Source organism: Osmerus eperlanus, chromosome 7, assembly GCF_963692335.1.
Source record: "Osmerus eperlanus chromosome 7, fOsmEpe2.1, whole genome shotgun sequence".
Classification (NCBI taxonomy): domain Eukaryota; kingdom Metazoa; phylum Chordata; class Actinopteri; order Osmeriformes; family Osmeridae; genus Osmerus; species Osmerus eperlanus.
The window spans coordinates 14,637,729-14,781,907 of record NC_085024.1 but is presented as its reverse complement, the minus strand read 5'-3'; the positions used below and the strand labels follow the sequence as shown (position 1 = coordinate 14,781,907).

The 144,179-nt window shown below is 46.1% G+C and overlaps 4 protein-coding genes across 24 annotated transcripts in view; 1 reads left to right on the top strand and 3 right to left on the bottom strand.

The window, feature by feature from the left end:
• zfpm2a (zinc finger protein, FOG family member 2a) overlaps window positions 1-27,867 on the bottom strand; it is an 89,811-nt gene extending 61,944 nt beyond the window's left edge. The window contains exon 1 of the mRNA XM_062465139.1: window positions 27,528-27,867. Coding sequence (XP_062321123.1) covers window positions 27,528-27,567 — 40 coding nt within the window. The 5' untranslated portion in view covers window positions 27,568-27,867. The remainder of the gene's footprint in view (window positions 1-27,527) is intronic.
• A 41,212-nt stretch (window positions 27,868-69,079) lies between these two features.
• On the top strand, window positions 69,080-81,844 carry dpys (dihydropyrimidinase). The gene is made up of 9 exons (XM_062465138.1): window positions 69,080-69,741; window positions 73,275-73,433; window positions 73,648-73,827; window positions 75,124-75,313; window positions 75,616-75,772; window positions 76,012-76,153; window positions 76,634-76,776; window positions 80,476-80,683; window positions 81,468-81,844. The coding sequence occupies exons 1-9, from the start codon at window positions 69,490-69,492 to the stop codon at window positions 81,525-81,527; spliced, it is 1,491 nt and encodes a 496-aa protein (XP_062321122.1). The 5' UTR covers window positions 69,080-69,489; the 3' UTR covers window positions 81,528-81,844.
• Window positions 81,845-81,996: 152 nt separating this feature from the next.
• On the bottom strand, window positions 81,997-85,004 carry LOC134023946 (dendritic cell-specific transmembrane protein). Its single transcript, XM_062466298.1, has 3 exons — window positions 83,937-85,004; window positions 83,459-83,794; window positions 81,997-83,286 (listed from the first exon to the last, which is right to left on the bottom strand). Exons 1-3 carry the CDS (start codon window positions 84,990-84,992, stop codon window positions 83,206-83,208), a joined length of 1,473 nt encoding a protein of 490 aa, XP_062322282.1. The 5' UTR covers window positions 84,993-85,004; the 3' UTR covers window positions 81,997-83,205.
• A 984-nt stretch (window positions 85,005-85,988) lies between these two features.
• On the bottom strand, window positions 85,989-143,704 carry LOC134023204 (regulating synaptic membrane exocytosis protein 2-like). 21 transcript variants are annotated; one of them, XM_062465109.1, is made up of 26 exons: window positions 143,525-143,655; window positions 140,521-140,640; window positions 137,692-137,791; window positions 137,388-137,511; window positions 137,156-137,202; window positions 136,683-136,795; window positions 135,372-135,419; window positions 132,910-133,040; window positions 132,344-132,536; window positions 131,811-131,964; window positions 131,513-131,539; window positions 129,666-129,734; window positions 129,118-129,256; window positions 126,389-126,517; window positions 123,542-123,724; window positions 122,409-122,518; window positions 121,852-121,884; window positions 115,110-115,142; window positions 113,165-113,271; window positions 112,039-112,208; window positions 103,891-104,132; window positions 89,576-89,717; window positions 89,326-89,438; window positions 89,053-89,154; window positions 88,785-88,924; window positions 85,989-88,648 (listed from the first exon to the last, which is right to left on the bottom strand). In XM_062465109.1, the coding sequence occupies exons 1-26, from the start codon at window positions 143,531-143,533 to the stop codon at window positions 88,445-88,447; spliced, it is 2,982 nt and encodes a 993-aa protein (XP_062321093.1). In that variant the 5' UTR covers window positions 143,534-143,655; the 3' UTR covers window positions 85,989-88,444. The 21 variants fall into 21 exon arrangements, with proteins under 21 accessions (XP_062321093.1, XP_062321095.1, XP_062321094.1 ...); XM_062465111.1 differs by having other exon boundaries at window positions 103,891-104,105; XM_062465110.1 differs by having other exon boundaries at window positions 132,344-132,515.
• Between the last annotated feature and the right edge of the window lie 475 nt (window positions 143,705-144,179).

The window sequence follows — 144,179 nt, the reverse complement described above, 5'->3', positions numbered from 1 at the left end:
TTGAGATAAACCTGGTGGCCCGTAAGAAGAGAGATCAGAGAGATTAGACAAGACAGAGTTAATGGACTCTAAGTAAGGCCATCTCACACTATCTCCTCTCGGAAGATTTGATCGGTTAGTGAACTGGACAATTTCAATGGATGCATCCCAAAACACACAGTCTTTTGGGTAAAAAGTAAGTCATTTAGTACCAAAAAAATATCACTACAGGTACTGTCAGACACATTGAAGAAGTTTTGATTGTTACTTCTTGAGGACAGCGTAGATTACCAAAGTTCGGAACGCTTTCTCACGTTTGGTTTACTATACAGTATTCATTGCATGGAGAGACCTGAAATTATTTCAGAGACAGCAATGATAAGAATAATGACTTTCTAAACGACTAGCACCACACTCCTAACTCATTTTCTGATAGTGGCGGCCCTGCTATATTTAGTTGTGTACTGTTTAAAATCCTGTCACATTCACTGTGACCCTGCGGTTGTTGGTGTGTTTCCTGTGGAGGTGTTGGTGCTGGATGGACCTGAGGAGTCCAGGCTCCTCCGCCCTCACCTTCCTCTGGGGTTCAGCCGGCCACGCCACCACTACGTTGTCTTCCCGATCTGAAAGCTATCGTAACTGAACATAGAGGGGCTGCATTGGGGAACACTCCACACGGCTTGAAATTCAAAATGATGAGAAATTAAATTGGACAAAACAATGGCATAGAAAACCAGCCATTCTCATTCTTTCCTTCAAATAAAACATAGTTTCCCCCTAAAGGTAGTTTAGATACTAAACACTAGCTTTGCTTTTCCATGATGGCTTTAACACACTAACAACCCAACCTCATGAAGAAGTATGTCCTGGGTTTAGTTTTGCAACAGGGCTGTACAGCCACCCACATGACACAGACCCTTCCCAACCTGCTCTGGCAGTGTACAGACACTCCTGTGTCCACTACCAGCCTGCCATCAACTGCATTGTCCCTGTCCATCTGGATATGAATTCCCCATCTCATCCGGAAACATCCGCCTCGGCCAAACAGCCCTGGAGGATGGGTTCCATGTTAATGAAGAGACACTGGTAGCTGAACAGTGAGGCGGGATCACAGAGGGTCTTTTGTTCAAGGCATGGCCTCTGTCTGATAAGGATCAGGGCTGTTGACTGGAGCCCGGCCCAGATATGGTAATGCTCCACGGAGTCTATACGGCAGGGTGATATAGCCCGGGACCACATGATGGACAGTGGATTAATGATTTCGACGCTGGGGGACGGCTTGTGGACCAGGAGGTGGAGGAATGATCAACCACCCCTTCAGCAGGAATGCATTTTAACCAATCAATTTCCACCAGACAGGATTCGGTTGACTAAAATGGCTGACAGGAAGCACATCATTTCAACTCCAGCTCCCCCCCCCCCTTAAAAAAACTAGGCTCTAAACAAACATGTTTTCCTGTGTGAGGGACTGGTAATTTCATGGCTTGACGTCTGCAATGTGGGGGAGCTTGTGTTGTGTGGGTGATAGCGATGCTACACACTATCAGCAGGCTCCACAGTGTGAAGTCAGGATCACAAACCCGGCCTCCTCTATGGCTCCTAATTAGAGGTGAGGTAATTGAATATGACAGAACAAAGCAGCAGATCTCTATAAGCATGGAAATCATTTTTGCTCCCACCTATACCGCTTTTCCCTCCAAAGGTCCATTGAAAATGCGTCCAAGCTGGCCTGGGGATAAAACGAAGCACCTGAGACCAAAACACGAATGCATAATGCAGCCTGAAAAAAACCCCCAATAGGGCCACTCTCCGCTCAACCCCTGCCAACTTGGGGCCGTGACTGGCTCTTTGTGCCAGCGCTGATACTGGGCCGCCAGACTTCCAGGTTAACACACAGGAGCTCCGCAGGCTCCTCCGACTTACCGCGGGAGAGGAAATACAGACCGGGTCTCGAGTTACAAAGGCGTCGCTGCCCCGCTACACTCAAGAGCCCCTGCGCGCCTCTACGAAACGGACACACGCAGATCCACATTGGCGTGTTTGCCCTCGCAGCGGGAGAAGAGAAACACGGCCGGCCGTATCTGACGGGGCTGTGTGGGAGTGAGAAAAACCCCTTCTGTCTGGTCCCGAGCAGAGTGAGAGAAAATTTGCTAAGAGTGGAGCAGGAAGCAGGGGGGAGAGAGGAGAGGAGAGGAGAGAGAGATGACTGGAGGCAATACTCTCTGCTGCTCTCTCTCCATTCTTAATGACCTTTGGGAAGCCCAGAGCCCCAGCAGCCTTGGAGAAGGACCAGTGTATACGTTACAGGGATGAACTCTCTAATTTAATCCTTGATCACTGTATTAAAATAGATACAGTTTATGCAATCCTTAATGGCTTAATATGCCACAGGAACCCTCAAAGGGATCATTCATTTCAGATACTTCATACTGGGATAGTATTAAAACAGCACATACACACGCCTGTTCCCAAGCTACACACTCGGTGATCAAACTAAATGTGGTGCTAATGTTGCAATACAAGTCAAAAGTAATTTAACATTTGTATTTTTACGTCTTTGAATTCATTTTTGTTTGTGTATGTTAGGAGGGTGGAACCGAGTCGCTAGAGAATGATGTGTTCTCAGAGCCGCTGTCTGTGACAGAGAATAAGCAATGGTATTGTTTAACTTGATTTTCCGGTTGCTAAGCAATGTAATTCTGGTGATTAGAAATGGCTGCGTTCCTAAATTTGGGCACTTACAATCAACAGTCAACAAACTGTTTCAAAACTCAGCACCAATGCTTGTCTATTAAATTGCTGAGAAAAAATAAGGAGGAGTGGGTTAATCTGAGACTGACTGAGCATGAAAACACACACACACACACACACACGCTGATGAACACAGTGATGAAATGGCAACCAGTCTTGTCAAGCATCCCATGTCATCATCAGCTGAGATAATCAAAGTTTACCATAAATTCAGTGACGAATACCATGACACACCCAAATAACATCAGCCTGGCAAGACAATGGTCTTTTATGAGTTGATTAATCCTAGTTATTCCTTATGCTTTCCAACGTTGTTTTGGAGACTACAATATATTAATTGATAACAAGAGCATTTTAATGAGTCCAAAAACAAAAACAAATGTATTGCATCGTGTTTACCAACTGGCCTGCTGTTCAAAGCGGCGTCTCCCTCATAACGTTAAAGGGAAATAGCACGTTCTTACTTCTTAATCCAATGAATTGGAATTGGAATGGCATGAAAACACGCTGGCATTTGCCTATCCCATTAAAATGCTGGAGGCACCTCTGAGGTTGCCCGGGGGCCTCTGCAGATGCCAGCTCCACGGCAGAGTTGGGCTAGGGGTTCGCTTCACTTTACTGTGTGTCTCTGTCTCTGCACACACACAACCAACTGGCCACGACTCAGACCCGTAAAAGTCACAGGGTTGTCCTCCAAATGATCTGAACTAATAAAAGGAAATATAGAAGCATCCAAAGAAGGCAAGGGGGTTAAATAGCTACTGGGAGGATACTGTAGGTTGTTTGGTTCCATGCACGGGCAGGCCTTGTTTTACTGTGGTCATGAATTGAGGACAGTGTAAATCACACACAAAAATCAACCTCCTTTTTATTTTGAACAGTAATAATTTCCGGTTTGACAATAATAATATAATATTGGCTCCTCGTCTACTTCTCGTTTACAGGTGATTTATGGATGTCACTTTGGGCCTTCAAAAAGAACGAATTTGCAGTGTATGGTAACACTGAGTGTGACAAGTAAAACAATGCAGGTAAAATATGTAGGCTCTTAATTACTGGTTTAGAGGTAGGATTTTCACTTTAACATTCCCTTTTAATCAAGCCATTGAGTGAGCCTTCTCTGGGGAGCTATCATGGCTAAGTAGGGGCATCCATCTTCAGCCACTAGCTCATCTGTTGAGAGGTAGTGCTAGCTAGCTAAAACACTGGGGAGCAATGCTAGATAACTAAAGGAAGGCTAGCAATTGTAGTTTGAGTACTGAGAGTTAGGACTGGCTAGCTACAGCTAAGAACAGTCAAAATAAGTAATACTGTTACTCAACTGCCAAGCACGGTCAATATAAGTAACACAGTTAACTGACAAGTGTTTACATTATATGAATAAGTGGAGTCAGCAATACAACTAAAACATCTTAATGTAAATACAGAGAGAACTTCTGTACTGTAAAAAACCCTCACATGGGAAATCTTACATCTGTCTCCCTGGGAAGGAGATATACCCATGGAGAGCTTAACTGCTTTTGCAACAATCAGCTTTTAGTCAAGCAGAATCATTTTAGAAGAAATTAATGGGGAGCCTTCAGAAACGAAAATGATTAGTGTATCAAATAGTGTAGATAAAACAATATTTTCCCATCAAGGAATTTCTATGAAATGGATATATCTAAGATGTCAATTTCATTTCTTTGCTAAAGGATGGGGTGCAGGGGAGTGAGGGGGGGTTCGTTTGCAAAAAAATCTTCATTAATTCAATTCTAATTTGCCTCTGGTTCCTTTTTCTACTATTGATAGTTCCACTTCTTAATACCCGGATAAGAAAAAAAATCATTGCTATAACTCATTGGAGACGGAGTTGACGATATGATCTAAATATTACCAATGCCAAAAGAAGTGTGAAGTCTGATGAACATTTCAAAAGAACAATTCTTTATGGATCAGCCAAATCTGTTCCACTTTTTAATTAAAAGTAAAGAAAATAGAAGTTAATTATCCTGTAAAGATTAGCTGGTGGGCATCTTTCTGTAAATTACTTCTAATTAAAAGGAAATTGTCAAATGACATTCAAAGCACTGTCCTTTAAAACAGAGACGGGGTTTTTCCCCTCCTAATTCTTGATCTGGCCATGTGAAGCTTACAGTTGGATGATTAGGGTTGTGCCAGAGTCTGAGACGGAGAACAGGGTCTCTGCTCCCTGGATCCATGCTGCCTCACACACAGGGCCTGCTCTGCAGAGCTGGGTGGCAGGCTGACTGCTGCTCGTGGATGCGCCACGCTTGATGGATCTGAGAGCCTGCTTGATTTACATTGTTCAGTGGGTTAGCATGACAGCATGCCATCGCCGCTAACCACCCACACCACCAAGCCCTACCACCCACACAACCGCCAACCGTCTTCCTCCATCCGTCCCCCCGTCACACTCTTGTGTCTGGCGCTGTGCTGTACAGGTGCTCCACTTCCATGAGCTTTTTCATGAAGGACGGGGGTGGCAATTTCACTCCGATTTCATCATCTGTTGCTCCTAGATCTGTCTAATGCACACGGCTCGAACGCAATGTGTTGATGAATGGATCAGAGCAGAAGAGAGAACAGAACAGAGCAGGGACCCCCTGAGCTGCAGCTAACGATGTTACGCACCAGGCCCTGAGGGGAACCGAGAGGGGGGATTTACACCAATAACACCCTGGAGGACTCGGAAAACCAGGAGCCCCTCCCAACACTATAACTCTGTCACTTCCTGCGAGCTAGCTGGCGTTGCAGGTAACAATGTTCTTGCAGCAATCCCTCTTTATACTGATAAGTGGGATGTTTGGTCGACATGGCCCACAGTGCTGTCTGGGGGGTTGGGGGGGGGCTCAAAAACGAAACACAAAATTCAAGACAGTCGTCAAGACGCTAGAGGTACTATAATTAAACCCCACCATGTTATTTTTTGGGGGGGAATATCCCAACTGCCACTTTGACAAAAGACTACTTGAAATGTGAAGGAGCAGATAGGTAGGTAGAAAACACTACTCTGAGATAAACTAATTGACTGAGAGAAGGAGGGTAATACAGTGGACTGAGGTGAATTGAGCCGAGTTTCTCACTTAGTCTTTTGTAAATGAAGGTCTATAAGCTGTAATTACCCTTCAATTTGGGAGCTTCGAACCTACTATAAAGCACAATACAGCTCTGTGTGTGTCTGGGCAGGGCCTTTATCTCCCCTAGAACGAGATAGATGGGATGGAGATGAAGGAATGGAGGGAGGGATGGAGGAATGGAGAGAGGAAGGGAGGTATGGAGGGAGCAGAGGATGAGGCAGGCAGTGGGGCGCTTTCCTTGGGGATGGAGTGTTCACACAGCAAATGGAAGTGGCACAGCTTTGACCTTTGAGCTGAGTTGAGAGGAGTGAAGGCTGTGTCAAAATATTCCTTCAGAAATGACAAGCCGCCCCCCTGTCCCCCAGCCTTGACATGCAGGACGGCTGGGGAGCCACAACCTGCTGATCCCCACGCTACAAATGAAGGGATTATCTGGACAACAACCACTGCTCTGCAGTCGACACAGTCTGCTGCTATTCTGGTGCTGTCCTCATGACCAAGACTGCTTCAGATGTCAAGATTGTCTAATGACTAGATTTGTGGAGTACTCTTTTAAATTCATTTTATTAAAAATATTATAAATATTGTTGTTATTATTATCCTTAGTATTATTATATAATAAATATTGGAATAGAGTTATATAAATTAATAGGACAGTTATTTTATACTATTATAATTTTGACTAATGTTTTAGCTTGTTATTTTAAAATACGGTAGTACTGTACAGTGTTGCTCCTTGACTCATGGCCTACTGTGACACTCTCTCTCACTTCCTTTCAAAGCCCACAGAGAATAACTCAATTGTAAAAAATACCAAAATATCACAAGCAAATTACTACTACCAGGGATTACTACTGTGAGAGAAAGCTAGGCAGGAACAAAGACAGGCAGCCGTAATTATATCTTGGCGTGTGTAGCATGTCAATGTGCACCTCCGTTCTAGGGGGCATTCCCCCAGGGCCCCAGGCATCAAAATGATGTCCAAATTATTTTGTGCTCTCTTGCAACACGGCACGATTATCATATTTACTTCTGGTGCATTATGACAACAGTGATGTTTACACCTGTCTCTCTGAGAAAGGCTAGGTTTACACTCTCTAATTTAGCCAATGTACAGTATGCATATGAGCTTGTTGGCAGGGATTTAAATTAGGTCAGGAACGGAATACATCAATGGCAACCCATATGTGCATCTTCTTCCTTTTTCTTCTTCCCTCCCTCCCGCCCTCCCTCGCCCGCTTTGCTCTGAAGCTTGGCGATGTGGCAGGCTGACGACTGCAGAAGTGTGATATGTGCAAATCACATTTGCAGATGAGCTTGAAACTCCTTTTAATATTCAGATATCAGGCATCCCGCACTGCGAGCCTTGCTAAGACGCCGTTCGGGGGAGAAAAGCAAAGATCCACGTCATTAGTGGAATCGTTAGCTCGGTTTACATTTCCCATATTTCCCCAAAATGTACCACCAAGTTAAAAACATGGCCGCTTATCTGTGATAACAATGCAAATTTTGTTCAAAAGCGCATGAAGATTGTGTCAAAATCCAAAGTCGTCTTTCAGGTCTTTTTTTAATATATTTCTTTTAGCTTTACACGCTCAGATTATTGGCTCTTTCATTTCTCTGTTTTTCCCTTCTCTGAGGAGTCCCAAGCTGGTGGATTCTGACGCGGTGAAAAAGGTATGTTTGCCACGAGACGCGGAAACACGTGTCCCTAGGACCTGCCAATTTCTCATCAAACACACCACAGTGGATGGTGGCTTGGCTGGGCATGAGGACATCAAGACTGCAGCTCTCTCTGTGCCACGCAGCCCCGTCCAGGCTCCTGTTTACCTGGCTCCACACAGAGCACACACTACCGGTCAGCCATTTTCTCTCCACGCAAACGGCTCGTCGCAGTCCACGACGCCATCATAAGGGTCAAGGCTTGCTTTACAACCTCTCCTCACCAGGAACTGTCGCTGTCTGACACACTGTTTTGTTAAATGCTTGCAGCTTGAACTTTTTCATTGGATGACAGAACGTCACCCCTGCACCCCCTCATCTCACCCACCCCCAATTCCCTCCTCATTTCCCAGCGTCTTAGCCCCGCACCAAATTTGTCTCTGTGCCATTTTAATTACAGCCAAGGCAATCTTTATGGTGGTATTCTGCGAGAACACCAATCTGCAAAAAAGGTGATAAGTAAGACTGTCAACCAGCTTTGGTATCAGTAATAAACAGACACTTAATTGAATAATTTGACCTAAGAGGCTGATCCAGGGAAACAGCACGCAAGAAAATGTATTTGGAATACAGCAGACAGTTCAGTGTGTTTGCATGATGCCTGCAGTAGGAAAACACAGGGACTTTGGCTGGATGCCCGACACTCACCAACATGGGCTATGGTGAGTCTTTACCACCCTGATAAGTGAGCCTGTGGTATCCTGGAAGCAGTGAGATGTGTGTGTGTGTGTGTGTGTGTGTCGTGGGGGCCGGATGGGGGTGGTGCTATGTGAGAGTCTGAATGTGTGTGCGCATGTTGTATAACCTGTGTGTGTGTGTGTGTGTGTGTGTGTGTGTGTGTGTGTAAGAGAGGGTCTACTTAAGCAACGTGCCCACCGCTGTGAGTCCTGCTCCAGCCACATGGACCACCCCCCCCTCCTCCCCCCACCCCTCCTCCTCCCCCCCCCCCCCCGTCTTTCCGCAGCATCTTAAAGACAATGACTCCTTCCTGTTTAAGGATGGCTGTCATAGAACGATGGCTCTGATTCAACACTGCAGCAGGTTTTTGCACAGGCCCCTGATAAAGAGAGCAGGAGCAAGCCTCTCCACAGTTCAACCGCTCATTTGACTGTCTGCTGGCATCATGTTTTGAGCAGGAGAGAGACTATTTGCAGATGCAGCAGAGTTATCAATCCAAACAGACACACAGGCCGGGTCCAATGTCACTTCTCCTCATTATGTTAATGGTTAATGCATGCAAATGAAAACATTCCAGCAATTTGATTTCTTTGAAGATAGTTTGCATATTGTCTTAGCCATAATGATGCTACACTTTCTCCCCAGCTTCGATTTATGCAAGGCTAGTTGGTTCATTTTTATCAGCAGTGAGTTCATTTCGAGGGCTACTGGAATGTGTTTTTCCTTCCCCTCACTATTTAACTAATTAGGATTCAGGTACCATAAGCAGATTTTTCACGCTATTGGTGTTTTTCTTAATTAAGAAACAAATGAATTCTCCCCAGCAAAATAGATGGAACAACGGGATAGGGTGCCAGAGGCCAGATGCACCAGCTCTTAATTAGAAGTCACTCTATTGTCTGAGGTTTTTTAATGAAGCTCCAATCTAAATGGATATCAAATAAAAGAAGAAGAAGAAGGGGGGGGGGGAAGCCGGCCATTTATAATAATAAGGAAATAAAGATAATGAAAGACAAAATATATGCACTGGTGGCTTTGGCATACACCTACTGTTCAGTCAATGTGGTGCACTTGTAACCTTCCGGTGAGACCCATTTGAACAGTGTTGCCCCCCTACCTCCCCCCCCCCCCACCACCACCACCCCCAACCCACCCTGCCCACACTTCCATCCCCTGCTCCCTCTAGCAATGTTAAGCCAGGCTGGCCAAAACACAAACTCCCTTTTCAACTTCTCATCAAAGGTGCAGGTTTCATTACCCGCTGGGATGGCTATCAACAAACTCTTTCTGCAACTGTTGCAACTGTCAATTCTCCCTCTCAGATTAAGTCCCACTAAACTGGGAGACTGCTGGGTGCATAATTATCATCAAAATCATTTTTGATGCGCTGGACGTTCGGGAGTTTAAAAACGAATTCAACTTTCTTATTATCTTTTTCAAATTTACCCCCGGCAAAGAGTTGAGAACATTTAACAGTTGCAGCTGTTGGACATTTTAATGAGCATTTCAGGTAAAGCACATAAAAGAACAACAACGTAGACACACATGCTCTAAAGTCACACATACACACACACACCCCACACTCTATGGCCGGAACAAAAGAAAACTTCACTCCTGGTTTTTTAAGCGGATTTGAAAGAGGAATTTGTGTGAAGCACAATCATTTGGGTCAGCTTGCTGAAGCTGTGTTGGTGGCTCAAGGCGATAGCATCGGGGCTGTTTTGACTGAAATAAAAAACCGTAGCATGCCCACATGTGCTGCCAACCCCATCAGTTCTTCTTCAGACGGCATGGCTTAGGAGCTCCCCGAGGATGGACACGAGCCCAGTGATACCAGGCCCAGCCACCATCTTGTCCAGGCCAAGCTTCCCCCCCCGGTGCCCAAGGGCTGTGCCATCAATGCCATGACTTGTGCCAGACTGGATCCAACCCAGCAATCCATTTCAAAGGCTTTTTTCTTTATGGATCAGGTATGCTGTCTGATACTCATTTCCCTTTGTAATGTGCCGTGTCAAAGGCGAGCTCAGCCGGACTTTAAAGTCATATAGTCGTTTTTCCTCCTTTCATTTGGGTAGAACATATAATTGATTCCCGAGTTTCCAAATGTCAAGTTAGAAGAGATTAGTAATAAATAAAATAAAAAGACTTAAAATCGACTATGAGAACGGTATGTTAGATGATTTGGAAGGTATCTGTTATTTGAGCCTGTATTGAGAAGTCGGGCATTCATTTCCAAAAAAAAAGTGTTTTAAGTGATTCTGGGACCATAATAATCCCCCCGGGAATTTTCTGTGCACAGTAGTAGCACTCTCTTAATTACCCTCATGATCTGATCTCAAAGAGGAAACTCAACAACGTCAACGTTTAGTTCTAACCCTACAACATTGCTTACAGCGTGTAATGAATTTCAAAATATCTCCCCAGACCTTCATTAAATGCAGCATCTATTTGTGGAGAGGGTTCAGGAGAAATCCATTTGTTTGTGTGCTCGTTATTACCGCTTTTCCAGCACACAGTTCACAGAGTGCAAGATGATCTTTTCCAAGGAAGTAACTTCCTTATTAAAAAGTCACGTTTTAAACACCTCTTCTTATCCCCAAATTACCATAATCCCCTCTCTGTTGCTTTCTCTCATTTACGGCTCGACTTGTTTATTTATATCTGCGAATGAGATTAGAGATTAGAGATTACCTACTGCAGGCGCATGAATAGCGATCAAAGACAGCGAGGGATAATGTAAGTCTTTCAGTGATTTCTCAGCTCTTTTTCAGATGTGTCGGTGGAGCCCTAGAACAATGCAGGGAGGCTGCGCTCCACGTAGTGCGACAACGACGATCCGGAATCCACAGGGACCGAGTGCGTGTAAACACTCCGGCTGAACGCGGGGCGCACCGGCAACGAGTATCCTCCACAGCTCCAGAACACGATCAGCTTTGATCCTGACAGGGAGCTGCTAGGAGAGCAATCAGTTCAGCCCGATGACATCAGTCATCCAGTAATTACAATGGCGAAGGGGAAGTTTGAATGGGCCTTTTCTAAAGGGAAATGGCATGTTTAAAGTGTGTTTTTTTGTTTTTGTCTTTTTATTGTTCAATCTGTACACGTCAGCGAAGTGTTCAGACAGACAAGTGGAGGATCCCTCGTCAGAGCGTTGCTTATTATACAGAGACATGGAGGGGGAATGTGACAAAGTATCCTGCTACTGATTTATGAGCAACACTGCGACAACTGATTTGTCTCCTTCTGTCTGTCTGTCTAATAGTCGCTGGAGGAGAGCAGTCGTCTGTCCAATTATCAGCACCAAGGACGGCCAGAGCTGGTCTTCCTGACAAATGAAGAAAGCAAAATGTGCTAAAAGAGTTACAGAATAAGTGGACTTTCTGTCACACCAGAAAAATAAATAAACATCAAGTTAAAAACCAACCCAAGTGTAAAAAATTGCTACCAAAAATGAACGGGCATATCCCACAGTTTTGACAAACAGAAGAACAAAAAAAAAAAGAAAAAAAACTTTCGAAGGAGCAGATTTCGACTGATCTTGAGCCGGTTGCCTAATTATTTATCCTGCTAGCTTTATGGCTCTCATTAATTTCCCCTCTCTTTACCTTCCATTGAAAGTCTGTAGTCCCCCTGCATCTGGTGCTGATAACGTTGAGGTCTAGGCTGCCTGGCTGCCTCCCCCCTTCCCACCCACAGAAAAGGAGAGCTCTTACATAGAGACCCACAGGATAATGGTATTAGAAATAGCACTGTGCGCTTTAAACCCCAGGCAGACTAGCAGCTCAAATGGGAAGCCAGTGTTGTTGGGAATTTGTTGAGCTGCATCTCTTAATTCAGTGAAATCTTGAGCGAGCTTTCTTTATCTCTCTCTCTCTCTCTCTCTCTCTCTCTCTCTCTCTCTCTCTCTCTCTCTCTCTCTCTCTCTCTCTCTCTCTCTCTCTCTCTCTCTCTCTCTCTCTCTGTCTTTCTCTCAGCCTCTCACTCTGTGTGTGTCTCTCTCTCTCTGTAAAGCAGTGGGAAAAGATGCTGTACCAGGATGGAGAAGAAAGACAGAGATTGAGAGACAGAAAGAGAGAGAGATTCAGGCAACACATACAGTCACCATTTACAAACTCCTCTTCTTTACAAAATAAAGGCATCAGAGATTTGGAAAGCATGGGCCTGACTGGTGGTACAGTGAGATCACACCCCAACCGGGCCAGGCCAAGGGCATCTGCCACTCCTTCATGTCCCAATATGGAGCCTCACACCCTGGCCTCCTTAGCTCCACTGAACCCCCTCCCCTCTCCACTACCATCACCACCAACCCTCTTGTCTCAATCTGGAAGCTCACACCCCGGCTACCCTCCCCCAGCCCCTTACCCCCCTAACACCCTATACCCTCCTGCCCCCATACCTCCTGGCTTTCCTGCCATCCTTCCACTCTGGTCCTCTATGCCACTGTCGTGCATCTCTGCCCCCTGGTCTCCAGGCCCCTGCCGCAGGCAGAACACAGAGCAGCACCCTGACCCTGAGCCTGCACTCCAGGCACCCACCAACCACCGAACAAGTGAACCGGCCAATCAATTGGAGCCATTTCACAGAAGAAACCAAGCAGGGCTGAATTGATAAAGTTGGTGTAACTGTCACACTTTTAAACCCTGTAGGGGGAAGAGAACGTCTGCAAAGCAAATACAGTCCCTGTTTCAGTACTTCAAACAGCGTGATGGCGACAGCCTACATAGACAGTAAAAAGCGACATTATGCACAACGCCCGGGAAAGGTCTAAAGAGCTCGGGCTTTTCTGTCATATTTGCCTTTCCAAGACCCAAACCATTCTATCTTCTACAATTCAAAAGGACATAAACACAGCGCGCTTTGCAGGCTTGGGAATTTGAACAGTTTTGAGCGTATCAGGACGGCCATTTTCTTTTGGTATTTTTCTCTTGAATACGTTTGACCTGTGAAACACTGTCCACAGTCTCCTAAAACTCTGAAAGCATCATAAAAGTCAAAAAATAACTGATTTGCATTCCATTCAAGACACATTTGAAACTAAAACCTCTTTCAAAACGCATGGCATTTCAACAAACTCTTTGACAGTTTGGGTTTAAATGGACGTTGCTTTCCGATAGAGATAAACAACACCTTATAGACGCTCCTCAAACAACTGATTAGTAACACTTAGAGGACATGACCGCCCGTGTCCAAACTACTGACTGAAGAACCCCTAACTGACTTCCTCCTTTCCCCCATAATGCCCCTGTGTCTCTGGCCAGCCAGGCGAGCAGAACGCAGGGCGCTCCTGGGTAATGGGTCTGGCAAGTCAAGATAAAGAAGCCCCTGATGAGATGAACCATGCGAGGCCAGAGAGGGCTGCCTCTCCCTGACACCGGAGAGGAGGAGGCAGCGGAGAGGTGGAAGACGGGAAAAGGCTTTCTAGGTGACTCGGCCGGTTCCTTGACCTCTCTGCCTTAGAGATGGATGCTGGATACACTGACTCCCTGGTCTGTGTAATCACTCTCCTAAGCTCTTGGCTTCCCAGTCCTCCCGTGGTCGCCCAGTCGCTCAGTCATCCAGTCTGACACCCCGCTCGCCCTCTCACCCGTTCACTCATTCAAACACGCACCACGCTAAGAAACAGACCTGAGATTTAGTGAAGAGTACTCCCCACTTCCCCCACTCCCCCATCACCACCAATGTTCTCTCTCTTGTTATTTGACCCCCCCCCCCGATCTTCAGACATGTACTGTACCCTGCTGCTGTTGAGCTGGTCAATATACATCACCTCCCCAGCGGATTACACCTCTTATCTCAAATGATATTCAATAAAGTATGACCGCAGAAACAGCAAGTGGAGTGTCCCTGGATCGGGCTCTTGCTGTAGGAGGAGAAGAAGAGGAAGAAAAAAACACTTCATTGGAATTAAGATCCAAGTCAAGATAACACCTGAGGCAACAGCGCTATGATTCCTGTTACAGCCCCGTGTCTTGGACTTTACACTAACTCTTGGGGACTAAACAAGTGTGTGTGTGTGTGTGACTGTGTGTGTGTGTGTGTGACTTTGTGTCTGTGCTGTTTCACACAGACCCCATGGGTGTAATGGGATGCCTCTTTGAAAGATATCGAACAACCCCCAACAGAGTTCACACATGAATGGGTTAGGGTGTCTGAGGTCTGTGGGGGAGCACGATTGAATTTGTATATCTATAAACTCATTTATGTTGACTTAATGGTCATCCTAGACCAAAAACACACACACACACACACACACACACATGCTAGCGTGCATACATTAGACACACACACACACTTTGGAGAGACCAGGGGTTTGCTGGGGAGGTAAGGGAGGACGCATCCTGTCTCTATCTACAATGCTCAACTGCTTAACTAACAGGGCTTCTGAGTTGAACAGCCCTTCTCTCTACGTTTTCCCATCTAATCGCTGGAGGGTTTCTCTTGGGGAAGGCAAGGGTAAAGATTTGAGAGTGGGTGGGGAGAGGGGGAGGTACTTGGCCATGGGCTTGTGAGGAGTGTGGGGTCTGTGTAAGCTATCACACACACATTACAAACACACCCACCCACACTCACGCTCACACACACACACACAAACACACACACTGTATAAGTACATCCTCATTAGCCCGCCCGTGTTGGAGGGGTATCAAAAAGCAATCAACACTCCATCCCTGACGAGCTCAGCGACAGAGACACTCACTTTGTGGATGGAATGATGTGTAGCTGGACTCAGAAGCAGCTTTCCAAACACCCCCCCCCCCCCCACCCTCTCTTATAATACCACGCAATCACAAGCCATTATGCACAGATCGGAAACCCCAAAGCCACAGGACGGGGGCGAAAAAAATCCCGGCAGTTGATCGTTAGAAACCCAGGCTGTGATGGGGTCATGTCCCTCTTCCAGCCCTGACAGCAGGGTGGGATGAGAAGAGTTAGACTGGCACGCTGTTGCAGTGCTCGAGCCGAGGGAGGATGCAGGGGTTCTGAATCAGTGAAAAAGAGGAGATATGCCCCGTAGCATTGCTGAGTCTAAAATGCTCAGACAGCGAATTTTGGATAATCAGTCACCGTATGAGACGGACAACGAAACACACCGATTCCTCTGCCTGAATATAATTTGGGGGTGATTCCCAATGGTCTGTGTTCAATTGAGTACCTACAAATATTCCAAACGCGTGATCTGAGCTGGTATCCACCTCTCCTAACAAGGCGGAGCGCATATATGAAGCCCATGCAGGCCTAATGGCTGGCGATCACTCCCAGGTTCCAGAAGAAGACCGTGCCACACAAAGACGATCCGCTAGGAACGCAACAAAAGGGACTCTGTATCAACATCTTATCTTCAAAGGACTGGGCAGAGGCTCTGGGGAACCATGCCACCACACACACACACACACACACACACACAGTGAGAGAGAGAGAGAGAGAGAGAGAGAGAGAGAGAGAGAGAGAGAGAGAGACAGAGAGAGAGAGAGAGAGAGAGAGAGAGAGAGAGAGAGAGAGAGAGAGAGAGAGAGAGAGAGAGAGAGAGAGAGAGAGAGAGAGAGAGAGAGAGAGAGAGAGAGAGAGAGAGAGAGAGAGAGAGAGAGAGAGAGAGAGAGAGAGAGAGAGAGAGAGAGAGAGAGAGAGAGAGAGAGAGAGATTTGGTGGCCGGGATCTCTCGGCTCTCGCCCAGGCCTGGACCCTTCTCCAGCTCGCCCGCGGAGAACAGGCAGGGTTCCTGCACACGCGGCACGACATCAGTGAGCTGATCCCCTCCCTCCGCCGACTGCCTGCCTGCCCGCTCGCTTCCTGGCCCCGGCTACGCAGGGCTGGGGATCTGAACTCAACTTAGACACAGAGTTTCCACATTTCACAGATGGCCGGGAGAGGCTTTGCGTAAAGAGAGGCGGGGGGGGGGGGAGTGGCAGCGAGGAGAGGAGAAGAGAGGAGTGCAGAGGAGAGGAGCCTCGGTCGCAGGAGCGAGGCTGATTTCACACCGTGCTAGAGTGCGCTGAAGCAGGCGGCAGCTAATCCACTGACTGAGAGGAAGGCCCGGAGCCATTCCACCACCGGCCGCCATCTCCCCCCGCAAAGCCATAAATGGTGCATTATACAACTGGGCTGCAGAGACGGTAGAGACACTGCTGATATGCTGATAGGGCTGGACAAAGACCACGGCAGCCACAGGACTGTGGTTACAGAGCACACACACACATCACCCCCCATGCATGCACACCCCTCTACTGTGCTGCACAGTTACTGTACTAGTGTACCTGTTAAGGATGGGAATCCATTGTTGATCCCAAATATGAACCTAATGTCTATAACCTCTTAGTTCAGTGAACATTATGCCCAGCTGTATTATTACAAACAAAAAACCAGCATGGGTGAGGATTATTTTATTCCCGAAAATTCCTATCTGTAAAAGTTAGTAGTCAGGTCCTGAGGAGTTTTTGAACTTATGAAAGGCAATCATTTGAATGAAAGGAGACAGAAATACACAAACATGTGGGAATTTAAATAAATTACCACAAAGAAATCTGGGGGAGGCAGTGAATTATGCCATGATAAGGCCCAGGCAGACGAGGCCTCAGAATGAGATGTTTTACATGAAACGAACAGCATTTTAGATTACAAAGCGGTCCTGTTTAGACACAAAGCCAGCTGGGTTGATATCACATGGGGGGGGGGGGGGGGGGAGTAAGTCAAAGATAAGTTGGGAGTTGTTATAGTCGAACCACTGTGACTTTAACTGAGAATATTGGCTTTTCTGAATTAGGAACATTGTATGATGTAAGTCATTGATAAATATAGTCCATTACTCTGCTGAGCGTTCCATTAAATCCCTCTTGAGAAACATACTCTCCGATTCGAGCACTCCAGCATCTCTACAATAGTATGGACATCGCTAGGTCAAACCATGAGGGATAATTACACTAATTAGGCTTCTCCTTTATTCTCCTAAAGTCTTTGACGCGAAGGTTGTCATTTCAACCACTTCAGACAAACAAAGACTTGCTGTCTCCTGCTAAATGACGTCCCTACCAGATCAGAATGATCTCGGCCTAATCCCTTTATTGTCACGTTACATGCAGTGAACACCACTGTACTCCCCCCCCCCCCCCACTCCTCCCCCCAACCCCTCCTCAAATGAAACCTGATGAACCAAACCGATTGGCTGCAGTTGGGCTGAATGTGTATTTGCATAGCCACTTCATCATGAGTGTGACCTTGATCTTCAGTTCCTTAGACAAATCTTCTGGTCACGTCTATGGAGTCCACCAGAGAGGGGGGGGGGGGGGATTTGCTTAGTAAGAGCCTCTAGTATTTACTATGAAAGTGCAGCTTCCAAGTACATTCCAAGATAACTCGATGTCACGGTGGGTTGGCGTATCTAAGTGACACATTCTGGATCACAACATCCCAAAACACTGATGTCCTCATGGTGCCCCTCTCTCTCTCTGAGGTCGACAGGGAGAGGACTGGGGATGAGATAACACTTTGGGGGTTTGCATTTGTTTACAGTATGCACCCAATCACGTTTCGTCACAGCTCCACGTCTGATCCAAGCACAACCACAGACAGACAGTCTCCATTTCAAGCAAACGTCCACCGGTTCAGTGGTTCACACTGGGTTATCTCATCGACCTAACAATAACAGATTCACTCACAATTGATGGAGTTGTTTATGTGATTCAACCCAAAGGGGAATCTAACTGGCAGACAACAGGGCTGACACCTCTCAGTCCAGTCTGCCGGAGCAGTCTGCCAGCCTGCCTGTGTGGAAGGTCCTTCCTCCGTTTTCAATCATACGATGCAAGATTAGTGCAACAGGACATTAGAAACTGGGACTGTGTGTCTGTCTACAAAGCTTAGCCACATATTACAGTTTGTCAAAGCATGCTATCAAAAAATAGGGAGAGAGGGGGAGACGGTGAGAGAGAGATAGAGAGAGGGGGAGAGAAGCCATTGACCTTTGTGTCCTTCATATTTGCCTACCCCCCCCCCCCCCCCCCCCTTCGACCGAATCTAAAGACCGGAATCTTCTGATCCCAAACTAAACTGTCAGCCGTCTGTGATGGAGGCCAGGGCAGACATCTATCAATCAGATTTTTATTTTTTATTTTCTATCAGAGGGGCCCTATTTTTTCCTGTTTAGCTCCGGCTTATCATCTGACCCAGTTGTTATCGTGTTTCTGAAGCTTAAGAAACTTGATTATGGCCAAATGTGTGTCTCTGGGAATCCCAGCCTCTTGCTTCACACTACTTCCTGGCCAGGGTGTGTGAGAGTGAAGCATTATGCCTCGGATCACACTGCTCTAACAATACCAATCAGATGCATAGGTTTGACACTTTATATACTGCACTTACTACTTTCCAGAGACTATAATACATTGTCTGTGTGTCTAACTCCATAATCATGTCTTCCATAAGGAGGAAGCTGTGGTGTTAACTCAGATTTTAAAAGAAAAAGGGATCCCATGAGTATTTTATCTGGTCAAACCACTAGCTCAATGTCACAAGCGTTTGCAATTACTGGATAAGAATTCTCTAAAATGCAAGGGAAATGTGATGCTTGATGCTGATTCTTGAATAGTACTTTGACTCCATTATTCATTGTGCGTTTCTAGTAATTGGAGAGGATGATGCGTTTAGGGAGCTGTCAATCATCTCTGTCAGCCAATCAAACTCAAACCCCTATTTTGATTTGCGAAAAGTCACTAAAATGTAATCGATCAACACCAACGAGAGTCAATGGACACATTCTGGCTATTTGTGTTCATGGTACTCATCAGCCCTCTCTCATCCCTGGATGTAAGCTGGGCTGTCAACGCCATCACAGGCTTGGAAACGCCGCAAATCAAAACACAGCCTCTTTAAAGTATTTAAACATGTTTTGAAGTTTGTTTTATATTTTCGGCACATTTGACATAAATTGGTTATCTGTTAGCAAAGCTTAGTCATTAGTGATTTTCCAGTGAACCCTTGAGATGGAGTCTGTTTTTGCCCCGCGTCGTGCAGTTATGCTGATGTACAAATTGAAGTGAAAGGCCTGTTACTTAATCCCCTGTTTCCACCTATCCTTTAACTATGACGCCTGGCATGTTTTATCCTAATGCCCGACAAATGCAAAGTTGTGCCTCTCACTGCCCGCCACAAACACGCCGGCTGTAAGTCCTGCCAAGTGGCTGATTTAAACCTAGCATCTAATAAAGCTTCATTTTCTGCCGTGCCAGCTCGCATTTTGTTGGAACCCCCCCCCCCCCCCCTCCCCCCCCTCCCCCCCCAACGTTCGTTAAATCCCCCCTTTTCAGACGGCTATTGAAGATGAAAACAAAACAAGTGGTTCATTCCTGGGCAGAGGAGAATGGGAGTATAGGTGGCTGGTTCGTTACATCACGTTCACTGCAATCTGTAGCATCCAAAAGTGCTATAGCCCAGTCTCAATTATGCCTTTATGGTGAGAAAAATTGCTTCTAGAATAACTTACTCCTTGTCTATAAAAGTCGACTTGATCAAACCTAAACTGTAGAAAATAATAAATGGCAGAAATAGGCCTAGATTTTTTCCCCCCCAAGCATTGCAAGATTGGGAATTCCATTGTGGACATTAAAATTCTACAGTAGACTGGAACTAAGGAGCGTTTCATTTGTGGGGGGGCAGTGTTCTGTTCCCTCATACCTATGGATGAGCCATAGGAGCACGACACAGCACATGACAAGGCCCATCTCCCTATCCCAGATACCGTCAGGGCTTCACACGCCACCAACATAACTGCGGTATCTAGATCGGCCTCAGAAAATGTCCCTTAATTGAGCAATATCTCCATGTGAGATAACTGTGCACCAACCAGGTGAAAGGGACTGTGCAAGTCAAATGAAAGAATTCATGATGTGTCTGCCTGCCTGCCTGCCTCCCCCCACCCTCACCATTTCCCCTCCTGGCAGGGGCCAAATAGAGAATGTTAAATGTGGCAATTATGTCCTGAAGGCAAAGAGAGAGGGGGGGGGGGGCGGTTGTTGGAAGGGGGGTGGGCCGAGGACCATCCCACAGCTGATGAGCTTGGTTGTTAGAAGCCGTCAGCGGCAGAGCCCTGGTCTCCACATGCCACACCAGCCTCCCCTCAGCGCCTCACATCGCTGTCACACAATGGTTGCTAGGCTCCTTTTCAGGACAGCCTTGCTTTTCCGAACAAGAGGAACACAAAGACACATCCTGTCGATATACATAACCGGCAGCACCACAGCCTGATTAAACATAATTATGGGTAAAAAGTACATGACTGTAGTCATGGAGCCCTTCTCTATATATCTGCATGTATGGCAGACAGACAGTTGTAGACAGATAAATGTACATGCCAATGTGGTTCATTTAGGTCTGAAAAAATTGATTGATCTGTGGCGTGCATGAGCAGCATGGAAGGCCCCCAGCTTCACTGTGACCCAGCAGTAGAAGGGTCTGTGTCCCACCACCTCTTGGTCTCCGAGGTGTAGGAGTCACCATGCAGAGAGGAGCCAGGATGTGGAGAAGAATCTGTTAACATTCTGTGGCTTAGGCTACAGGAAACTGACCCCCCTCCCCTGCGTGCACACACACACACACACACACACACAAACAGTCTTCTATACAGACATACTCCATTGTGACACCTCTGATAATCAAAGCTTTGTCTGGGTCTTAAAAGGACGTACTTGAACAACAGCTGGACCAAAGGACCTCCTCAGTAATGGCCTCTGGACATCAATATTTAAATCTCACATCTCTCTCCTGATTACACGCCGCCTTTCTCTTTTTTCTCTCTCTCTGCCTGAACAACAAGGGTGGGGGGGAAGCCAAAATCAATGATCTCAGAGTGTAAACTAGATTCCTAAGCAGTTTGCCACTCTCTGCAGCAAGATAAGATAAACTCTCTCTGACCTGAGAGATGAAGTTGCCATGACGATCAGGGAGTCCACTTTCTCTATTGATATTTTGCTGATGTTACAACAAATGGAACCAGATCCGGACCCAGATAAGGGTGATTAATTAATACCAATATTGATCCCTACAAGCAGGAGACAAGGCTATTAACTCCAAGGCTGAAAGTCAATTGTTACCTGGGGCTAAATGAGCATCATTGATATCAAATCTAAATAAACAAAGGCAAACAACAGATTTAACAGAATACAAATAAGTAGTGATGTTGGGTGGGACATTATCAATCTGAAATTGAAATTCCTAGATATTGTATTGTGCAGTTGTACAACTCAAAATGATAATACTATCATAACTGTTGAGTTAATCAAGGAATCTGGTTTCTCTAACATATCCTCTGGCAACAAGCATGAAGGGCAAAGACAAAGATGTCTAACCGCAGTAACTGGAATAATAATGGTGGTGGAATTCAGGAAAGAGGAAGATAGAGAGGAAACGCAAGGAGGAAGTGACCTTTCACCTCTGCTGAAGCGCCGGACCTGCCCACAGTTTACACTGTCGCCCAGTCTTTAGAGAGAGCGCAGAGCCACACTACACCCCCCACCCCCACCCTGCCTCACCATGCCAACCCCAGCTCATCCTACCACACATCCATTGTACGCCGTGTTTTCAACAAAGGAAATCGTCGTGTCCTCACCCTTTAAAACCCTGGGGGGTCACGGTGCACACTTCACATCCACTCCGATGCGAGGGAACATTCCAGTACAGTGACACCGTTAAAACAAGCCACTTTAAAATAACTGTGTGTGTGGGGGGGGGGGGGCAAAGTGGCATGTAGACGTGGACACATTCCACGTCTCCATGCCACTCAGCATTGTACATGCTGAGTGGCATGGAAAGCTTCAGAAAGAGAGTTTAGGAGTGAAATACGAGGCCTTGAGCTAAGACGACGAGGCAGCAGCATAACACAAGCTGTTATTGGCTGGGAACAGATGTTGGGAGAAGCTGGCATCCACCAACTACTCGTCATGTGACAGGAATCGAAGAGGAGCTCCGGAGACGAATCCGCGTGATTGTCAGGCCCGGCACACGAAAGAGAGAGAGAGAGAGAGAGAGAAAAAAACCGACCACTCTTAAACACACCAGGGCTGGCTTCCAAACGGTTGCGATGTCCCTCGAGACATCTGACCGCCTGAGTTGGTTTACAAGTGGACTCTATGGGACTGGGTGAAATACAATTCCACACCACTGAGATAACATGTTGCAGACTGCATGGACAGGAACACTCCATGTTTCCTTTCAAGAGGGAGAACAAGCCTAGATGTTGAACCCAAAGGCAACAGTCCCACCCACTCTTAGGCAAGCATGGAGGCATGGCACAAACACACACACACACACACACAAGGCAGTCAATTCAATAAACACTCCCCTTATCCCATACCAATGTAAGTTGCTACTGATAATCGTTCCCTTCCGAGATATAAATGTCACCTGATATGACTATACTGTACTGAGTGCTGACGTTACACCACGTCTAATCATGCTACAGAGCTAGAAACACACATGCGGTACAGACTGGAGGCCCTGTGTTGATGACAGTACACAGTGCTGAGAGATCTAGCAAGAGGCCTTCTTCCAAGGCAAACACAACAAACAGAAGAGATGTTCTTTGTCTAGAACCTGGCCAGCTCCTTGTCTGTCGTGGACCCTGGTCAGGAGAATACTTTGAAAAGGGAGGGTAGAGAGTTTAGTTCACCATTCTGTACTGGCCCCAACACAACAGCTCCATTCAACCAGCATTGCAGATGGAAAGATTGTTATCTACGGCACAGGTTTGTTCTGGCCATTTGGCAGAACTCACGGTACTTTTGAAACTCTTATACTACTTCCGTACAACCTGTAGGTTTCATTAAAGTAAAGAGTTAGCATCTTGTCCTCTAATCGTGTTTCTATTGTACGAGAGCAACACACACGGCACACACTGTGGCTGCTGGAGTCAGTGAGTTATCCTGGAGAGAGGGGAGGCCTTTTAGGGACCAACACGCCACGCGACGAGATCCAGGGAGAAGTATGTGTTGTCCAACGGTGCGCCGAAGACAACCGTTAAGGGGCGAGCACTACGTCAGTTTAATAAGAACATCTCACACAGGTTGTGTGCACGTCACACTCCCTCAGGAGGCGCCTGCCAGCCGCCCATAAACAACACCAGGGAGGCCTCTCCTTCCATCATGCACCGTCTCCCCTCTGCGCCACCAAACTTTGGGGGCAATTTTACAGAAAAATTACTCGGGAGAGGCCCGGATTCAATTCAGCGGGTTCATATCTTTCCCTCCTATTAAGCTTCAAAATGTAGCACTCTCCGGTAGGAGCCGAGGTATGGATACAACCGGGAGCCCTGGAGAGGAGAGGAGGGGGGAGAGGGAGGAGAAGAGGAGAGGGGGATGGAGGACAGGACAGGACAGGAGAGGAGAGGGGGAGGGTGGAGGAAAGCAGCGGGAGGAAGGCGAAGGGGGAGAGAAGAAGGGTTGGGAGGCAGAGGAGAAGAGGTCGAGGCGAGGAGGAGGAGAGGACAGGAGGGGAGAGGGGGGACTGGGTAGGCAAAGGAGGAGAGGGGGAGGAAGGGGGAGCAGCAGAGATGGGAGGAAAGGAGGACCAGGAGCTCGGAGGAATTCACACATCATATTACGGCTAATCGCAATCCGCAGAGCATCAGCGATATTTTCATCATTTCTGTCAAATTCAGCTGACCTGTCTTGGTGTGGCGACTAACAATCTGGGCCATTTATTGGCATATTGGCACAGGGTGATAAGGCTAAAAACAACAGCAGCTAGCAGCTGGGCCAGGGAGATGGCCTGATAACATTGATATGTGCTCCCACACAAAACACCTTCAGCCATATCTGCTCTCTCTATCAAACTCTTATTACAATAAAAGCGTAGTGGGTTTTTCACTTTCTGGGGAGAGCAAAGGAGGAGGGGTGAGGACACATGGAAAGGAAGGAAATATAGAAGAAGAAAAAGAAGAAGAGAAAGAAGAAGAAGGAGGGAAAAAAATCAGATGTAACGTTTCTGAGAAAAAAAACAAGAGGGGAAAATACATAATTTATCACTGCATTATCTGGACATCCAGGCAGCCTAATCAAGAAGCTCTGAGTGACTATTTTTGCCTTATCATCCAAAGTGCTGGAAACGGAGAAGGAATTATCAGCCAGCTGCAGATTGCTGGGTTGGAATTTTAATGGTAATAATCTGGTTTCTGATGGTATATCTCCTCTCCTTATCTATCCCATTATCAGGTCTTATCTCACCAGTCATCGGAGCAAATTAATGGTGCTCTTTCAGCATCGCCTTTTTATCTGTGCTCAGAGAGCACCCAAGGGGAAAGAATAAGCAAAATATTAAAATACTGCATAAATCACAATTTTAGATAACAGTCCAATGTATGCAGTGGGGTGGGGAGGGGTGGGGGGAGGCGGGGGGACTGCGCCCAACAACCTTTTTGTCCTTTAGCATGACTGTCTGTGCTGACTTTCTGTGCCTGGCCTCCCTGGCCCTTCCAGTGCTATATAGGGCTAGGGGAGATCCAGGCTACCCATGACCTTTCTGATTTCTAACTGGGGCTTTATTTTACACACACGCTGAACACACACACTCCACATTAACATGATCTTACACATGACATACTAATTCCGATAAGCTCGGGTCACAGCAAGTGAATACTGGTATCAATGCCTCTCTCTCTCTCTCTCCCTCCAAGCTTTGCTTGACAACAAAATGTTGAGGCTACCTCTGGATTGGTCCATTTATAAGTGTGTCGTCATAGAGTGGGTGCTCACTTATTTTCTGCATGGGTTAATTACACTTGCATTGCTCTGAGATTCATCGACACATAGCTCCTTTAAATGTCTGATTGTGGCACTACAGCAAAATGATTAAACTTGCTCCTTAAAATCGTTCCGATCGTTCCAAGATAAATTTCATACACCCAACAGGGTCACAGAATAATTAAATTCTACAACCAAAAAAACAAATATGTTTAGGTGTTTGAAATCATTAAATTAAATGTACTTTAACTAAACTGGTTAATCCCCCAAAAAAGACACACAAAAAACTGTTGAAAATCAATATTAAATTTACACAATCAAACACAATTCAAATAATGATGATGATTTGCTCAGAGATAAACAACAGAAACAAATAATTTATCATTGACTCCATCTCTAAGGATTAAAGATCAATCCTAAACAGACACACAGACACACACATGCAAACACACTCACACACAGGTACAGGCATGCACACAGAGACACACACATGCATAGATACTTTCAAGCTTTAGTGCCCAGACAATATGTCACTATCAACAATTGCTGAAACAAACAACAAATAACAGCTCATGTTTTTATGTGTCTAGCAAAAATAACTTCAGCCACATAGTACTGAGAGAAGAGGACTATCAGCCTAACTACATCTACAAGCACCCACATGGTCTCATTCCAGCTCTTCAGATAAACCCGTCACTGACCAAGCACACAGGTTTCTGCTGCACTATAATGACAACATAGAGACCCTGTCCGCTTACTGTATGCTATGTGTGTGTGTCTGTGTGTGTGTGTGTGTGTCTTATTTTTCCTACAGGCCTTTACTATAACTATAACTATACTATACTATAACTGGGGCGGCTGTGGCTCAGGGGGTAGAGAGGGTTGTCTGTTAATCGCAAGGTTGGCCGAAGTATCCTTGAGCAAGACTCTGAACCCCAAGTTGCTCCCGATTGGCAGGCCGGCGCCTTGCATGGTAGCTCGCTGCCGTCGGTATGTGTGAGTGAGAGTATGAATGGGTGAATGAGAGGCAAACATTGTAAAGCGCTTTGAGTGCCGCTAAGTTAGAAAAGCGCTATATAAATGCAGTCCATTTATAACTACAGAAACATGAACAGGATTGGATTTTTCAACATGTGAGTACCACTGTGTATAAAAGAATGGTGTACTTACACAGAGCTATACATTACATTTACATTTAGTCATTTAGCAGACACTCTTATCCAGAGCGACTTACAGTAAGTACAGGGACATTCCCCTGAGGCAAGTAGGGTGAAGTGCCTTGCCCAAGGACACAACATCAGTTGGCATGACCGGGAATCGAACTGGCAACCTTCGGATTACTAGCCCGATTCCCTCACCGCTCAGCCACCTGACTCCTGACACCTGACACCTGACCTATAGTCAATTAAATTATGATTAAATCAATTGCATTTTAATTTAAGAACGCCTTACATATTGTGACTTAAATAACCATTGAAATAAGATATACAAAGTACAATTTTCTTGAATAAACACAGCAACAAATAAAGTTTTAGAGTACAAAGTACAATCAACAACATTCACTTGTTTTATATCCTGATAATACAAAGCAGAGTATTCAATACATTAATATTTAGCAACAAGCACAGTTTGCACAAATCACACAAATGTATAATTGCCATATTGCAACATTCTTAAAATGTAGCATGTGGAATTATTAACTCACTAATATTAAGTCACAAAAACTTTTACTATAATACTGTGTGCATGTTTCTGTGTGTATGGGAGAGAGAGGCAATGAATGTGTGTGTGTGTGTGTGTGTATGTGTCTGTGTGTGTGTGTGTGTGTGTGTGTGTGTGTGTGTGTGTGTGTGTGTGTGTGTGTGTGTGTGTGTGTGTGTGTGTGTGTGTGTGTGTGTGTGTGTGTGTGTGAAAGAGAGATGTGTATTTTACTTTGATTATGTTCAAGTGTGTTCAACAATTCTGAATGTCATAACACTGATATTATTATGTGTTAATTAATATGGTTTGCATCAACAATTACCCATAATTTCCCATCGTAGTCCACGATGTTTTGACACAATGTTTGAATAATTCTGTTAACGTGTTCTTTCAATTCCTCTAACTGATCTCATAAACATAAAACATGGTGGCTACATTTTTCAATTGTATGACAAAATGTTACAATATTTATTTATGTAACTAAACGTTTACCGTCTCCCACCTTGACAATATTATGACAACATCAAATCCGTTAATTAGCTTTGCTTCCTCTCTAGTAGCCACCTCCACCTTTACCAAGAGTAAAGCTTTTGTATCTTTCTCTTATAAAAGTTGACAACACCAGGACAACTTTTGACTAAACGTTATGTAATTCTCACAATGGATTACAAAACATTATTTCACTGCCAAAAGTCCAAACCAAGACAAAGATATGTAATTACAATAGCAAGAATACCGTTACCTATACGCACCAAGCGCTATCAATTTAGCGATTTGGCAATTGTCCTCTCCCAAGTAACCCAATAATAGCACAGTAACTTACCCAATTCCACGAACTGAAACTGGCTTTAAGCGACAATAATAAAAAAAACACAGCAAAACTGAAATAAAAACTTACGTTTAATTTGCCGTGGGTTGCTCTGCTTCCTTCGGGACATGCCTACTCTGCGCTGGTCAGACGATCCAGGTGTAGCACTGATAGATCGATAGGTTTTGGTTCATCCAAGCGCCGGTAGGGTTAGTGATGGAATTGAGAAAGAAAAGGTGACGAATTCTGGACACTCTTTTTCACACAGTCTGTCGCTCCGTCTCTTTCCTTTATCTTTCTCTGCTCTTGTTGGCTTTCTCTCTAACCGTCTCACTCTCTCTCTCTCACTCACTCTTTCTCAGTGGTGTAGTGCGAGATGAGGCTGCACTACGCTGCGATCCACACGGAACTGACTGAGTAGGTGAAAGCGTTTCGCGCTTTTGTTTGAAGATAAGGTTTGTGCCTCCCCGGGTACCGTAGAAACAGCGTCTGAACTTGACTTGGCAAGTGCTTCCAAAATATTTATCAATATTAATACTTACTTTTGGAATTATAAATTAATTATTAAAGAACGGTGTTGTTTACATGCAAACCAATATAGACCACAACCCACACCAGTGAACTTAGGCGCTTTTTATGCATCATGTTTCATCATCTTAAAAGGATAAGGTCATGATAGCAGTGTGCTATTGATCACTGAAGGCTATAGGCTATGGACCAAGGATACACAGCGAATCCATGGTCAGATTGTTTTCCTCTAACATGAGCAACATCGTTTTTCACAAAGTTGGCCTACAGTGTCAACAATGTACAATTTAGGTTTAATAACTATTTCTTCAATGACAGTGAGGCTAAGTTGACTTATTTGTTACAACAAACTGACAACTGTCTCAGCCTAGCTAGGCTACTCTAGTTTTCTTTTATTATATACTTGTATGCCTATACAAGTATACCATAGGCTGCACACACCGGTTATGCACAAACCAATCTACATAAATTGATCCTGTCAAATCAGAGAGTGACTTTTACCAATTAAAATATGCAGTGTTTGGTCGGCCATTTTGTTTCTGCTCCTGTTTTTATGATGGTTGTCATCATCTAATGATTCCTGTAATGCTTGGTCATGAAAATTACTTCTGTCATAGTAGCTGAGTTTTTGGGTATAAACAGGACAGGTGTTTTTTATTTTTCAATTTACCAGTTCAACTGCCAAGTAAGACAAGCAAGTCTATTAGGTTATTTTGTAACCTGATTCCAGAACACTGGGCTGGAATAGAACGATGGAACATGTAATAAAGTTACCAGTAACTGGCAAACGCTGAAGCTCACTCAAAAAGCAACTGCTTCACCTCGATTGCCCCTAGCTCTTTTTCACTTGTATCTGTTGCCAATGGGAATATTTCCTACACTATCTTGTTGACAGCTTTTGGAAATATTTCAACTACAGTAATGATCTGAAATACAAATGATGGACAACTTGTTAGAATCACATGATGTTTATTTAGCTCATGTATAAAAGTAAGTCACAAAGAGGTGAATGGGCAAGATAAACTGCTTTACCATAGGGATAAAACACACATGTTCTATACCATATCAGACTTATCATGCAATGTAATCATACTGCATTTCACAAAATAAACACCCCAAAAAGATTCTATAACATTTTGAGAAACAAGAAATACTTTTCTTTCACTGTCCACACGATGAACCCAACAACAAAATCAATATGTGTGGTAAGAGCAACACAAATGTGTATGGTGAGAGAGTCAAATGCCAACTGAAGATTCATTTAATGCCACTCCTAAATCCCTGTGGGCCGTCAATGTGGTCTCTGCTGTTTCTGAGCCTCCTTGGCTTGTTTGAAGCTGGCTTTGATTGACGGATACAAATCTGGGAGAGCAACACAGAGCTTCTTCAGTGCCTGGACCAGATGGCTGTGATAATTAACATGATACTGTTTCCTTCGCAGGGGGAATCATTGACCCAATGTTCATGATATTAATAGGTAAAGGTACATATATAGTGTGCATGGAGGATGCAGTGCTTCAGTAATCACATTAAGAACGAAAGGTTGATTCGATGTGACGCTAAATCATTTGATTACGGCTGCCAAGTCACATTAAGGTAGCGTGGATCTCTAACAGGTGACTGTTGGTGGGGGTTGGTAGGGATCTTGCTCGTTTTACATTTAGTCAGTTTTCATTCTTGAATAATTGTTTTTAACAATGCTGTGTTTCCGTCTCATTGGTATGCTTGCAAGGTGGCTTCTCTGAATGCATGGTTCAGTTACAATGCACCTTCTCAGCAGGATTTTCGATTCTCCATCTTAAGAAATGTTTTGTGTCACACATGGGTTTCATGTGTGACACCTTTGAGCACCATTTTAAACCATGTCTACAAGTGGCTACAAGATCCACTGGTCGTAGTGCCATGTACATTTATGGAATGAAACACACACCCACATATTTGTAAAACATGTTAAAACAGTAATGACCTGAACCTGTTGGTTTACTGAGAAATAGTGTGTTAAGGTATTAGGATCCCTCGATAGCAGTATCAGCATTTTTAAATCAGCTGGTCATGTGGGGGTGTGGCTGTAGTGATGTCACTCTCAGACTGACAGTGATTGGCTACTCCCCATCACGCATCAGAATTGACTAACGTATGATATCTAAATAGTTTTGTTTCAACCCCTGAAATCAGTCCACAAACAACTCTCAGCAAACCTTTGTCCTACCGAGTCCTATGATTAGAAATCCATCCCCCCAAAAAAATATCTTAAATGTATAGTAAATGTATAGCATAAATATAGAGTATTTTCCTTTTCCCCTTCCCTTGGACGAAGGTGGAGGTGTTGGATGCGACAGATCACCCCCCCCCCCCCCCCCCCCCGGGCAGAAGCTCCAGCAGCAGCAAACAGATGTCTGAGATAGTGCCCACTCCGCTCGCCCCCCTGCCAATATCATCCCAAGCCCCCCAGGACTCTCCGCCAGGCTGCTCGGTATGTCCAGGGACACACACACACACACAATACAAACACATGGAGTTGCATGTACACACATACACGCAATACAAACGCGTATACTTGCATTCACACATACATACACATACATACATACACAAATACACGCACCCAAATACACACATTCATATTTGTCCGCTTACAAGCACTTATGATTGCAGTTTAGCTTTGGAACAACACATAACGTTGCAAAAAAAATGACACCAGGAAAAAGAGAGAGAGAGCAAGTATCTAAATACCACCCAACCCCAGAGCATTTTAAGATTAGACCCACAGTTGTGTTTTGGGGAAGTGATGAAAGCACTAAGAGAGAAAGAGGGATGAACACATCATGCCCCTCCCTGTGGGAGTGTGTAAATCTGTAAATAAAGGAGTGGAGGAAGAGAGGGAGGAAGAGGAGGAGAGCAACACAGGCCAGCGGTGTCCCTTAGTATATTCTTACTGGTAATCTGGGGGTCTTTTCTTCCAGACAGACAGGGGGAGATTGGCTGCCTCGAGGGATTATGGGCCTCTCTTCAGACTAGGACCAGGACAGGGTCTCACAGATGTACTTTCAATACTGATACAGGGGGGCTGAAGGACAACAGTGTGTAAAATGAAATTGAGATAACATGGGATTACTAAAATGTAATCTAAAGTGTAACTCACCTCAGATTATCTCTGATCAATTTTAACTGTTATCAGAAGTTAATATTGTTCTTATATATACTGTATGATTTTACCCCCACAAATACATTATTTGCTTTCAAATTAAATGCAGTAGTATATACTGTTACTCTGGCCTGAAATTATTTGTTTATACAAATAATATATGCAATTAATTTGTAAATCTTTAAAGAAAATATTAATGTTGAGACCTTTGCATGAATATTGAAATTAACACTTTCTACACATATTTGACAAATATGAACAGAAACATGAAGATACACTTCGTATATGCTCATGCAGTATGTAGCTACAGAAGACAGTACTTCCTCAACCTCAGAACTGATTCAGAAAAAATGTACACTGTAATATTTGATTTATTGTGACATACTACTTGTGGAGGTGGACATTTGACAAAATATATACATAATTAAATAGATTATTACAAGATTTTCACACAATTAATAACAAATGTAGTCTATGTTGATTGTCTATTTTTTTTTATTTGCTTTTACACATTATTGAAATAACAAGTAACATTTTTCAAACTGATCTTGTATCATTTATGTCTTTGCCCATTTTATATGGAAAATGGTCCTTTGCGGTTATCACAACATCAGTGTTTTACTCGTTTTTAAAGATATTATTTGGCCAGACAGTTTATATTACAAAACTGTTTTAAATCTAGTATAAGAAATCTCTTGGACTCAATCATACAATCATAGTTACGACTTCATACTATTGGTAATTTTTTGTTTAATTGTTGACCATTGTAATTTCTGCATATGCATTGGCTACTATACAGTTTGTCTAGCTTTAACACTCGCTATATAATAACACACTCTAATGGTTTTATTTTGTGAGTGTGTCTGGTGGTTCATTACATATACAGAGGCACCAGTGCACAGCAAAAAAGGAAAAGGCATCAATATATTCACAGAGAGGCAGGTTGTAGACAGCTTAGAAAATAAATCTACATCTGCCAGGCACCATGCAAATAGCACAGCCCCATCCTTAATGGTGAAACCATCGATGAAAACAGATAAAAATATTAAATATTCAGTCATTCCTTTCACCCGGTATCAAAAGCGTCCAGATGTGGGGAGCTGAAGTTGTTATCAGAGAGCCCAACGACAGGCATTGAAAGAAATTCCTCTGAATTTCCAACCATATAAAAGTATTTTACGGGATGCAAATGAATGGTAATTTTGACTATGGGGGAAAAAACATGCCAATAAACCCTATCATTGGGTGAAAAAACTCCACAAACAGGAGGCACTTTCAATTTGATTTGCCTGTCTTTTTGTGTTAGATGCTTGCGATTGCCGCAAAATTAATCCATTTAACAATCTGTGGCTTAAATTTTGGGATTTCCAGTTTATTTTTTTTAGAATATCAATAAGTTCCAATTGAGGAGAGGATTCTTTTGCAATTCAGGCATGTGCAGGCGATAACGCCAGAGTTGGCATGAAGAGAGGCAAAGATGGATTAATTATGCAGAGAACATGGAAATTCTGCTTATCATCGCTTAGCAAAGGAGCCCAGCTCACATAATCAGAAAACGAGGATGAAAAAAATAACAATGCACTGGCACCTTCCAGCCCATCATCTTACAAGTTAGATTTTTCCTGTAATTAAAAAGTAACATACAATTATATTCATATCTCACATGCAGACCGTAAGTGGGTGTATATATTAAATAATTGCGTTGGGATATAAAGGTTGAGTAAGAGAGAATAAAAAAGTAAAAATCTGGTTTCACTGGGGGAAAGCTCCCCTGGGTTGGATTGAACTCCTTAGAAATCCAAAACTTAAATTATCTTTGAAAAGCCAACAGACAAAAGCTAAGGAGAGAGAGAGAGGGAGAGAGACAGAAGTATGTTTACTTGCAGTTCCAGCTGCTTCAGAAACACACCCTTGTGCATATTCATATTGCAAATTAGAATCACATTGTCCATAGGCAGCCTCAGCCTCACAAAATCCCCTCTGAGAGTGCATGATACTTTAAGATATACTGCATTTTATTTTTAATTGTAATTGAACCTATGATTTCACATACTCAATACATACTCGAAGTGTTTTTATTTCACCGTTCTGTTTACCCAGTTGGTCTTAACAACTGAACTGCAAGATTGGATATTGTTCTGCATTCCTCTCTCTCCAGGAATCTCACAGAGTGAGCATCCTTGTTCAGAAGACAGTTATGTGACAAAAGAAGGGCCCAAACACAGGTTTTTTGTATGGCATGTATTATCATCTGAGTTATATTGATCTTATCGACGGTAACCCAGAACGTCCTCAAAACACCACCGCTGCAATTCACAACCCTTTGACACCCCCAATAGTTGTCTGACTTTCATACCCGGGTTTCAATCACATGCAAATACCTTCTATTGAACCAGTAGGGCGAGTTTCAGGCAGAGCTATCTCTGCATTCTAGTGAAGATGGTTTGAAGCTCTCTTCAGAAGAGGTTGTCCTATGATCAACGTCTGACCCCCTGCTCTCATGGCAGACGCATGGGCTGGGAACCTGGGTTGGAGCCCTTCCTGCTGTACGCGTTATTTCCTTGCACATCTCTATTGTACCACTAACTCGGTGATTGGACCATACAGAAGCCCACGGAGACCAGAGTGCAGTATTGCATTTCAGTCTCTTTTCTGACCTTGATGCCTTCCTTCTGACCCAAGCAGCAAATCCTCCCACTTTCACCTCACATCTTTTCTTCCCCCTCTGTGACAGCGCCACAGTTCACTTGCAGATTCCAGCAGCTTTTCAGGAGGCCACACCTGTTGCCCGCGCCTTGATTTCTCTTTTTGATCATCCGGAGCCCATCGACACAAAGGAGCAAAAGAAGAGGCCAGAGAAAGAGAAGGAAAGGTAGAGGTAAAGAGAGAGAGAGAGAGAGCGCGAGAGAGAGAGAGAGAGAAAAGACAGATCCTTATCGTCACCCTTTCCCAACTGGACAATGAGGTTTCTCCAAACCATTCAAATGTATCTGCAGAATGCTTGAGTGATTCATTACAGGAGATTCCGAAGTGTGACAATGGGTCTGAGAAATGAGTGATGCTATCTGTTTCCTGATTTCATTTCCCTGATCCTCCTTATCCCCCTGGCCCTGTGTACCTCAATTAATTAGAAAGCAGGGATTTCTTCTCATCAGCTGATGGGTTTCATGCTCCGCTCTGTCACAAATCTCCCGCCTGTTCTATCTCCTCTCTCGGACGGTCTCACCCCTCCACCCCCACTTCCCCCCCCCTCCCACCCCCCCACCCCCCAACGCGCCCACTTCTGGTTCGGCTTCCATTTAAACCATGAGACAGAGGGGGGTGGCTTTGGCGACTCATAAATATTTATAAACCGATTAAGAAAGAATAATAAAGTTATAAGACAGTGGTTGGTTACCCTTGAACCTCGTGATGGATGGGCGGCCAAGGAGGGGAAATGTGATCCGGCACTTCTGCATCGTCTTCTGCTCTTCATTATAGGGACTTATACAATGTTATAGGGACTGCCCTCCTTATTTCAGGGAAGAAAAAGTGATATCGTGAGATTACTTATATTTAACTGTAAGGATTTTCAGATGAAGGGGGACCTACTTACTGACTTTCTCTCTGAATCAGTTGTCGTTAATTCTACATGAGAATACTGTTTCATTTAACGTCTGATATTCAGAACTACAGGTCAACATTTGGTCCTTTACAGGAGCAGGGAGGTGAGCAAGCAATCTTACAGACAGTATAGTTTCCTGACCATTGTGATGCAACCACAGTTGAAAAAAAGAGAAAACATCTTACAAGCAGAAAGTATTTTGGGTGACTCTATAAACTCGAAGATTTTAAAAGTGCAATCAATTATATATCACAACCGGCTCAGTTAAAACCTCCAATTTTCCTTGTTGTCTTTATGACCGGAGGGGTGCTTGAGGGTGAAGGGCCTCCATTAGCTTGTGTACGTGGGTGGTGCTTCTACACCCTCCAACACTGCAAGGAGCCTGATTGGAGAGAGAGGACAGGCAGAACTGCAAGCCTCTTGTACACAGCCCCACTATTCTGAATATATACACCGAAGTTGATTCCTCTTGATTCTAAATCTGTTTTGCTTTTTGATGATCATTTTGAAAATACTTTGAAAAAATGTACTCTTTTTACCGTATCTAAAGCCACTGATTTCATTACCTGTTCGTTTACAAAATGTGTCAAAGTTGGAGAAAAAAAATCACTTTTACAGTATGTGAAAGGCATTAAATAAGGAGGCATATAACAAACAACAATCACTTTACTCCACAGTGTGTCTGCATGGGAAATAGCTTGGATACCACAAATGCTTGAGGCGAAGAGACAGTGTAACGTTACTGAAAACCTATACCCAACGTGGTGGAGAACAGTGGAGCACCTGTGAGCATGTCCTTGTATGCCATCCATACAGAAAGGAGCCCGCAGAAGCCACTTAACCTCAGATGGTGTCTGCTCTGGTAACAACCTCATCTGATATCCCAGGCATGGCTCTGTACAACCGCACACTGGGACATGACTGGGCAGAAAGAGGAGCCTCTCCGTCTGTAAAGATTAGGTTTGGCAACTTTCCTCCCTCTCCTCTGGCTGTCAGAACGGCAGGGCGAATAACACTGAGATGCTCTCGGAGATGACAGATGAGATCTGCCTCTGTGGGCTTGACGTGGAGCTGCAGGTGATAGGCGATAAGAAGGGCGGGGGCCCCCGTCGAGCCCTCGGGCCTGGCCTCCGCCTCGGTGATGTCACGCCCACAGGTGGCGACCGCCCCCCCCCCCCCCCGCCCTGACACCCCTCCCCCGTGTCCCTTCAACCCAGACAGGAAATAGCGGGCGCTGTGAGGGCCTCACGCAGAACTTCTATCTCCCTCCATCTGCGCGGTCTCAGGCGTGATGATCTTGGGCCGCAGCCATCGCAACCGTCATGCCATTTAAGAAGAATGGAGGGGAGACTAGGGGAAAAAAGATGAGAGAGAGAGGAAAAGCTTTACAGAAGCTGTAAAGCGTTCTGTTTCTCATGGTTTAGCAAATCTTACATATCGCTTCTTTTTTAAGTAAACACTTTGAGAACTATTGATCTAAGGTGAGATTAAGTTCAAATCGCGTCGCGATTTTCAGCATAAAAAACACAGAATGGTTAACCATAAAAAGGTTTCATTTACTTTCGTTTATCTTGCAGTCAAGTCCAGACGTTTGGTGGTCCCTGATGCAGGTGGTCTCGTTCTAACCATCTTATCTGAAATATGCACCTGTACAGGTCACTCTCCACCACAGAAACAAAGAGAGAAGCGCTGTAGTCCTCCAACAGCCTCCCATCCGTTACCAAGTAAAGAGTTAAAAGAGAAGAAAACGTCCAGTGACCTTCGTAGCACACTTGCCAGCATCTTCTCTGTGCTCCCAATTCCCTCCACCTCCCTGTCAAAGACCGCTCTTCTCCGATAGGCCCTCACGTTTCACACTTTCACAATCCAACCCTGGGAGTGAGGCCCTTGAGTGACGTATCGCTCCGAGACGAGGGAAAGTAAATATAATGTTGGTTGTCAATAATTAGGGATGTTCGGTGCTATTGTTTTCCATGCGTGTTGTCAAGGTGCCATTTTAGACTGTGCTGTGCGTCAGAGATAGCGACTGTCTGCACGGTGTGAGGACTTTGCAGCTCGTCCGTGCTTTCATGTCATGAACAGACGCATACTGCACATTCAGTCTCAGGTGCTGGATGAGCGTTTTATCGAATTACTTCCTTTAATATACAACCGTTTGTGTCAGTAATGAGGTTCGTCCATAATGTTCAAATTCAATTACTGTAATTATATGGATTGGTCTACAAACAAAGAGCAAAAGGTGGAACCCTACAGGGCCACGTTTAAACATTTTATCCACACATTTAGTCATTTAGCAGACGCTCTTATCCAGAGCGACTTACAGTAAGTACAGGGACATTCCCCCGAGGCTAGTAGGGTGAAGTGCCTTGCCCAAGGACACAACGTCAGTTGGCATGACCAGTAATCGAACTGGCAACCTTCGGATTACTAGCCCGATTCCCTCACCGCTCAGCCACCTGACTCCCCACACATACGCTTTAGTAAATAATTGACTGTAGATCATAAAATATACATTCTTCATACAAAATTCAAACAAAGTGAAATCAGTGTGTGTGTGTGAATGTACATGTGTGGTCAGAAAAGAAAACTAGAGCTTTTATGTGTTTGCAACATGTCTAGTCTTACTGGTGTAAGGGGGTGCTCGCTAATTAACCCCAGTCTTGATAATGTGCTTAATTACTTCATACACTGATTTAGCTTCTTTCTGGAGGTTAGCCCTGCTCAGATTGAAGAAATAATCTCACATGCCTCAAAGGTGTTTGAGCCGAGAGGGCAATGCAGCAGTGAAACAACCCAGACGACTGTGGATTGACTTTATGATTACTACATCGTTGACATCAGCAAAGAACGTTTGACTCCCCGCCCAGAGAAGAAGGCACTAGGCCGGAGAAACGTTGATTAAATGAAAAAAGGAGGGGGGAGGGGGTCGGAGAGAGGGAAAAATAACTTGGTGTAATTTTGCTCAATCGCAAGATTGGCCAAGTGTCTTATCAGACGACAGACCTCTCGTCACCTTTACATTTCTCCTGGCTCATGAAGAGACGATGGCGTTTGATAAAATAAAATAAAGAAGAAGAAGAAGAAGAAACTGTTGCAACAAATGTGGTGGAATGAGACTCTGATCTCCTGGTTGTGATACCTTGAGATGCTGCGCAAAAACGTTTCTCATATTTTCATGTTCTTTGAATTAGTTTTGAAAGATACAGGGATATGTAAAATACCAATTCAGATCTGGGGGGTTTTAACTCACATCGAATGAAGAATTATAAGTTTAGCTTTAAACCCAAACACAACAAAGACTGGAACAAATTCTTTCCAATCGTACATGTACAATTTTGTTTGTACACATACATTTTTATAAATTGTATTGTAAGCATATCTAATTAATCAACGCGTGTAAAGAATTATATTTTTCTCATCAACTCATAAAAACTCTCAAATAAAGAACCTTATTGTATAACTACATAATGACTTTGGATGGTAAAATGATACATACACACACATTTTCCCATCTATTTGTTTTGTTTTGGTCAGTGAAGGTGGCACCTGCTACTTCCCAGTTAATAACCTTTTTAATTTGTGACTCAAACCTATTTAAGGATGAACCCTTTCACAATTTCTTTAATTTGTGATGTAATTTCCACCCCATAATTACAGTTCCTCTCCTCACATTTATCAGTCATTGTACCTGCAGTGAAAATATTAGACCTTGACTCCACTTTTGCGGAATCAAAACAGTATTTAATTTGATGTCTTTGGCTGTCCAACAACATTGTTCGAGGGATGTAATTAGGACATATTTATCATTTTTTATTTGGGGGATATTGCTAGGACATGTGGGACCTTTATGATAAGGCAGGGGGAGAGAAGGGGAGGAAGCGTTTGAACACCGTTGCCCAGTATCTCATGGTTATGTGAATGGCTTTCAATAAAATTAATGGTGTTGGGGAGATTGAAGTGTTGTCATGTTAGAGCAGGATGCAGATGTGGTCTGTGTTGCAGCCAGGTAAGGAAACAGTCATTTCCTATCAGCTCATGGGCACAAAAAATGACCCAAAATAGGAATCTGGTATGCTGGAGTCGGTTCCTATCCCCCCCCCCACCCCTGTTTGTCCCTCTCTCTCTCCCTCTCTCTCTCCCTCTCTCTCTCTCTCTCTCCCTCTCTCTCTCTCTCCCTCTCTCTCTCTCTCTCTCTCTCTCCCCTCTCTCTCTCTCTCTCTCTCTCTCTCTCATTCTCTCTCGCCTTCTCTCTTTCTGCCCCTATCCGTATCCTTTTTTCTCAGTATTGCAAAAAAAATACAAAAACAAACGATATATATGGATGTTGTCATTGTGAATGGGTATTTCTGTGAAGATATACAGTCTTGTTTCAGAGTGAGTGAAGACAGCAGGCTCTACAAAATGCCCACCACGACAACAGAAGTAGTCTTCTTCTTATTAAAACATATGTTATGCTGAATAGAATCACCAAAGCAGTTTATTTCTGTACGTGTAACCTACAAAATGAATAGTTTCCGAACTCAAATGTTTTATGTTTTCCTGTGTTGTAATGTTACTTCCAAACACATGTCAAAAGGATCCATCACAAGATGTACAACCACCTTTAGTGTTTACAGTGTCCTCTCTCTTTCTTATTGTGCTAGTTCATTTGGAAATCCGGATCTGAACTCACATGAACAGCAACATAGGCTAGACAGGAACTCCTCAAAGAATGAGAAAGACCTCTTGAGGTGGGCGGGGGGGTGGGGGGGGGTAGATTTGAGTCTGTGTACAACCTGCTGTATACTTTGCTGTCAACACTGAAGGTATTTCGAGCAAAGGGAAATTAATTGCGCAGAGGCCCGAGAATTAGTTTTCATGTTGGGTGGGTGCTGCTTTTGAGTGCCAGGACTGGAGAGCACAGCTGTGGGGGAAGGCTGGCCGACCCACCGCCTTCTGCCTCTCCCATGCCTTGCTGCACAAAGCCAGTGAGAACAACAGCCCGAAGGAATACTGGCCACAGAGAGAGAGAAAAATGGAGAGGGAGAAAGAGACAGAGGGTCTCTCAAGCTCACAGCCATGCATTCAACTTCCAAAAGGCACCCTAGACAAAACTGTTGTACTTCATGTGTTCAATATATTGTATATTGCATATATTATTGCATGAGCATATTCTATTGATTACACACAATAGTGCAATATGAGATCGGGAAGTCTAGTTATTTGTAGTACGTGTGCGCAATATGCCTCTCTGAGAGAAGACAGTAGGCCCAAACAACCTAGAAAAGCTCTGCGCAGGGAAGGTGCAAAGTTAACCAGTAAACAAGTTATTTTAACCTGTGTTTACAACTGCTGGTGATGAGAAATAAGGTCAAGCATGTAGTAAGTGACTCCCCCCCCCCCCCCCCCCCGCAGTCTGCTGCAGTGTGCTCTCTCACTGTACCCGGCTGTCGAAGCTTGGCCGTGAGAGATGAGGGAGATAGGAACCGTGGAGGTAGAACAGCGCCTTCACACCGCCACAATTACAGAAACCCTCATTACATTGCTCACTCTAACTCAAACACAGATAGAGGCCCCCAAAATTATGCGCCGGCTAGGAGGAGAAAGTGGCTCACTTCTGTTTGCTAAATTAATCGCTTCCTAAATGGCTCCAGGCCAGGCAAAGTTAACATTTGCAGTTTCAAAGGTTTTCAGCGCTTGCAATGAGCCATGAAATTACTGCATGCCGTCGAAAATGGCAGCTGATGAAAAGCCCAAGGAGCAGGTCCCACAGGCAGAGAGCGCTTGGAAGTGAAATCTTCAACACAAAGTCTCATTTCTGATGTGCATCGTGGTGAAATTCAGAACCAAACTTCAGAAAATACCCATATGCGAGAGTGAGACGGGCCGTGACAAGACAGATGAGGAACAGCTGTTTCTGGCCGCACAGCTTGGTCCCGCAACCGTGGAGACGAGGGATGGGGGGTACGGGGGAGGGGAGCAGGGCGGAGGGCTGGGGGGGGGGGGGGGGGGGCAGAGGTGGGGTTGGAGAGGCATAATAATGATGTTGAGGTGCTCACCTGGAGCCCAAACGGACCGACCCATATTAGGTTTGATTAAACCACGAGGGGGGATGCTGCAGATATGAATGTCGTTAACAGCTAAATGATTAAGGCTGGACGACCATCTTGGCAGAGTTCCATGCTGTGTTAGAGGCCAACTCCCAATGTTATCTACCATTTGTTCAATGGTAACTGAATGTCTGTGCCTTGACATCATTGTGAATCTACCACTCCAATGTAATTTATGGAATTAAGCTGCTGATTTTTTCAACCCAACTTTGCATCTATAATTAACACACCACAGTATTTTAACACAGCTGGGTACCTCGAACTAAAGGTGATTTTACAGATATGATATTGAAAGTTCGCCAAGAAATATTTGTTTGTCATCTACTTGTAAACAAACCTCAAAATATTTCCTCCAGACAAACATTTCATGAAAGCATAAACCCCAAAACTAAAAGTGCCAGCCACCATGCCATTTTACCCTTGTAACACCAGATCCCTACTGGCAGAACTGGAATATCATCACACAGAATGCTTCTTATCAGAATGTTAAGATGTACTGTATTTTGTAAATAATTGCTGGTAGTAAAAAAAAAAAAAAAAGGCTGAATATTCTATGTGTTCCTGTTTGATTTCCTATTCCTCTGAACTTGGCTGGCGCAGGCCTTCCCCAGGCCTACCTCAGAGATCAGCAGCCCCCACTGTGCTTTCTGCTGCTGGGTCCAAGTCTGAAGAAACACCCCTCAGATCAGTCTGGAGCTGCTGTGGCTAACTTGCTAGCTAAAAACTTGAACCAAGACTGGACTCCCAAGCTTTGAGTGACAGATGATCTCCATCATCTGTGAACATGTCTTAAGATAAAGTAGAACATCTTGAGTTTAATTTGGGAGCAGATTTGCCCAGACCTGCCACATCTTTCTGAACAATAAAGACATGATGAGTGTATTAGCTAAAGATGCAAATGTTCCCAATTCATCCGGCCACTCTACCACTAATTTAAGAAAAATGTAACCATGGCTATTTTAATTGAAATGTTAAATTAATTTGTAATTATTATTTGGTCTGAAATATGGGTCTGGAATATGTGAATATGGGATATCACCTATTACTGCTAATAGAATTTTTTGAGTATGTTTATCTTACTGTTCATGTATTAATGACATTTAAATATGTTCTGCCTCTAACGTAGAACATTAATACTCTATTGTTGGGTCAAAATTGGAGTGAGAGGGAAGTGTTGGATGTTTATAAATGAGAGATTAATTAATTAACGGATGCATTACATTTTAATGTGAATTGTTAACTGTCAGTGTTTTCTCATTAATATGGGGCCCTTGGGGATTCCATCCGCAGCACCCAGCCACCACCTGCAGGCTGCCTGCGCCGTGGCTATTTCATGGTGCCAGAGATTGACGGCTGACAAAGTAATTAATGATATGGAAGAATTAACCGTCTCTTTAGCCTGCGTGTGTGTGTGAGGAGAGGACAAAGGGGAAGCCTTCGCGTGTGGTCTTCGAGTGCAGTACCCGATGGCAGGAGTGTTTCCTTTTCAAACGGGCATGTTCCTTTCTGTAGTCCTCAGGATTCGGAGATTGGGGCGTTTATTTAAGTCCGACCACGGGTCAAGGCGTATTTGGGTGCTTCGGAAACGCAAGAAAACAAAAGGGGACGTAACGCACGTCGCGCTGTTGTGTTTCGACACGCTGTGTCAGTTTCCAGGCAGGACAAGCAAACCGTGGAGGTGGGGGGGAAACCCGCTGACGGAGCACAGCGCCACATTGTGGCGAGGGGCCGGAGGGCGCGCCGCTCCCTGCGCCACACCCGTGGTGTTGTTTAAGGCTTTGCCTCTGAACCCGGTGTCTCTGAAGCTGCCATCTCTTCTCCTCTCGCTCCTAATTACCACCGCCTCTCCACGGTGCGCGTGTACGCTCCATCTGTCCTCCCCCAACACTGACACGGTGGCTCTAATCACCTCCCATTACACTCCTCAGATGGGACAGAGCTAGCTTCCGCCACCGCCATCTCACGGCCTCCGCCGTACTCGGCCCGCAGTGTGCCAACCCCTCGCAGGGAGGCCGTCTACGAGCTGGCGACCGGTCGGTATGTTCCGGGGGCCGACGTTGAAACGGCGCCATTTCATGTTACAGATCTGTCGACGTGGAGCGACAAGATCGCCGCCAAATGTGCCGGTTGTGAAGTGCGAGGCACATGCTGCGTACACAGACCGCGCATCCTCTGTCGAGGGAGCCATCAGTAGTCGACATCAAACCCCCCCACTGGGAGGGGAGGGGGGGGGGGGAGGAGGACTGGGGGGAGAGGGGCAAGAGAGGGGAGGGATGAAGGTGTTGTTCTGAGAAGACATGTCCGAGGCACATAAGCTGCACCACATAGGTTTAAAATCACTGTTAGAAATGAAGACGGCTCCTGCGTCTCATATGGAGAGATGGATGGAGGTCTACCGTCCCAGGGCTCTGGATTAGTAAATCTTCAGCAGTGTGCTGAAATGGGTCCTCTCCAATTAAAAGAGATAGAAGGAGAGATGGGGGTAGTGGGGGGTTGTTGGAAACGGGTTTAGATTCTTTAACATGTTCCCTCAAAGCCCCCCCCCCCCCCGCCCCCCCCCAAAAAATGTCACTTTCTCACACGGCATGTCCTTTCAACAGCCCGCACTTCTGGCTCGCGTGGTATCCTGTCATTTTCACCCAAGTAGACACACGCTTTTCACTCTATGTGTTAAAGTTAGCTGGGCGCTGAAAGTTCCCCCTCGCTTTCTTCTAGACAGAAGTGTCGAAGCTTCTTGTGTCCGCCAGAAAGCCTCTCATCTTGGCGGAGGAGAGCGGGAACCCGAGGGAGCTCTCCAGCGATGACAGCAGTCGTGAAAGGGCAGATAAGCCCGTGTGGCTGGGCCTCCGATTGTATGTTCAACTCATTCTGATCCAGCCGCGAATCTAAGCCCCTGTCTCCCAGTCTTCACTCTCCAAACATTTGATCTTCTGCACGTTTAAAATCGCCTTAGAGATGATCCACAGGAAAAACTGAGGGGGAAAGAGGCTGTTTGTCACTTTGGTGTTAGCCGAGACAATCTGCATTGTCGTCTTAGTCTCTCTCTCTCTTTCAACAGAGACTGTGACTGACCAGGCCTTGTCACCCTCGTTTTTTGGACACAGACAAACTTTGGGATGAGGAAAGTGTGATCGTGTAGGACAGTCTCAATACCCACACAACCCAGCAGAGTGAGGACAAACCTGTTAGAGCTACACATGAAAAAAACGAAGCTAAAGTGAAACGAAAAACGAAAACAAACAAGGCTGATCATAAAGACCAATTTAAGTTACTCCGAGACAGATGATGTTGGCTAAGGTTACTGGATGTGAAGCCTTAAAAAAAATCTAACATCAGCTAAGGATCCTCTATTAAAACCAACCAGCTACCAGTAGACTGACAGAGTAGGGCAGAGGGGCATCACACATGCAGCTACCACAGGGAGCTACCTGCCATGCTTATTAGAGTGTGTATGGGGCCCAACACTTCCCTTCGCTTACCCTGACATTTCCAACAGCTCTGCGGTGTCCGTGGCTGACACCAGGTTCCGGGACCCGGGTGGTGTCACTTCCACAGCACCGCGTCGCCTGCACTACAGAGCGCCCCGGGTCTTAAATGAGATCCCTGAGGGGAAGAGGAGGGGGTTGGGAAAGGGGGGTGGGGGGGGGGTGGGGGGTCATTATCTTAGCCGCTAATGAACAATTGTATAATTTCTATCGAAAGACGCCTCAAGGCCTGCTCAGTCTTACCCCTATCTCCTCTAAATACTGTCATGATAAAGGCCTGGTAAGAGAAGACAGAGGGGAGGATGGAGGGAGGGGGGGAGGGGAGGGAGGGAGGGGAGGAAGGAGGGGGGGGGAGGGAGGGAAGGGAGGGGAGGAAGGAGGGGGGGGGGAGGATGGAGGGGGGGTTAGGAGCTGTCAAGAGGAGTACTATGGTCAGGAGTGTCGAGGAGGGAAGTCTTAGTGTTCTTTATCTTCCGTTTCCTGCTCTGTTCCTGGCTACATTAATAATCTCTAAGTACAGACAATCGCATACAGCCCGCTTGGAGATAAAACACGGATGACAAAATATCAACTTCCTCCCTACAAAACTCAAAGCCCCGTTATTAGAATATCAGCCCAGACAGTAATTAATTTTAACTTTAATTACTTGCACTGCTCGTGCTGATTAGATCACAGGTTGGAGATGGGTTATTAAAACAACTGGGAAATGTTCAATAGAAGAAAAAAAGAATATGTTAATTTCTCCAACCCCATCTCTTAACCTGCTTGTTGAGTGATGCAATTACATTTCGGAGGAGCCGACGGAGGTGATAAGTTGCAGATGAAGAAGACGCCGGATCACTCCGGAAGGAAGCGGGAAGTCAAAGCTGAAAGGCAAGGCACAGATACGGGGGCTGACGTTGATGATATCGTCAGCTCGTCGGGATGTGTTCTTATACATCCAGGACGCTCTCTTGTCATGGTATTAACTTACGGGAGGGAGAATCATGCTGACCATCAATAAACGGCCCGGGCTCCCACAGGCTTTTACTGACTTTCGATTTCTTGCCTGTGTACCTTCCCATAAAACTACTTCAGAAGACTCAATCTTCTTTCTTTGTACATTATGCATTTGACAGTTTTACAGAACACAACCTCTACTGTAAAACCAGTAGGCTTTTCCAATAATTTACAAGAGGGTTTAACAAAGACATTAATTATGCATATTGTAGTAGTTGTAAACCTAACCTCTACAGTAAATCCAGAAAGCTGTAGAGTAATGTACTTTAGGGTTTGACAAAACACACATTTAAAATATTGTTGATGGCAACAATACTCTTAGCATAATAACCATATAGTAATCAGCCAGACAATGTCCCTTTGTGTTCTAATCAAGTTAAGGATGTCAAATCTTCAACCTGTTCAAATGCTTTCGATTCGTTGCGGCTCTCCATTACTGAAGCTAAACCCAGCAGAAAACATCATGTCGAGGACGTTGCAATGCAAGCCAGCCGTGTTTTACAGACCCAAAAACAAAACGCGAACAGTAAAGAGCCTAAATCCGGAAGCGTACATCCCTATATAAGTAAACATCATATGGCTTTAGCGAGGAGACTTCTGACAGTCACACCAAAGGGTGTACACTGTATCAGAGTATTAACGCATTCAGCACTCATCTCGCTCACAAACATATGATTTATGTGTACAGTAGATCTGTGAATGACTAGGCCTGGCTGTTTTTTTCTCTCTCTATGCAGTAAATATGGTCTGTATTCATCCTTGTGGCTTAAATCTTACTTGGTGACACATCCAGGGTTTAATAGAGGCACTCATATCAGTTGATGCAATGCACACTTTTCTTCATCAATCAAATACCATCACACATGCTTTCATACTTCCTATCCCATATGCAAATAATCTGCCAGAGTGGTGTGATATTATGGGAACCAAGACAGGGTATTTGCTGTGGGATTACGGAATGAAAAATGCATTGCCGATATGCCATTTCAAATTAAACGCACGCCTTTTTCCTGCTATCTTCCTCAGATAGTCTAATTAATTTACTTCAACTATAAATACATATTTAGTTCCTGGCAGTGCGCAGGCCTCCGCCAGTATGCCGTTGTGGTATATGTGGAGGCTTCGTTATCCTGTGGTAGGAGGGGGTACGACCAAACTGGCTAATCTGAAAATCCCTGCCTCGCCATAAACAAAGTGACAGAAAAAATAGGCATGAATGAGATAAGTGTGCAGCAATGAAAGAGTAGCCGAAAGCAGGAGGACAGTATGTAATGAAGGGAGAGTAGAGGGGGATGTTTAAAATAAGTTCAAGAACAGAGATAAAGAAGGAGTGATGTTATCTGCCGGATTGAAGAAAGCGTTTCGGAGAACAGAACGATCACTTCGTCAACCCGACCCCGCCCAGAACCGCTCGCCATCTTACATCATATGCCTTTTCCCACTGCTCAAAACAGTCTATTTCCCTTGTGTGTGTGTGTGTGTGCGTGTGTGTGTGTTTGGCGGCGAGTGGGTGTGTCCATGAAAAGGGTATGGGTTCAATTCCTGCAGAGACCATCTGTACAAATGTGTGGCATTAGTTGATGTTATGCATTGAGTAATATCTCTCCTGGTTACAATTACATACAAATCAAAGGCTTCCCTGTATTTCAAAAGGGGCTGCGTGTCGAAAGGTTTGGTGAACCAGCAAAACTCCCATGTTCCAGATAGATGTCCTGATCCAAAATGCGATGCGCTGAACTTTTTCAGGTTCCACGCAGAACAGTATGGCGGTGTAAAGTATCAACACTTTGAGCCAGACACAAGTACCTTTTTTATCAGAATCTGTGCTCGGTACTTGCTGCGCCATCACTCCCCACCCAGCCTCATCTCCATCACCCCCCCAGCTTATTCTCCAAAGCTGCAGAAGCCTTGTTCAAAGCCTCCCGATCCCGGTCCCTGCTGGGCCGAGCCGCCGCCAAACAGAGCCGGGCCCAGATCCTCAGACAAAGGCTGGTCCGCTGCTCAGGCGCTCTGGACGGGGCCCCGTATCCGGCCTCCGCGAACATGGTCTCTGTGCTCGTTTGCGGGGCCTTTAGCCACTGGTGAGTTAGCGATTAGCCGTGTTTGGGTCCCGTGGCAGCTCACCATTTGTAAACGTCGCAGAGGACAGCGGACCCCCTCGGAGAACCAGGGAGAACGGGGGCGCTAATGCACCGACCCCACATGTACCACCGAGGAACCCTGGTAGCCAGCCCAACCCTGGTAGCCAGCCCAACCCTGGGTACTTCCTAATGCTCAGAAGCTCCGCTCTCTCCCTGAGTGATGGGGCAGAGTGAAAGGGAGAACAGAAGAAGGAGGAGAAGAGGAGATAAAATAGAAGAAGGTGGAGTTATAGAGAGCCTTCCACTGTAGACAGGCAGAAGGGGATAGAGAGGGGTGGCGGAGATAGAGAGAGGAAGACACAGGGTGAGAAGAAGAGAGGGAGACACACACAAGTATAGAGACTGGCAGACAGCCAAGAGAGCAGGGGAGAGAGCAGGGGAGAGAGCAAGGGAGAGAGCAGGGGAGAGAGCAGGGGAGAGAGCAAGGGAGAGAGCAGGGGAGAGAGCAGGGGAGAGAGCAGGGGAGAGAGCAAGGGAGAGAGCAGGGGAGAGAGCAGGGGAGAGAGCAGGGGAGAGAGCAAGGGAGAGAGCAGGGGAGAGAGCAGGGGAGAGAGCAGGGGAGAGAGCAAGGGAGAGAGCAGGGGAGAGAGCAGGGGAGAGAGCAAGGGAGAGAGCAGGGGAGAGAGCAGGGGAGAGAGCAGGGGAGAGAGCAGGGGAGAGAGCAGGGGAGAGAGCAAGGGAGAGAGCAGGGGAGAGAGCAGGGGAGAGAGCAAGGGAGAGAGCAAGGGAGAGAGCAAGGGAGAGAGCAGGGGAGAGAGCAGGGGAGAGAGCAGGGGGGAGAGCGAGGCCCACCAGCCCAGACTAGGGCAGAGCAGACAGAGAGAGCAGGGTGGTGTTTGGGAGAGACTGAGGGAGGGTGTCCAGACTCAGACCCACTCCTGGCTCATCGTGGGGGGGGGGGGGGGGGGGCAACAACAACAAGTCTGTCTATCCCTTCCCAGGCAGGAGGATGGGTTTCTTCAAATACCCGCATTTGAAACACTGCATGCCATAACTTACACATAGACATCTGTTTGTCTGTCTGCCTCACGCTACGTTTATACAGCCAAGTCTAATCTAAAATCTTCTGTAGAAACCCAAAGTTCTTCATGTAAACATTTCACAGTATCAATGAGGTTTGTGTGTAGTCTAACAAAACTGAGCAAAGCTCTAGATCCACTCATTAGGTTCTTCTGAGTGAAGAGAGCACCAGGGATTCTTCCTAGAGAATACATCCTCACAGTCAGCCATAGTGGAATGTCTCCTCTGCGCCGCTCTGTTTAAACAAAGACCGAGATAAGATTTTAAAAGAATCTTTAAGGTGAGCCAGCTGCCCTTTCCCTTGCTGTGGAGGACAGGCAGGCAGACAGGAAAGATGGCAGTAAGGAAGATAGGCAGGTAGGCAAGCAGGCAGGCAGACATACAGACAGGCAGGCGGGCGGGCGGGCGGGCGGGCGGGCGGGCAGGCAGGCAGGCAGGCAGGCAGGCATACAGTCAGAAAGACAGACAGACAGACAGACAGGCAAGCAGGCAGGCAGGCAGGCAGGCAGGCAGGCAGGCAGGCAGGCAGGCAGCCTGTAGTTAGACAGGTATTGTCTGCTGTCTGAGAAGCAGGCTGACACTAAGGAAATGGGACCAACCTCCAACAAAGTCTAGTTTAACATTGGAATAAGAATTCCTGTGGTAAATCGCTCCAGATGAATACATTCATCCTCACATCCCCTCTCAGCTTATTCCCCTGAGATAAAGACTGAACCAGAGAAACCCCAGAGACTTAGGGAGAGAGGGAGAGAGGGAAAGAGGGAGAGAAGGAGAGAGATGGGCGGTGGGGGTGAGTATGTGGAGGAGGGTGGGGTGACGTGAAGAAGAGGAGGAGAACAGAGGGAGGGAAAAATAAGTGATAAAGAGAAAGAGAGAGAAAGACAGAGTGGAAGAAAGAGAGATAGGGAGAGAGTGAGAGACAGAGTGAGAAAGAGGGAGCGAGAGACATAAAGATGAGTCTATTTTTGGTGTCACACCTTACCATAGTTATACAGCAAGCTCTCTGCATCTTCTGCAATAGCTGCAATTGTAAGGGTCCTAACACCACTGTCTGAGTCACAACAAATATTAATCACCAGTCCGTTTAAGTCAATCCATTTACGATTCATAACTTAAACACTTGACACTATGTGTATTAGTTAGACAACAAATTATTTACATGTCAAATCAATTCTTTACAGTTTATTTCAATGATTACTAAATGTCTGGATTTGCTAAATTATTCCATATCCTTTTCCCCCTATGTAAGCAAGCAAATGCTTTTTTGCCATTTAATTGCACACAAAACTGACAGTGAAGAAAATCTGTCAACTGCCAGAAAGCATTAAGAAAACAGAGCATGCATATAAAATGTATTTTGTCATGTGCGTGATTACATTACATCAAAAGAATGTTTAACATTTGTCACATCATATTGCAATTAATGCAAAACATATTTGCATGAACAACACTTTTCAATGAAAATCATTTTTCTCGCACTAACACTGTGCACATACTCTGGCAGAAGCCTATCCTGTACTTTGAGAAGTGAAGAAAATAATAATTAGCAGTGACAAAAATGATAGTGCTAATGAAGCGTGCATCCTGCCAGGGTACTTTACTTGACCCACGGTCTTCCTCGACCGTCAGAGAAAAAAAGAGAGATTTGTAATTATACTTCGCAATGCACCATGAAATTGTTATTGTGGAATACCTTTTTGAAAATGTTATCAAACACTTACTTTAATTCCCTCCACTGCCCCCCCTCCCCTACCTCCATATACAGCACAGTATATAGCATGTGTATAAGGAGTGGAAGGGGCTCAGTTATGTAGGCAGCCTGTCATCCGGGCCACAGCATGCAGATGAGCTCAGTCCCCCGTCCCCCCCGACACACACACACACACACCCACACATACACACAACATACCCCCCACCCCACATCTCTCTCTCTGTTCTGAGGGATGCTGTGGCAAATAAAATAATACTCTGATAAAACTGAAATATTTTATGACAGGGTGATAATCACTGCTAGCATACGGGGCACTGATACGGGTCCGTAACAGTTGGAGGAAGAGAAGAAATAAGCCCTTTTTTATAGGCTTAAAAAAATGAATCTCAGTTGAATCACATATAAAAAAAACAACTCAAAGACAGTTCCAAGATGAGCCAACTCCACGAGAAAATGACCTCCTCGTTTTGGTGATAAAGTTCTAGCCAAAATATGATATCAGCTGTGGGACGTGACTCATTAGAATGTGTGTATGGCGTGGCGGCTGCTCTCACTATCTGCCTGTGCCTGGCTTGCCGGCTGATAACAGGCAAATGCAAATGGCCTGATAAGAACTGAATGCAAATATTTATGATATGATATTCCCTGGGAATCATGTGTGGATAAAACAAAGTGTATTATTCCCCCGTATTCCTTTCAGGTTTGCCAAAATGGCGCTTTTTTCCCTGTTCGGAATTAGCATTTCTTCAAAATTGATTGGGCCTGCGTATTATGTTAAGCTATTTGTTTGCTGAGGATGGTAATTAGTTACTGTAATTACAGCGATGACAGTTGCTAAATTGTTTTTAAAGCATTACAGTGAGTCTGTGCCAGAAGATTGCTGTACTTATTTTAGGATTTAAGCATTTGCTGGAAACACTCCCACTCCAAGGCCAGAGTGGGATATTTTTTGAACTACAAAGAAGCCATTTTCTAAGCAAATACATTTTTGAAAATGTCTGTTAATTTGCACTAATTGCTGGGGTTGACTGTGTTTTGCAGTTTCTCTCTCGATCAGGGACGTGTCAGTGATAGGATGTCTTGGGGGATCAAAATGGGCTTGAAATAGTTTAAATACATGTTTGTTACAGTAGCTTTGTGTGCTTGTTTTAAGACAGACTTTTAATGTTTCCTGTCACTGAGAAACAAATTGCTGTTGAAGGCACATTTGTAATTATGGTTGCCAGCGTGGCCCAAGACTCTTTCAAGTTTGGCAAACATTAATTAGCATGGACACAGACGGTTGGGTGTTTTAGAAGGCGTTTCATGTTGTACATTAACACTAAATGTCACAATCCCATGGATCAGGTTGGCGAGAGCTGCTAAATTGCACATGCATAGACTATGCATGTGCAATTTAGCAGTCATGCACACAACTGTAATGCTTATTTTAGTCAGCCCAGAAACGAGGTATTTCTGGTTCTTCAGAGGATGAATCGACATTATCGTACAGTGGAATAGGATGTGGTCCTGACAGAACTGGCTTCACTTCAGTGTTGTTTTCAAGGAGCCTGCATACCTCACCATCTCCTCCACACACTCCCAGACATTTGATCTGCTCCATGAAACATGATCTCACAGTGATATGTCACAATGTATCTACTGTATGGAGGAGTTGTACTGTTATAGTAGCTGTTGTACAGGAGTATTGTATTGTATTGCAATTACAGCATCGCCTATGTTGTGTGACAAGGGATTCGGGGTAATGTACTATACATTGTGTATTGTAAACAAACACAATGGCAAAGATCATTTTCCATTTCACTGGAGGGACAGATGAAAGATGCCTGCTGTATTTCATAACAGTCGACAGGCAACACTGCATAGGCTGGGGATCATAATAGGTCTCATATTTGCTGTTGAAAATAACCAAAATGGATGTACAGTGGAACCCATGGTTAATCCATCGCCACACTGGACACACATGAGGCATCCCGAGCTGGTATCATCTTTTATGGTTCAAATCAAAGTTCCCACTTGAGAGTCTCTTGATAGACTCGTGGTGGGATGGAGAACTTTAAATTCACGATCCAAGGATTGGGAACCCAAATGGGAAAACACTATAGAATAGCCAACACTACAAAAAACAACCTTGTTTACCCGCTGAACGTCAAATCTACAGATTCCACCACCGAGCGTGAGCTGGTTAGTGGTCCTCGTTGGACCCCATGGGCACCCGGCCTTGTTCTATTCCTAGGCATTACGCTACGAGAGCATAATTGGATTTACTATTAACATAATCGGACAGCAAGCGTGTTGACTTCCATATTCCCCCCTGGCCTGCTTGGCTCCTCCACACCCTATAGAATGAGAGAGAGTTCCTACACTGGGCCCCCGGAGAGCCACTTTGTCTTTACTGTACAGCTCCCATGTTACAACAGCAAAAAAGTTAGATTCCTATTACATATTCCCTGACAGTCAATCTTTGTATTTCTCTGATGACTATGTTGATACAGAGTCAGAGCTGATATGACAACAATAGCCTAATATTAGTGAGTTATTTAATGATTGGGAGGGCAAAGTAGAGCTGAAAGTACAGCGGAAATGAATACTTTCCACAAAATATCCTAAGTAATATAATATTGTGAGTAATCATAAGTATTGTAAGTGATTGTTTAGATACTGTGAAGAAAAATGACATATTAATAACATATTCTTTGTTGAGGTCAAATCATTTTCATACTGTGTTCAACAAAAGGGTTAGCCTTGAACATCTGAAAACACATCTGGTGCTCACAGCAGCTGTCTGAGAACACAACACCAGGGACAATGGTAGTTTAGCAACACTGAGGTCTCGTCAAGTCCTGAGCAATTACTGACTTCAAATAAAACCCAAGTTAGAAATCAATAATCTCTGTCTTTTGTCGATGAAAACAAGCCTACGGGAATATTCACTGTAGTGACAGAAGGAGCTAACAGAAATGCTGTTCACCACATACCCCCACTGAATGATTTCAACACTCTTCTTTGAGGTAAAACAGCTTCTTATTGGAGCAGGAATGTGGCCTTGGTGTGTGGGGCGGATTCCCAAGACGCCCTTCTATTGCGTAAACACCCGCCCCCTCCTCTCAGCCATGCCTGCCCCAGTTAGCCCTACCCCTCCTTCCCTTCATCCCTCCTTCCCCAGTCTGAACACTAGATGCACCCTCTGGTTACTGCTTAATTAACACCTACCGCTGCTATAATAATAGCATTGCTTTCCCCTTACTGAAATCCCTTTGAAATTACACAGGATTAAGGAAAGTTGGTTGCTAAATTGATGTGTGCATCTGTAATTTAATTGCATTTGAGGCCATTAATTAATAAGGTGCCTCCTTAATAGTTAATGTATAATTGCTATTAATTAACAGGCGGTCCTGATAAAGAGTCACCAAAATCAAATAAAAACAATTAGCATTCTAAGGTAAGTGTCTTTTAACGCCTGGTTATTATAACTGGTAGTAATGTAGAGCAGTTAGAATGATAAAGAAACAAGAGTAGATTTTAATTTGGATGTGGGGAGAAAAAAAGCAGTTGACATCCATAAGGGAATTAGCATGTGTTAATTACAGGCTAAGCTTGTCAGAACATAATAAATAAAGCGGGAGATCCAGCTATCCCCTCAAGTTAAGTTGTGCCTTTTCTCCTGTAATGAAAAGAACATATCATTTCAAATTTAATTTTTTTTATGATGGAATTCCTCACCACTCAGGTAATATTACTTTATTCTGAACTATGTGATAGTTAATCACTCCCAAACTATTTATTTAATTTGTGTTCATAGAGAATACGTTTACCCCCACTCCTATCTCTCTATTTTTCTGTGTATTTCTCTCTCTCTCTCTCTCTCTCTCTCTCTCTCTCTCTCTCTCTCTCTCTCTCTCTCTCTCTCTCTCTCTCTCTCTCTCTCTCTCACTCTCTCACTCTCTCCTCTTCTCCTTGAATGTGACACATGCATTCCTTAGACCAATACAATCATCATCAGTCTCTCATGTCTGAGAGGTTTCCCATTGCTGTGTCATGAGGTATAAATACAACAGTTAATAACTTAGGCCGGGCAAACAAGTTAATACCTAAAGCCTAATATCTCAGTACATGGTGTTCAAACTAACAGCTTTCATGTTTTAGTTAAAACCACCTGAAGCCAATTCAAGGGAAATAACACCAAAACAATTTAAGTTAATCTTATCTTGTTTAAATCAGCGGGTGCTTCTTTATCCCATGTTTATTTATGAAGCAGTGTTAGCGAAAAAACTAATTAGGTGGAAGACTGAGGAACTACATACATCTGGAACGAGAACTTTTAAACAAACCACACTGTTATGTGCGGTGCATATTACCATGAATACAAATGACAGTATGACCTCAATTTTCGGCGCTGTGTGAGAGAGTGAGAGTGGTGTAACCGCGGCAGCCGAGTGCTATTCCGTCCAAAAGTGCTTGTTTGGTCTCAGTTTCGGCCCTATCACAGTGTCAACAATCATGCTGTTTAGTATTGGATGAATAGAATAATATTTGGTCCCTGATCACTGAGAGAACTGTTAGAGTGTCCTCTTTTTCGAGAAATGTGTTGTGCTAATAGAAAACAACACTTAACCTTCTCACAATTGTTTCAGGCCTCTCCATGTTAGCCACTGTACCAGTGTGGGATTCAGAAAAGTAATTGTGGCCTGCAATTGTCCTATCAATCCATCTTCATGTTTCCTGGTGAAGTGAAACCCAACAAGCCATTAATCATACCAATTAAATAAGTGCATTGTTGTTCTAATTCAGATGAACCCCCTCACCCCCTCACTTTGTCTCTCTGTCCCTCTGTTTTCCTTTCTCTCTCGGTTTCCTCTTTCTCGCCATCGCTCTCTCTCTCTCTCAATCTCAATCCCTTTGTCGCTCTTCCATCTTTTCTCTTTCCATCGCCCTCTTTCTCTCTTTGTCTCTTTCTCTCTGTCGCTCTCTCTCCCTCCGTCCCTCTCCTCCTCTCCACAGACTTCCTCCTCTCCCCAGGCAAATGAGGAAGTGAGACACATCCTTGGGGAGTTCTGGGATATGTCCCCTCCCGCCTGTAGGCGACCCACAGGGAATACTTCTGCCTCTGTGTGACTGTGTATCTCATTAGTTCTCTTATGTAATTTGGTAGCACTGATAATCCTCGAGGACCGGCAAGTTGCACACCTCGGAAACACGAGTCAGGAACACCAGCACGCTGCAGAGAGCGCAGGAACTAGACGCTAATTGCTCCAGAACAGAGACATAAGCTACGTGCCTGTACTGTACGTGCTAGCTTTGTCCGCCATGGTGAAGTGTCGGGCAGACTTCACAGCACACAGCATGGAAGTATTGTATCATAACTCTCATGGTAAGCACTGATGTTCACGTCGAGGAGAGAAGCATCCAAGCCCAGCGGGAGAACGAATGCCGTCCGCAGAACATCTCAACCGGAGGGTAGTCGGTGTATTGGAGTCGTTACAGGTTCAAGTGTCTTCGTCGAAAGCTGTAGCCTGGAGGAGTCACAGCATCTGTCTCTGGGAAGGCTGAGTGGCTCCGAGGGCAACTGGTCTTAACCGGTTCGCGACCCCACCCTTCTCCAGGGGTCACACAGGGGCCGACCCCGGACACACCTGCAGCAGCGCTGGGCTGAGACAGAGGACAGGGAAGGGGCGGGGTGAAGGGGAGGAGGTGTCAATATCCTTCAACGCGACAGCACGCTCCAATAACATGGTACAACATAACATCATTTAACCTTTACAACACTTGTATTGATCCACTCCGGTTTTATCGTGCGGCAATCAGGGCTCGGGGCTCAGCTTAGCCTCCCGCCCCCCGCCCTGGTCCTGGGCTGCCTGGATCCACTCAGTGATGTCCCCGAGACAAAGACACACAGCCGCACTGACATTATTATTTCACAGAACCTTCTCCCTGGCTATGGTCTTTCATTGCCTCTCTGCTCAGGAACAGTAGGAGTCTCGTTCTGTTCCGTGAAACGGGGGGGGGGGGGGGGGTTAGAGTACAATAAGAGATGGGAGATTGTCATCTCTACCCTTTCTGGAATAGAACGATTAAGAAGAATGCATTCCAACCCCCCTCCCCCGCCTTCCCCCCCTCAGCTTCTCAGCCTCTTGATGCTTCCTGTGTGATGTGACCATGGTCCCCCCCTCCCTTCTTCTCCCCCTACAGACCATGGAAGGAGGAGCCCCCCCCTCTCCCCTGTCAGATATCATTATAAAGTTAATGTGTTAATTAAGTGTTGTTTTGTCTCTGTTATCTCATATCCTATTCTTACATAAATGAAAGCAGTAGAGAGCATGTTGATGGTGTCAATGTGCCCATTCAGAAATCCCACAGATCTTCATTCTCCCCAGGTCTGGATCACATACAGCACAAACATCAGCTAAGCTACTTATACATTTTCTGAGGATCGGTTTGTTTTATCGACATTTATTTATTTGACTTTCGATTTTTTTAGGACGGTTTATTTGGTCTTCAAAGTCAGGAGAAGACGCATGTGTCAAGCACTTGACAGTATGATCAAGTAGTCTGTGCACCCAATGACCTGTTGTGTATTTGTGCAGTACTTAGAGTGGCCCCCATGGTCCCTGTGGAGATGCATCTCTCACAGCTGTATCTTCCTCTCCTGACAGAGGCAGTTCATCCCAGGCATTACATGGGAACATGTTTCGAGTTCCCATACCTGGAGAGAAAAAGGTGACAAGTATGAAAGGAGCATCTCACCAAAACGGCATTGAAAAAAAAAGATATCGGATTTTCTTTTGCCTACTCCTGTTGATCTACTCACACACATTCCCACAATTCCTCCTCCTGCAACTATAAATGTACCGTAAGTACGTGGATTTGTTGCGCTATCTTTAGATACCCTCCATTTGATAGGAGAATAGATAGGAGAATGAAAATCCCAAGATCATGTCTTCATCACATTGGTGGAGACAAACCACAGAATGGCACATGTAGCTACTGATAACAGAGAAGTCCATCTGGGGAAGGCCCACTAATAGAAATTTAACGGAAGATCTTGAATAAAAAACTGGACATACATTCTAATTGAATAGCGTACCTGGTTGAAATTACACCCGGTGGTCCCTTATAAATCACTTGGAGTCAGTTTTTCTAAACCTGCGCTCCCTCTCACCCACACTGCAACCACAGAGTAAGGCTTTTCAGCCTCTGATAAGTGCTAATAAACTACCTGAATTTCTAAATTAATGGATGACCGGCTGCTGCTGTGAGATATCATTGTGTTTCATGAATATTTCGATTCTGTGATTAGATCAAAAATGCTGCGAATTCCTAAACAGCCCCGTGGCCGGTCTGCACTGATCACAAACTCCTTCCTTTTTAAAAAGAAATTCTATTCCATGCAAATCTGCTGATATGGAATAATTAAAGAATGATTTTTATTTTTTTCTTCCCTCTTTCCTCCTCAGTATTTCTCAGTGTAACATTTGCATGACTTTAGATCCCAACCCAGTGATGTCGCCGGAGCTGAGGGAAAATGTATGTTTTTGTGCACAACTCCCCGAAATTTACCTTGCTGGGCGAGATAATGGCTTATATTGTGATGTTAAAGAGGCTTGTATTTACAGAATGAAACAAAGGCGAGCTGGTTGCCGGTCCTGGAAGGCATTGATTAGACTCCTCCTGTCATTTCTATTCAGTCTGGTATCAGTGGCTTTCCAGCTCATCTGCTTTGGAGGCAGATAGGGATCAAACAGATTCTGCAAGACTCATTGTCATGACGTTTAGCCATATGAAATAGTAAGGGGAGAAAACATGAATAGACAAACTTTGACTTCATAACATATTCACGACATGTCTGTTACATTCCTCCACCCTGCTCTCTCACTTCTCTATTCTGTCTGCTTCTCTCCCTTTCTCGTTCTCCATTTTTCTCTCTCACTCTGTTTTCCCTCTCTCAATCTTTCTCTCTGTCCCTGTCTCTCTCTCTCTCTCTCTCTGTCTCACACACACACACACACACACACACATCCACACACGGCACTGACACATGCGACACACATCCACGTAAACACAGCAGGTATGTTAAATAATTAATTCCAAGTCTCCCTGGAGCTCATGCATCATTTGTGTTATCCCCTCTGCAAATCCCAGCGTTTTGTGCTGCACATTCACTTTTTGTTTGGATTAATTTTGTGTTTCCCTGTTAGTCCCCTGTTGGCATATTCCATAGTTTAGCAGGATGAGCACCCATGAACACAGTATGGAGGAGTGTCTCTTCAGATCTAAGTTAGACACCACGACACATACTTTCAAACACAGCAGTTGGTGGAGTGTGTGTATCCGGTGTGTGTACATGTACTGTAAGTGTGTGTAGGTGTGTCAGGCATGTTTGTGTGCTTGTGTAGATGTTTGTGTCTGGTTTGTTTACGTGCTTGTGTGTGCGTGATTGTAAGTGTGTGTGTGTGTACATGTGTGTGCGTGTGTATATGTGTGTGTTGTGCATTTGTGTGTGTGTGTGTGCCCGGCAGCTGCACTGGGCCCCTGGGACCAGCCTGTGTAGACTCGGTCTCCTCAACCCGCAGCTCATTAGCGAAGAGTGAAAAGAATGCACACAGATGGCTGTCAACGTTCAAAACCGTCGGCTGCATGAGACATGTCAATTGAGGTTTAAATTCCTTCTGCTCTTCTTATGACATTGCAGTATTAAACCCTTATCTGTGTATCCCCCTACACCCCCCACCCTCTCACACCCTACAAAAACTACAAAAACATGGAAGCTCTGTGACATCTGAAAATATATATATATATTTTTTTTTTTTACTTCTAATGAGCCTTCCAACTACTGAACAAGAGTCTGAAATTGTCATTCATCACCACAAATTACTGCCTGCGACTTGACATGTTTTCACTGGTACAGCTGATGGGCTCGTCGGTTCTGTAAACCAAGGGAATAGTCTGGGTTTACCTGAAAATATGGCGTCCGCCGCCGCCTGCGAAGCCTCAGAAATCAATTAGATTGTTTACCTGTCGGGGCTGGGATGAAGGGCTGGGCTCGTCCTTTTCACTCACACGCCTGCCATCTCTCAGTTATTGAATTAATACATTTGGATACAAGCCTTCCGAGACAGTTGGCTTTACCTGTTATAAAAGAGGCTGCTTGACAAAGTTGGGACTGGGGTGGTGTATGCTGTGTGGTGGTCACATGGAAAGCTACTCTCAAATCTACCAGTTGTCACATTGTTGACACATTTACAGAAAACACCTCGCAGTCCTTGAATATGCTTTGCAAAAATCGACTCAAAAAATGGAGTTGAACTTGATAGAGGTTCAACTGTTGCAGGACTACAGTATCTGTCTATACAGTCAGAAGGACGGAGCAGAGATGATTTGATTGTGAGTTTCACCAATATCAGGAGCTTAGAGGTCGACCTACTTCTCAAACGCTCTGCTTCTTCATCCTCGGGCCAGGGCTAAAAATAACCTGGTGGCCGGTGAGAGAGTCCTCTCAGGGGCTGCTCTGACACTTTCAGAGTGCCAGTGATAGAGTCCTGCTAGAGTGCTTGGCCTGTACACACACACACACACACACTACATTCGCACACACACATCGTTCCTACAGTACCCTACATACACAATCACATACACACAGAGACATACACACGTTCAAACACACACACATACACATGTACTTCTGTGCTGTGATGTCAGGATGTTGCCGGTGGAGCAGGGAAGCAGCTAGATTATTAATTCAATGTCAGTCCAGCTATTTTGAGGATGGTCATTTTGATCAGAGTCACTATGAAAACATGTTCTGTGTGGGCAATGCTGCTATAGAAATATGCCACAACACATTCAATTGACCAGATTTGTATGGAAATGTCCCTGGCCTAGATTTACAAGTATGTATTGGCACATAACCTGTTGGAGACCTTCTTTTTCATTTTCAATTCATTGATTGTGAATTACATCTGATAATTCTGTGAACACACTGGCTTCATGTTCAGGCAAAAAAAAAGGAAACAAATAAAAACATTTGAGGAACATTCGTGTTGTCATCTCTGTTTGGTTATTGTCCGTCTATTTCTCTTGCTGCACGCTTGCTTCTGTTAGATGATTTGGAATTAGCAGCTTTTCACAGGCTACATATTATGCTGCTTGGTGGGGCTCCATTAGCTTGCTTCAAAGAAGGGAGCCGGTCTGTGTGGAGGCTCACAATGCTGTGGCAGCTTGTGTTTCAGCAAACAGAATAACAAAATCCACCCGCTTACCAGCCAATGCTAACCAGCTAATTAAAAAGATAAAAGACGGGGACTTCCTCTTAGCAGTTTGACGCCTGTTCTGGTGAATAGTTACAACATGGGGAGGAAACAAGCTTGTTCAGAGCAGCTTGGCTAGCTGGGACGTTTGGATCTGCAGCTAGGGGTATTGATCTGAGTTCGAGGAGACCCAGAGATGGTCGGGGCGGTGGGGAGTCATGGAAGGAGAGCTGCCCCAGGATGGGAGGTGGTCTGTGGGAAGACGAACCGGGATGGCCTCTCTGAGTCCCTGGGTTCCCGCAATGTTCGCGCCTCTCCTCCTCTCTTTCCCCTCTCTTTCCCCTCTCCTCCTTCTCGCCCCCACCCCTCCCTCAATGTTCCGTCTCTCCTCCCAGAGCATCATGGGAGCGTTGAGCTCAGACGCTGGGATTAGTCAAGGATCCATCTTGAGACTCTGATAATGTTCCGTTACCCAGATTCCCCTGCTCTCCACGGGCTCCAGCGCCTCTGCCGCTTTGCCGCTTTGCCCTGATTAGACTGCGGACTAGAAGATACTCCCATGAACCAACCTTTTTGTGGCTTCTTATTGTTTTATGTTATTGTTGATCATTTTCTCTTTCATGCAACATTTTGACAAGTAGGTCAAGAGTAGGCAGAACCAAATAATGCCTCTCTGTATCTGTCTGTGAAAGTCTATAGCTGGCTGTATCTATGTGATCGTCTGTAGCGGTCTGTTTCTGTCTGTGATAGTCTGTAGTTGTCTGTGAAAGCCTGTGGCTGTCTGTGCAACTATCTATGGTTTCCTGTGGCTCTCTATGAATGTATGTGGCAGTGTGTGGGTGGCTGGTGTCTGTGGCAGTGTTTGGCTGGTGTCTGTTCCAGTGAGTGGCTGGTGTCTGTGGTCTGACAGTAACATGGCTTGCCTCAGGGATGGTTAAATACGCCCTCCAGCTTCTCCCTCCCACATGGCCTGGGTGGCTTAAGTGGGTGGCAGGACTACAAGTTCTACATATAATAACATACTCCCCACTGTGTGGAACAGTAATAGGCAAACCATTCAAAGAAGTCAGTATGTGTTTGTGTATATTTAGCCAGACACCTTGGTCCTCTTGGCTACAAAGACACATGGTTGGCCTATAGTTGGCTTTAGGCATGTTAGCGTTCAGGTGTAATTAAGGCTGACATGAGTGTATGGATGCTTGTATGTGTGTCTGTGTGTGTGTGTGTGTATCTGTGTGTGTGTGCACGCCTCACCTGCCTGTCATTTTGAGTGACAGGACGGAGAGAAAAAATATGCAGGAGCCCAGCAGCTGGCTGTGCACCTGCAGGCTGAAACACACACACACACACACTCACATTTAGGAGCATCCCTCTCTCTCCCACTCTGTCACCACGTTATTGACAGGGTGCTGTCCTAGCAACATTGTGGGAGAACAATTTATTAGATGATGGATATTCACCAGACCTGGACAGGCCCAGGTAGCCTGTCGGTTTGCTCGTCCAGAGTGTTTTACTGTCTTCCTACTCAGAACATGTAGCGATCAAACATCTGTGCCTGCTTGTCAAGTGGGGTCATAGAGAGTCTCCGTAACTCCAGCAACACCCACTCTGGCAAAGCAGGCCCGGGCAAATTTAATTTAGAGACGTTCTCTCGTTCGCTCGACATCCTGGGGTTTTTGAGACACTGAAGTGACTGTTCTTCACCCCGAGTAAAAGAAGCCCATTATCAAAGCATTGAGATGTGATTACGCTGACATTTTCTTAAGAAAAACCAAAAGAGTGTGGAATAAAGTGTCTTTGAGAGAGAGAGAGACGGAGAGAACTACATACTCAAGATCTAATCTTCCGGGTGGAGTGTGTGGGGGGGGGGGAGGAGGAGGGGGGGTTTATACATACTGATCTTTGAAGCAGCTTATTACAGAGCAAGCTAAGAAGACAAGTGTGCTGGTGGAGCAGATCAGAGGAATGCAAGCTAACGCACCTGCTAGATCTCCCTATCGTTCTCCGTGTGTCAGTCAGCGCAGGGGCCCCTGTCTGAGGAGAACCCTGATCCCCGACCTGTTCTGAAGTCAGCAGACCAGCCGGCTGAGAACAGCCCTCTTTCATCAGTTCTACTATCCAGACAAGGCCTCAGAACCGGGCCCCTTCAGAACCGGGCCCCTCCTCAAGTGTAACTGGGAGGACGTGTTCTAGACAGTCATGTGGTATGTCTGGTAGGAATCATGTGTACCGGGTCATGTTGTTGCCCAGTAAGAGATAAAAGATGCACAAACTTTTCTGGAAATTGCCTGAAAAAAAAAGTACTGGTGCTAAGGGTGGATGGGGTGCTACGTTCAACACATCTATGGATCTGAGAGATCGCTAATGGAATCTTTTATTTATTTATCCATCTGTTTGATGTGAGGCACAGTGCCATATGAATGCAGTGGGAAAACAGGCTGTCAAAAGATTTGAACCCTGATAGGATGGAGACATTTTGATTTATAGTCTGATCAACTCTCCTCTGGGAGCTCCAGTCCCCCACCCTCTCGTTTTCTCTCTTTCATTCTCTCTCTGTGTCCTTCTCATTCCCTCTATCTTTCTCAAGCTCCCAGTTTCTTTCTCTCTCCCACTGTAAGTCACACTGTAAACCCTCCCCCCCCTTTCCATTTCTCCCCCCCCCCCCCCCCCCAGCCTTTCCATCTCTCCCCCAACCCAGAGTCTATGGTGAGGGGTCTGCTCTGAGCCGTTTCTCCCCCGGGTCATTGAGGATAGAGGAAATGAGAATAGAAGGGAGGTATCATCCAGCGCCTAACCAAAAGGAATCAGTGAACAACATCGTAAAACCAAACTCTTCCTGCCTCTCTGTCTCTATTGAACACACAAACACAAGCACAGACGCACACACCGTAAGATGCCTCCATAAAATATTGAGCAGGCGGCGTGGTGGTGGTGGTGGTGGGGGGGTGGTTAGGAACGAGGTTCCTTGCAATGCCACAATGCTGCCTTGATGCTGATCTGCCACCCCGCCGCTCCACTCTCTCCCGCTGTGTTAATAAATGTGACCTCTGCTTAATTAAAATAACAGACTATCCTCCACTGAGAAAAAAGAGGCAGTTTTAGAATTATTCCAACTAATCGTTAATTAAGATTCAGGCAGAACAACAAGAATCCCATCAGGACAGACATGCTAAATTTATCTTGAGTTTCTATGCAGAGAGGGAGGGGCAGTCGGGAGGGGGGTGGGGCTTTGCAACTGTAACAATTCACCCGTGTAAGTTTATGAAGGGAGGGATGTGGGAGGCATGGAGATGCAGACTAGATAGCGACTTAAGCTTGTGTGGGAGAGAGGGCTCATTAAAGTCCTCTGGACTTTATTCATTTATTCTAATCTAAGCAAATCTGGAAAACAGTCAAGTCACAACACCCAGTGGTACAACAGTCTCTCACCACCTAATAAGACAGCACAACCCTTCAGAAGGAAAAATGTTTCTCCCAATAAAAAATCAAAAAAGGACATTGTGTTTCCAGTCTTGACAAAGCTAGGTGGATGGTGAGTGAGAGGACTGTTGTAATTACTGCTAGTCTGCCTCTCTGTGGCCCTCAACACTGCCACAGCTGCTCCGAGGGCTGTAATTCACCAGAAAGGCACACTAAGAGGATATCATTATCAGGAGTATAAGCCTCAGATTTGGTTAAATATAGCACTTTTTTTTTTGTTTTCTCTGCTTCTCATTTGTGTGTTGAAGCTGTGTCAAGCCGCCGAGCCCTCCTGCGACATTTCTCTCTCATCGCCACGCCAACGCCGCCCCTCTGCCGCAGACGCAGCCAATATCGATGCTACGCTCCAAAACTGATTGAAAAGAGACTTACATGTTTCAAAGCATGCTGGGAATTGGGGGCCAGGCTGAAGGCCCAGTAGTATTAAAGCTTTAGATGGCTCCACCAGTGTGCTAGAAGAACACAGCAGATGCCCAGTGCATGTATACTATAGGAAAGGAAGGACACTGTGGATCTCAACAGCAGCTTTGGAGAGTGAAATCGCACACTCCTGAACTACATACAAAGATCAGGACATGTTTATATTCCATTCATGCACAGATAAAAAAAAGTTTGTTTGATTTCCAAAATCCATCACACTACCGAAAAGTTATTTTTGGATTAAACTGCAGGCAGAAGTAATTGAACAAATGCTTTATCTGTAAAGGTTTCCTACTAGTGGGGCTGCTCTGTGGTGTGTACACAAAACACCATCTCCTACTGCCAAATGTCTTCATACTCACTTTAATAATGTCAGTACAATACTTTCAGGAATAAACAGGCAGACCAACTCAATAAAATACTAACATTATTCCATTACTGTGGCAATGCACTATAATTCTGTGTAACAGCACTGCACGGTTTATGAAACAAATATGATAAAATTATCCATCTAAATCCCCAACGAGTCTCATTGTCATCTAAATAGCGTACACTGAAGAATATAAGTATTTGCCTTTGAGTCTTTATCAGAATAATGGCTTGTGGTAGATTTACATATTTATTTAGCAGTCACATCTATCTGATGAGATCATCAGCAGTGATGAGCTTCAGAATAACAAGGCAGTCCTCAAGGTGAGAGGCTGTGAAATGTTTCAAGCCTGTCTCTGAAATGACTGGAGCTGAGTAGCACTATATTAGAGTGCCTAAAAAAAGCTCTTGAATTCAAAATGAATTGCACAATGAAGTTGTTCATTTTGAAAGTGATGAAGAGGACTGCCATGATATGAACGAGCACTACACTGAACAACCAATATCTATGATTGACTTGTGTTGGTATTTATTTTTTATTTTTTATTTTTTTACATCTGACATATTTACAGTATTACATAGGGGATGCATGATTCAGTCGTGTAAATTAATGTATTCATTCGATCACAGTACTTTTCAAAAAGAGAGAAACTGCTCCGCTCCAGTCTTATTGATCCTCTAAGAATATCTTCCTGAAGAGAAACACACCCCTGTACTCAGAGATGAGGGGTCTGGGGTCATATCACTGCCGCCTCTCTGGAAAAACGGGATTCAACCCAATTACCCGAAAGTGAATAAACAGAAATATCTCCTCTTTTAGTTTCACTAGAGACATATCAATCCCAGCCTTTTATTTCCCTAACAACAAACAACTAGCGTCAACACTTGTTGAAAACACTGACCTTTATCCTATCCCTCCTTTATCTCATACATTCATATTATCCCTCCGCCGTCACTAAAACTCTAACTAGACATTCATGAGCTGCTGGGGGCGACACAGGTGAGGTTCAAACATGGTTGCCATATATCAGACAACACACAGATGCTAACAGATACTCTGGAAGGACACTTTGGCTGGGGGAGAGGGTGGCGGTCTGTCAGTACAGAGGACACAGGTTGAAATGTTGTCACAATGGTGCCATCTAGTGGCCCGGAACTGACTCAAAGCCCTTGTCACAAGTTTGGATAACAATAATCTGTTATATTTGTGTTAATTTGATTGCTTTGTCTGCAGTGCTCATCTGACAGCAATTATAAGAGTAGCATTAAAACACTAATTAATTAACTCAATTGTGAGGAGATTGATTAATTCTAAATAAACAGCAGATCTGTGCAGCAAATGAGCTCTGCTTGGCTGATGCATCAGGGAATGCAGACGACAAGTTTGATTATCTGCAGACATGTGTAGCTGCAAATCTTTTAATTAAAACGAACAGATAGTGAGTGTGCTTTGCAGCAACATTGAGTCTCTGCCTTTCTAGCATGTCTGTCTATGTGTGGTCAGGTTAAGGATGTGAGTCAATGATTCAAGGAACTGTTTCCTGAGGGATCAAGGGGCACCATAAAATTTTAACTTGGAGGTTATGTGTGCTGTCATACAAAAACAGGCCTGGAGATATGATACTATGACTAATAATAAATAATAATCTTAATGACTACTAATAATCAACCCACAACAAACACAATTGTTTTTTATTTGACTGGTACGCTACAAACTAGTAAATACATGTTCCTCTCTCTCTTCCAAGTCTCTTGTTTCTCTACACATTTTGGATCATAAACATATTACAACTACATACTTATTATTTGGACACTTGCTCAGTCTGGGATATTATCCATTATCAATGGAGGAACTTCTTACGTAATTTGCCATATTCCCGTCTAGTCATCAGCACCAACCAGTAAACAAATACCTTGTGTACTTTCACATGGTCCGAGTCTCTTAGATGTTTACAGATTAGAGACATAAACAATAACAAAAACACATCTGAACCCAAGTTCAGTTGACGGGTATGAAACAGCCTGTATCCTGGAAATCCTCGCCTTGGAATAGATTAACAGGAAGCAGTCAGACAAAAAAAACGCCTTTTTCTGAGGGTACCGTCAGCATCTGCACATGCAGAAAGCCTAATCAGAGAGATACCGTTAAAGTGCATGTAATACTTTAGAGATTTAATGCAGTTTTTAATTGGATAGAGGCCCATTATTCTTCAACACAGAAGGGGCAGTGAGGCACATAAAGCTCTTGAATATTTTTGCAAATCGTGTTCAACAGCATAATGATTGAGCATGGCACTAAATTTGCCTCACAAAATGAAAAGCAAACTTCATGCAAGGCGTAATTTAATTGTTTCCCTCCACATTTTCCTCCCTGCCATTGTAGGAAGCTTAACATTTTTCAGTCTGCTGGGCGTTGAGTCTTGAGATGCTCCTGCAGTAACATTGTGACTGACAAATGTTTTGAAGTAGTAAGATGGTCTCTGTGTTTCACAAAGCCACAATGCCAGTACATACAGTACAGGACTGTATCATCATGTCCTGTCATATTTGACTACCCTGAAACAAACATGGACACATCATTATCCCTATGCTTATTGCAAATACCAAACATGTCATTGAACCTAAAATCAAATGAACAGACACTTGAGCAATTTCTCTTTGGAGATTACAGTGGGCATGGAAATATAACATATAGGTGAATGCAATGCTCCAAGATGTCTTTAAACACACCAGTAGAATATTACATTTTTATGACGCGGTGTAGTGAAACAAATGTGACACCCCACTGTGACAAATTTGATTCAGTCTTCATATCTCAAGTTTATTGACACCCTAGTATCCTGATTGAAAAATGTATACATTGAGTATACATATCTATAACATACTTGACTAAGAATTGTGTAACAGTCAACATTTATTGTTAGTGTGCCATTCTTCATGCATGTTGCTTAGTATTTCAGGTTTCAGACTGACACAGGAAATCATGTTGCTGCTCAACTCTGAAGAGAACAGCCCCACTTAGATGGCGAAGCGTGGAAATGGAGGAATAAACCAGTTAGCCTACTGTAACAGCTTAATAATTAGTTACTCAGGCTGTCTCCCAATACCCATGTAATGTAGTAACCTATGCCTTAAACACATTTAGAAGTAGGACTATGTCTAATACAGTGCACCAAAAATACCAGGGTATCCTACTACATCTTCAAACAGCCTATTTACTACTTCCAGACTATGCAAGGCTACAGTATCAACACCCCGCTATCCTACAGTGTGCACCTAAATATAGATTTCTCACAGGACTCTTTCTGAATGAACACATGCAAAATATCAGCCTCTGAAAGCCATCGCTCTCATTTCCTATGCTGGAGTTTCACCGTGGCCCGAATAACTTGCTGTTCTCGTTGAACTTCTACATAACACGCCATGATATCGGCATAGTACAGGGGACAACAGTGATAAGGACCAACAGCCTTCCAAATCCACCCAAATCGTAACTTTCCTTCCTTCGTTCTGCGCCGCAGAGACTGTTGAGGGTGCCACCGCTTCCGCTCAGCTTGGCTCTGACTCTGATTACCGCTCTCATCTTATGTAAATCCTCTTAAGGCACGTGTTATTGTTTATTGCAACTGTGAAGGTTAGGTGTTGCTAAGCTCCCGCGTCGGTCGCTTATCTCACCACCGCATGCATCTTTGTCTCTCCAATGTGTCTTGTTGTCTTTTTTACCCCTCTTCCTCTAATACACTAATGGATGGAAGTTGTCTGCACTGATGTGATGATGACAAGCAATCCATTGCTCTCAAAAACCTGAAATACTAATCTCCTGGCGGTTAACGCCAAACCTGAATAAAATAGGATTTTGGAATGTTTTCTACGGCCCATCTTTCTGAAACAAATACATAACATATAACAAAAACTAACAAACAAAACACTTCTTCTTTTCAGACGGAGGCGTCTATTTCTAGATTTAAATACGTATTTGAAGTGTATTTGAAAACTAGTAGCCTATACTTTTGTTTTGACGGTCTTGGTTTTAGCCTAAAACTGGGGATCTTAGAGGAACAGTGGTAGGAATTAAAGTACGCTGGATACATGGCCTAGGCTACTCAGCATTGGGAGCCTAGACATAGTGTACCGTCAGTTTCCCAGCCTCTGCTCATGTCTCAGTCTAACGGGGTGGTATTAGGTTGAAAATTCCACCCGGGTTACTCAATGACCCACCGTCACCCAGCTAAAATGATATCACGAATATGTCATGCCCCCTCCCCTCTTCTCTCAGTGAATGAGGTTGACATGTGGAGCCAAGAAGTGCGCATAAGGAAGTTGTTTTGAAAAACTTCTGCAACGCATTTGCACGTTCTTATTAACAGTATAGTAACTGTTCCATATATGTAAAATATAAATATAGAACTTAACTCCTTTTGTGGAAGGTGTGGTCCATCTTAGCTCAGGTTTCTCAAAATCATAAATCATTAGCTCAGCCGAGCTCAGGGTCATGAATCACGACGATTCAGTCCAAGGACAACGTGGATTTCGGTCAACATTTCGCTCACTGTCTGTGCGCTCTCCTTCAGCTAATTGTCCAGCTCACGTGTAGCAGACAGAGGGCCTATAGGATTCCAGTTTTTATCTTGAGAAAACGATATCTATGTCCTCGGTCCACACAGGTGGGAAGTGGGGAGATTCCACATTTGATCGCGGGGTTCTAAACTGAGACAGTCTTTGCGGCAGGAAAATCTGAAGAACAAAACAGTCCAATTGTTGCCTGTATTACTTTAATTTAGCCATTGTTGTAGAGGACGGGCAGCACCACCTCAAAAATGTCCAACCATAACAGAATTCTTATAAAAGGAGGAAAAATCGTAAACGAGGATTTCTCAGTGATCAGCGATGTGTACATAGAAGACGGGAAGATTATTGAAATTGGACACAACCTCCAGATCCCTTCGGAAGTCAGAGTCATAGATGCAACGGACAAACTCGTGATCCCAGGTGGGATTGACACCCATACTCACATGGAGTTAGAATTCATGGGTACCAAAGCTGTGGATGACTTCCACATTGGTACTAAGGTAAAATCTGTTTCGGTGTCGATTTGTTATTATTGTTATAGGAAATTTTGGTTGCAACATATGCTACCTTTTACATATCCTTCTAAAATTCAAAATAAGAATAATAATTTTTATATTATTTACTGTTCTAACATATTTGGCTTTCTAGCAAAGTAAACGTTGCTTTATTTCCATAACACCGACGTTTTTAAACATTTCTATGAAAGTGGGAACACCCAACCTGAGCCCTCAGTAAACACAGATATTATAGATAACGCTTGAATAGTCAGTAAAGGCTGTTTCATTGGCTGCATGAAAAGTTTTTACCTTGTAAGTGTTTCTTCCCATTGGCACTTATTTGCTTTTCACAATGTATGCTTCATGTTTTGGCTACCCACAATGTTTTGGGGCTATCTCGTTGTTTACGATCATTGACCTATGCACTTTTTGTAAAGCTCTCTCTTGGAAGTCGCTTTGGATAAAAGCGTCTGCTAAATAAATACATGTAAATGTAAATTACTATACCAGAATCAGAATCAGAATGGGATGTATTCGCCATGAAAGTTTGCACAGACAAGGAATTTGCTTTGGCAGGAAGGTGCATACAATAAACATATACCTAAAATTTAAATATGTGGACTATCTATACTAAGGGTACATAAACTAGCAGTACTAAGTGGGATTAGAATAGAATTAAATATACAATAAAATAAAATATAAGTTGCCGTAAATTACAATATAAAAATACAAAAATACAAATATTACAAAAAATACAAATGTACAAGATACCATTTTGTAATGCAGTGCAAAAAGCAGTGTGTTTTAAGCAAGAAGTCATTAGAGTCAGTGTGGTCCCTTGGCCTTGTTGAAGAGGCCAACAGCGGAAGGGAAGAAACTGTTTTTGTGGCGTGAGGTATTGGTCCTGATGGACCGCAGCCTTCTGCCGGAGGGGAGTGACTGAAACAGGGAGTGTCCAGGGTGGGAGGAGTCGGCCACAATCTTCCTTGCTCGCCTCAGGGTCCTCGAGGTGTGCAGGTCCTCGAGGGTAGGCAGATTGCAGCCAATCACCTTCTCAGCAGTGCGGATGATACGCTGCAGTCTGCTCTTGTCCTTGGCAGTGGCAGCAGCGTACCAGACGGTGATGGAGGAGGTGAGGATGGACTCAATGATGGCTGAGTAGAAGTGCACCATCATTGTCTTTGGCAGGTTGAACTTCTTCAGCTGCCGAAGGAAGTACATCCTCTGTTGTGCTTTCTTGATGAGGGAGCTGATGTTCAGTTCCCACTTGAGGTCCTGGGAGAGTATAGTGCCCAGGAAGCGGAAGGACTCCACAGTGTTGACTGGGGAGTCACACAGGGTGATGGGGGTGAGTGGGGCTGTGTTCCTCCTGAAGTCCACAACCATCTCCACTGTGTTAAGAGCATTGAGCTTTAAGTTGTTCTGGCTGCACCAGGTCACCAGGTTGGCCGCTTCCCACCTATAATCAGACTCGTCTCCACCAGAGATGAGCCCAATAAGGGTGGTGTCGTCCGCAAACTTCAGGAGTTTGACGGACGGATGACTGGAGGTGCAACTGTTGCTGTACAGGGAGAAGAGCAGAGGAGAAAGGATGCAGCCCTGAGGTGATCCGGTGCTGATGGACCGGGAGTCAGAGACTTGTGTTCCCAGCTTAACGCACTGCTTCCTGTCAGACAGGAAGTCTGTGATCCATCTGCAGGTGGAATCAGGCACGTTCAGCTGGGAGAGCTTGTCCTGAAGCAGGGCGGGGATGATGGTATTGAAGGCAGAGCTGAAGTCCACAAACAGGATCCTGGCATAGGATGCTGGGGAGTCCAGGTGCTGTAGGGTGAAGTGGAGGGCCCTGTTAACTGCATCGTCCACAGACCTGTTGGCTCTGTAGGCAAACTGCAGGGGGTCCAGTAGAGGGTCAGTGATGGATTTAAGGTGTGCCAGCACCAGGCGCTCGAAAGACTTCATTACCACAGAGGTCAGGGCGACGGGTCTGTAGTCATTATGTCCTGTTGGCCTTGGCTTTTTAGGCACAGGGATGATGGTGGAGGACTTGAGACAGGCTGGCACATGGCATGTCTCAAGGGAGGTGTTAAAGATGTAGGTAAACACCGGAGACAGCTGGTCAGCGCAGTGCTTGAGGGTGGCTGGAGAGACAGAGTCCGGCCCAGCTGCTTTGCGGGGATTCTGCCTCTTGAAAAGTCTGTTAACTTCACCCTCCTGAATGGAGAGAGTCGTCACTGTAGAGGGGGGGAGGTGGGAGGCCTCCTGGGTGGGAAGGGGTAGTTCAGGACTGTCCAATTGTCTTTCAAATCTGCAGTAGAACTCATTCAGGTCGTTGGCCAGGCGGGAGTCGTTAGTGGAGTGGGGGGCTCTGGGCTTGTAGTTGGTAATCTGCCTGAGCCCTCTCCAGACAGAAGCAGAGTCGTTTGCAGAGAATTGGTGTTTTAGTCTCTCTGAGTACAGTTGTTTAGCCTCCCTCACCGCCTTGCTAAACCTGTTCTTCGACTCCTTGAAACTGTCTTTGTCCCCACTCCTAAACACGGCCTCTTTCTCTGGCTGGCGAGCACACGTTGAGCCTCGTTGACGCTAGCCTGCGGAGGCATGTAGACGCCAACCAGAATGAATGATGCAAACTCTCGTGGCGAGTAAAAAGATCTACAGTTAATAAAAAATGATTCCAGATCAGGAGAACAGTGCTGCAGAATCACTGTCACATCTTCACACCAGCCACTGTTAATGTAAAAACAAATACCACCGCCTTTCGTTTTGCCAGAGAGCACAGGGTCACGATCCGCTCTCAGCAGTTTGAAACCTGCTAGCTGTAGCGCAGAGTCTGGGATCAGTTCACTCAGCCATGTCTCCGTAAAGCACAAAACGGAAGATGAATGAAAGTCTCTGTTTTTCCACACCAGTAGCTGAAGTTCATCCAGTTTGTTGCTCAGTGAACGCAAGTTGGAGAGAAATATCCCCGGTAACGCTGTGCGTGCCCCACGCCGACGGAGTCGCACCAGAGCACCGGCTCGTTTGCCTCTCCTACGGTGCTTCGCTGCTAGGACAAAGCCGAGGGCGGCTTTGACTATAATTCCCACTAATTCTGCCGCTGGAAGCAGAAAAGTGGGAAATAAATCCACAGGAGTTGTAGTCCTGATGTTTAGAAGTACTTCTCTAGTTAGAGAACCCCGGAAATCTTGGCAGAACACTGAATTCGCTCTGGATAAGAGCGTCTGCTAAATGACTAAATGAATTAACAGACAAAACAAGACGAAAAAGAGCGCACCTAACGACCGAGGCAGCCATCATCGGCGCCATCTTGGACAGGGTGCCAACATACTTTGCACCCCATGCAAACATTCCACACTAACCTGTGAGTGTGTGTGTGTGTGCGTGTGTGTGTAAATGTGCACGCGTCTGCGTGTGTACATGCGTAAGTACATGCAAGTACATTGTGTTTGTGTTTACATGTGTGTGTGTGTGTGTGTGTGTGTGTGTGTGTACATGCACGTGTGTGCGCCCATTCACCTTTGTGTGTGTTGTGTTCTCAGGCGGCTCTCGCAGGAGGGACGACCATGATCCTGGACTTTGTCATCCCACAGAGAGGCTCGTCTCTCCTGCAGGCATACGATAGGTGGAGAACGATGGCCGACCCCAAAGTCTGCTGTGACTACTCTCTGCATGTGGCCGTCACCTGGTGGAGCGACACGGTGCTGGATCACTCCACACACAAATATACCAGTATTCTCTCTCTCTCTCGCTCTCGCTCTCACTCGCTCTCTCTCTCGCTCTGTTTATTTTCCCAAATACATGGTCCATCTCCCAAGTGCCTTCTATTGTATCCCTGCAAGTGTAATACAGTCTACATATCCTATCAAAACAAGATCTCCCCCTCGGTAACCCCCTCTGTTGCTCTGACTTCAGGTCCAGTCAGAGATGGCTACCCTGGCCCAAAAGAAGGGAGTCAACTCCTTCAAGATGTTCATGGCCTATAAAGATGTGTTTATGCTGAGAGATGATGAGCTCTACGCTGCTTTCTCCATGTGCAAGGAGATCGGGGCCATAGCGCAGGTCCATGCTGAGAACGGAGACCTGATTGCAGAAGTGAGTGTTCTTTTTCTACACCTACTTAAACAGCTCAGTTATAGTAAATATATTTACATTTTACATTTACACTTAGTAATTTAGCCATCCGACTCCCTTATATACATAGGTCTAAAATATAAAGGCTGTTATGTATCGTTGGATGTTATGTTTAAAGCACTGAATCGACGGTATGCAAAACACTTAATTTTCCCTAAAAATATACCATAAAAACATTTTAAAAAGAAGAAATATCCTGTTTGCAATTATAATCCCCAAATCTTCAACTCTTTTCCAAGTGATTAATCTCAATTTTATTATTCAGTGCTAGAGTAAATTGATTGTTAAATGTATTTGTGCATGATCATATATTTTAATAAACCAAGCACCCAGGTTCGTGGACCTGGTTGAGTAATGAGAAACAATGAGTGACTGGTTAGACAGGACAACCTTCATTCTTTGAACATGTTGACACATGACGGACATTCCTGTGTTGGCCTAAGGATAGACAAGAGGGCTATGAAGAGGGGGAGGAGTTAGGTTGAAAGCATGGGGGTGATTTAGAACACAGACAATACCCAGACAATCGTGAAAAACCCCTTAGAATACATTTTCACCTAAAAGTTAAACTTTGTCTAACTGATTCAAGAAAAAGGTGTAATCATTTACCACTATAGTGCTGCACTGGAGCCTACTAGCAGGCTCAAGCTACCTGGATGAATACACCTGGTCTGTTTAGCAAACCAAACATGCCTCTTAGCTATCTGTGACGTAACTTCTGGGTCTGTAATAACTCCAGGACTCCGGTAGTTTGTGCGGTAGCTTATCAACTCCTGTCAACATTTGTGTGGTTGTCCTAACACAACCTTAAGAAGGTCTATTTAGGATAACTATCAGTACCATGTCTCAGTCTGTGTGTATGCCTGTTGTGATCTCCTCATTGTGTGTCATATTGGAAGACCCAAAGCAAGCCTGCTCTTTCACTGACTGAGAGGGGGGAGAAAGTGCACTATCAACAATGACCACTAGAGAGAGGCAAACACCCATTCTTTCATTTGCAGTACCAGCAAGGGAAAGTTGTGTCGTTTATTTCCATTCTACAGTCATTTATACAGTAATATTATACTTCCAAATGTCTTTGTTACTCCACTCGGCAAGTATTCAGGGACGTCCTTTGATAGGTGTTGGTGTAGCCCTATGGTTCAGTTTATCCCATCGACATTGGGTCTGGAAAGAGTGGAGTAGAGATGTATTGATCCCTGAGGGTACATAGCACAAAAATTGTTTAATCCTCATGTATCATTCGCCCACACATAGGGGGCCAGGAAGATGCTGTCGCTGGGCATCACGGGGCCCGAGGGCCACGAGCTGTGTCGACCTGAGGAGGTGGAGGCCGAAGCCACCCAGAGAGCCATCACCATCGCCCACGCTGTCAACTGCCCTCTCTACGTGGTCCACGTTATGAGCAAGTCTGCAGCCAAGGTGGTGTCCAACGCACGCAGAGCAGGTAGGGCAACGGGGCTCCACGCCACACGCTGGGGGTGTGGGAGGACTGGTATGTATGTGACTGTGTGTGTGTGAGAGAGAGAGAGATGTGTGTGAGAGAGAGATGAGAGAGAGAGAGAGAGAGAGAGAGAGAGAGAGAGAGAGAGAGAGAGAGAGAGAGAGAGAGAGAGAGAGAGAGAGAGAGAGAGAGAGAGAGAGAGAGAGAGAGAGGAAGGAAGTGTGCCTATGTTGGCACAGATGGCACTCACTACTAGTGTTCAGCTCATTCCTCCCTGGCATCTCAGAGCTGTTTTCCAACCCCAGGAAGAGTGGTGTTCGGGGAGCCCATCGCTGCTGGCCTTGGCACAGATGGCACTCACTACTGGCATAAGGACTGGGCCCACGCTGCCAGCTTTGTGATGGGGCCTCCTCTGAGACCCGACCCCAGCACCCCGGGGTACCTCATGGACCTGCTGGCCAAGTACGAGTCGATAATGTCCTGTCCAGACCTGTCCAAAAGACAGAAGTAGTCGTATCAAAATGGTTATTTTACTTGTTGTGTAACAGCCTGTTTTTGAAGGAAGTTCTATTGTGTCTTGGCTGTAGTATCCAAACCTGGTACCAAACAATGCTCGACTGATGCTATCTTCCCATGGAGCTCCCTGATGCTCCGCCCTCAAGTGTTGTGGTTGTGACATATCGTTCTTTTCCTGTTGCCAGTGACGACCTGAGTGTGACGGGGACGGACAACTGTACCTTCTCCAGGTGCCAGAAGGCCCTGGGGAAGGACAACTTCACCAAGATCCCCAACGGGGTCAACGGAGTAGAGGACAGGATGTCCGTCATCTGGGAGAAGGGAGTGGTGAGTCACATGTTGTCATCTGCTGTTCTAGAATGTCTGGGTTTTAGAACGTCAAGGTTCTACAGTAGAATGTCAAGCTTCTAGAATGACAAGGTTGTAGAGTGTCAAGGTTCTGTAGTATCGATGTTCTAGAAGGCGTGTTGTCAGGAGTTGTCAGGAAGTTCCACTCTGTCGTGGTATGAGTTGTGATGCTGACAAGCTCCACTGATAGCACCAGGCCAGCTTGCAACATTCCATCTTTTTGTTGTGCTGGAAATATTATTTCTGCCTCGTGACCTCAAGGCCAGTCCTCTCATTCACTGTGAGCAGCTGCCTAAAAGTGTTGAGTTTGGATGTTCTGGCAGAAACATACTGTGCTTGCTGCACAGTTTAGCTCTGACCTTTCGTCCACTCATTCTTCTAGGAAGTGTGCTGTTGTCCTTATCGAAGCGTGATATTAAAACTCTGTGTATGTTGTGTAATCAACTCTTCTCCACTCAGCATAGTGGGAAAATGGATGAAAATCGATTTGTTGCAGTCACCAGCACCAACGCAGCAAAAATCTTCAACATCTACCCCCAGAAAGGTTGCATCGCCAGGGGCTCGGACGCTGATGTGGTCATCTGGGACCCCAGATTAACCAGGTGAGGCTCTGTGAGTTGACTGAACAAACGGGGAGTTCATATGAAGTTCAGTTATACTTGTCAATTCAACACAGCACATCAGTGTTCATTTAACACCGGGAGCGTTCATTATACCTGCTGTGAGTTTATTTATAGGTCCACTGTCATGAGATGTCCCCATATAACACTCCTGGTGTTAATTTAACACTTTGAAATGAGCTGTGTGCAACTGTTATTAGTTGTGCTGTTATTAAGAGAAAAAAGACACAATTAAATGGCGGTGGGGGGGGGGGGGGGCATGGGGGGCTCTCTTTTTTTGTGTCTGTCTTTCTTTCTAACTCTGTCTATGGAACTCATTCTATCTACTTCATCTCTCTCTTTCCCAAGCAAACACACTCACAATCTGTAGCATACATATCTCCCCCATTGCATGCAAGGCAGTCAAGCAGTAGCACACCAGGCTTACATAACCTAGCGCAACACAGCTCTCTCTCCTTCCTGTGAAATCTGGGCTGAGTCCCTCAGGGCCAATTACTAACTGCTAATGAGAACCATAGAAGAAGTAGAAACCCAATCGTTAAGCTAATGAAAATCAAAGAAGGAGAACCTCAATTCAATCTACTCCAAATGAGTTGTACAGTAGGTTAATATGAGCTCAACTTAGTGTTTTTCTGGCCCCTACAAAGTCCCCATTACAAACCTGGTGTAAGGGAGAGAAATCTTTATATCCAGGCTTGATGACCAAATCATGGCTAATTCTATTTCGGATACATGTTGCCTTCCAAGATTCTGAGTGGTTGGCGGTTTAAGTTCCAGTAAGTGTGTGTGTTTGTGTGTGTGTATGTGCTGACTGAGGTTTTTAGTGTAGTTTAGGCTTGACAGCACCCCATACTTGATTGTTGCTGCTGTGAATTCATCTGTGAAACTAATTAATTACCCTATGAGTAACTGTGTCTGCACAACATCCGGGTCCTGGAGCGAGCAGGTTACATCATTTTGGGATGCTCAGTCATGTGTGTGTGTATTTGTGTGTGTGTGTGTGTCATAATTAGGCTAGTGCCAAGATCACCCCGATAATCCACATAATATGTGCATTTCTTTGCGTTGTTCATCTTGCAGCTCTTTCTGATTTGTGATTGAGAACATAGTGGTGTTTAAAGACTGCTATAATACAGTACGACATATGGCCATAAAATATGACATATGGTGTTAGAAAAATGATGACGTGGCATATAACATCACTCTCATTCATCAAATTTCTTCAATAGCACGATTAGCATTATTTTTGTGCTGATATTTTTATCAGAATTTTCAGAATCTGAGCTACAGTAGCCACCATGCTACAGTAGGTTAAAAGTTGATCTCCTTCCCAAGACAGCAGTTTTCTAAATTGGAAATTTTAAAGTGATATCTGTCACCCGTCCCTCATTACTGTGCCAGCCCAGCGTAGCACGAGCCATATGCTCCAAAGCTGGCTGAACAGTGCTCTCTAACTCTGCTTATGCAGCGGTTCTCAGATAGCTGCTGCAATAACGCAATAAGCAAGAATGCAAATGTTTACACACAATTTCATAGACCATTTTTAGGGTATGTGTTTTGCAAGCTTTTTAGACTAGGGAGTGAGAGCACATCTTATGTGCGTAGACATAAATGTGTCATAAAGTTGCAAATTATATATCATTTTGAATATCTCTCCATCCATCCATCTATTTATAAAAAGCATTTCAAATAATATTTGTGTTTTCTGTGTTTAAACATATTTTAAGGGAAAATATTCTCAACATAGTTATATGTTAATGTGTTATAGTTATACACCTAATTAAGCTTTTAGATGAAACTTAAATATCTAGAATTACACAGCTGTTCCTGAGGTCATTCATATTTGTGACATTAGAAAACCCAGGATGTCCTCTCAGATGGAGAAAATAAATCTATGTAGCGGGGTTTGCTCGTTTAAGATTAGCAATACTTAAGTTATTATAAAGTATGTAGTTCTTGGGGGCACCACCTCTTATTTGTTAAAGGGACAGAGGAAACCTTATTGAATAATATTGAATAATAGCCTTCGTAATAATAAGTCTAATCTTAAGTAGTGAATTCTATGAAAGTAGAGCAGATCAGGTAACGTGAGGGATAACGCGAGTATTATAAACAATGATTTATTTAAGGAAATGTAATTAGAATGAACAAATACCAGAGAAGTTATAGCTTACTTGAAGGTGAGTTGAGTTGAACTGTCCTAAACTATGATGAGGGTTGGTACAAGATGGTAGGTTGAGAGCGCGTGGGGAGGGGGAAGGGAGAGAGAGAGATAGACTTCTGGAGAACAATGGGAGAGTATGTTAACTAATCCTAACGAAAGTTAGGTTAAATCATTTGCAAACTAAAATCAAACGTAACAAATTAAATCACAATATGCCAATGTTCACAAGTAAGAAATGTAGCAATATCGCAGTTACTGTTGTCAGTTTGAAGAAGAAGAGTCAAAGTTCCGTTCGTCATTGTCAAACAGTTAGAGCAAAGGAATCTTTCGTTAAAGTTCCTGGTGGTCCAGTGAGTGTGCAGGTTGAGAGGAATATGTTAGAGAGTGACGCGTTCACCTCAGTTTAATCCTACGAACAAGCGGGGGTGATTGTACGTTTGGGGGTTTTATACTCCAAAGAACAGGGGGGGTCCCCGTGAAGGTGACCTCTTTCATTGGTCAGTTACTTCCCACCTGGGCGTCGTCCTGAGATCTGCCTAGTTGTGAAGTGACTGTGGCTTTTGAGTTCCGTTATTTCAACTGTCCATGGAATGCTTAAACTTCAGAATATAACAATACAACATTCATAAATGGTTTTGTTATTATGGTACAATAATTTTGATATCAAGATTGGCTGACTTAACTATACCTGAAGGGAAGTTATAATCAAACCTCAATTAAACAATGTTCTAAGTAAATGAGAAAAGCACACATTATAACACATCAACTACTGTCATTGGAATAGTGTCCATGAGCCATGTAGTCCTTGGGAATATGTTTGTAAATCCACATAAGTTCTTCCTTATAAATCCTTTGTCTGATACTGAGGCCATGTGGCCTCTGTTTCTGACCCCATGCTGGGCCATAAGCTTTGAAGCTTCTCCTCTGGGAGATAAGGACAAAGGGGGACGACCCTTTCCTTGTCGGGGGTAGGAGAAGGTGTGATGGTACCGTGCTTTGTCTGTTGACTGTGCTACATAAATATAATAATATAGGGCAGTAGGGTTGCAAAGTTACTTGCCCCAACTATCAACATTGTCCACAATAGTGAACAAAAATGGATTAATGGGTCTCAGGAGGTAAACAGTAGCCTATTACTAACAAAGCCATGGCTGACGTCTTTGGCTTAAACCCAAGGTGTCTAATAAGAATCATAAACCACACAACATGTACAAATTCCAAGTAATGCTTAGAAGAAACCTGGCAACAGATGCCATTTCTCAGTATTGTCCTTGATTCAATATCAGTCATTAGGAAGGCAGAAGGCCATTATCCTCTTTGGAATAAAAAAAAATATCTCTGTATCTGCACTTTGTTATGAAGTTCACATGGTTCAAAAGGTGTGTGTTTTTAGGGGAGATTTCATATTAAAAGTTTTGCCGCAAATTTACAGTTTGCCCTGTTATGGGGTAAATCTTCCTGACGGTCTCACATAAATATTTTGTATCTGATGACAGAAACCTTGTCTGTCTCCACAGGAAGATCTCAGCAGAGACCCACCACCAGGCGGTGGACTACAACATCTTCGAGGGCATGGAGTGCCATGGCGTGCCCGTGATGACCATCTCCCAGGGGAAGGTTGTGTATGAGGACGGCACCCTGCACGTCACCGCAGGCGCAGGCAGATTCATCCCACGCCAGCCTTTCTCCCAGTTCGTCTACAAGCGCGTCGACCAGAGGGACCAGGTTAGTGTGGGGATGACTGGTGAAGTTTCACCTCCGGATGAAACTATGGTGATCACATCTCCCAGGACTGGTCCAGGTCCATAGAGATTCTTCCTGGATGGAGATTACAAGTTCCTAGATCTAGACTAGCTTGGCCTCTAGTGAGCTGGCCGGGCCCACAGACAAGCTTTCAGTAGCAGCTGTTTCCATGTGATGTATTTTTAGAAAACATAATTTTTAAGGGATTTGGGGAATTGATTAACATGATATTTAATGTAACTACCATCATTATCCAGCAGCATAGTTTCCAACTGATGTTCATGGGCAGGTCATTAGAAATTCTTTCAAAATATTCTTTCAGAGATATATTTCCCAATGCTTCTAATCAAACATGATCAAAGGGGATCTGGGATGACTTTTTGCCCAAGAGGTATCACAAACAACTGTCTGTTTATTGACTGTCTTCAGTGTGACTGCGGCTCAAGGGTGGTAATGGAATCCTGATGAACGAGTCAGAGGGCAGTCTTTGTTATTGTTTATGTTTGTCAGCATGGGGGTGGTCCTGCTGGGGTACACAAAGGTTACGCAACCCCAGGGTAACATTATTCATTGATGCTGATGAAGAATACATTGTGTTCATGATGGTGTTTTATGCTGGTATTGTTTAACTGTCCTCTAGAGAACAATATGGTACTAAGTGTAGATAAATTATGTTTTTAGTGTGGTATGTTTATTGTTAAACTCAAATTCAACTCAACTAACCTCTAATAATACTAACCTAACACTTTCTGTGCTTGGTTTTCAGGTTGGTAAGCCGTGTGCTGTGGTAAGGAAACCATATGAAGGTGAAGTCATAGTTATATGATGGAACTTAAGTACCAATTGAAGGAGGAATCCCTCTAAAGGGATTCAGAAATGCCAATATCCTGAATGATCCTGAATGTACCTGAATGTACGTGCCATGCAAACCAGACCAACAAAATAATTTTAAAATAATGTACAATTTAAATTGTAATGGTGCTGTTCTATTTTTGCAATGTGGCCAAATGATTGAATGGTCCTATTGTTTACATTATATGAATTCTCAAGACTTTTAAGACAAAATTAATGTATCATTTTGTTAAAAATTGAACCCTATACTGTCAACCCACAATGCATATTTTATTAAATACCAACCATGAGGACTTGTTTTTAGAACTTCATGTCTCAAGTTTATTCATATATTGTATCTGTGTCTCCAATATATGGTGGCAATCTCTACTACGTGCCAGGCTATGACCATATAAGGCTATGCCGGTCTCCTGCTAGGCTACAGTGGTAAATGCCTTGGCAGATGTGTCACATGACATCAGTTTGTGGCGATGGCACTCCACACTGGGCAGGCGTGCTAGCGCCGCCAGGCCGCTCAGACATAATGTGAGTTTATCAGGAGGCTGTCACGGGTCAGTGGCACAAGGTGAGTCAGACACTGCCCACTCATCTCTGAGCTCAGTCACTTTACCCCTTCTTCCTCTTCTCCTCTGTCCTATCCTCCCTATCACCTCTTCTGTTATTTTCTTTTACTCTCATCTGTGCTCCTCCCCGACACAACCGGGAAGAAATCCACAGCCATGGTGCAACGTGGGCAAAGGCTTCAGGTTTATGGTGCGAATGTGTCTCGTTCCATAGTCATTACACAACACAGAGGAAACAACTCACAGGGTTACTGTAGAATATGATGCTACAGCATCTGGTAAACAAAACATTGTCTTTAATCACAGTTATTCATCTTTCCCACATACAGAGAAGACTATTGAAGGCCCATATTTCACTGTCAGGAACCCTTAGTTGTTTCCTGTCTGGCAGGAGCATGTAAAGGGAGGACGATGACGTCTGTGATTGACACTAACTGGTTATGACATAACATTCACCTCATGGGTCCAGATGAGCTGAATACATGCTTATGGAATTATTCTTTTGAAAAATAACCTCAGCAAGTATGTCAGTTTCTTACAGGCCTCAGCATGACTATAATCAGAAAACTCGGAAAATGCTTGGACTTTTCTCCTAACAAAGACAAATCAAGTTTGTGCAGTTATCCTTTGGTCAAAAGCAGCAGTCATCTAATTTTCAAAGTGGTAGTACAGCAAACTAACTTAAAAGCTCAAGATGTGCAAATGTTGCTGGTAGGACATAATAAATATAAGTAAACAGTTTCTATCTCCAGTACAGGGACATTTAAAGAAAAGCCCAAGACATTGCTCATTCATTAAGACTCTAAATGTGATCACTGACTCAATCATTAGATATACCCTAGAAACCGCTGGGCTAGCTCTGTCTGGTACGCACTTTCCGTCTTAACGAGCTTGACATACTAAATCGGTTTCTTGTGCAGGAAGCGATTATGCCCAGGGATATTCACCTGCTTGGGAAACAGCTGAACCACAGTTACCAAACATACTGACGTAAGTCTGTGGAATCAATGGAAAACATTGTCTCCTAATTTTATGCGACCTGGTAAATGCTCCCACTGTTTTCGTTTATTTGATACTAATGATGTTTAACTACTTGTTAGCCCTACTTTCTGGTACAATAGAGTCCACATCCTCCCGTAGTCTGAAGAGTAGTGGACACCAGAAGTGTGGCTGTTGGAGGAAATCATTTGTCTTATTCAAACAGAACAATTTGCCTTCGACAAAATGCAAGAGTAAGAGAATGCATACTGGAACTATAAAGTTTTTTTCAGTGTTTGTGTATCACAGTAACACACTAACACCCACAGTACAGCAAATCCCAAAGAGTATGTGATACACCGACCTTTCTGATGAGTGACCTCAGGATGCCTGGTCCAGTCTCCGCTTCCCTCCACCTTGACCTCCTCCTCAGGACCTTGGCGTGGAGGTGCTTTGCCCTCTGCTCGGCCCGTTCGGCGAAGAAGCGCTCGCAGACCAGCAGCCTCATACGGACGAGCCTGGTGGCAGCCAGGCCCATCAGGACCAGGGCAGCCAGGACCAGGGCCAACGGGGCCAGGGAGCCGGACAGCAGCATCTTAGGCTCAGGGAGGCACTCCTTCTCAAAGAGGGCCAGGGAATAGGAGAAATCTCTGCTTCTGCTGTCCTCTGAGATGGGAAAACTGATGAAAGATGTTTCCTCCTGAAGAGGAAGTATTTGATGAAATGAATTCAAATAGATTTGCAGATTGAGTCATAGACCCATGCATGTAGGAATAGGTCTCCCAATGGATCATTGATTGCAAGATGTTACTGCAAACCTTAAGTTAACAAGAATTACTTACTTTGATGTTCATAATCAAAGGGACGTGCAATGGCTCTAATGTCTCCAAATGAGTTTTAATGACCTTGACAAAATAATACATAAGCGTGTCAATCCCAATGACCAGCACCCAGGCCAAAACATGAATGACCACTGGAATGCAGAATTTCAGCATGGCTTTTCTTTCCTGGGCCGTCAGATGTGGGCTAGAGATCTGGATGTAGCGTTTTTCTTCTTCTGTGGTGAGGGGGAGAACCTGAGATTTCCCTTCGGCTTTCTGCTGCTCATCAAACTGCAGGAATCTGCTGGTGATGAATGTGTTTTCATAATTGGTGTTCTTACGGTACCTCCGAAGATGCAGAGCTGTGAAGCCGGCGAGGATGATGAAACTGAAGGCAGGAAACAGCCTCTGACCCACAGAGAACACTGTGTCCATAACTGCTCGGGCACTCTCTGCTGTTTCGTTTAAAGCCCTCTCCGTCTGAAACAGTTTATCCCTCAGCTTGTCTGATTCCACACTGCCTGTCACATCTAAATTAAATTCAAATTCCAACAAAAAAAAATAGGAGAACCCCGTTTTGATTATGGAACCGACCCACTTTAGCATTCTAATGTAGTTGTCCAGGGGAGAGATGTTGAGGAACAGCCTCTTGGCCTGTAGGCTGCAGACCAGGCTCCTCACCAGGCCTGCCAGGTTATCTAGAGTGTTCTGGAAGTTTCTGAGGACCACCAGGCTGGTTCCAGCTGTGATGAGCAGGTTTCTGCCCTGCTTCATGCCGCAGGACATCACAAACAGGAGCCAGAGGCAGCGCACAAGCCTGGACAGACAGAGTGAAGCAGTCACTAGGACCCAGCAGGAGCCTGCAATACTGCCGGCCACCGCTAGTCTGTAGTCCAGAGCGTAGAGGAGGTAGAGGAGGAGGAGGGAGCTGAGGAGGAAGCTGAAAGTGGAGCAGGTGATGAAGAGGATGGCGTTGTTCCTCCAGCCCTTCCTCGTGTTGCTTGTTGTGTAAACCTCAACTGCGTCAGAGCAGGCTCGTCGAATCACATCTGTAACTGGAGGCCAGGCGATCCACATTGTTGCTTAGATGGTCTGAGAAGTTTAGCACACGTATTTTCTGTATGTTAGTTGTTTTGCTTTGAGGAAGATCTCTGAACAAAGGTCAATATGAAATCAAATGATGTGAAATAGGTTGACCAGTCAAGCACTTGGAGGCCCCTTTACTACAAAATATTCAACGTGTCTGAACATTTTCTGTGATTGTTAGCATTTTAGGAGGTAGCTGTTGACTGTGTGCTAATCCTATTCAGAGGATCTTTCTGGCCCCGGCCTATTTGTTTTGCTCATCATCTCAGGTTGACCTACACTTTAAGAAATGCACATTCACCCCACACTGAGACACTGTCGGAAAAATCTCAAAAGAAGGACTGATCCTTCAGCCATGTCAGGCTGAAACCAGACCCCCAGAAAAGCAATCCCTCCCTCTTACCTGGTTCTTCTGCGCAGTCTCTTCTTTTCTCTCTTGGTCTCTCTCACTGTCCTGGTCTCTCTCACTGTCTTTCTCAGTGTGCAGTATGACACATTAGCAGAAGTGCGCTACATAGCCACCACCCCTCTGGTCTCACTCAGATACTGGGCGTTCGGCTGGAGGCGGTTCTCTGCTTATCTCACTAACCACAATACAGAAGTGAAGCAAAACTTCACAGAACCAACTGCAGGAAAACTGCAGGAAACGGCGTCTCTGATTGCGGCGTCTCCACGTTGCAGTTACCTCACAACATTGATACATTGTGACCTCTGCAACACAAACAAACTTTGCAATACCTTTGTTGTTAAATCATTTTAAAGGACATGTCAGTTGTTGACATGTATGGAGATCTACTACCAGTATAGAAGCCTCGGAGATTGTCTGGGAAATATTCATGTTGACTTTACCTACCTTCTTTGTTTTACCATATAGTAAATGGGAGAAACAACTACAAATTGAATGTATTCATATTATGTGTTAATGTTATGTTGTCAGTATTGAGATTGTGTTGGTGTCCATCTTGATATTGTAATCCGACACACAGCATCAGTGTAATATCCATTTTTTAATTTTTAATTTGAAAAATAACTTACATAAATCTCTGTACTCAACCATACTTTACCAAGACATAGTCTTGGCATTAACACATTGCACCAAAACAGAAAAATGAAAGGCATTCAAAAGGATAAAATAACAAACGTCTCTGTCTTCATGTGAGACATTATTCCTATTCCGAGAGATTCTATCTAGCCGTGTTAGGTTGTCTATTCAAATCTTGATTTTTTATATATTATGTACAATGCAAACCAAAAGGAAAATAAACAGTTTGTTCCAGCAACATGGTACTGAATGCACATTAGAATGTGTTTGACTTTACACAGAAAAGGAATAATGTCATTTTCATGTAGACATACTTTAACTATAAGATTCACCTCTCATTAATGAGAAGCATTTTTTATTACTAAAAATAGAAAATAAAAAATAAACTGGTCTTGGCTTTTAAATAAACTAACAAAAATATATTAAATTAACTTTATTTTCATAAAACAAGAACGAAAAATCCTTTTGTGTGGCAATATCCCATGTTTGACCTAATGGTGCATTCACCTTCACTAAACAGTTCCTGTAGAATTGAACTTCACAGCAGCATACATAAATCATATGCTAACTTTTTCTTGCTTGGGTATAAACCTCTTGCTGTACCAATACAGATTATTTTTGCATGTTAGTTAACAATACTGAAATAAAATACACTTGCAATCACAACTTTTTTGTCAACCTCCAATAAATATAAAATATTCTCCTCATCTTTTTTTCTAAGTTTTGAAAGAAAATATGATCCTTGGGGTGGAATGTTTAGATTTAAACCTTTTTAATAATCGGTCACGAAAGACCAGTAACTAATTTTCTGTAGAGAATTCAATTGAAGGTGAGGGAGAAAAGTAACGAAGTTGACATGCACTGTACAAGAAACTGCAAAATCTCCAAATATCATCTCTATCAAAACATGCTGAGTTACTGTAAGGTGTGCCCAAGCCATGTTGCAGAAAATCCTTTTCAACATGCTTGTTAAAAAAATCAAATTCAAAATAAATACATAAGGAAACTATACAGAACTGTAAATGAATCAACAGCCCTAACAATCTAGACAATAACAGGGGGATTGGACAACAGTAGCAATGAAGAGATGGAGAGTACAATGGTCACCCTGGGACAAGAGAAAATATTTTTGTAATCAAAAGGCTTCTGCCTTTTACAATGAACTAAATCATTTACATTATTTTCCCATCATCACTTTTGTCACTTTTTTTTTTGTTAAATAATTCCAAAAGTAGTCTTTCAGTTCCCCTTAAATGAAGGTCTGCAAAAACACAGACTGTTGAATGGTCTAAAGAATGATAAACTATGATTCTTTTTAATCACACTGTGGCATTCACTCCCCTTGAAAACCATGCACTAGTGAAATTTATCTTTAAAAATAATATAAATTGTTGAAAATGGCTGATCTGTTTTATTTATTTTTCTTTGTCTTTTTTTTGCAAGTTGCAGCCTCAAGAAAATAATTTTCATATTTATTTCTTTTTTATTCAGCTAAATTTGAGTCCATGCAAAACACAAGTATTTTTTTTCTTATTGAAATTTCATACAATATATCAACAGAGAGATGATGATGTCAGATCATACAAGTTCGTCTTGTTGCAGGTTCTGATCATTGGGTTGTGGAGCGTCGATGGTGCGGTAGCCACTTCACTATTGCCTTAAATAACTTAAGTAGAGTCTCTCTGGTGATCTACCTGTGTCGTGACTCAGCACAGTCACGTATCTGAGGCCAGTGATGTCAGGGGAGGCTGGTAGCTACTGTAGCTGGGGCACACCTCTCCAATGAGTACCATACTCATAGCTCCATAAACAAAGCTAGGTCTGTTGGCATGGTGTGACCAAGCTTTAGGTAAGCAGCACTGTCACCCCCTTCAGGTACAAGTACATTGACAATAAATAAAAAAACACAAGAAAGAAAAAAAAGAAATTAAAATCAGAATGTCAAAAAATTTAAAAGAAATCAAAAAATTAAATGAAAACATACATTTATTTTTCATTCGAAAAAAGGGCATCTGTGGAACGCTTTAGGGGTTCCCAGTTCTGACCCCAAATGGCTTCAAAAATTGGATGAAAACCCGGAATCGAACATCTATCCCTCGTGCTTAAGGAGTTCATTCCAGCTTCCTCTTCTTCTGATCGCCGCTTCCCAGCCGTGGAGCTTGCGAGCGTGCACAAGCGCGCGCGCCGCCTTTTCCACTCCAAATCCAGGACCACGTGTGCGCCCCTTAGACAGGCTTAGAGAACACGACATCAAGCATGCAGTGTAACCAGGGGGCGGGGAGAAGGGGGGGGGGGGTGTTGGTGGTTTGCGCGTGGCCTGTTACCGTGGCGACCCTTGACCTTTCTGAAAACCTCGCACCCTGGCTGCTACAACGATGCTGGTCAGTCAGTCCGCACGCTGCTATGACCGCGAGAAACTGTCCAATGAGGACTGGGAAGCTCTTCTAGTCAGGGGGGCCAGGGTAGGGTCCACCAATGAGGAAGGAGGAAAGAGCTTGAACCAGCCAATCACCATGTTGGACAGGTCCAGCTCGTCTAAGAGTATCTGTACGGCTCCCAGAAAAGATTTGTGGTCCATGCGCCCGTAGTCTCCCCATACAATGATCTGTGAAGAACAGAGAGGTATTGTTCCATAAAAAAATCTTATTTGTAGCTATGCACTTCAATACATATAGCACGCACTAGAAGTTATATTAAGTATTGTGTGAAAGTGTGATCAGGGGGGTGGGACTGTAAGCTACCTGTAAGACCTTCCCTCCTGGACTTTCCTCAAAGGGCAGTGCCTGCTGGTAAAGGGGGTCCAAGGTTTTTCTTGCTACTTTTGTTTTCTTTTTGGCTATGCAGGCTCCATTTTCCAAAAGGTAGACCTTTACATATGGTGCTGGAAAGAGAGAGACAGAGAGGGGCTGTCAGAATTTTCTACAAGTTGTTGGCAGGCAGAATGACACATTCATTTGAGACAGTTCAGACGCCACGCCGGCGCCCTAGGGGGTGCTTGATTGTTCTCACCTGGCAGTGCCTTGGAACCTGGCTTTCCTACAAGGCCGCGGGCTCGGATGACCTCCACCTCCAGCGCCCCCTTCTTATCCACCATGCCAATCTGGATGTCACCTGCACACACAACACTACGTCAGCACCACCCTCTGATCCCTACCCTGGTAGGTTGGTAGGTAGGTAGGTAGATACGTAGATAGGTAGATAGGTAGATAGGTAGATAGATAGATGGATAGATGGATAGATGGATAGATGGATAGATGGATGGATAGATGGATGGATACATACCCATGGGGGGCGTGGCCAATGTCTGTCGTCCGACCAGCTGGGCGGGTCCGAGTCCGTCCAGGAAGTCGCTGAACTGCGCGTCTGAGGAGAGCCTCACGCCGGGGAAGATGAGGCTACAACCCAACAACAAAGACATGCCAAGTTACCATGGGAACGCACCACAATGTCATCACGGAGACACAAGGTCAAGTTTGTTTTTGTCATGTGAAGTTCCTTTTCTCGATGTGCTTGTGTATCTCTCCAGACTCACTTCCCCTCGGAGCTGTAGCTGTTCATGCTGCCGTCGGTGGACTCCCTGCTGGCCTGCCGGGTCATCCTGCTCCTCATCTCCACCGCCAGGCCCGTCTCCGTGCTGCGCTGGATGGTGCTGCGCAGCTTCTTACCTCCCGCTTCTGGAGTGGGGAAAGAGAGAAAGAGAAACCTTTATTCTACGCGTGCCATTAGCTATGTATTCCGTGGTGAGTGCAGCGAAAGAGATATCGTGCATTCTGGTCGTGTGGCGTAGCAAGATTCAGCAGGAGAGGTACGTTCATTAGAACGGGAATTTGACCTATTCAATACACGGCAGCATCTAGACGGCACCTTCCGGACCGTCCATAGGTCACATGCTCAACAGGAGGCTCCTCTTTCCCCTCCTGTCCTTCTCCTCTCCTCTTTTCTCCTCTCCTTGTTGATTCAAACAGACAGCTGACTGCCCCCATTAGAGCCACTGAGCATCTTCTGCCAATTTCTCTGACAGCGTCGGCGTGGGGGCACGTGGCTGCCGCTGTTACAATGCTGAGCCACACACACATACATTTGCACAAGTTGATGCACACACACACGCACAGAGTACATACTGTGAGCCGAAACACATGCACACAGATTTTGGATCTTTTACCAAATCTAGGAGCAGCTGCTAGCTCAAGTTCTGTCAGCCAGCTTTCACAGATTACATTCCCCACAGCCAAAGCCAACAGGTAAAACCACTAGTGACACACAATACCCAATTCATCACATGAAAGGTTCAACAAAAATGTGAGAAACGAGCATGATAACTTTGTTTAGGTTGAATGGAGGCATAGACGCCGCTCCTGACCGGATCAACCATGTTAACACTTCTTTGAGACTTGTGTGAATGTTCATCACCTGGTGTTTATACAATACGGCCCTGTTCTGAATCACAGACATTGGATGCTGTTTTGATGACAGCACGAAGGCTGTAAGAACGGGTTCTGCTACTCTGACTGTGGTTTCATACAGACTGAATCGCAAATTAACACAATCCGGTGATCCTTGTAGTCATTTCCTAAAATAAAAAAAAATGCATTATCGTTATGCAAAGACATCCCAGGGAGGGCTTACACAGGCAGAGCCCAATCAGGCATTGATTGATGGACGCAAAGCTAGTACCCTCGTCGTTTCTAATGACGATGACTCATTCTCCGAACATGAATTGGAGTCGAAGTGAGTCGAAACCCTCAATGATAGGCCTGCTGTTGTCCCTGCAGCTGTGCCCCCCCCCCCCCCCCCTCCCCCAACCCCCCCACCTTTAGAAAAGACAGGGAGAAGGATCTCGGAAGCCGTCTTTATTTTTGACAGCGGAGCCTGGAATGTGGCGTATTCTGAGACATCCGCCCCCTCTTCCTGTTGCTGTGGCGCGCACACAGACACTGTAGGGGGCACAGGAGAGGGAGCGACGTTCATGTTATCTGCCCTGACAATGTCACAGCACCTTTCAAAGTCGGCCACCCAGCCAGGCAGCCAGGCATCCAACCAAACTGAGAACATGATACTTTATACAGCCAGTCACCAAAACAACAGGTTGTCAAGTTGACAGCGTGTCATTGTGATGTTGCCATAACTGCGATGGAACACTGTTTCGAAGGTTAACATGTCTACCTATTGCATGTCTACATTAATTTAATGCGTGCTGACTACATACAGCTTACTGTGCATGCTTCCAGCGCTCCAACCAGATGTTTGCATGGATGGGAGACCTTGCAGAAATAACCTGATGGGGCTCTGACTGAATACCGGTGTTAATTACAGTGACCTCACCCAGCATCACAGAGCTGAACTAGCACATCTAGTTTCCATTAAGAAATATGTTTGCCTTTAGAGATAGACATGAAATGTATGGGCGAGAGAGGGGAAAACATGCAGAAATGTCCCGAGCCAGAACCGAACCGGGGCTCTGCGCATGGGCCTCACCCTGTACGGCACGCTCCCTACCCAGTGAGCTACCAGGGCAGCCCAGCCCATCTTGTTCTAATAAGCCATCCAGCTGCCTCTGATGAGGCCGCTCTGCCTCACCTGACGGTCAGAGATCAGCAGCTTTGAGGATGATGAGAAGTGAGGGGGAAGAGACCAGGAAGTACTGCTGTAGTGTTACTGTATAGCAAAGTGGTGGAGCATTTGGCAGACTTTTAGGCTAGATCCCAGGAGAGAAGACAGCTACTGAAGAAGATCTAGCACGCCATTCTGCCACAGTCACTTCCCATCTAAATCTCTCAGTCTAAAGTCTACTAGTGCACTTCTGCAATATCCACTTCCTCCCTCCCTTTGTGGACTGGAAGCACTCTGATCTACCGCCCACCAGAAACAAACAAATTCTTCATTCACATCGTTACAGTGAGCCTGGAGATACGTTTTTCAAGCACTGTTTCATTCATGTGAGTAACACTGAGTAGATGAGACAGCAGACCTAAACAGCTCAGCAGAACTCGAATCAGCCTGCTCTCTGAACAAGCTCTGACATGGGCATGTTGTCTCTGGATGACAAAATAGAAAGGCCCAATCAACAATCACGTCAAGGAAAATCAAATCATACTACAGTCAATCCCAGAACCGCGTGTGAACCTCAAATAGAACGCATCTACCGTGCAACTGAGCTGCATAACATGACGGAGATGCACGGAGTCGTCTATCTCCCTGTCTCTCCATCCGTCTCCTCTCTCTCTTTCGCTCTCATTCCCTCCCCTCCTCTACCTCCTCCCATTCTTCTTTCCTCTCTTTTTTTCCCCTCTCCTCTCTTTCATCCTCTCCTCTTTTCCCCTCTCTCTTTCTGCGACCCTTTAGTCCCCTCTTCTTTTCTCCTGCTCGCCTTCCTCTCCTCCTCTCCCCTCCCCTCCTCTCGATCTCAGGGGGCCATCTTACCTCCGTCCTCCTCGTCGAAGGAGTTCATGCAGGGGAAGTAGACGGCCAGAGCCTCGAAGGAAGCCGACAGGCTCATCTTGCTCTGGGAGCGCTGCATGCGCATGCCCGGGGTGGGAGCGCTGGCATCATGCCCCTGTCTGCCCATGGTGACTTGCTCTTCCCTGTTCTATCGTCACAGCAATGAAAGCGAGCGCTCTCGGACGAGGGGGGTCGAGTTGCCTTCGCTAAGGTTACCCGTTCCAAAGGAAACGACGTGGGCTCCTAACGTGCACGGGTCAAACTAGGCGATACTGGATTCAGAGAGCAGAGATGTGGAGGTGAATGCTGTCTGGCCGTGGTCCTGGAAGGTAGCGAAAGGCCACGTCGAGAAACGCAGAGAGCTTAGAGAGGGATGAAGATGCGGGGTCCTGTTTCAGCTAAGTGCGTGTGCCGTGTGGCGGGCTCTCTGCTCTGCTCAGCTCCTCTCCTGCTGTAACACTAGCAAGGAGAAGGGGGAGGGGTGAGGGGCAGAGCGGACTGCATCCCTTTCCTCCAATCAGATTGCAAGCTGCTCAGGAGCGCTGGCTGCTCAGAAGAAGCTCTACCCGGAGATACACCCCCCCCTCCCCCCCATTTCAACATCTCTCTTACACTCTCATTCTCACTCCAACCCCCCCCCCCCCCACACACACACACACTCTCACAAACACACTCTGTTTCTCTCTCTAAATATCTCTCTCTTCACATACGCAGTCACATAAGTCTCTGTTCAAAACAGCCATTATTTACCAGTCTGTCTTGAGCAGCTACTCTGGTCATACGCCATTCACGTGGTGTGCACCCAGCCCCCCCCCCCCCCCCATATCCATTGACCTCCCCATCCAGCCCTCAGCCCCCCTTCCCAGGGCCCCGTCAAACCAACCAGTCCCCCCTCCTCTTCAGCCCTGACCCTCCCCAGTCTTATCAGCCCCCACCCTACCCAGTTCACCATCTGCATCAGCCCAGTTCTACTCAGTACTTTTCCACAAAGGGCTGCAGTGGTCTCGTGTCGTCGGCACAGTAAATCAACATCCCAGTGGAGGTTCATGAATGTAGGCTACTTCGCCATGGGAGCAGGTCTTCTGACTGAGTCCCTCAAAATGCAGTGGTCACATAGAAGACAAACAGGAAAAAACGAGCGTAAATCCAGGACGGAACCCGGAGAGAATCAGGACAGACCAGCACACCGCTGAGAGCCCCCCCCCCCCTTCCCCTCACCGCCACCCCTCTTCAGCCATGATTCATGATGTTGAGGCCACACAGAACACAACGTAGCCTGCATGTTCTTGTCACCGGGCCATGTACTGGCTCCTCTCCATCCCTCCCAAAGGCAGACACCACCTTCTGTTCAAAGGTCACAAGAGAAGAACCACCGTTTCTTTCCGAGAGGACGAGGAGTGATAGAAAAGCACTCTCAGGTGGTCCCCCGGGAATGCTTTGCTCAAACAACATCTTAAAGACATGGACAAGAAGCGGGTTGCGCCACTACAAAGACAAAGGCCAGAACCAAATCCCAAGGGAAGCTTCCAGTAGCCGAATAAAAAAAAAGATTGTTTTGACAATCTTGTCACAAAAACCACTGCAGTGCCTCCTCTTAGCATGAGAAGCTGGCAGAATAGGCACAGCACGAGCCAATTACTGATCTCTATCTCTGCAAAAATGTAAATATAGAACACAGCCCCTGTCCTCGTGTTCTCAACCCACATCAACCTGGTTCCTTTTCTATTTCTTCATCCGTTCTTTTGTTCCTCTGGGTTCTCGTCACGGGCCCAGCTGGAGAACATCAACTCGACACGTTCTCAAGGGAGATATGAGAACCGACTGGGTCAACTCCTATCAGGTCAGCCTATTGTCTCAGTTTAGATAGTCACTGAAAACAATTTTACCGTTATAACCCCCCACTCCGCCCTCCCACCCCCATTCAGTTCAGAAGGAAACCATTGTGACCGTGGAATGCTTCTATTTTACTGCCTTAAAAACTCTTAGGAAGTTATTTGAAGGTTCCCAGTGCAGAGCAGCAGTGAATGCTGAGGTGAGGTTTGTCCTCAAAACGTCTGATAGCTCGTGAAGAAGAATGAAACAGTGAGCTGCTGTGCACATGGTTCACCAGACATGTCTCAAACCCAGTGTCACTCTAAATACGACTTCTTGGACTAGAACTAGGCTCGACCTGGTGCTGATGGCAAGTCAGGCTGAATAGAGGAGTGAGGTGTTCAATTCAAAGCGGGGCACCTAAGCACTTTGTTTCCTGAGAGAGCAAAGAAGAAACAACATTTTGCTAAGAGTGCTCACGCATCAAGGGACGCTCTTTTTCCAGTGTGGAAAAAAGGGTTCGGGACTGACTAGATTGAGTTATCCAACTAAATGGTTCTTCTTCATTTTTCTATGAGTAATCTTCCAGAGTCTATCAGGGGAAGTGCTGAAGTCATCAGACACATGGCAGCGCCAGCTGGACACGTGCACTTCCTGTTTCGTACCTGTGACATCATAGCACAGCTCCTCCTATCCACCTGAAAAAGGGTCAGAATCTTAAGGAGGCAGTGAAGTCGTATTACACTTGGTTTGCCAACAGGGCTGGATACAAAAGGTGTAAACACATGCAATGCATAATAAGAAGGTTACTTTGAATATATGAACAGCTTTGAATATATATCTATGTACATATACAGTCGTGGCCATACGTTTTGGCAATGACAAATGTTGTGTTTTGCAAAGTTTGCTGGTTCAGTATTTGAGGAAAATGTTTTTCACATGTTTTCACAATACTGGAATAAAATAAGTCACATTTCATATTTTTGGGCAAATATTTTCAATATATGCAAATAGTCCCCTCTTTTACAGCAGTCGATCTGCTCTTAAAATCAGACTGATTTCACCTGGCTAGAACTAGTTCACACTTTCCCCTGTGCTGATGATATGACTTACTGACATTATGTTAGCAGTCATTTTATGCCACGGTTGTACAGTACATATACCATATACTGTTTATAGGAATATTATGTTTCTATCTGTGACAAAAGGTTAACACATGCTTCACATGTTGTGGAGAAAAAAAGGAAAATAACTGTGAAATCTGAAGCTGAAAAATCTACAAAAATGGGTAATAGACAGAATCGGAATTCAGTGTTTCACATGAGTTAGACGTCACTCTGATCCATAGAGCAGTTATGTGTGGGTCCTTTAAAGAACTACAACCTGAATCTGAGGGGGAATAACACCCCGGTTTCAGAGTGATGACATCGTTCTCTGTTTTATGACCCATTTCAGATAAACAGAAAATTCCTTTCAAGAACAACCTCACTTCCCAAAAGTCCTAAGTGAGTGTTCCAGTACAGCACAATGCATCCACACCATATCCGGTCAAGCTACTGTACAAGCACACTTTCTGAGACCCCAAGTCTGCCAAACAATGGGACATCACTGGAGAGGAATGCACCAAAAAATGCCAGTCATCCACCGACAACAACACAGGCGGTGTAACATCCCAGAAGTGATGCGAACGGCTGGTGCGCGGTGAAGAACTGAGGGGGGTTGCCGACGGCAACGTGTGTGATTGATGGAGCCGGGTTAAGGCAGAGCGTCAGACCACAACCCTGCGTCTGGGAATGGTAAACACTGTCTAATGGAGCCGGTCGGGCTACACGGTCCACACACAAATGCACGGTTACACGTGTACACCCATCTCATACGCACGCACGCACACACACATACACTTACACCTGTTTACATTCTCTTGTTCTCTCCTGCTTGTCTTGACACAGGCCAGCCCTGCTGGTCAGGAAGTAACCACCCCCTCCCCCACCCCCACCCACCCCTGTCCCTGTCCCCCTACACACACACACACACACCTCCACACTTCCCTCCTGGCTTACAAAGCTGCCTGCCACCATATGCTATTGGTTCTGCACTGACCAGTTTAACAGAGCGTGCTCATGGTGACTGAAGTGGAAAGGCCAGGATCCAAAAGTTCTGATGCGTTCAACCCTAGTCACCAAAGAACTACTTGCTAGCAGCCTCGTCGATGACTTTCCCTTTCTTCTGATCATCCTGTCCTACCACAGGGTAGGACATCATTATATAGAACAAGGTCACAAATGTGCACACACCCACACGCACACACACATAGTAGAGTGAGTGGATCTTTACCGCTAAGTGACACACAGAGGGCAAATAGGCAAACATGGTCACATTACTACAGAACCAACTGGACACTGATGGGCACTGATGGAGAAGGAGAAAAAGAGAGGAAGAGAGAGGGAATGAAATAGAGAGAAAGAGAGAGGGAGAGAGAGAGAGGGAGAGAGGGAGGGAGGGAGAGAGGAAGGTGAGAGGGAGTGAGAGAGAGAGGGAGGGAGGGAGGGAGGGAGGGAGGGAGGGAGGGAGGGAGGGAGGGAGGGAGTGGTCCAGTGGGGACATTTGTCAATATAAAATGCTTCCATGTAATGAATGTACCATAGCACATTTAGTAAGTCATCATCAATCACTTGTCATTAGGCACACACCAGACATTTCCAAATAAACAAAACTCTAACTGGAACGAAGAAAACAAGCCGAGAACGTATGAACTGGAAAAAACCTTTCACAACTACACACATGCTACGAGACCCAAGCAAGCAAAGCTTCCTTCACAGGCCCTGACACAAAAACAACCACAAAATGTCTTTAAAATGCTAAAAGTTCGACCGCCCTCAATATCACTGATATCATGTCATCAGGTGACATCTGAAGGGGAACTCAGCTATATTTTTAGCGGGGGTTAAAAACAGTGTTGAAGATGGAAGTCTGTGTTCAGTCTGAAGGAAGAAGAACCAAAATATGTGGGCTGTGATAGCTACATGTCTCCAGTATGGAGTAACCGGCTTACTTAGAAAGTGAGTCAGACCTGAGGAAGTGGCTGACAGTGAGAACAACTAGCAGTAGTTATCAGTATGAGCCTAACTGGCCATCAGTAGGAAGGGTTAGCATGCTGTGAAAGCAGCATTCCCAGCCCACCAGCTGGGAATGCTGGTGAGCAAGCAGCTAATGGACTTGCAATTGAAAAGAGAAGGCAGGAAAGATGCTAGCAGGCTAGTAGGCTACGTGAGGCTTGCATAACAACTGGTAGTTTAGAGTGAACTGACCCACGGAGAAGTTTCCCAAGCTGTTGAGTCATAGTATCGTCCAGCCTCAATGACTAATAATAATGCAAAGGGAAGCATTAGTACTTCACATGAGATTACACATTTGTACAACACCTTACTGGGTAGAACTTGTGCTTTAACAAACGTCGGTATAATGAATTTAAAATGAGATGTCAAATTTGATCACACATTAACTGGATTAACAGCATAAACTGTACTCCCGGAAAGCTACAACTCAAATAACGTTTAACAATACAGTATGTGCAATGTGAAACACCTCGTCAGGGTATGTTTAAGTTAGCTATTCAGACGCAAAAGTGTGATGGGTAAATACATACATGGAAAAAGAACAAATGGCATTTTTACTGAGCTTTTATTGTTTTTGCAGCCTATTATTTCTCTCCAGCTCAAGTGTGCTGTAACTGTGTATGTACTGTGAATGACAAAGTCGGTCACTGACAACACTCTCATTAACTGGCTTAATAGGTCTCTTCTAATTAGAATTAAGAGGAAGGTAAAAAATTCTGTAGTGTGTGTGTGTGTGTGTGTGTGTGTGTGTGCGTGTGTTGTATGTAACGTATGTTTCTAACTCCCTCCCATCGATCTCAAGCTTTGTAAGCTGTCAGATGAATCAGTAAAAACAACCCACACAATCGCTGACCCAATTATCCTCAACAATGTCATAAACACGGTCGTAGAACAGTAAAAGCAGGGCCCTCTCGAGGTGCACTTGATTCATATGCCCCGTGTGGGCCAAAGAATGAATGCACTTTGATAGTGCTTAGAAACAAGCACATTGACCAGTCAGTGAGTGGACGTATGTTTAAGTGTGCAGCGTCTGCCAATGGGTTTGTGATTCATAATTGTAGAAAGCATCAACAGTCTATTCAAGCCAATGTAGGTCACTGTAGAGAGAGAGAGAGAGAGAGAGAGAGAGAGAGAGAGAGAGAGAGAGAGAGAGAGAGAGAGAGAGAGAGAGAGAGAGAGAGAGAGAGAGAGAGAGAGAGAGAGAGAGAAAAAGAAAAAGAAAGAGAGCAAGAGAAAGGTAAAGAAGGGCAAGGGATCAGGTGATGTAGAGACGTTAGTTGGGAAAAGGGAGAGAAACACATAGACGGAGAGAAAGGACACACACATATGCAGTCCAGTATAATATAAATAGTGTCTATAGAGAGAGTGGGAGAGAGACTACTTAGTTCCTGGTGCTCCATGCATCACTCTGAGAGCTGCTTGTTTCACCGGCCCTTCACCAAAGCTAATTGGGCCCCAGCTGGTGTGTGAGTGTGTGTCTGTGTGTGTGTGATTGTGTATGTGTGTAACAGTGTGTGTGTGTCTGTGTGTGTGTTTGTGTCAGTGTATGTGTTTGAGTGTATGTGTATGGGTGCGTATGCGTATGCTGAGACAGGCGCCCAGCTCCACACAAGATTGATCACCTTTGTTGAAAGCTCAAAGTTCAGCTTTTTACTGCATACAACACCCACTTAGTCCTATGTCCATGTCACAGAATGTATGTAAAGTTAGGGAATGGTGATTTACATTTACATTTAGTCATTTAGCAGACGCTCTTATCCAGAGCGACTTACAGTAAAGAACAGGGACATTCTCCCCGAGGCAAGTAGGGTGAAGTGCCTTGCCCAAGGACACAACGTCATTTTACACGGCCGGGAATCGAACTGGCAACCTTTAGATTAGTGTATTTTTCCTAGTTTATGGGAACTATTTTCTTAGACCTGATACTTTGAGATATGTGGCTAGAATTTGTGAGTTATCAGTTTGCATCCAGCTGATTAAAGCTCTCTATAGATTCTGTGATTGACTATCTCCCCCTCCTCCTCTTCTTCTCTCTCACGTCAACGCTAATTAGGTGTGTGTGTTTGTGGGGGGGCGTATGTGTGTGTTTGGGGAGGGGATTAACAGGGACCTGTTGTCTAGGCGACGTGGAGCGACATAAAAAGCGAGGCATTTGTAGACAGACTTGGACCGATCGGTGGAGGAAATGCAAATGGAATCAAGGAGATCGGTTTGAGCTTGTTTTTTCCTGTTTTCAGGTTGTTGGCTAACTCGAGCAGGTCACTCAGGTCACCTTCATGTCCCTTTCTACACCAGCTGGACAGCAGGAGAATACTTCAATACATTCAATACCTTAGCCTCCGCCACTGAAAATGGAGACAAGCAGGCCCACTCACATGGGCTCTTTCTGTCGATCTGATTTCCTGGATGCATAGAAAACACAGCTCGTAGCAATTAGAGGAGGAGAAGAGGAGAAGAGGGGGAGAGATAGAGGGAGGGGGGGCGGGGAGGAGCAGGAAGAGAGGGAGGAGAAGGAGGAGAACGGGAAGAGAAAAAGGGGAGAGCAGGAGAGGAGGCAAAAGAGGACAAGAGAAGCAAATTCAGTCATGGGAGGGATCGAAAAAAAAGGGGGAGAATGAAGGGGGATAAACACAAGAGAGGGATTCAAAATGAAGAGCCAGGGAGCTCAGCAGCCTGTATGGTTTCCAGGAATCCATCGCTGACGACACACGCAGATCCGCTCGGTCACAACAGACACACGCTCTCTCTCCCAACGCTTTGACAGAGCCAGCGTAGAAGGACTCCAATGGCCTACATCAATCCATTTGACCCCCCCCCCCCCCCACCCCCCCTAGAACGAGACAGACCAGGACACAGGCAGCTCCACACCACACCTCAGCCCCACAGTAAAGCAGTGTTATAGTGCCGTGAGGCAGAGCGGAGCCAAGACTCGACAGCTCATCATCACAGCTTTAATGACCACCTGCCCAGACCCCCGAGACAGCCACAGAGGATGTAACAGACACAGTATGCATTCCTGATGTACGTATAACCATCACTTTTTTATGGGGGGGTAATATTGGACAGAAGGAAATGTAAAAGGAGGCATTAAGACTTTTGCCAGAAGTGCTTTTCTATTGGGTCTCACTGCGGTGCAGCTCGTTACAGTGGCTTAATTTTGCTGACTCAAAGTTTGGCACAGCAGTTCTGGGGGGTTGGTGGGTGGGGAGTAAATGCGTGTGTGTGTGTGGTAAAGTTATGAGAGTATTCTCTGTTGAGGTGTGCAAATAATGGAGCCTCTAGCACTGCTGAATGGCAAGAAGCAACAATCCAACAATGGAAATCAATCATGTTTTTACGCCTGCTTGTCTGTTATCCCAACTATGCACACACACAAATAAGTGGACGTGCGTGGACGTTTTTATGCAGAAAGACACCGACACGCACATCCCCTCCTCTCCTACGCACACAAACCCTTCACTTTAGATCAATACACAAACAGACAGGCACATCACACACACACACACACAGACACACACACTCCCATGCCTCTCACAACGCACATGAATCCGAGTAGCTATTCCACCATGATTAATGAGGCCAATCTGTCGAAGTTCACAAAGCGTGCATGAATACCCCGGCCTTATGTTAACACGGCATGTTCTAACCAGAACGAAACCCTGCATCACCCACAGTACCTCAGCCCCCTTCACAAAAGGTACACGTCACTGGGTCACCCACACAAAGCTGAGCAGGGCTTGCAATAACCAAATTCCCACAGTGGCATTTCAATATGCAAAGGAGCTCTTGTGTGTCTGTTGTCCTACATCTCAAGTAGGGCCGGTGTCGTATAGGTCAGAGTGTTTCTCTGAGGGCTGCCTGGGACCTGAGGAGATCAGTCCCAACGATTTGTGCTTCGGGCTCTGAGGTCTGGTGCCTTTGGGGAGCCCTGAGTGGGAGAGTGTGCACGGGAAGAGTGCGCACATTACCCGCAACCTCCTACCTGGGAGATGCTACCCCAGCCTGGCTGCTAACACACACACAAGGACGCACAAACCCACGTACACTCGAGCGCCCAGTCACGTGAAACACTGAGAGGACCTAAAGGAGCCTCTTATTTCCTACACTCATTACATTTACATTACATTTAGTCATTTAGCAGATGCTCTTATCCAGAGCGACTTACAGTAAGTACAGGGACATTCCCCCGAGGCAAGTAGGGTGAAGTGCCTTGCCCAAGGACACCACGTCAGTTGGCACGGCCGGGAATAGAACTGGCAACCTTCGGATTACTAGCCCGATTCCCTAACCGCTCAGCCACCTGACTCCCTGACTCATCCTTTGATAGCGTCTCTAAGTTAGCCGACCGACCCCCCCGGATTCAGCACAATAAAGTAGGTCATGGAGCACCTGATGGGTGCAAGCGCAGACCTATGCAGCCTTCCCATTGGTGGAGAACCAGGACAGGGGATTTGAGGAAAAGACACAATCTTGTTGAATCAACTAAAAGCGCTGAGTGAAATATTGATATGCTTTTAAGATTCAAGCCTCGCAAGCGTATGTGTGTGTGTGTATTGGAGAATATCCAGATGTCTAAGAAAGGAAAGCAAAATGAAACTAAAGGAATGGAGCAAGGACAAATCCATATTCTCAGTAGTTTTTACACTGCACCTGAAGATATCAGGCTCAGCAATGAGCAGCAAGTTTTTATTGAACAATATAGCCAGTACATCTAATCTATGCTTATTGCATTGCTCTGTAGTAAAAGACAGGCACAAGCACTCTCGAAGCCCTGGAGGAGAGGGGGGGAGGGGAGAGTGAGGAGTGTGGAGGAGGAGAAAGGAGAACAGGGAGAGCAGGAAGGGGGGGGGGCGGAGAAAAGTTGGAGGGAGAGAGGGGGGTGGAGGATGGGGGGAGGATGAGAGGGAGAGAAGGAGAACAGGAGGGGAGGAGGAGCTGGGAGGAGGAGGGGTGAAGGAGGAGATGGAGAGGAGGAAGAGGAGAGGACCGTCTGCCTCACCCCTCCTTCACGCCGCCTCACGCAGGAGGGGCACGTGCGGACCGCTGACGGACAGACCTGGTTATCTGGCCCACTCGCAACCTCATGATTGGAACCCATCGAGCGGGCTGACCTAGCCTTTATCACGGGGTCAGATCGGACAGACACTGCTACAAACTGTATATTGGGAAAGTTCTGTTGACATGGCAAATGAAGGTTTTCAAAGTAGCCTCAGAGCTCGCGTGAGTGAACCCTCCTCTGCTTCCCACAGTACTGCCAAGGGACTGACCTGCACACAGACCCCAATTTAGGCCCGACGCAATACAGACACGTGCGGCTTTCACAGCCTTCACTCTTCACCTGCCTATTCAACCACAGGAAAGACAAGATGTCCTCTTTTACGAGGTGGATTTTGAATGGGGGAGGGAGGAACGACAGCCATTTATTTCCTGAAAAGAGAGGTTGAAGAGAGCTTTCATCTCCAGGGAAAATCCAACCTAATTTTGTTTGTGTAGCTATGTTTACAAGCAACATCACAGAGGGCTTCACACATGCCCACAGATTTGCAGTTATACACCATCAACCCGTCAAACCCTAACCCCTCTTCCACTGTGGTCAAAGCCCATCATTTTTTTCTTGTCTTTTGGCAATAGTCCTTAGAAGGAAATAGTCCTTTATAGTTAATTGCATAACTGAAGCCCTGAGGCACCCCACCTCTGGTTGACATGGTGATGTGCACGCATGCACAGAGAGAGAGAGAGAGAGAGAGAGAGAGAGAGAGAGAGAGAGAGAGAGAGAGAGAGAGAGAGAGATAGTACACAGCACTTACTACTGCAGCCCTTTGTTAACAGCCTATGTTTGTAGTGTACCACAGTTTTTTTTGTATTCGATTATCTACTTCAGAGTGCCTGTTTCTACATGTTTTCTGTTGCTACATTGTAATAATCATCTACACTGGCACAGTGTCACACCGAAGAACCCCTGAGAACCCCCCAGAATCCCCCCGGTCACCTCCACATCCTCTCACACGCATCGCCGAGATCAGTGCACACGCATCACAAAGGAGCCGCCGCTGTGGGTCACCAGGCTCAACGACAACCGCCGACACGGCCTCATCAAAGAAAAAAAATCGTCACGGCAACAGTCAGAGCGGCTACAAAGCAAATCAAGCACAGGGAAGCGAAGGAGAAGAGGTGAGGCGCCGCCGGCGGACTCTCGTCGTCTAGGAAAGAGAGAGAGAGGGAGGGAGGAAGGGAGGGAGGGAGAGAGAGAGAGGACGTGAGAGGGAAACAGTCCACGCCAGCTCACGCACCGACTCCAGCTCCCGTCACGTCCAGTCCTGCAACAGATCACTGCTGGGGGGGGGGGGGTGGTGGGGGGGGGGAGAGAACCGTCACCCAGAGGTGGTACGGAGGCCTGTGAGGGACATTAGAATTGCCGTGTCTAGGGAGGGCAGGGAAGGAGGGAGAGAGGGAGGGAGAGAGGGAGGAGAGCCACGCCTACCTGTTTGGCTGAGCTGGGAGGTGCTCCGGCTCTTTCTGGAGATGCCGACGATGGCGGACATTTTGGCACCGATGCTCGAGCGTCTCTTCTTGTCGCCGGTGCCCACCGTGCCCACGGCCGTGTCTGATTGGCTCCCGTCCGTCTTCTCCAGGTTGCACATGTCGCCACCGATGCTTGTGCTCTTGGTCATGTTGCCCCCGGACGTGCCCATCTGCCTGTTTTTCATTTTGGATGTAAAGTCACTGTCAGCCATCGCCGCCGTCGCCATGGAGAGGGGGAGGCGAGGACAGGAGGACAGGAAAGGACAGGAGAGGAGAGGGGGGGAGAGAAAGGGAGGAGAGGAGATGCGATGAAAAGAGGAGGGGGGGGAGAGGGCGGAAGAGGAGAGGAGCGGAGGAGAAAGGAGAGGGGAGGGGAGGAGAGGAGAGAGGAGAGAAGGACATGATTCAGGTACAGGTACAGGAGTCTACAATGTAGGATGGAGGTTGAAGGTAGCATGAATGTAAACATGAATATTGAAAGCAATCGTAAAAGAAGTCAACGGATAGACTTCTCTCTGAGATTGACAGAAATGACGTGCCGTTTATCCAGTGAGTGAAACGTGTCATCCATCAGAGAGGACGGAACAATAATCAATGAAAATTGATTATTGAGGTAAAAGCGTGTGCCATGGTGTTGCCACGTCAACAATGGTGATCGCGAGAGGTGAGTGTGTTTGATCACACTGCGCCACAAACCTCAGACCTTCAAAGCGTGACTGATTTGAGATTATTATGGGTTGACGATGGCAGCCCGTTGCTATGGCGTCGCGTCTCTGAAGCGCTCATCAAAAGTCAAAACAACCCTAAAGAAGACATCACCATGGCTGAATCAGAAGAAACAAAACTCACTTTCACTTTTTCTTCTTCTGAAAGAAAATGAGGCCACAAATTAAGGTTTCGCCTCGGTTCTTAGTGTGTAAGATTAAGTTTCAGAGACAAATGACATAATCGAGGTCAGACTAGGGGGCCTTAATGAGGAGAATTACTAGGACAAGATTGCCCCGCGGGCGCTCATGTCACTTAATTAAGGGACTGAACCATCACACGCCATTGTTTTCGGAAGACCATTTAAGACGAAATACCCAGATTATCATGGAGAACACATCTATGAGCTTTCACAATTACTTCCATTACGCCTTTATGAATGTTATGAACGTCTCACATTAGGGCTAGACATGTCTTTTCCTATTTAAACCAAGTATGGTGATTATGAAACCTTAAAGATTACAGTCTTAAAGAGGTGCCCCCCTACACTAGAACTAGTTGTGCTTGAATATCTACAGATGAAATATTTGTTATTAACCACTGGAAAATCCACTTCAATTTGCCTGAACCTGATTAGCTTGATTGTTCTGATGCTATGAATCTGAATATGAACACATGGTAAATCAGCTTGATGATTCGTTGTTTCACCCCAAACCCACAACCCCGCAGGTGGTGTTGATTTAGTTTCTGTGTTGCACCTCCACCCAAATGACGTTACCCAACGGGGTGAGGAAGAGGAGGGTGGCTCATTAATGAAACATTAAGATAACATGTCCTTTTTGTGGCCAATCAGTGATAGTCATAGCACCTTGTCAGGTCATAGCACCTTGTCTGGCTGTCTGCAGAAAGAGATGCCCTTCCACCTGCTCAGCTAATTAGACCAGAGAGAGATGGAGAGAAGGTAGAAAGACGGACGTAGAAAGATGGAGGTTGGGCGAGATGGGAAAACTAGGAGGATGAGAAAGAGAGAAATGGAGAGAAGGAAAGACAGAGAGAGAGGAAAGGGATAGCTGGAGGAGGAAAGAAGAAGAGAAGACGAGGGAGTGGCAGGGAGAACGAGTCCTGGTTTGATGGACTCGTGACGTGGCCAGTGAGGAGCCAGGCAGAGGTGGCTGGCCACGTGTTGGAAGGGTCCGTGCTCTGCCTCCTTCATTAAAGGAGACACCCAGACAGAGCGGTCAGAGAAGCTAACAAGGATCAGACCATACCTGACCTCTAACACCCTCACACACTGGGAGGCATTTAACGCCTTGGTCTTCACATGGTTCCCCACGAGCGAGGGCCATTTCACCCTCCTGAAAGGCACATTTTAGATGAGGCAGAGAGAGAGAGAGAGAGAGAGAGAGAGAGAGAGAGAGAGAGAGAGAGAGAGAGAGAGAGAGAGAGAGAGAGAGAGAGAGAGAGAGAGAGAGAGAGAGAGAGAGAGAGAGAGAGAGAGAGAGTAATGTACTCCATTCTCTTACTTACTTATACTTACTTACTTACTTACTTACTTACTTACTTACTTACTTACTTACTGCAACAAATAGAAGCCAGAACAAGAGTCAAAGTGATTATCTGGTGTGACTCACATAGGGATTGCTACAGCCTTTTTAAGAAAGCAGTAGTATTGCTAACATGGCTACAATTTGCAGACACGGCCAGCATCGCTGACACAGGTGCTGTAGCATTGCTAACAGAGCTAGCAGACCACCCAATCAAGCTCTTTGCTTCAACCTGTCCAGCATCAACAGGCTGTGCCACAGATCACTCAGCACTCTGACCTCCATATTGGATGCTTACATAGAAGGATTAGTGGCTTTGATCAGCTAATACAACCATGGACCTTTGCAACTCACAACATCAAAGACTTCAACTCCCAGATGCCCCTCCGGCGCTGTGGCTGAGCTGTGCTGACATTCTAAAATATGCTCTTTTCTTTGCGACCACCTTGGTGAGTCGGCATTTCATCCACTGACAAAGAATGAGCAAACAGCTTGAGCCTGATAACATTTGGATGGCAGTTTGATAACAGTTTGAGGTGGCTCAGTGTGTGTGTCAGATATCAGCGAAGAATCAATTTCCTCAGACCTGGCTGCTGTCCCTCCTCTCTCTCTCTCTCCCTCCTCTCTCTCTCTCTCTCTCTCTCTCTCTCTCTCTCTCTCTCTCTCTCTCTCTCTCTCTCTCTCTCTCTTCTACTCCCTTCCCTTCTCCCACTCTCTCCTCCTCTCACCCTCTTTCTCTCCTACTCCCTTCTCTCTACCTCTATCCTCAGCCCTCTTTCTCCCCCTCCCCCGTCTCCCCCCCTCTCTCCCTCTCTCTCTCTCCCCCTCTCTCTCTCTTCCTCCTTCCTCTTCATCCTCCGCCCACTCCCCCTCCCCCCCCTCTCTCCTGAGCGTTGGCACTCGGTAGCTCTCCTCTGTGAAGAGGCTTGGCAGAGGCGAGCCTCTCTCTCCAGGGATGTGTGCTCTGGATTCCGGGTGAACACAGTGTTCCTCTCCATGCAGATCACTCACTACTCTGCGCCGTACATTTTTCATCTAGGCCAAGATGTTCCAAAGGCAAAAAAAAAACAAAAGCTCTATTTGTGTGTCGGCTTGGAGGGAATGATTAGCGCTTTTGAAAGAGCTCATGTGCTCATCTGAAGGTTTTCATGGGAGGTGAAGCAACAATGTACTGTCTGATTTATGAAGGACTGTGTGTGTGTGTGTGTGTGTGTGTGTGTGTGTGTGTGTGTGTGTGTGTGTGTGTGTGTGTGTGTGTGTAGAAATGTGCGTGATTTTTTTCAAGAATAATGGTCCCGCCGGTAGAACAAGATTGTTAATCTTAACCCCTAAATATTTTCGTATTCTTCTAATCAATGCAACTCCTTCAGGTCATATTCCGAGGAGGGGCCTGTGGGTGTTTTTTTTCATGCAACAACCCATATTACCATAACAATGTCTCACAGTAATGCGATCAACTCTGGATCTATAATTGTTGAGATTGTATAGAATAATGCCATGCACATATTTTGTTGGTCAGACAGTAATGAATACTATTTCACCTAATGATCTGAACATTTTGCAATGCGGAATAAAGATTTCTGCATTTGTCCCGTTACCAGTACTACTCTGTTCCGTAATACTCACATCCTTTCTGATATCATTTATTTGGGGTATGTTTTTTAAAAGCTTTGGTTGGAAAAGGTTAAAAGCAACTCATTTGAATGTATTTAGAATACATTAATGAACCTCCTCATAATTGAACACCTATTTAAGGAATATATCATTTGAAAACCTATTTAAGGAATACTGGACTTTGGTTCATTGTAGATTAGTGAACCAAACCATGACTGGTAAAGAACGCAGTAATCACATGACATTTTTTAACTACTAACTCTGTCTCACTCTGTCATTCAAGCTGGAGTCATTAGACTGACAGACAAACACACATCCACAGTGACAAACTGACTTACCAAGAAAACACAAGACAGACAATCATCACTTCATTGCAGTCATCTCTCTCCTTCATCTGCATCTCCAAAGATGTCGCTAATCTTGTGGCTCTTGACTGACACTGAGGTAGAATATATTGGTTTCTATAGCAACGAGCAAGCTCATTATTCCCCCCCCCTCCTTTGTTCCCTCTACCTTCCTCCATCCCTCTTTTCCTCCCTCCATCCCTGTCCACTACATCCCCTCACACTAGGCACTGGCTGCCAAGGTTATAACAAGTGCAGGAGGGGATGGAGATTTAAGAGTGTTGATTGAAATCCTCTTAGATCTTAGCTGGACCCCTGGCTGTAGTCCTCACCCCCGGAGCACCAACTAAGCATATAAACATCTATCCAGCTGAACATGTACACAAACACTGTGAACTTTCTTTTCTACACTGACTTTTCAAAGGATGTAAACAGCTCTCTGAAGTAATCTGACCATTGAAATTGCAGAGAAAAATAATCTGAACATCCCGGAATGTGAACCGATTGATCTGAGCATTCTCCAAGCGTTTCTGTGTGTGTGTGTCTGTGGGAGGGGGTCACGTCGTCACATCGCTGTTTCCGGGGGGACAATGAGTGCGTCATCGGAGGTTGGGGTTACGTAACTGTGAATGTAGAACGCTCCTCGTTCTCGGCTGCTTCTATCAAACAGCAGCTCTAAGCAAGCGGAACAGGTACTCACCTATCCTCTATTGAAATATCACTAGCCCTCCTGTCGGAACAGCCACTCACCCCCTCCTCTGTTGGAAGAGCACTAACCCTCCTGTTAAAACAGGTACTCACCTATCCTCTATTGGAATATCACTAGCCCTCCTGTTGGAACAGCCACTCACCCATTCCTCTGTTGGAAGATTACTAGCCCTCCTCTGTCTCTTCCGGCCTTCCTGTTACAGACACTAAGTGCCAGGCTAGGTCCACATCACAGTGGGCATAGAGAAGACCATTGGCCTTGCTTGCACAGAAGCACACACACACAGACGTGCATGTGCACATATGCACACACGCACACACACATACTGAGAGCCATTGAGAGCGTTGACCCTGGATCACACAATGAGGGTGTGATAGAAAGGTACACAGACATGCCAAACACACAAACCTCTTCACTTCACTTTCTCCACGTGTAGTTCATTCACAGTCCTGCACCAAACACACACCCTGCTTTTACCTAATACAGCAGTATTGATTTATATGATCCTGATACGCTATCGATGTGGCTTTGATAATACCTTATTGGTGGGGTGTTGATAAGGTATTTGTATGGTCATGATCATGTGTCTTAATGAGATTGTGATAAGATATTGATATGGTCATGTGAAGATATTGGTAGAGTATCCTTAAATTATTGGTCAATTATTGCTGATGAACAGCACCATGGCAAACAGTCTTTTACTCTACACAGGAATATGACCATCCATAAGTGTGATAAACAGTGTCTGTGTTAGGGTTGGTTGCCCTGACAATTCCTGCCAGGTTCTGGGGAACATCGCTCCCTCTGAGTGGTTTACACGTCTCACTGGAACAGGCTCTCGGCCCGCGCTAAAAGAATGCTCTTAGCACAGCTGAATCTGGGTCTCCAGAACATGTCATGGCGGGCTGTTATGAAGCACAGGTCTGATTGTGGGGGCACAGCGCATGGATCACAGAGAGAGAGGAGCTGAAAGCAACTTAATATCGGCGGGACGGGACGGGGGCTTGGGAGGGGGGGGGGGGGGGGTCAGGGGTTGTGGGGTAGGGTTTCAGGTGCTCGGACCTGGCGCCAGAAAACAGCTTTGATCAGAGATAGGAGGGACAGACATGTCTCATCCCACAACAACAGGACACACAACACGTACGGGAATCACATCACAACACAGCACAGAGCAGCGCAGGCACGGGTACACAACCACACGATGCAGTAAGTGACAGTTAATGAAAGAACAACATCACACAGCAGCTGCCATTCAATAATATCTCTCTAACCAGCATACTTTATTAAACCTCTTGAAAACCTGTTACAAGTCTCTTATTAAGTCATTGAACGTTGGACAGCATATGTGTATCAGAGTAACTGAGGCCCAAGTGTAAACTCTAATGAATCTAAAACACTGAAGTCTGATAAGACTTAAGAGAGTAACTCGTAGGGAGTTACATAAGCTCCAAAGCTTGTGGTGTTTTTCCTCTGAGGCCAATTTTGAAACAGCCTGGTGCTATCATCGGGGTAGGTGATAAGCATGTGTGACCTGCTGTGAATGCACTGTGAGGCTGAGGGAGTCTTATGACAGAGCTAAGCTAATCTGCTAGCACGCTCAGGGGAAACGTAAGGGTCCTCCAAAACGTGCTTTGTCTGTGTGCTTGTTCTTGGCTTTGACAGAAACTGGGCTGCTATTAAACTCCATCTTATCTTCAGACATGGTTCAAGTTTGAGGGTTGGGCTTGAGCCAGGTTGGGTCTTTTTTGTGAAGTGAGATGGGGCTAGCTCGGTTGGTTATTTATTTATGTTAGCAGGATTAATGAAGTATTGATAGATTAGTGTTTCAAATGATTTCAAAGAGTGTTTTGATCTTCGTTATCAAGTCCTCTCAGTAGAAGTAACGCTAGCCCTCTCATGTCTGCTGAATTAAGTGAGACATGAGGCCCTTCCACTCACATTATTTACAAATAACTGACAAATGAAAAAGGCAGAGCACGAGATTCCAGAGACAAATGAAGGTCTCAAATCCCTGCTAATGTGTATGACATTCCTGTTATTCCGTCTCCACAGTAACATAAAGTACAGTATGTGTATTGTATTGACTCACATTATTACATATTAGTTTGGTGGTAGGAAAACTGTAGGTATCTCCACTGGTATTAGTGGGTGGTAGGAAAACTTAGGTATCTCCACTGGTGTTAGTGGGTGGTAGGAAAACTGTAGGTCTCTCCACTGGTATTAGTGGGTGGTAGGAAAACTGTAGGTATCTCCTCTGGTGTTGGTGGGTGGTAGGAAAACTTAGGTATCTCCACAGGTATTAGAGGGTGGTAGGGAAGCTGTAGGTCTCTCCACTGGTATTAGTGGGTGGTAGGGAAGCTGTAGGTCTCTCCTCTGGTATTAGTGGGTGGTAGGGAAGCTGTAGGTATTAGTCTGCAGTAAGGGGGGTACATCAAGGTGCACAAAGGCAGGTAGATGTTACCTGAGGTCAGCTTCTGAGATACTCCTGGGCAGGAGGTCCTCTTCATTCCCCTCCTCCTGCTCCTTCTGACTGGCTATGTTAACTTCTGACCCTTTCTGTCCTCCCTTTACTACCCCCTTCCTTCTCCCCCCTTTCTCCCCTCCCACCTCCTCCTCCACCTCGCCCACATGCTCATCCCCCTCCACGGACTTGCTTCTCGACTTTGATTGGCTGACGATGTGACAGAAGCAACAAGCGGAGCGCATGCAAAGCAGAAAAGAAACCAAATAAACAAGTGAAGCAGAGCTCAAACAAAGTCAAGAATGACAGAGCAAAAGTGATGGAAAAAAGCAAAGACTAACTGACAGGTGACAGACTATAAAATGTAAGAATGCATACAGTAAAGTATCATGTATGTGTTTTCACATTTTTACATTAAAAACATTATTTCTGCATCAGTACATTGCCAGGTATGGTAAAATCCCCTCTTGGAGATGGAGAGTTCAAACATTTGGCTTCAGTTGTTTTAGCTAGGCAGAGCCAAACCTGAACTCTCCAGGAAATGGGAAACAATGCTAGCAGTGCATTCCCCTTATGTGTCAAACCAACCATGTCCAAAGGTTTGGACATGGTAACGGCAGTTCAGAAATATACTTCTGGGGTGGAGATCCATCCAAACCTGGCAACCTCTGATCTTTACTTTGAGGGGTTTTGGCCCTCCGTGCCCTCCATCCGTAGAGCGGCAACTTACCTGATATTGCGGTTTCCTTGAGGACGCTCTGATTGGACAGACATGTAGCTCGTGCTGCTGAAGCGAGAGGCGCTACTGGTTCTCGACACAGCGGACACGTCGCTTACATCACTGTCTGATGACTTAGCCGACAGGTTGTCGGAACCCCGGTGACCATCTCTCCCAGAACGCTGGGGACAATTGGCAGGGAAACATTTTATTATTGTAAATAGTCATCCAAAATGGACCACATACATTATTTATGATCATAAAACTCTCACAATCATACTGTCACAGAGGTAAAAGTGAGCTAACACAGAATATAAGAAGGACACGATTATGTTTAGTTGGGTTCACGTCCATCTAAGTCTATGATTAAGTTCTTTAAACACTTCTGACTAAAATGACAGAACGCAGGTGTGCTTGTATAATATTTGGATGGTAAAGCACCAATCAGAGCCTAATTCAGTCTACTGTAAATATCGAAGAACAACTTGTCTTCGACCAGAAGCTTCCAACTGTCTGCCATTGTGTTTATTTGAATGGACGTCTAACTCTTCTCATCTCTTTCTAAATCAACTGTGATCCAGATTGAGAGGCTCTGATTAGCGCAGGTTTATTTTGTTCGGAGAGTAGAACAGTGAGGAAAAGTAAAGAGAGAGTGACATAAGGAGATTAGACTTTGAAGCCAAGCTAGTCTGGATCATCCATTTACAGTATTAGTGCTGGTTTATAGTGTCCATATCACTCTCCTCTTATTCCTTCTTTAGCGCTAAAGAAGAGAACAATACATTAATTGTGGGATATGTCACTATAATGTACCCTGGACACACTGTTTATGTTATGCCGAAAGACGAAGGAAGAAAGAGAATAAAATAGAAAGATGAATTAAATGAACAAATTGCTGCGTGGCATGTCTCTTTGAGATGAGACAGTCTAACATGTAAACACACTTTCGTCCACGACCCTTTGGAGTGGATTAACTCCACATAAACAGGAAGTTGACTAATGTCTTTCCATATCGAACCTTTTAATAGAGCTACTTTAGGAAGAGACCTAACCAGTTCCTTCTACCCCACAGCTGTCATACCACAGTCTTAGAAAGAAAGACAAGACAGCCTGCTCAGAGGACCCGCTCAGTCCGTACCTTGCCGTGGTAGTCCTGCTCCAGCTGTGAGTCGGAGCCTCCTCCCTGCTTGTACTGGTTCATCTTCAGCTTCATCAGCCTGGTCCTCTCCTCCACCTCCATCGCACCTGCGGACAGGAGCAGAGGCACGGCCGCTCAGACGAGGGAGCGGGAGGAAGGGGGGCACACAGACCTCCCGTCCCTAACCCCAACCCCCTCCGGCTCCTAAGCACCTGGGCTGGGGCGTCAGGGGGGCCTTGATGCTTTGACGGAGGCTTGGCGGAGTAAAAATGCCGCGTGCATGAGGTGACGTTCATTGCTCATTTTGTCTTTTGAGTGATGTGCACAGATGGGTTTGTTTCGGGGGATTTGACAGGAGTCAGCAATATGGTAATAGCTTCAACTTGACCTCTAATTGGCTGGTTTGGAAGACTGCCATATTGCCTGCTCCTGTCAAGTTGCTGTATGTCTCCGCAGGTGCATAGGGGGGTAGGGGGGTGTAGGGAGTAGTGGTCTGACAAGGACATAGGGCGGGTTGCCCCCACACATAGGCTGATGGAGACCGGCAGACAGACAGGCAGACAGACAGACAGGAAGAGCTATGTCCATGCTTCATTCCACATATTAAAAGGGTTCCTTCGAGACTAAACATGTCCAGTTCCTCGCATCAACAAGACCTGCTCTACATCTTCACACACTCACACGCCCCCGTGACAGCATCAGGGGTTGTACTGCTTCGTTCAACACCAGCTACTCTACACGGAGCTGCTCAAACAGCCAACATGACTAGACAAAGCTCCAGAAAGTTCCATAAGGTTCTGAAAAGGGCAAACCGAATTGGTGGGAATGGCAAGGATGAAGAAATCACATTTCTTCAAAAGGAAAACAATGCTATGCTACATCACCAGCAGAACTTTCCAATTCACTTCAATTTATATTGCTGCAATCCTACAAACAGACAGAATCATCTTCACAGTAGATGGGTGTTCCTGGTTCTTCTTGCAGGCCACCTGCTGTCCTGCCAAACCAGCACAGCAGGAGGACAACATGACAGTGGGCATTCCCATTCCAGAGTGAGGACAAGTGCGACTGGTGGTGTGAAAAACTCGCCGAGCTAAAGTCTAGGTTAGCTCTGGGAGCCGGCGCATGTGGTCTCCCAACCATCTCTACTACATTTGTGGGGTGATTTCAGGCACTCACATATCTGTCAGTGGACGGGGATCGAACCCCGGTTTGTGTTCCTACCTGAGTCTCCATTCTGTGGACAGTTTTCTGTCCATCTCTCTACTTCTCAGTTATAAAGAGGTGAGGGAGAGCACATACAGTACACACACACACACGCGCACACACACACACAGATGCACGCAAGAAAAAGAAAACCAACAGCAGAGAGCGAATCAATGAATGAATGAATTGAACAAAAAGCCTAGACACGGCTACAGTTTTATTAATAACCCAAGAAGATCGGGAAATGCTCAATATTTTCCCTTTTATCGAAATAAGGTTAATTCACAAGAATATTCAATCATTAATTGTGATATTTAATCTTGAAAGGAATTGCATCTGACGGGTTTAAAGACTCTATGGTGATAGACAGACAGCATGAGGGTTGGAGAAATTGTAGCAAAGCCAGCGTGTATGACTGTTCAGTATGAACATGCTGGCAGGAAAGCACACACACGCAAACCAGGAAGACAAAGTGTGTAAATAACCACGGCAAAGAAGTAGCTTTTCTGAAGTATGGAAGGGCCGAGTGGGGGGAGGGAGGGGGGGGACAGGTGGAGGAGTCGAGGGAGAGGAGGGGGAAGAGCAGGAGAAGGGAGGGGGGATGGGCATGGGGAGGAGGGGGGGGAATCAGGAGGAGAGGAGGAGGAAGTGGGGGAGGGGGGGGGGGAGCAGGGGGGGCGGGAAGGAGGAATTGAAGTGGGTCGGTGAGCGCACAACAGTAGAAGAAGTAGGGACAGACCTGAGTTCGTCCGACTGGGTGAGTCCGTGTCTTCTGGGATCACATCACACAACGGACAGACAGACAGAGGAGAGGAGATGACTGTGAGAGGGTGCTCGGAGGGAGGGGATGGGTGGGGTGAGTGGGGGGGTGACACGTGTGGGGGGGGGGGGGGGGCATCGTTCATCCCGGCCACCGCACAGGTAAGGGTGGGGGTCAGCGTGAGGGAGGAGGACAGGATGGGGGGCGGGATGGGGAGGGCGGAGGGGGAGGCACACGACAACACAACACCACAAAACACAGCAACAACAACAACAACAACAGCAGCAGCAGCAACAACAAACAAGGAACAAAAACCACAAAAGCACATGACGGAAAGAAACAAAGTGTGTGAGCAGAGGCCTGTGGAAGCCGGGGAAAGAAGGAGTCTGAGGAGGAGAGGGGGCACTGTTACCAGAAAAGGAAGAGAGGGACAGAGAGAGGAGGAGGAGGTGGGGGTGGATGTCTTTGCTCGGAGGGAGGAGAGCTGGAACAGCAAAGAGACGTTAACATCCGCGAAGGAGCGAGGAGAGATGACGAAACCACAGACACAAGAGCTTGAGACCTTGGAGGGGAAGAAAGGAGTTGAGGAAAAGGGGGAGGCGGGCGGAGGAGGAGAGGAGGAGAGGATCCACTCGAGTCGGGGACGACTGTGGAAAGAGAGGCAGTCTGGGAAATCAAATAACGGCAACAATAACCAAGAGCTGAAAGCATACATATAGCAGCAAAAGAAGAGAGAAAGAATCGCCGAACGAAAAGGTATTTTGCGCTCCAAGACCATGCCAACAATACAAGTACTACAGCCACCTCAGTGCTGTGAGGCTCCCCATGCCAAGAGCTCCTGAAGGGCCACTTAGACAACAACACAGGGAGGGCCCATTGTGAGACACTGTGCACCTCTAATGAAACAGTTTTTCCCTCCTCTCCTATAACTGCCAATACATATTCATATACTTCCTCCTCGGGTCTTTAGAGGGTTGGAATATGCTGAGTTCTCTTCTTGTCCTTCTGTTATTACGATCATATTTCTCCCAGTCTCCGAAGATGATGAGCTGTGCTTTCATCTCTGCATCATTAATCAGAGCTCGCCACGCGCCGCTCTTCTTGCGTAACACAGCCTCGCTGCTGACTCTGAGTCTCGAGGAGCAGTAGCTATGGCGACAGGGAGTTGAGACCCTCACAGAAACCCTTCGGGGTAAACCACATTCATTATCTTTTCGTTGTTGTTGTTGACCTGTAGTTGACGTCCCCCCCCCCCCCACCCTCCCAGTTACTGACCCCTTCACCCCCCCCCCCTCCCCTCCCCCCCCACCGCCTCAGCCTCCCTCAGCCTTCCTCCTGCCTCAGCCTTCCTCCTGCCTCAGACACACTGAGAGGAGCTGTGGCGAGGCCGGGGCTGAACTGCCCTGGGACCTACGCTTCAGAAGCGATTAGATAACATTTGCATTTAGCTCCATTATGGCCCCATTACCTTGAATAATTAAGAGTCAGGCGAATATGGAACAGCGGGCAGCATCTTTCTGGTCCGGCTTTGATCCCATTGTGCCAGCCAAGGGAGCAAAGGTAGCTCATCAAAATCAAAGCACCTCCCCCCCCCCCCCCCCCCCCCACGGCGCACTCCTCCACAATAACAAAAAGCACTTTGCTGCGTATAGCTCCACTTCATCAGTAAGTGTCGTCTTAATTGGGTAGAGCAATCAAGATGAACGCGGTGCAAAAACATTGATTGTTCCCCCTGGGACAACACGGTCTGAACGTCACCTCAGCGGTTGGCTGGAAGGATCAGCTGACCCTCGATCAGTCAGCCCTGTCACAGTTCGACCTGGGATCCATATTCCCCCCCCCGTCCACCCCCACCCGCCACCCCCACCCACGCCAGTCTGCTCCAAACAAAACAATCTGTGACAGAGAGAGTGAGAGAGAGAGAAAGAAAAAGAATGCGCAAAAGACAGAGTGTGACTGAGAGAGTGAGGAAGAGAGCCAGACAAGCTTGCATACGCACACGGGAGTATTGTACAGCATCTGACGGGAACTTTGACCCAGTTTTAAGCTAGTGTTGCTGACATAAAACACTAGATGCTAGGCAACAGCACCATTCTGAGTCGGGCTGGAGACACAGTCAACGATGGCTCAGTTGAAGACGTTCTAATTGCTGCCTGATGATCATTTTAATTATATCTCTGTCAACTGGCGACTGGGGCGTTAATGGGCACCTAGGTGACTGACCTCATCTCCCTCACATCTGTCACTCTCTGTCATAATGAGGCCTTATGTACAGGTTTACCACCTCTCGCTATGTATATTTATCCATGACGAACACAATCCGCCTACCTGTCAGTTTCACTAGCTGGTTCCTTCAAATCTAAATAGATCAAAGAGGATAATTGACTATAACGACTGTAATGGCAACTTCTTTTGAAAATGTCAAAGCTGGACACATTGCCGTGGTCAGTAGAAGACAAGCTTCCCTTTAGTAGCCCACCAGGATGGCAGAGAAGATACAGCCCCCCTCAGAGAACACTGTCTCAGTTACGGTCGGTAGAGGGAGTGGTTCCAATATGGCCGACAACCCCGACCACCCTCACGCTCCCCTCCATGGAGCCTAGACCTGCAAGTAACCAAGCAACAACTTCAGCACAACCTACCAGCAATCCAAAAAGAGCAAGAGTGAGAGAGGGGGGGGGGCTTGGTGACAGTTAAAGGTTAAAGTTAATTGTAGGGTTCCCTCGATGACCTAAGATGGCCAGTGGTCATGCAAAGATTAGCCTGAGTATAGAAGTAAAAGCAATAGAATGGACACAGAAATATAGCCCACCAAGCAAATACAGACCCTTAGTTCATGCAACTAAGTGCTGCAGAACTCCAATAAGGTCCATGTTATCCTCCATTGCTTTGACCAGGGGTGTCTGTTCTATAGGCTGTATTTCTAGGTATCTGTGCAGCAGCACCAAATAGCAGATGTCCACAACAAGACCATCCTGCGTCAAATACACCGATCCAATACTTTGACGTGCGTTTAATTTACGCTACAGTCTGCCCGACTGTAGCCATCTCGTAAATCAAACACACACTTAGTATAGCGGTGTGGGTATTTGGCCCAGGTGCGACTGAGACCAACCTGGCTGGGCGGGGGAGGGGGGCGGGTGTGGCGGGGTCTCTCCCTCACACCCTGAGTCGTTCAGGCCTTTCTGTTGGTCCTCCCAGGTCACCTCTACAGCGGGGAAGCCCAGAGAGACAAAGTTAACTCACCACAGGGACGTTTGCTAGAGATAGCAGGAGCTTAGTTGTGTGCAAGCTGCACATACACACCAGAGCTCAGCATGGCACACGCTAGCTAGAGCAGCTGTGCTCACGGTATGACATGACAGTAACTAAGCAAATATCAAATTATCATGATTCCTATTTTAGAAATGTTCTTATTGTAGCTGTATTATGTGTAATAATGTTTTCATTAGTACAAACAAAAAAAATAAAAAAAATAATACAATCGATTTGATAGTAACAATAAATAAAAGGAAAATATGTCATAAAACCAATGAATTTCAGTCAACTAATGGTATATCTACTGGTATATTTACTGGTATATTTACTGTTGTAACTAGGCTCTGTAGTGCGTTGGAAGACAAGTTCAGCACCAAAGCCACGGACAGCTCCCTCCTAAAAACAATGAACTTTGCTCCATCTGCTGGCCACATGCTGTAACAACAGCCTCTCCAGGTCTATCGGCTCGGTTACTTCTAGCACGGGGCAAGATGCCATCTCGGTGAAAAATCTCCATTGACCTAGAACTAGTCTATGCCTGTTTATATCAAGAGAGCCAACCCTCTGAGAGGAAGTCTATCACTAGCTAAGCACCAAAACTAAACTGTCAGCTGAAGAAACGTCAGATCAATCCATTTTGAAGACGATAAAACAATGTCAGACCGAGTCTCCTACTGACACGTCTGATATAGTACCCTGCGTTCCTCTGGAAACGTCCTTGCGTTTCATTGTCGTGGAGACCGCATGGACTAGTTGGATAGTCTGGAGCCTCTAATTGAACTAGTTGTTAATTTTCGAGCGAGAATACAGCGTTCCGACACTTGGACACAGAGGACTAGGAACAGGCTCTCAAATGGTTCTAATAGAGAGATAGGAGATGAGGTCTTGGAGGGGAGAATAGGGGGGGGGGGCTAGCTCACCCAGACAGCCCTCCACTCACATACTCGTCAGCTAGCACCACCTCACACTCGACGATTACATCCCGCACGTCAACTGAGCCGACAGAGGCTCGGTCACGTTTGTTCTACTCAGAAAACGATCAAACTTGGAGAAATTGGAGGGACCACACGCAAAAATATATCTTTACAAGATATATTCAAAGATATATCTTTTTTGGAATCGGCAGCAGCAAACCCAGGTTGGTATTTTTAGCGGGAGAACTTGCCTTTTCTCCCATTCCCAGGTGGGGCAGGGGGGCTCTCTGCACAGTCTGGAGGAGAGGGGGGTAGGATGAGAGGATGGACACACACACACACACACACATGGGTACAATACTGAAAACTGGATAACAGACTGACACACTCATCCTGGCCGAATGGACAGGATCCAAAAGGACCATGCAGAGCACAGCAAACGTGACAGACACTACACACACACACACACACACAGATGGAAGAGGAGGAAGTGAGAGCTGTGGGAGACTCCAGTGTCTGCCAATGCAGCCTGGCTGCTGAAAACCACCTTCACAACACTCCTTACAGAGGACCTTTATCTGCTGTGATAACCTGAGGTGAATAACACGGATGAGAGGACGGAAGAGAAGAAGAGAAGAGAGAACCCACCTTGTTGACCCTCATACGCTTTGAGGGGTGAAAGGTCATTTGGGCATAGCACCTGCCCTGCTCCCTCTGACAGGAGAGTGAGATAAAAACAACCGTGGTGATTTTGTGGACACCTTTATGTCTTCTGTTCAGAGCACAGGAATGAAGATAAATCACTGGGACAGTCTTTACTTTGAGACAACATTCTAATCAGTCTATTTTATGCAAGGGCCACCTGGGATACGGCTTCCACTACTGCATGTACACCTGCTACCACTCCTACTGTGCGAAGACCAAATGTTCAATAAACATCTCAGAGAGTCTTGTCACAGGTCAGCCAACATGCTGGATATTGTACTGTAATAATAATAATAATAATAATAGCAATAATAATGTATCCATTTAGCAGAAACTCTTATATAAAAGAGACTTACAAGGGGATTTGAACCTGTGACCACTTGATCTGAACCGAATGCTCGAACCGCTGAGCTAACCCTACATCCCCCTCCCCACCTCCACTACATGCCTCTGTATAAAGGAGTGGGGGTCCTCCAGAACCCTTCCAGACCCCCCGACACCCCTCTCTCTTTGCGTTACGTGACAGTTGTGGCGGGAGCCTCAGTGGGATGCCTAATAAAGGGTCAGATCAGCCTCCCCCTCACACACACTCTGCAATGTCGGGGGGGAGACAATGGGAGGGATCGAGGAAGGAAGGAAGGAAGGCAGGAAGGAAGGAAGGAGAGAAAGAGAAAGAGAAAAAAAAGAGAGAAAGGAAGAAAGACAGAGAGACCGAGGGAGAAAGAAAGAGAGACAGACGGGAGAAAGATAGAGTGAGACAGGAAGGAAGGGGAGTCTGGGCTCGCTGCCTGCTAGACTGCGGAGTGTTCATGGGCCCTGACAATGATGAAAGAGTTCTGGGAGGGCTTTGACAAGTTCCCCGGCACTGTACTCTCTCTCTCTCTCTTTCTCTCCCTCTCTCTCCCACAGTCTCTCTTTCTCTCTCTCTCTCTATTTCAAAGCTAATCCTTTCTTCCTCTCTTCCATTCATAGCATCGGCTCCACATAAACGCAAGCTCGTCACTTTCAGCATCATGAGGTTTACAGTTTGTGACAAGCCTTGTTAGGACGAGTCACACCGCTGAAGCAGATCAGAGGCAGGACGTAGGGGAGTGGATCAGAAACTTCCAGGGGGCCCTAAAGACCCCCAACATGGAATCCTTAGGACCCCACACATGGAACCCTAAGAACCCCACACATAGAACCCATCATAGTAAAAATGGGTGAAAACTTCAAAACCACAATGTTACACCTAAAGTGACAGAAATGCAAAGCCCATAAAGACAGATCATAAATGAAAGCTAATAATCATAATCCACACACATCCTTTAACCTTCAACTCATCTCTCTCTCTCTCTCTCTCTCCAACACCATCCAAAGAACCACAGAACCAACAGCAGCCAAAAGCAAAGACATCTCAATTCGTATAAAAATACTTAACATTTTTTCAATTGTATCAATATCACAGAATTACAAAATACTACAGTACCACTACAAATAAATAACAGAACAAGACCACTGTGAACTCCAGAACCCAAAGCTGGACAGAACCATGAATAGGAGAACCACAACAAAGAAACAGCCAAGGACCTCGACAAAACAGGACTAGCTTTTAGACAGAACATGTGACACATGAACCCCTGCGGTCTACAGAACAGTACAGAACCTCACACACACGGACAGTCTGCAACTAGGGGAGGAGGAGGAGGCCAGGGGAGGAGGGGGAGGCAGATATGGCCTGACCCCTGCTATCCCAGCCACCTGCCTTGCAGACAGGTTTGGTCTTTCAAGTTGGGGGGGGGGGGTTACAAGCACCACTAGCCCCACCCATCTGAGAGACCAAGCCTTCACATGGATCTACAGACCTTCACAAGCCTCCGTTCCTTCTGATCCATCTTCTGAGCAGGAAGTAGAAAAAAGGAGCCGAGGAGAGGGGGTTACGTTACAACGTCAGACCGCACAACCCGTTTCACCAGCCAAGGTTACAATACTGTGCATGTTTGTAAGCCTTTTCCAGGGCCCTGGTCACACAGGGGGCGGGCAGTATATTCAAAACAAACGCACACAAGGAGGGATAGAAAAGGCAGCTTCCTGGGACAGGCGATTTGTTTTAAACTAATTGCTTTCATTTCTGAGCACCTGAACACTGATAGCCTAAGACAACAGCTTCTGCCATAGCCCATAATATACTGCATCAATGTCACAAGAGTAACAAATATATTCGCTGTGAGCCAACCAAAAGATGTCCTCATTCAAACTAATCAATCTCACTCCAAAGCAACCAAACGCAATCCAGCACAAAACCACACCAAACAACTATCCTCTCACTACATGTCACTCACACAGAAGAACCCACACACACACTCACAAACACACAGCCCAGGACCTCAATCGAAAGTTTCAAATTAAATAGAGAACTTACTTCTGTCCAGTTTCCCCTGGGGGGGCAGTTGGGGTAGTTGCCGTCCTTTCCTGTTGGACATGGGGGTGCTGTTGGGGCTGGTTTGGGCTGATCCGCTCTGGGGGTGTGCCCTGAGTGCGACACAGAGGGGTTGACAGGGGGGTGAGGCCCAGAAGGGAGGAGCAGAGCCGCCACTGAGTGCAGGGCCATGCAGCCTACAACTCCCAGAAAGCAAGGGACTCGTCCGTGTTAGCGACATCGCTTTGTGAGTTGAGGAGTGCTGTCATAACAATCGTATCAAGGGGTAGAAAAACTATATTCACTGCAAAACAAGAATAGGATCTACAGTAAGAAGCATTCCAGTCAATTGTACAAACAAGGGATTACAAATTGTCTCGATACGTCGAAATAAAGTGGAGATGGCTGACTTAGAAGACTTCATTCGCAAAATCCTCAGATCAACACAAACCAGGCATCACAAACTGAAAAATCCTTCTAAGTCAGCATCTCCAGGTGGGTGAATCAAGCGGAGAACGGCAGGAAATGGTATTTGGCACATGACAGGTGAGGAGGCTGCGGTTGAGGTAGGACATTGCTCTGGAAGAGAGGAGATGCAGGATGGAAGCCTCTCCGGAGTCCTCCTGTCCACCCAGGCAGGCTGTGGAGAGAGCGGAGCCCCCAGCGGGCCCATTCAGACCATGCATTCTGACGCCGTTGGAAAATGATCAAAGAAATCATAACCAAATACAATGTCGTAGCAGGGTGCATGTGGTGTTAACGTCGAGGGTTTTCCCAGGATGCTCGGACGAAGATGGAAGCTACAGAGCTACTATGCCAACCCAGGGTTCAGCATGAGTAGTGTGTACCCAAATCAAAAATGTCACCACGGCGACTATCTAGTGACAGAACTCGGGGATGAGAGAACAGGCAGGCACCGGGAACGGCACGTCCAGGATGTAAATAAAAAAACGGAGGGATGAGTTGGCTGGGTTGAGAGGGTGGAGGTTGGAGGGCGGGTTGCAGTGAGGTGGAGTGTGCGGTTGGCGGGTGGGTGGGTGGCGTGAGAGGGCGGTGTTTGTTGAGGGGTGAGGGTGGGAGGAGGGGCGAGCTTCATTCTCGGGATGAGTCGAGGATGGGGGTGTGGCCTGGGTCACCTCGTTAAGGCAGGTGAGGGGGGGGCAGATCTTCCTGATGGGAGGGACGGCATGGACCTCATGTGGGTGGAGTCGGGGCGTTCTGTGGAGCGGGAACGGGAGGCGGGCCGTTCTAGAGCGGGCCGCTGGTCAGCTGATCTGGATCTGGCGTGGTACTCATGTCTGTCCATGGATCCATGGTTCCTGCAAATGTCACGGAGAGAAGGGCATTGCACGTGCTCAGTGGGACCTGGAAATCTGTAGAGGGTTTGTGGAGGGGCAGAGCCAGGGGGCAAGAACACAGCTGGAGCCTAGCTGATTCTGCTGCTATGGCAACAGAAGACTGAGCAGTAGAATCCTGGGTATGTTCTAGAACTGTCTGGAAAACCAGGAAGTGTAAGGCTGAGTAGGAGGAGCTTAGAATCCACCATAGGTGATTTGGCAAAAGTGTGTGATCATTCTGATTAGTCAAATGAGGTTTGTGTGTTTTTATACAAGCCAGGTGAAACTTGCTCGACCCTGTTAAGGTAATGTTCCATAGTGAAAAAAAAGAAGAAAAAAAAAAAAAGAAGAGGGAGTATTTGGCACTGTGATCTTTTGAGAGTGTTTTCTGTCGTGGTCGTCCACAAGCTTCTGGAGAGTGGGAGGAACAAGGTGAGCGTGGTATCTTAGTGGCATCACATCAACATCACATCAACACTGGAGACCAGGAACAGCTCAACCACAACATGACCTTGTGAAGATAATCCACTGCATTGCTAATTGCATTGTTCCAAGTCATTATTAGTACATTCCCATCATCCGTGCACAGGGTGACATCAGGTTAAAACATGCACAACGATAGTCTTGACAATCAGTTCCCATTAATCACATCATACATATTCATAGACTATGCAAATGCTTCGTCATTGTTCTCAGGGGGCGGCCATTTTGTTTTTTTTAGGGAGGCTAAAAACAAACAGCCTTTCGTCACCCAGAAGAAGATCAAGAACAGCATTTGCAGGACAGCCAAACACCAAACACACATAGTGGCTAACGTACAAGGTGAACAAACAGTGACGAGGCCTGTCTGCTAGCGAGGGCAAAGAAACTGTCCAGCAGGGGACAGCAGCATCGTACCAGCATGACCTTAACTAGCCTCGGCAGTTCACAGCTGTTCAGGATGGTGATGGGGGTGATGACGACGGTGATGATGAAGGTCGTAATCATTAGCCCGGGTTTTATAGGTGTGAACGGTAAAGTAGGCGTCTGTCATTAGTCATCCCGCTCATTACAGAGAGGGGGCGGCCCGCCCTGGCTGTGTATTACAGCGAAGGTCCCACGGATGCTGGTAGTTCCAACGCTACAGATCTAGAAGCAGGGTTTGTTCGGGCTATTCCCATGGGATTTCCCCCGAGACCAAACAACTAGGACAGCGGCAACGTGCCGTGCATCCGTAGAAGCAGCCGGAAGGACTGGCCTTGTTCACACCTGAGAGCACAGTGTGGCTAACGCATGCCTCACAAGGTCATTGTAGACCGGGGTCACTGGGGAAGAACCCGAGGCTTTGGACGTTTCTCTTTCCTTCTCTTGCTCTCTCTCTCTCTCTCTCTCTCTCTCTCTCTCTCTCTCTCTCTCTCTCTCTCTCTCTCTCTCTCTCTCTCGAAACTGTAGTTCTTCCGTCGCCGCCCTTCACTCGTTCTCTACCGACACCCGCACCCCCCACTCCTCCGTCGTGTCTCTCTTTCCCTCTTTCTCTCTTTTTCCCCAATCGTCTGGGGAATGGCAGGAGACACTCAGTCACCGTTTGAAGGAGAGAGGGAAATCTACTCCTCTCCTCAGTGACTGCCAAGGGGAAGCCAGCCTTTCTCATTTAATTTCCCTGCCGGCCAGAGGAAAGAAAGAGAGAGAGAGAGAGAGAGAGAGAGAGAGGGGGGGGGGGGGGGGAGGGAATGGAAGGAGACAAAGTGAGAGAGAAAAAGATAGTAAAAAACTGAGAGAAATCGGCAGTAAGACAGAGGGAGAATTACAAAGATAGAGAGAGAGAGAGAGAGAGGGGGAGAGAGAGAAAGAATGAAAGAAAGAAAGAAAGAAAAAGAGAGACGAGCCTCAGGGAAACTTTATGACAGTTTAATACAGTCAGTCACAGAGTACTTGTGACGACTCATCACTTTCCGCCGCCGGAGAGGAAACGCTACAACGCCATGTTGTTTCTGACTGACAGCCAGATGGCAGGGTGTGTGCGCGTGTGCGCGTGTGTGTGTGTACACTCAACCATTTGCAATGCTTCTCTGGGGGCGGGGGGTGCATGCTGAGTGCCTATTTTACTGGCATCAATTGGGGGAAGGGGGGGATTCTGTTTTCATTCCGGTTGCAGGTAACAGCAGAGCAGGTCGGTATTGGACTGAGTGAGCATCTAACCCTGGTCATCCTGGCTCTGCCGGGGACGGTTTAACCGCCACGCTCCCGCCCCCCCCTCCCCCTCCAGTACGAACACAACAACACTGATGACCACAAACACCACTGACCCACTCCCCTCCCACAAAGGACACGGGTACGACACATCGACAGGACACACACATCGTCCGTGACTCACGGACGTCCACGCAGGATCTCCAAGACTCCTGTGTGTGTGTGTGTGTGTTGGTGTTGTCGTTTCCCCTCCCCCGGCTAAAACAACTCCACCCACACGTGTGATGACCTGTTCATTAAAACGGATATCTCCCGTCAGGATATACCGTTTTGTTCGGTCATCGTGTTTTAGAAACAGCGTTTTTTTCCGTCACGTAGCTAACGGACGGACGACAGCCGGACGACGGGAGAGACGTTCCCCACAAGATGGCGGACAAACATCAGAGAGAGAGAGACGCCGTACAGTGAAGCGAGTACCTCTCGTGGTCGTGGTCGGAGGAGTATGCCCCCTCCGAGTAGGCCCTGTTCATCCTGGCGGAGCGCAGTAACCTGACCGCCTCTTCCCGACACAGCGGGTACACGCCGCCACGGTTGCCGTGGCGTCGGCTGGCGAAAGGTAAACACACCGCAGCTGGTCAGTGTTGTCAGCAGGTCAACGAGAACAAGCGGGAGGAGACGGAATGGGAAGCTTGGGGGGGGGGAAGGGGAGATGCTGAGCTGGGAGGGGTGGAGGGTAATTTAGGGGCTGTGGGGTAGAGGGTTGCCAGGGTGGAGGGGGGGGGGGGGTTGGGTAGAGGGTGACCTGGGAACTGGGTTAGAGGGAGTCTCATCTGGGATGGGTGGGTCAGCAACAAATTCTGTCGATCTCCTTCGTTTTGGGTCAACAAAATACACGCCCATCCACTTTCCCTCGCCACGACGACTAACAAGAGTGTTTATCAGATCCTTACGTAAATGGCACCTTACACTGTTCTGTGAATGCCAAGACAACTCTACAGCACCCCTGCTGGACAGTTCCTCACACTACCGATAAACCCTGTCGTTCAAATGCGCACATCTAATGACAATGGCCGTGTTTAGAACGCTCTTAAGAAGCTCTTAGCGTTAAGAGCTTCTTAACGAATCTGGGAAACCCGGCCAATACCAGTCGAGGGACCTGTAAGAACAACTAGCTGATCCTTATTGGTCTACAACGAGGTGGACCGGGTTAGGAAGTTCTATTAGAAGAGCGAGCGTTTCATTATGATGAATGAGCAGAGAGTTTGAACTGACAGTGAAGGGATGAAAGGTATGGCCATCAGGTAATACAGTAACTCACTTGTTCCTGTTCATAACTTGGCCATTTATACTTCATATATGTAAATGTATATACATATATATTTTCCGTCCCACCAGGGAGAAACATATATGTAAACACAACACAGCACACTGTGTTGCTGATGGCATTGGCCCTGGGGCATGGTGCCGTGAGTGTGGTCAGGTGGTGTGGTCAGGTGGTGTGGTCAGGTGGTATGGTGTGGTGAGGTGACTGGATCCTTCCCTCTCTGTAGTCATGGTGATGGACCCAGTGTGCCCCTAGCCATTTGACATCAGTTTTAGTAGTTGTGTCAGCCATGACAGTGGGACAGGCCAGGCGTCGGTGTGTGTTTGAAGAAGGTGACACTGCATGCCACACAGTGCCAGTGCCACCAAACAAACACGGGAGAAGCTGGAAAGATCAGCTTCCTGTCGTGTGGGAGGATGCTGAGGTTGTGGTGTGTGTGAGGGGTTTGAGTGGGGGGGGGGGGTGATGTGGGTTTGGCTGTGGAGGGGGTCAATGGACACACATGCAGGGTGGGGGGGGGGGTAGGGCGGGGGCTCAGGCCGAGGGGGGAGGGGCTACCTGGATTCTTTCAGATGGTCATCGCTAGGCTGAGGAGGATGTCTGAGGCGAGGTAGGGTGAGCAAATGGCTGCAACCACATGGAGGGAGAGAATACACACATGGTTCAATGGAGTACGACGGAGAAGGGAGAACAGAGAAAGAAAGAAAGATGCAGTGAGCGAAAAAGAGAGACTGAGAGCGATGAGAGACGGAGTGAAAGTTGGCGCGGTAAAGAAAGAGAGGCAGAGCACCGGAACACAGGAGGGGTGGCTGGGTGACAGAGAGACAGGAGAAGGCTGGGAGGATGAAGACGGACTTCTAACCCCCTCACATGTCTACACTCTGGTGCCGTAGACATGCTCTGAAGCAACATCCTTCACAACCAGGTCAGAACCCGGGATTCAGACTAATATCAACTCCTCTCATTAAAACTGATTTCTGAGAGACTGTTGCTGTTGAGGGGATTATACCATATACGTATCTCATACAGTACCTTGGGTTCAAATCAGACCATTAAGAATGAACATGTATACCTTGACACATTTCAAATACAATAACAAATATAGCTGATAAAGGGAAGCTTTTAAAACCCACACTCTCCAACGTAAGCAATGTAAGAATTCATCCGTTTCGGAATCAGCTGGGACGTTTTCCAAATCCTCCATTACCAATTTCCGGTGTAATTTTCCACTGTTTTCAATAAATAACACAAAGTCGTTAATTACAGCGCTCTGAGAGACAGTCTGGTGAGTACTGTCACGCACAATCTAGTTAAGTGCACTTCCTGTGTCCAGCGCTGATTTAGGCTGCGCCGCACAAAGATCAAATAAAGTTAATTGGCCTGGAAGGATGTGATGTAGCTGCCTGTATGGCTGCCAGCTCCAGTTTGACTACTCTGAGGCCACATTCAGATTCTCTCAAAATGCAACCTTGCTTCCTTTGTTTCTTCCTTCCTTCATTTCCCCTTCCATCATTCAATCCATCCTTTCCTTCCAACCTGCCTTCCTTCCTTGGACAGCGAGGAAGGGAGGATCCAATTATCATTTTAGGTCCCCTCTAACAGACACATAATGTGGTGATATTTAAACTCGATGGCCCTAATTAAGTGTAAGTGTAATGTGCTCTGCTTATATGGAGAAACGATAACCAGCCTCGGAGCGGAGTAACGACCACGGGCCTGTCGGACTCGGGAGGAGAAAAGGAGAGAGACGAGCGGAGGAGGCGAGCAGGGGAGGAGGAGAGACGAGAGATTGGAGACGAGGGGGTCGGGATGGACCCAGGGTTGGTCAGACCAGAGGTACAGGGGCTGGGTGTGGGGGGGGGAGGGGGGGGCTCATAGTCACCTCTGAGGTGGGGGGACGCTGGGCGACCGCGACCGTGCACGGTTGATATCCGATGAGCGCGAGCAGTGGTTGGATGACATCACCTGCTCTGGCACGGACAATGTGGAGCTCTGGAGGTCCCTGCCGTTCTGACGGAAGTCTGAAAGAAAGGAGCAGAAGGAGGAGGAGAGGAGGGGGAGAAGATGGGGGGGAGAAGAGAGAGAGAGTCAGAAAAGGAGAGAACATGTGGAAAAAGGGGGGAAAGGGAGAGAAAGAGGAAGGAGAGAGATTAACGCGCAGGAAAAAATGCATTTGCTCTGCAACAATGGTTAGTCCATCGCACTTGAAAGAGTTCATTATCCAAAGAGCAGCCGTGTTTAAGGTCAGTGCCTAGCCTCATTAATATTGAGGCAGAGTGTGCAGTGTCAATAAAATGAGTTCAACACAGCCCAGGTGGAGGAGAGTTTACTCATACCTGGTAGTTCAGACTAGTTGAGTAAGAACTTCATATTGTCCTTCTATACTCTGTCTCACACACTTCTATATGCATACTGATGTCAGTGTGTTACCTGACACGACCCCGACACCATCCTCACAGTCGTAGTCTGAGATCTCACTGTCGCTGATCCTCTGGGATCCTGAGGGAGGGTGAGGGGGGGGGGCGGGATGGAGACCGAGAGGATGAGGGGGGGGGCGGGATGGACACAGAGAGGGAGGGATGTGGAGAGAGAAGATTAACGCGATGCATTTGTCCTCGTCTTAGTGACCACACCACGCCTGGTGATGTGGTCACGTGACGTTGGTTTGAACAGTTTTCAGAACATGTAATCCCAATCAAAATGATTCCCCTGCTGTGTTTCGCTCCCTCGCTTTAATCTGAACATCCTAATCTGTCGATGTTTTCCAAAAAAATCTTGCCCCTTTTTTTGTCCTGTCCTAGACTATCCTGTCCTGGACAGAGAGAGCGAGAGAGAAGGGGGTGAGAGAAAGGACACCCCCCCCCCTTCCCTTCCCCACTGCCCTCGTCTCCTGGTGGATCTCTCCCTCCCTCCCTCCCTCTCTCTCTTCTCGGTCACCTCAGTCCTCTCTCTCCTAGCTTCAACTACTCACCCAGGAGCTGCCCTGATGACTGAGACATGTCACTTGAATGTGAACACAAGTTTTCAGACCCAGAATCACTTTCTGGAGGACAAATCCCAGTTCACAGTCAAGACTGTAAATTGGTGTCACTTGAGAGTGACACATCCATTTGTCAATTTACACATGGAGATAGGAGAGAGAGGTGCAGCGCCTACATTTTAAGCAGTATGCTCCAGTCCCATCCCTCTGACTCCTCCCTGCTCTACTGTAGCTTGGGTTCCTTGCCCCGCCCCTCTGTGCTGCCCAGTCAACTTAAATCAACTGGGCACTTGGGCTTTTTCAGAAATGACAAGTGCTGCACTCTGGCAGAGACTCACTCACTCCCTCGCCTAAGAAACTGTTTTAGTGCTCTTTTTTAGAGCTGTCAGCTCTTTCACACACAAACACACACACAAGCACGCACACCCGCACACACATACACACACACCCACACACTAGGAAAAGACCTCAAGAACTTCAGTTTGGTACGCCTTGCTTATACCATTCTAAATTGAGTTTTGTCAGCTTCAGCGAGGGGGATCGAATGTAGACTGTAGACAATGTCATAACTTCAACATGGCCTCAAACACGACATGGCAGGGAAGAAGAAGACCAGATATCTATGCATATTCAAGTGTAGACCCCAGTTTAACTGGGGAACTACGTGTCACTGAAGCACACACACACAGGAAACACGGTCAAATATGTGAGGAACATCCACACACACACACACACACACACACATACACACACACCACCACACAAACACACAGGGACAGGTAAGCCAGGAAGATGGAAGTCAAGAAATAAGCACAGGAGTGTCTTTGTCCGTTTTCCTCAAAGCGGGGGTAAAGTTTGACATGTAAAACAGACGAGGGGAGAGACAAGAGAAGCAGTAGGTCCAGACATCCAGCTGAGTCGACATCGTGGAGGGAGACGGAGATACTGAGGGGACAGAGAGGACCTGAAGTAGGGGCAGGGGTGGCATAAAGCATGTAGCGTGTAGCAGGTAGTTTGGAGGAGAGGGATCAGAGGGGATTATGGGACAGCTGAAGGGAGGTCGGCACGACTGACCTGTTCGCTGCAGGGACAGAAGCAGCAAATGTTGGCAAATACTTGGGGTGCGCTCGGTTTTAGTTTACCCAGCACATCATTGAATCTCTCAATGAAAACTCCCGTGAGTAAATCAAACGCACCTCAAATATACTTTAGATGTTAGGGCAGAAGCTGGGAGAGCTAGAGGAGGGGAGGATTGCCATGCGGGGGGGGGGGGTCATTGGGGGCTTGGGGGCGTTACCTGAGTTGTACGCATACGAGCCTGTGTCTGCAAAGGCAGTGTTGTTGTCGGGGGGGGATAAGAAAACACGTGTCAACACTATATCATTACTAATAGTTTGTATGGTTTATTGTTTCAGCCTTGGGAAGGGTTTTGGCAGCTAGGCGTGGCACACAGTGTTCCAAAGCTGCAGTCCTACCTCACAAGACTTTTTTTCTGAAGTCTGACAGAGAAAAGTCAACAACTCATCTCCAAAGAAGCAAACAGTGTACCAAGTATGCAGCGTGCGTGCGCGCGGGTGCGTGTGTGAGGTACGTACTCTGTAGCCTGCGCGTGGGGCTCTCCCCGTGCGGCTGCCTGCGGTGCGTGTTGGGGGAGGCGCGGGGCAGAGGGACGGAGGACACGTCGTGGGTCTGCAGCTTGTACCAGTGGGACTCGTCATCCAGAAGGGCCGTCTCCAGCTCGATCAGGATCTACGGCGGGAGACACGCGTGTTAGCGCCCACACGTACGCACACATCCACACACGCACACATGTCCACACACCCATGTCCACACACACACACATGCATACCATAGACACACGCACAATAATACTGGGTGCACACACGCAAACACTCAGAGAAAATCAAGCAAGCCGAGATGCACCATAAGCACTCTCTTATTCACGAACTCATTCACGCACTGTCGGACTTGAAATTGACTCGGGGAAAAGGAGTAGAGCAGCCATCCCAGGATTCGGTTCCCCGGACGCGTGTCTTATCTGTGTGCATGTGTTGGGAGGGCACTTCTGTGTGTGTCGGGGGTGGGGGGGTGAGGGTGGGGGGGCAGAGCACGTGTGTGTGCGTCTCACCTCCCCAAGGAACTCGCTCTCCTCTTCGCGGACCCTGGCCTGGTCCCAGAGCGTGATCTCCAGCATGCGCTCCCTGAACTCCCTCCGGTGGACCGGGGAGTACATAAACGTCTGGTTCCATTTGGGCTCTAAGGATTTCTTTACCGTTTTTGTTCTCCTCTTGCTTTTGTCACTGGAGGAACAATAATTCACACTGTTTTTATTTACAACCATGGTAGAATTGACCCCACGAGACAAGTCAACAAACACGACACAGCACAGGACACGGCACTGGTGCATGCTGGGAAGGTGAAAGGTGAATGGCACATGGAGCCCTTCCACTACCTCTTCCTGTCAATATACTTTTTCATGCTCTGAAGTCACTTCCTGGCACGATGTCACTTCCTTCAACATTCCTTTAACCCCTACCCATGGCATACAAGGTAAATGCCTCATTTGAAATGAAATGGCATATGACCTTCAACAACACCTCCAAAAACCATAGACCAAGAATCTCTACCTGGCGACTGTGGGTGAATGGAGATGGACATGGAGAACGTGACCACAGTTCCTGTCCCTCCTCTTACCTTCTGTCGGGGAGGAAGTAGATCTTGACGTAGGGATTCCTGGGGCGGCCATCTTCCCTGGGAGGCAGGTCCTTGGCTCCCAGGATGGTGACGATGAGCTGGTGGCCCACCTTGTCGTACCACAGCTTGACCTGCAGGGGCAGAGTAGAGGCATGTCAGCGTTGGACGCCACGGGTGGGGGGGGGGAGGAGGGTCACTGTCACTGTAGCTCACATGCTTAGAAGGTATTCCTAAAAGCATACATGTTGCGTTGAAACATGATTTGTTGCGTTGAAACAGGATGATTTTACGATTAGGAGTTTCAGAGTTTAGTTCTGAAAAGCCTAAATAAGGACTATTCCTAAACTAAGGACAGTGTAATTCACCTTACATGTTAATGTAAGGTCCGGGGTGTGGTCATCTACAGGACCGTGTGTGTGTCATGTCCCAGCTGCCTACACTGCAGTGGATTCTATTGTGTTTCCATTGCAGCTGGGGGACAGGAATCTGCTGTGTTCAGAGTGTCTAATGGAAGCTCCCGGAATGAATGAGAGGGAAGCGGACCTGAGTGAATCTGAAGCTGAGGATAGAGAATGTAGCAATGTCTCAGTCATGCTGGATATGAGAAAGGAGAGAAGTATGGCTGCCACAGCTCACTTAGAAGTCATAACGAAACCAAACGACCACAAATCAACTCTACCGAAAGGAAAATATTAAGCCAAATACAAATAAAAAATGTAAACTTCTAAGCCCATACTTGCTGATGTCAATGAGTATGAGAGTGGTCTTCATCGTTTGAAGCTGAAAGTTGTGTATCTACACATGCAGCAACGCTGTAGGGAGCTTTCACAACACGCCACCCCCAGTCCAGCCCCCTGAGGACAGCACACACCACAGCAGGGTTGAGGTCAAACAAATTGTACCGTGACACTAAAACTTGAAACATCTGACTTTCACGGTTCCTGGGTGCAATGGGCAAACAACGTTCTGAGGTTTCCGAGGATCCTAACAAAATCCTTTCATATCAGTTTAGGTTCTATATTTTTGGAGGGTTCCTCAATAGAATTGTCCTAAATAGTGGGCCTTTACCTAAGGTTACTTCCCGTTAAAGTGTTTCCCCTGGAATCTGGAAATCAGCTCGATACATAAACACTATGCTACAGTCTACTTTAATACTGCATCCTTCACTTTAATGCCACAACCTTGCTTCTGTAAGTGGAGCATAACAGGGCTTCTTAAAGTTCACCAGCAGATCTGCCCAGGGATGCTGGCTCCAAGGGTACAAACACACGGCACCTATTTTTATCCTTCGCACTTCCTGTCTGTGAAATATTACACTGTGTTCTAGCACCTCCAAATGAGAAAACCCACAGTGTATTCTGTATTAGTACAGATCTTCTCTACCGTACATTAAACTCTAAACCAACAGTGAGGTGTAAGAGCAAACTTAGCGACGCATCCAACACACACTTACTCATACACACACACACAGACTGTTTCTATTCTTACATGTACTGTACCGCGCCTGACGGGGTTCTGCTAAGATGGCTCACACAAACTTTTGACAGGTAGGAGACGTGGATTGAGAGAAAGAGAGGCTGCCTCAGAGAGAGCCGTGAGAGAAGCCCTACAGACAAATCAGGTCAGGGTTCAGCCAGCTAGCCTGCTTAGCCAGCAGAGTTTCTCCCTGTTAGTTCTGGATTTCAGGTACAATTTGCTTTTTCATTCGCTTTTCTCGACATAGGAAAATGCCCTCAGTTTAAAGGAAGAAGCAAGTCAGTTTATCTTCCCATGCCATGAAAACATTCACCCTTTCAAACCACTTGAAAACATTATTTTCTTATCGTCCCATCTTCAAATAGGGACTTAATCAACTCAGACACCAATCAACAATATTTACAGGTATAAAGGGTCTGCTTTCATGCACCATGAAAAAATAATCGGATTTATTTGTCCGGCATAAGACTGTTGATGTAAAAGATTCAAGGAGACACCCTGCTACATTGCCAAAGGCAGGTAGCTAATCTTAAAGGTACTTTCAGCATAAATAAAAAACACGCTGACGAATACTTATGAACGCAGGAAATATGCCGGTGCTAGAGGATCTATCTGGCAACGGGAGAGTGTCTCTCTGAAATATTAGATTGATATGTCATGCAATATGTTTTCCAGCATATCATGACATGATTGTGTTAATACGGCACTAATGGGCATCAACGTAATAACATCATAATGCAATAACGTAATAACTTAATTTCAAAACAGCATAGCAATAATGATACAAGAAGTATTCGTCGAATAAAACAATACAAATCATAGAATGCATTCATTTCTAATAGCAAGAGCAACAACCACAACCACACGTTGCATTTTAGGGGAAAGCTGAGAAGCGGCCATTTCCCTGGGTATGCATTTCCCAGCATGGACACAGAGAGCCCAGAGATGGGAGCGGAGCAGAGGGGGCTGTCAGACCGGGTCTTTACCTGCACCCTAGGGACATAAGGCGCTGCTCTTCTGCTTAGGCTTTGGCTCTGGGTAAGCAAAATTAAACAACAAAGAAACAAAATGCAATAAAAAAACAAACACGCCACAAACACAACAACAACAACAACAGCAGGACAACAACACAATGACATCTCGAGCAGGAGGTTCAATTGTTATTAGTATCTTCTTCTTTTTTTGTGTGCGGTGTACAGTTCCTTTGTTCATTTATGTCAATCAGTGTCTCCGATTCCCTGGTGTGTTTGGGCGTTATTGTCTGGGAGCCTGTGGGTCCTGGTTCCCCTCTAAGACAACCCACTCAGACTCCAGCTGAAATATTAGTGATGCTCATTATAATTAAACATTCCCTTCTCTCTGCTTCGTGGAACACAACTTCTCTAATCAACTGCCCCGGCATCACAATGACGCCATTCCAATTGTTCCACCTAACACAACAACGAAAAAAAGAGGCATATTTCGATTAATAACTGCACCAAATTAGTCTGTACAGGTATAATGGCTGCAGAATATTATCCAAGGCTGTGCAGTCTGATTCTTTTGTTTGTGCTTCAAGGTCAGCCCCATTCACAGAAGCAGAGAAGTTCTGAAGCCCTGTGTGCAGGGCTACAGGTGGAGACTGCAGACATGACGGCTGGCTGGTGATAGGCTGAGAAGCCTTACATGCGTCATAAGTAGAGGAGACATTCCCCGGGGGGAGGGGGGGAGAGGAGGGGGGGGAGGAGTCTGTGCTACCAGATTGTTCTCGCCGAGCTCGTGCTCTCATACGGAGAACTGTAGAAGACGAAGATGAAATCATCTCAGCAGCACTAAGACAACAACACGGAACAGCACGGTGCCCATCAAACCCTCCCCTCCCTCTCCCCCTCTTACATCTCATCACATCTCCTTCCCTTCCCTCCCTCCCTTCCTTCCCTCCCTCCCTCCCTCCCTCCCTCCCTCTTGTCGTTCGCTTCGTTTCCTTCTCAAGTTACTAAAGCAGCTTGCTGTCACGCCGGTCCACATGCAACACGGCACTTTCAGGAGTCCCTTTTTTTCCCAAACCTTTCGAATGAGGAGGGTCCGTGGAGAGACGGGCGTACTGAGCTTTGGACTGAGTGACTTGTGAAGCCCGAGCACCAGGCCAACAAGTTCCAAATACGACAGCAGTGGAGAGCGATAACAAAGACCCGGAGGTGATGCTGTGTATTCCCTGTGTGGAGCCCCCCGATCCCACGTGGACCAACGCTCGTTGTTCTAGCCAGTTAATGCTTGTTGATGTCAAAAGTGCCCCCAGGTGCATTGTGGGTACTTACTGAGAGCTGCCCTGACATGTACTGGGGCGCGTCCCTCAGGACGCTGGGGCTCATGGGAGACGTGACGGAGATGGAGGGGCGGTCCATCTTCTGGGACTCAAAGGAACTCGAACCTGTCACGGCAGCGAGGACCATCACATCAGGATCAAATATGACATTCAGGTTCCAAGTGATTGATTCTGGTTTATGGGAAATGTAAGTGGATTTGGTCAATTAACATGCAGAGAAGGGGAAGAGAGGAGGCAGAGAGTAGAGAGAGAGGGGAGAGAGAGAGAGAGAGAGAGAGAGAGAGAGAGAGAGAGAGAGAGAGAGAGAGAGAGAGAGAGAGAGAGAGAGAGAGAGAGAGAGAGAGAAAGCAGGCGAGGTAGCATCACCTCTCCTGAGATTTGAGTGGAGTGATATTTCTAGGTTAAGAAATTGTCTAGAAAGTTCTTAGAAAGGTACAGAAAGACAACCAGACCGAGACGACTCACTTGATTCCAGTTGTGCATGTGTGCTGTCTGGTATCCTAGGAATATCTCTGAAAACACAGAGAGAGAGAGGCAAGGAGGTGGGAGGAGAGAGAAAAAAACAGGCGAGGAGGTGGGAGGAGAGAGAAAAAAACAGGTCAAATATGGAAACATTCTGAGGTCTATGTGGTCTATGCACCGTCTCCTCTTTGAAACAACTACGCCTATAGGCCAGAAGGTTGTTGTAAGGTCTTACCCTATAGGTCGAGAGACCACCAGCTCCACCTGGGGCTCAGGTTTGGACTCAAGGATAATATTGTAAACTTCTTTAAACGTGGCTCCTTGTAAATGCCTTCCATTCCACTCCAACACTTGGTCACCTATAAGGGACACACACACACACACATCATTACAGCACAGTACACCCTGTCTCAGGGTCCATGTGTCTGGAACATAAGACTGGCTCAAACCATATCATACCTGTTCTACTGGTCAGTGTGCAGGTGTGTTGGGTGTGTACCTGTTCTACTGGTCAGTGTGCAGGTGTGTTGGGTGTGTACCTGGTCGAAGGTGGCCCACTGTGTCCGCCAGGCTTCCTCTTCTGACCTTGGTGATGAAAGCACACAGCCGGCCCGACTCTGTGATCTTCCCACCCACCACCTGGGGAGGGTCACACAGGTCACACATGTCACACATGTCACACAGGTCACACAGGTCACACAGGTCACACAGGTCACACAGGTCACACAGGTCACACATGTCACACAGGTCACACAGGTCACACATGTCACACAGGTCACACATGTCACACAGGTCACACAGGTCACACATGTCACACAGGTCACACATGTCACACAGGTCACACATGTCACACAGGTCACACATGTCACACATGTCACACATGTCACACAGGTCACACATGTCACACATGTCACACATGTCACACAGGTCACACAGGTCACACATGTCACACATGTCACACAGGTCACACATGTCACACATGTCACACAGGTCACACATGTCACACAGGTCACACATGTCACACATGTCACACATGTCACACATGTCACACAGGTCACACAGGTCACACATGTCACACAGGTCACACATGTCACACAGGTCACACAGGTCACACAGGTCACACAGGTCACACATGTCACACAGGTCACACAGGTCACACATGTCACACAGGTCACACAGGTCACACAGGTCACACAGGTCACACATGTCACACAGGTCACACAGGTCACACATGTCACACAGGTCACACAGGTCACACATGTCACACAGGTCACACAGGTCACACATGTCACACAGGTCACGACACTTCACCTCAACTCAGCCAATACAAATTCAATTACGTGTGACTTTTACTTTGTTTCTTGTTTCTTGTTGTTTGCATCAGTGTTGACTCTCTTGTGGAGACTGACCCATTGCTGTCATTGCACTTGGTTGCAAGTTGCTTTATATATTTGGCTGTATTTGCAAATAGTATTTAACCCAGGCTAGCTTCAGACTAGGTGGCCTAACTACAGAATAAATACAAGTGGATCTGATACTGGAATATCAGGCAGTGCAACCAAACTCTTTAGACATGTCCCTTCAATCACTCTGTAGAGTAGACAGGGTTGTACAGTATTATGTTCGAAAATCCTGGACACCTCCCGGATTGAATGAGGCCATACAGTAATTCTGACCCAACAGAGCACCTAGCAGAGAGCTGATTCAGTCAGCTTTGCACCAATCCCTATGATGTCATACATTCACCCATCGCCTGCAAGGTCTTTTATTCTTTGATGACAAAAAGGATAACATGTTATGGGTCAATGAAAAAAGTACATCTCTTTTAAGTGTGTGTATATGTGTGCATGTGTGCGTGTCCATGCCTGTGTGTGTGTGTTGCGTGCAAATGCGTGTGTGTGTTGTCAGTACATGTCTGCCTGTATAAGTGTGTGTGTTCTCCCCGGGGCCTGCTCTGGTGCTCTCCATGGTGCTGAAAGTCCCCAGACCTGCAGGGCAGAGCTGTGTTGTAAAAGCTTGGGCCGCTCTCTCTCTGTGGGCATCAGTCTAATAAAACCCCTCTTAATGGCAGCTGAATGCCAACATACAAAGGAGCTTAGGGAGGTCCGCCAGATGAAATGGTTTTATGTAACAAGCTTGGGCCTGCAAGAGGAGATGAAGGGAGGGGAAGGGAGGGGAGGAGAGGAGAGGAGAGGAGAGAGGCTGGAGTGGACAACCTAGCTGGCAGTTTGGCTGACTGGTTATTTGGTTGACTGGTTGGCTGGTTGTCTTGCTGCTGTTGCTGAGATGACAGAAAGGCACTGGCCAGTCACAAACATGGCCATTCAGGATGTTCATTCAATCAGTAATGATTTTCTCATCTTGCCACTCTCCTGTTCTATCCTGATGGGCTCTCTTTCTCTGTCTCTCTCTCTCTGTCTCTCTCTCTCTCTCGTTTCTTTCTTTCTCTCTTTTTCTCTCTCCCTATCCCTTCCCCTCTCTCTCTCTTTCTTTCCTCTCTTTCTCTCTCCCTCCCTCTCTCTGTCTCTCTCCCACTCTCACACTCTCTATCTCTCTCTCACACACACTCTCTCTTCCTCTCTCATTCTCTCTCTCTCTCTCTCTCTCTCTCTCTCTCTCTCTCTCTCTCTCTCTCTCTCTCTCTCTCTCTCTCTCTCTCTCTCTCTCTCTCTCTCTCTCTCTCTCTCTCTCTCTCTCACTCTCACAGTCTCTCTCCCTCTCTCACCGTCTCTCCTTCTCTCTCTCTCTCTCTCTCCCTCTCTCACCGTCTCTCAGTCTCTCTCTCACCCTTCCTCTCCCTCTCTAAAGACCTCTAAGGACTCCATAGAAGGAAGGAACCACATGCCTCTATCTCCGACCACATGGTGATCTGGGATGAGGCCGTGGGTAGAGGCAGCTCTGCAGGGAGTTTAGAAAGGCCAGGCTTTAACATCACAAGGGCACCCGCTACTGTGTATTGACTGAATTAGGACAAGAGTGGACGGATATGGAGTAATATTCAATAGTTTGACTATTATGCAAACTGGATTTTACCAGGGAGACTGAAAGGGTCACAGTGATCTGTTTGTGGCCAGTGGAGCGAGAAATGTAGTTCATTAAAACGGTTCAGATTGAGCATGTTTGGAAAACTGTTCAATATCAAACACACTCCATTAATATCAATCAGTTCGCTAATTAGGATGCTAATGAATATTTATATTGAATAAAACAATAGAGTAATCAATCACTTGCAGCCAAGGGTTGCCTAACAGCCAAATATCTCTTTGAAATGACACTGTGTTTGTGCATGTACATGTGTGTGTGTGTGTGTGTGTGTGTGTGTATGTGTGTGATTATGCATGTGTGTGTGTAACCAGACAGGTCCTCACCTTCAGTCCCAGCAACGCTCCCGAGTCTGGTGGCACGCTGCCATCCTTGAGACGCTTGTTGAGCAAGATCCGACCAATCAAACGATCACCATCTTTGGAAGGTTGCCATGTCACCGGGTGCTACAAGGTTAGCAACAACACGCACACACACACAGACGTGTTTTACGACAGATTCGCAAGACATCAGATTACTTCAATAAAAACACATGCCATCATGATACTGATAGTTGTGGGGTGTAGGAGATGTGTATGTGGGGGGGTGTTGGGGTAAGACGAGGAGAGGGGAATATAATTCAATGTCATTTTTTAGGAGGGAAGGATCACACAAACCCTGTTGGTTTATCTAATCTGCTCATTAGGGCTCTTTAGCGTTACTGTTTCAGATTACGTAATCTGGATTTTCTTCAGGATTACTGGATGTCCCAATTAGATAATATGAGGCAAATTAAATTGTATCCTAATTTATCATAAAATGCCCCCTGCAGAAGCACAACCAAAGCGTGTCGTAAAGTTCAGTAACAGGAGTCTGTTTTCTGTTGTCTAATAGCAATGTCAATATATAGGGGATTATTTTTGTAGCGTACATAAGATATTCAGCAGAGACAGAATACTTTGTTCTGTCTGTGACTGAGTTTTTAAGTGCATGGTCATTATCCTCAGCAGTTTGTGTGACCCTGCCAACATGGAGGTGCACTGGGGAGAGATGAATGCAGAGTTCCATGCAAAGTAGAGCAGGAAGCCCCAGCCTCACATCTTCCTCTATCCCAGCCCTAGTCTTAGTCCTATCCCAGCCCTAGTCTTAGTCCTATGATAGCCCTAGTCTTAGTCCTATCCCAGCCCTAGTCTTAGTCCTATCCCAGCCCTAGTCTTAGTCCTATGCTAGCCCTAGTCTTAGTCCTATCCCAGCCCTAGTCTTAGTCCTATCCCAGCCCTAGTCTTAGTCCTATGCTAGCCCTAGTCTTAGTCCTATCCCAGCCCTAGTCTTAGTCCTATCCCAGCCCTAGTCTTAGTCCTATGCTAGCCCTAGTCTTAGTCCTATCCCAGCCCTAGTCTTAGTCCTATCCCAGCCCTAGTCTTAGTCCTATGCCAGCCCTAGTCTTAGTCCTATCCCAGCCCTAGTCTTAGTCCTATCCCAGCCCTAGTCTTAGTCCTATGCTAGCCCTAGTCTTAGTCCTATCCCAGCCCTAGTCTTAGTCCTATCCCAGCCCTTGCCTTAGTCCTATCCCAGCCCTAGTCTTAGTCCTATGCCAGCCCTAGTCTTAGTCCTATCCCAGCCCTAGTCTTAGTCATATCCCGGGATAATCTTAGTCCTATCCCAGCCCTAGTCTTAGTCCTATCCCAGCCCTAGTCTTAGTCCTATGCTAGCCCTAGTCTTAGTCCTATCCCAGCCCTAGTCTTAGTCCTATCCCAGCCCTTGCCTTAGTCCTATCCCAGCCCTAGTCTTAGTCCTATGCCAGCCCTAGTCTTAGTCCTATCCCAGCCCTAGTCTTAGTCATATCCCGGGATAATCTTAGTCCTATCCCAGCCCTAGCCATAGTCCTATCCCAGCCGTAGTCTTAGTCCTATGCCAGCCCTAGTCTTAGTGCTACCCATCCCTAGTCTTAGTCCTATCCCAAACTTAGTCCTATCTTGAACTAAGCCATAGTCCTATCCCATCCCTACCTGTAGTACTGTCTCAGTCTCTAGCCTAGGTTTAGCCTTAATTCCAGCCCAAGCACCTACCCCAACCCTAGTTCTAGCCCCAGCACCCCACCCCCCTCCCCCAAAAACCCTGCTTCCACCAGAGCTGATGTGAGTTTGGGACCAGCCTTGCTTCACCGCTCCGCTACACACACACACTACAGCTCTCAAGTGGAACACTCAAACATGAGGAGAGAGAAACCAGATCAGTAGGGAGCCGACCCCCCAAGACCATGAAGGACACAGACGCACGCCACCCGGATGAAGAAGGAGAAAACAAAGTTTACGTCACACGTGACAGCGGACAGGGGAAAAAAGAAAAACTTTTTTTTTTTTTCAGTGCAAAACAAATCCAACTGTCCTTGGTCTAGAGTATGCTCGTTTGATGTTTTGAGAGTAAAGTGAACTGGGGGTGGGGGTGCTTTGGACGAGGTCGTTTTTGTTTGTGTGTGTGTTTGTAGCTGCAGGGGTGGGGGTCATGACAGCTAGGAGAAGGAACCTGTGTTAGAGGCGTCCATGACAAATTAAGATGATCGCCAGGTCACTAGAACTCTGAGAGTGACTGACATGCAGCTGGAGTTGATCCAGTGTGCAATAACAAACAGAAAGGGTTCAGTTTGGTCTTTTGAAACATAACGGTGCAAGACTAGTCTTTGTAGGGAACAAACAGCAGAGCAAGCAAGAGGCACCACAACACTTCCTCATTAGGCCACACCCAGCAAAGGTGCAGTCAATCACAAAAACAAAAAAAAACAATCAAGGGGGAGCTCAAGGGGAATTAATATTCAAACCAACCAAAGAAAACAAAAACATAAACAAACATCTCACCTACTCACAATCAGTGACAGATATCAACAGAGACTGGATGAGGTAGGTCAATAACTCACAACTCAAAAACAAAAGGGAGAGAATGCAGGCTAGATGAGTTGGCGGTACCTTCTCATGGCTATGGCTATGGTCCTCATTTAGGGTAGTACTACTGCACGTGTCAACACCAGAGTCTTTAACGGGGGGCTCACACCACTCCATGTCCTCTTCAAAGGAGTGGCCCCCAAAGCGAACCATTTTCTTTTGCCTCTCAGATAAGGGCTGTGTCGGGTCGGACATAAATGCCTGCTCAAATGTTTTTCTTTTTCCCCACTGACTGCCCCCTACAGGTGTGGGATAGAAACAGAAAGAAAAACAGAAAGACACGTGCGAGAGGTGTAAATAAAACAAAGAAAAACATGAGATGTCAGAGAGGGGGTGGGTGGGGGGGTGGGGTAGAGGGGAAGGGAGGGGGGAGGGGGGGGAGGGGGCGAGGACAGGACTCCGCATGTCTCACCAAAGACATTGGGGAGGCCTCACTGCTGTGCCAGGAAGAATGGTCCCACCAGTGGCCATCCAAATCTCCTGTGGACGGACCACACACACACACGCGCGCGCACACGCACACATGCAGACGCACAAGCAAGCGTAGGCACACACACGCACGCACACAAAGACACATTCGGGCACACGCAAGCACACGTACACGCGCATACACATATACATGCATGATGAGCACCAGCACACACACACACACACATACACACACGCACACACAAAAGAGAGAACAGCGATAGGAACCAGTGAGGATACAAGAAAAAAATCACACACAAACTCACCCACACCAGACACGGACACACGCATACACAGATATATATTTGTTCAATCAAGTCACACACACACACACTTAGGGGACTTGAGCCCAGGTACCAAATACGCACACACCTGAAGTACATTTGAGATGCTTTATGCAGACACAGACATTCTCACAGTTAAGTGTTCTCGCCATTCCAGCTCCTCTGCTCCCTCCATCTCTCTCTCCGGAGGAAAGGGATGGAGGGATGGAGGGATGGAGGAGAGGGCAGGTCGCAGGCAGCCCAGGTCTCACACCTCATATATAATTCATCCGTGTTTCCTCTCATCCTCTCCACACTGACATGCTGTTTAGCTGC

Bases quoted from the DNA above. Each gene is read 5' to 3' on its own strand.
- dpys (XM_062465138.1), top strand. From the start codon at position 69,490: ATGTCCAACCATAACAGAATTCTTATAAAAGGAGGAAAAATCGTAAAC. The intron at 73,434-73,647 runs GTGCTGGATCAC...CTCTGACTTCAG, and splicing joins TCACCTGGTGGAGCGACACG to GTCCAGTCAGAGATGGCTAC. The intron at 73,828-75,123 runs GTGAGTGTTCTT...GCCCACACATAG, and splicing joins ACGGAGACCTGATTGCAGAA to GGGGCCAGGAAGATGCTGTC.
- LOC134023946 (XM_062466298.1), bottom strand. From the start codon at position 84,992: ATGTGGATCGCCTGGCCTCCAGTTACAGATGTGATTCGACGAGCCTGC. The intron at 83,795-83,936 runs GTAAGTAATTCT...CTTCCTCTTCAG, and splicing joins CTTTGATTATGAACATCAAA to GAGGAAACATCTTTCATCAG. The intron at 83,287-83,458 runs GTCGGTGTATCA...TTCCTCCAACAG, and splicing joins TGAGGTCACTCATCAGAAAG to CCACACTTCTGGTGTCCACT.
- LOC134023204 (XM_062465116.1), bottom strand. From the start codon at position 143,307: ATGTCCGACCCGACACAGCCCTTATCTGAGAGGCAAAAGAAAATGGTT. The intron at 131,540-131,810 runs GTACGTACCTCA...CTGCCTTTGCAG, and splicing joins CCCCACGCGCAGGCTACAGA to ACACAGGCTCGTATGCGTAC. The intron at 89,718-103,890 runs GTAGGCGTGGCT...TCCCCACTCCAG, and splicing joins CTCCCAGCTCAGCCAAACAG to AAGCGGGAGGTAAGAAGCTG.